General features: G+C 35.9%; 2 protein-coding genes across 2 annotated transcripts; both read left to right on the top strand.

Moving 5' to 3' along the window:
* Positions 1-9,703: 9,703 nt before the first annotated feature.
* Positions 9,704-10,650, top strand: LOC125752642 (DNA (cytosine-5)-methyltransferase 1-like; the record flags this gene model as incomplete). Its single annotated transcript, XM_049094890.1, has 1 exon — positions 9,704-10,650. A coding segment is annotated over one exon (525 nt), but the record flags the coding sequence as incomplete, so codon positions are not given.
* LOC112651133 (DNA (cytosine-5)-methyltransferase 1-like) lies at positions 10,280-12,322 on the top strand. The gene is given in 3 exon segments (XM_035699788.2): positions 10,280-10,669; positions 10,672-11,412; positions 11,414-12,322. Coding segments are annotated over 3 exon segments (2,040 nt in total).
* Positions 12,323-144,179: the final 131,857 nt, after the last annotated feature.

The raw sequence follows: 144,179 nt of genomic DNA, 5'->3' as shown, positions 1-144,179 counted from the left end.
GGCTGTTCGAAGAACATTTTACAAGTACAAACATATAAAATATGTAACTATAAAACATAATATGCTGTGATGTTTTATATACTGTTTTCTCTGTCTAATTGATCTTAAGTACCTGAAAAGGACATCTATGGTCCCTTTTTTGGGGAGTGGGAGGGTAGGGTAAGTTATACCACCTAAAATTGTGTGCCTTGAAAGTTTGCTTACTACATATAAGAGTGAATGGCTTAAAAAAAATTCTAGTGTGACAATACCATTCTTTACGATTGTGAGTGCCCTGGTCATTGGTCAACAATTGCAGGACTGGATGGGACTGTGTCTATAAATGCACAAGATGACTGCCTCGCTTGCCCAGTCATCACCTAGAATGACAGAAACAGGAAAAAAAAATCTGAAAAAGTTTCCATCTTCTCAAAGAAACTTAGGATTCTTACCATCTGACTTGACTCATGCTTTTCACTTTCTCAGTGGATTCTAGGAAAAGACTAAAGCCTGGAGAGGCTCCGCAGGCTCTGAGTTTTCCCAGTAATCACCCATCTGTGTCAAAATTAAATTACAACACCCTGATGAAAATGCTCTTGGATTCCATCTTCAAAAAACATTCTGGCAGAAAAATGCTTCCTGTTTTCTATGTTGTTCTATCAAAAGTACTTTTACTCTGCATTGATGTTATATGTATCTGATCAAATTTTCCTATTTGGCTTGGATGGAAGAAAAATTAGAGCTAAAGACAAGCTCCGGGTCTTAGCTAAAGCAAATGGAATTCTTGTTGTATGCTATTTCCTAATCTTTAGCTTTGTCACATAATCATTTTATTCATGTTGTACAAAAATTGGATGTAAATATTTTAGGGAATAAATCAGGATATATAAAAAAACAAAAATGCACACAGCCTATATACATTGCACAGTGGATTTGCCTGTAATGTTTGACAATAGCTGCTTGTGGTGCACAGACCAAAATGCATTATTGGATGTCTTTGGATAATGTACTTTGTGTGCATATTGTTAAATTAGATGGGCATCTTTTCAAATAACAAAAGTATCATAAAACCACAAACTCAATACTATTTACAGTTAAATCCATAGCACCTAGAAAAGTGATGCTTCACAGGCTCTGAAGACTTACTGAGTAACAGAATTTTATCACTTTTGAGAATTATGAAATATATATATAATTTGATTATGAAATGCATCTACATTAGAACATCAGATTACAAAAAATAAATAAATAAAAAAAGAACATCAGATTACTTGTGTGGAGCATAGCTAGAGATGTAATGTTGCTTGAAAGCCTACATCCTAGGTGTCATCCTTATTGAGGAATTGAATAGATTTGGTTCTATCAGTCATTTACGAAATTAGGTCACAGATGCATGTAGAACAAGAAGCACAGCTCTGACACTACTCGTTGACCCTGTGTATACATCAGGGAGAGGGAGTGGTCAGAGGAAGTTCAGAGTAGTCACGCCCACATGTTGGCATAGTCTATGCAGAGGACTCTGTGGACCAGGGAAATCATGTAGTTTGAGGAAGCTCCTCAAATGATTGTGACAAAGTTACCTCTAAAACAAAGTCATATTACAACTAAATTTGGCCTTACGGGAGCTCTCCAGTAGGTCTTATCTTCTATTTCATAAATAACTTTTATTACTTAACACTCCTGGTCTCATACAAACTGATATTCACATCAAATTAATATTTACCATCACCTCCTTCTCTGTACATGTATAGTACCAGTTATTTACCCATTCTAACATTTTATAAACATTGCTGGCTTTACTATTAGTTATGTAAGGAATAAACTGGTGGTATATGCCTAGCAATCTTACACCATAAGATTCACACATAATTTCACTAAGCAATATTCCATTTTTCCCAACTTCTTGAAGTTTTTTTTTTTTTTTTAGTTTCACATTTTTATTTAAATTCCAGTTATTTAACATACAGTGTAATATTAGTTTCAGGTATAGAATTTAGTAATTCATCACTTACATACAACACCCAGCACTCACACAAGTGCTGTCCTTAATTCCCATCGCCCATTTAACCATCCCCCACCCACCTCCCCTCCAGCAAGCCTCAGTCTATTCTCTATAGTTAAGAGTCTGTTTTATGGTTTCCCTCCTTTCCCCGGCCCCACCTTTATTTGTTGTGTTTCTTAAATCTTGAAGCTATTTTGACTTGCCAGCAATGTGTACTTCTAACATGCCATAGCTTCTAACGCTTAATACCAAACTTTTAAACTTCTGACATCATTTGAATGTAAAATAAAAATTTGAGGCTTTTCACTAACTCAAAGGGATATTTGTACCCCTTTGTTTATTGCAGCATTATTACAATAGCCAAACTATGGAGGCAGCCCAAGTGCTCATTGACAGATGAACAGATAAAGAAGAGTGGCATTTAGGGATCCCTGGGTGGCGCAGCGGTTTAGCGCCTGCCTTTGGCCCAGGGCGCGATCCTGGAGACCCGGGATCGAATCCCACGTCGGGCTCCCGGTGCATGGAGCCTGCTTCTCCCTCTGCCTGTGTCTCTGCCTCTCTCTTTCTCTCTCTCTCTGTGACTATAATAAATTAAAAAAAAATGTGCTTTAAAAAAAAAAAAAAGAGTGGCATTTATATATATATATGTGTGTGTGTGTGTGTGTGTACACACACACACACACACACACATATATATAATGAAATACTATTTAGCCACCAAAAAGAATGGAATTTTGCCATTTGCAACAACATGGATGGAGCTAGAAAGTATAATGCTAACCAAAATAAGCCAGTCAGAGAAAGACAAATACTCTGATTTCACAAAACAAACACCAAAGAAGGGGGGCAGGGGGGACACAAACCAAGAAACAGACTCTTATTTACAGAGAATAAATTGATGGTTACCAGAGGAGAGGAGGGGGTACATGGATGGGTCAAATAGGTGATGGGAATTGTGGGCTGCACTTACATGATGAAAAAAATAAATAATAAAGACCTTAACACACACAAAAAAATTGAGGTTTTCATTTGTATTTTTCTAATTACAAATGAGGTTGAATATTTAATCATGTGTTGTGTCTTGGTCTTTTGGACTTCCACTTTGTATAGTTCTAATTTTTCACCATGTATAATTCTAATTTTTCATAATTATTCAACTAATTGTTTTGTTTTAAAATATTTTACTTTATTTATTCATCAGAGACGCAGAGAGAGAGGCAGAGACATAGAGGGAGAAGCAGGCTCCACACAAGGAGCCCAATTCAGGACTGGATCCCGGGATCACACTCTGAAGCAAAGGCAGATGTTCAACCACTGAGCCACCCAGATGTCCCTAATTATTTTCTTATTGTTTCTTATTTGAAATAATACATACAGAGTTTTGGGGTCTTGAAAATATTCTCTTCCATTTTTTTAGCCTATTTTATTGTTACAGTATTTTCTGAAGAACAGAGCTCTCAATTTAAATGTAGAATTTGTCAGAATTTTCCCCTTTTTGATAACATTGTTTGTATATTTAACAGTCTTTCTTACCCCAGGCTCACAATTTGTTTAAAATTAATTATAAGTACTATTCTTGTTTAAAATCTGTTTAAAATTAATTGTTTAAAATTAATTTGTTTAAAATTAATTGTAAATACTATTGCTTTTCTACAATACTACTTCTATCACATAAAAAGTTTCCTGTGAATCTGGGTGGCTTAGTAGTTGAGTGTCTGTCTTTAGCTCAGGTTGTGATCTCAGGATCCTGAGAAGTCCCCACATCAGGCTCCCCACATGGAGCCTGCTTCTCTCTCTGCCTGTGTCTCTGCCTCTCTCTGTGTGTCTCTTATAAATAAATAAATAAAATCTTAAAAAAGAAAAAGTTTTCATATGTGTGACTCTGGGCTTTTTATTCTATTCCATTGGTTTTTCTACTTATTTCCTAATTTCTTAATTAATAAAGCTTTCAATTAATAAAGCTTTCTGGATACCTGGTAAGGAAAAAAAAATCTTCAAAGGCTGCTTTATATATTTTGGGATATTCTGTAGTATTTAGAAATACTTTTTTCAATTTATAAAATAAAATTAAACCAAAAAATAAATGATAAAAGAATATCTATGTGGTTGCATAGAATACTTAAATTGGGGAAAATTTTTAATTTTTTCTATATTGAATCTTTCACAAAGTGTTCTATCTTCACTATATGTAAGGGACATTTAATGTTTGTCAGTGCAGTTTTATATTTCTGTTGGAAAGGTTTTTACATATATTTGTTAAATATATTCCTAATCTCTTTATATTATTTCATAAATTATATTTTATTAGTTTTATTTCTAAGTATTTGTCATTGTGCATACACATGCCACTTTTTATGTACACTGATTTCACCAAGTCAGACTTTAATCCCTGTTAAACTGTTACTAGCATATTATTTCTTCCATTTACCTCATAAATTAAAATTTTAAATCTCCATAATTAACCTGTATGTATATTCTAGTTATTCCTACCAAATAAATGTCCAATTAATGTGTAATAATTTGTAAGTCATGAAACAAGGTAATAATAATGGGAATCTGAAAGTCATTTCCCATGTATTTGCACCATTTTTAAAAAGTTCTTATTCTAAACAACATGCTTTGGACTAACACATTTTTACTTAAGGTTTGCCAAATACCTGCCACAGTCCTTTAAGATTAATGGGATAACACTTAACAATGACTTTTTAAATATTCCGACTATTATTTTATTATGCCTTTGACAAATTTTACAAGTTCACATTTCAAGTAATAATGTAAATGCATTTCCAAGGATTATTTGTAACTTGGAATAACTTGCTTTAGGATATATTGCAGTTATATTTATATAACATATACCTAAAATATTTGCTAAAAGATTTGACCCTAGCACATTTTGTCACATTTCAAAATTCAGTATGTGGGCCTAGTTATTCACAGAATGAGAACCCAAATGAAAGGAATGATTTTCAGGTACAACATGATACTCTTCACTTTTTCTGCGAGTTGTAATCTTGTAGAAAGAAGAGTGAACTTTGGTGCTAATGTGGTCTGTTCTCAGAATTATTTCATGGTTGAATATAACACATAAAGATTTCTACACTAAAGCAAAAAACATTTTATAAAACTTACAATAATTTGGGTACTATAAGAAACATTTGTGACCCAAATTTTATGGAACACAGATGGATAAGGAGATATGTAAATACATAGATGGTTGACAAACAGATGGCTTTTAATTTTTCTTTTAAACACTGTCCCTGGTCGAAAGTGGTCTCCACTGATACATTTTCACCATCTTTTTGCATGAGTTTTAACATTTGGTGTCTTTAAAAAGTGGGGTAGCAGTAGAAGAGAGAAGGAAAGTTTGTAAATTTATAGCTAAGCACTATTTTCTTGTTTTTTAAATATTATTATATTACAATTAATCCAGGACAAATCTAGAATAAGGAATTGTGCCCAGACACTGCTTATTTCATATTTACTGCTCTTTTCAAAAGCAAACTTGAAGGGGGAGGTGGCGCCTGGGTGGCTCAATCAGTTAGGCATCCAACCCTTGGTTTGGCCCAGGTCAAAGATTCTGGGAGATAGCCCAGCATCAGCTTGGAGATTCTCTCTTTCCCTCTCCATCTGCCTCTCCCCCTGCTTATGTTCTCTCTCCCAAACATAAATAAATCTTGAAAAAAAAAAAAAAAGCAAACTTGTATCTTCAAGCACATTTATACATTTTTCTATAACTAAAATATAAATGGATTTAGCTTATTCATTTCAAAATCAGATGTATTGATACTGCCCACTAAGCTGAGATTTGTGAAAGTAAACAGTTTTGTTGTTAGCATGTAAAAATAAAACAGGTTTAAAAAGCTAACGTTACTTAATTCTGTAAAGTATGAAAGAGTTTAAATGGTTATGTCAGCATCATTAATGAACAATACACTAAAATTGTATAAATAGGTTTGACATTTAAATATTAAGTGAGGGATCCCTGGGTGGCGCAGCGGTTTGGTGCCTGCCTTTGGCCCAGGGCGCGATCCTGGAGACCCAGGATCGAATCCCACATTGGGCTCCCGGTGCATGGAGCCTGCTTTTCCCTCTGCCTGTGTCTCTGCCTCTCTCTCTCTCTCTCTCTGTGACTATCATAAATAAATAAAAACTAAAAAAAAAAAAAAAAAAAAAATTAAGTGAATTAAAATAAACAAATAAGTTATTTTAATATATTTTTTATCCTTTAAATTTCATTTACTCAGTTAATGAAGAGTGGCCATATCACCGTGTCAGGAAAAATCCTTTTGTTTTATGAAATCTTTCAGGCCTCCTGCATGAATCTTATCCTCCCATTAGCTCACATTTTATTATTGGAATTCCTCTAGTTTTCAAAATATTATCAAATGCTTTTCTACTTTATTTTATGCTTTTTGAATATTGTCCCCTCAATTTGTCATGAATATGATTATATTGTGTCTTGTAAATTCTAGGATGTAAGTTTATTCTTTTACCCTAACATATATGTTATGTTTTGAATTTATGTGATTTGATTTATGATGGTCTTATTTAAGCTATTGCCATAGTATATATAATTATAGTCTGTGTAAATAAAACCATTGGTTTAAATTTACTAAATCACTGCTTAAAACATGTCCATTTATCATATGCACCATATATTCTCCTGAGACTGGCCATCTGGAATACAGATTAACATTGGGATTCTAGAATGGCAAAATATACTACTTAAATTTATTCACACTTTGAGTTTAGTAGTGTATAAGAAATGCAGAAGACAGGATTAGTGGACTAGAAAGCAAATCATTAGTAAAAAATCTGAACTGAATCACCAAGCTTATAAAAGGATAAGAAAGGAAAAAATAATAGAACTGTGTGGAACAAAGTGAAACAGACTTACACACATGTAGATAGAGGCCCAAGGGGAAAGAAAAAAGAAGGACCAGTAAGTTAGGAGATGATTGCCAGAGGGAGCAGGAGAGGGAATCCCAAGCAGACTCCATGGAGCCAACTTGGGGCTCAATCTCACAACCCTGAGATCACACACTGAGCTGAAACCAAGAGTCAGACACCCAGCCAACTGCATCACCCAGGCACCCCTATATTTATATTTTTGACTTGTAATTTTGAAGTACCCTCAAGTGTGAAGAGAACATATTTTCCTGCCGCAATGATGTTAGCGCCTTGGTGTGATTTACAGTGGTTAATAATGTCTCACATAATTTATGTAATTCTGCTAAGATGTAAATGTGGTTATATAGTTTACTTTGTCTTCTTGATATCTACCACAGGAGAACATACCTTGAGTAGCTGTTTCAGAAAAACAGATACAAGTGCAATGGACTTGACCAGACCTGCAGTTTGGATATAAGGATACTGAATTCCATCAGTATCCTCCAGACCTTAGATGAACACTGAGACCTACTTAGTCATAAACAAAAAAATAAAGGCCTTTATAATGTGATGAATTTAATTTTTAGCCCCCCCCCCAAAAAAAAAATAAATAGAGATATTTGTTACAAGAGTTGGGATGTTACTCTTTTACCACAAACTATGTGCCATTGGCTTTGGGACCAAGCAGAGGGAAGTAATACAACCCTTATAAGAGGATGTAAATAGAGCAACACAGAGTATGAATATTTAGTCCAATTTATACCTATGGTAATCTAGTAGTGATAACCTGTACTTATACACAAGAGAGTTGAGGCAAAATATTAATACTGGTAGTTGTGTGTATGGTATCTGTTACTTTTTAAAGGAATAGAAAGAGAAATGTACTAGCAGAGAACTGACTGGCACTCTAAGAATAATATGAAGTCAATAGACAGATCCCAGAAATCCTAGGATTTTCTGAGTTAGAAAATGAACTAGCTCTCACCAAGTAAAGCTCTGCCCATTAAATATCACCAACTCAGGAAAAAACCCGAATTTAGTGTCTGCCCTTACTTCATAGTCGTTTTTTTTTTTTTTTTAAGATTTTATTTATCCATGAGAGACACAAAGAGCGAGAGCGAGAGACAGCGAGAGCAAGAGAGAGAGAGAGAGGCAGAGACACAGGCAGAGGGAGAAGCAGGCTCCATGAAGGGAGCCTGAGGTGGGACTTGATCCCAAGACTTCAGGATCATGCCCTGGGCCAAAGGCAGGCACTAAACCACTGAGCCACCCAGGGATCCCCCCCATAGTCTTAGGACAGAAATCGCAGCAAGGCCCTGGTCATTAAGACTAATAGATACTCTTTCATTGGACTAATGTGTCCTAGAAGACTACAGACATTGTCTCATGAAGCCTTTTATGTTGTCAAAGTTTTACTTAAATCTAGAGAGACAGAATAAATTGTGGGTTTAATTTTTGTCACATAAAATGAAAACAGTAAAATGAAGAGGTTACCTCAAAGTTTCTATGAAGTTAAATCAACCTAAACTCTACCAGCCTGCATTAAAAGACATGGAGGCTATTAAAAAATTCTTGCTTCTCCATGAAGAGGCCAGTTTTTTTTTTTTTTTTTTTTTGTAATGCAAAACCAATTTATTTCCTTGTACGACAATGAAGATTGGGATACTATTAAAAGTAAAGCAGTCTTCTGTCAAATAGAGATCCAGATTTTTTAAGTAGCTGCTTTTGGGAACTACTACGATGGAAGACTTGCTGTGTTGCCTTCGGATGTTCACCAAACTGTTCTGAGATGCCTTCCTTCGAAGTCAGCCTTTCTAATTCCTTCTGATAGCTATGCTGGTATTCCAGATATTTTATGTTCCTCTTCCGTTTACCCACGAACCTTTTCAGGAATTCTAAGAGATCAGTTTCATTCTTCTGAGAAGTCAAGTTCTGCAGGTCTTGCAGGAGCTTGTGTAACTCGTTTTCCAACTCCAGAGCCATCACTATAGCTTGCACGTTTGTTCCCCAGTACTCTTTGTCAAGCCTCTTAACCACTGGAAGGCAGACTTTACTCTTACGCTCCTTCAGGTATCTTATGAACTGCCTTGCATGTCCTTTCTTCACCTCAGCTTCGTCTTGGAAAAAGGGGACATAAACAGGTGCATCCGGGTCTTCATCGAAGTAACAGACCATAGATAAATAACCATCACTGACGTTCAGCTCATAAGATGCTATATAATTAATAGCAACCCCACAGGCCTCTGAGAGGGGTCCTTGAGCCTGAGCCTGAGCCCGAGCTGGAGCCGGAGGTGAAGCTGAAGCTGAAGCCGGAGCCGGAGCTGGATCCAGAGCCAGATAATAATTCAGTATAGATAAGTATGTCTGGTTACTGAGGTTATAAGGTAGTAATGAGATGAGAACTAGTCCTGGCTTCAATGGTATATAATCACATAAGACATAGTGAATTCTTCTAGTGTTACAACCGAGGAAGTATGTAATTTGAGAATTGCATCTTCTAAGCAGTCACTGCATCATAGCTATGCCTTTGTGAAGTGTAACATTTGACCCACCACAATCCAACTGAACAAAGTAATGGTAACATGCTTTGAGTGGTGCTTTTCCTTGCTTTGTTAACCATCACTACAATAGTCTACAGCACAACTTTTCTTTTAACAAAGCTAGAACAGTTTTGGCTTCTTAAACTTCATACTTGAGTAGGTTAAGCTGCCATACGTGTTCAGTGTGAATAGTGTTTAAGTTGAAAATATTGTAAAAAAAATATTTTTTCAAAAATATTTAAAAAAATAAATAATAGTAGAACTGAAAAAAAAAAAAAAACTGGCCCATGTCTCTGATGGAGAGACAAAGTCTGAAGCTTCTTTATCTAGCCCTGGGATTACAAGGCAAACTACCAGGCAGACCACCATCGTATCTCATTTCACAAGGGGCCCTGCCAAATGGAAGCCTGAGGAAGAGCCTGACAAAGCGAAATCGGATGACTCTCTTGAAGAAGAAAATGACCAGGAGGAAAAGAGACGGAGAGTTACATCCAGAGAACAAGGTGCCAGAGCACTCCCTGCAGAAGAACCGGAGAGAGTACAACCTGGAATATACATGGACGAAGAGGAAGAAAGAGAGGAAAAAGAAGAAAAGAGGCTCAGGAGTCAAACCAAAGAACCAACGCCTAAACCAAAGTCTAAGGAGGAGCCAGACAGAGAAGGAAGAACTGGACTGCAGGGTGAAATGGATGGAGACGAGAAGTACGAAAAGAGACCCAGAAGTCAACCCAAAGATCTAGCTGCCAAGCGGAGACCTGAAGAGAAAGAACCTGAAAGAGTAAAACCAGAAGTTTCTGAGGAAAAAGATGAGGATTAAAAGGAAGAGAAGAGGCACAAAACTACATCCAAAGAACCAAATGAGAAAAAAATGGCTCGAACCAAAACAGTAGTGTCCTCCAAGACCCATCCTCTACGGTGTGTGCAGTGTGGACAGTACCTGGATGATGCCGAACTAAAGTATGAACAGCATCCTCCTGAAGCAGTGGATGAGCCACAGTTGTTGACAAATGAGAAACTCTCCATCTTCGATGCTAATGAGTCTGGCTTTGAGAGTTATGAGGCTCTTCCCCAACACAAACTGACCTGCTTCAGTGTGTACTGTAAGCGTGGTCACCTGTGCCCGATCGACACTGGCCTCATTGAGAAGAATGTTGAACTCTTCTTTTCCGGTTATGCAAAACCAATATATGATGATGACCCATCTCTTGAAGGTGGTGTTAATGACAAAAATCTTGACCCCATAAATGAATGGTATATCACACTGGCTTTGATGGAGGTGAAAAGGCGCTCATTGGCTTCAGCACTTCTTTTGCCGAATACATTCTGATGGATCCCAACCCAGAGTATGTACCACTGTTTAGTGTGATGCAGGAGAAGATCTACATAAGTAAGATTGTGGTTGAGTTCCTGCAGAGCAACCCAGACTCAACCTATGAGGACTTGATCAATAAAATTGAGACCACCGTTCCTCCTTCTGTGCTCAACCAGAATCGATTTACAGAGGATTCTCTCCTTCGACATGCCCAGTTTGTGGTAGAACAAGTAGAGAGTTATGATGAGGCTGGGGACAGTGATGAGCAGCCCATTTTTCTGACACCCTGCATGAGAGACCTGATCAAGTTGGCTGGGATCACCCTAGGAAAAAGGCGAGCTGAAAGACGTCAGACCATCAGGCATTCTGCCAAAGAGAAGGACAAAGTCCCCACTAAAGCCACCACTACCAAGATGGTGTACCAGATCTTTGACACTTTCTTCGCAGAGCAAATTGAAAAGGATGACAAAGAAGACAAGGAGAATGCCTTCAAAGGGCGGCGGTGTGGCGTCTCTGAGGTTTGTCAACAGCCCGAATGTGGACAGTGTAAAGCCTGTAAAGATATGGTTAGGTTTGGTGGTAGCAGACAGAGCAAACAGGCTTGCCAGGAGAGGAGGTGCCCCAATATGGCCATGAAGGAGGCAGATGATGATGAAGAAGTCGATGACAATATTCCAGAGATGCCATCACCCAAAAAAAATGCACCAGGGGAAGAAAAAGAAACAGAACAAGAATCAGATCTCTTGGGTTGGAGATGCTGTCAAGACTGATGGGAAGAAGGATTACTATAAGAAGGTTTGCATCGATTCAGAAACCCTGGAAGTGGGAGACTGTGTCTCTGTTATTCCAGATGACTCTTCAAAATCGCTGTATCTAGCAAGGGTCACTGCGCTGTGGGAAGACAGTAGCAACGGGCAGATGTTTCATGCCCACTGGTTCTGTGCTGGGACAGACACAGTCCTTGGAGCCACATCAGACCCCTTGGAGCTTTTCCTGGTAGATGAATGTGAGGACATGCAGCTGTCATACATCCACAGCAAGGTGAAGGTCGTCTATAAAGCTCCATCAGAAAACTGGGCCTTGGAGGGAGGCATGGATCCTGAGGCTCTGATAACAGAGGACGACGGAAAGACCTACCTCTATGATCAAGACTATGCGAGATTTGAGTCCCCTCCGAAAACCCAGCCAACGGAGGATAACAAGTACAAGTTCTGTGTAAGCTGTGCCCATCTGGCTGAAATGAGGCAAAAAGAAATTCCAAGGGTCCTGGAACAGCTTGAAGACCTGGACAACCGGGTTCTATACAGCTCAGCCACCAACAACGGCATCCAGTATCAAGTGGGCGATGGCATGTACCTCCTCCCCGAGGCCTTCACGTTCAACATCAAGCTGTCCAGTCCCGTGAAACGCCCACGGAAGGAGCCTGTGGATGAAGATCTATATCCAGAACACTACTGGAAATACTCTGATTACGTCAAAGGCAGTAACCTGGATGCCCCTGAGCCATATCGAATTGGCTGAATAAAAGAAATCTTCTGTACCAAGAAGAGTAATGGGAGGCCTAATGAAACCAACATCAAGATCAGAATCAATCAATAATAGAGAAATCTCAAAAATTTGAGGCCCGGTATAAGATGACATCACAAAATTGGCCCAGTGGGATTCCCTCCTTGGCATTTTTTAATGGGAGTATTCAATGCAGTTATGCTTCCCTGTTCCACTATTGTATACATTACGCATTTTAGCAGAAAACATAACTAGGGTTTGATTTCATAGATTTCTGGGTTAAGAAGATTCACTTCTTACTCTAATAAAAATCACTAGGAAGTTAATGAGGATACTGAAATTGATTTTAAGGCAGCAAAACACAGTCATTTTAAGCCATTATTGTAGTGGGGACATGTTATAAAAATGCCTGTGAGAACAGGTTTCCAAGCATGAGAAACACTAAGCCAAAGTCCTGACACAAAAAGGACACAAAAAGAAAGAAAATTAGTGAGAGATGAAGACGGGGAAGAAATGGACAATCAGTCTATGAAGTTTTATTAAGGTTTCTGATAAAATTTTAGATTTTGCCTAGGGAGAGGCAGAAAAATATGTGTTTTAAATACAATAACACAATATGACTCATTTAAGATTTGTTTATTTTTGTTATGATAACATATAGGCTTGGGAGCAGTTTTTAGATGCTATTTGAAACCACAAGACAGCAAAAATTCAGCAGTGGATAAGGAATTGATATGGTCCAAAGGCTGAACCCTGGGGCATTTCAGGCCAAGTAAGAGATAAGAAAAAAATGCCCAGTAGTTTGAGATCAGGTTTACTGATATAGGAGGAAATTAAAAACATTAAGGATAATAGACAGTAATTGAAGAAGATGCTGTAAAGGGAAGAAGGTAGTTAACTGAATCAATTTGGTATGCCAACTAAGGTGAGTGATGAGAAACTCACCATTATACTTAGCAACATGAAAGTCACTGTCAGTTGTCATATTGATCAATTTCAACAAAAATCAGTTTCAGTGGAGGCTAAGGGAAGAAAACATAATTGGGTAGTGGTTTGGTCAACAAAGGATAAAGGCAGCAGGAGAACTGAAGGTATAAAAAAAGATGTTATTGTCATGATTTACCATGAAGTTTAATGCAGATCAGAAATAAAAGATAAAAGAGCGGATGGAATAGAGAACGGCTGGTATAATCAATGGAGTTTTGGTCTTGTTAAGGTTGAAGTTGTTTCTGCAGATATGATGAGATAATGAGAAAAGGCAGTAATCAAGAAATAAGAGAACTAACAAGCTATGACTACTAAATGTAAGGTCACAGGCGGAATGGGGTCCATGAATAAAAAAATATATATTAGATAAAAACTAAAGATATATGGGATGCCAGGATGGCTTAGTCAGTTAAGCATCAGACTCTTCATTTTAGCTCAGGCCATGATCTCTCTGCTTGAGACTCTCTCTCTCCCTCTCCATTTGCCCCTCCCCCTACTTGTGCTCTCTTTCTCCTTCTCAAAAATAAATAAATACAATCTTCAAAAAGACCTAAGACATATAGATTATGTATGGCCTTTATTTAATAATGTGCAAATATTGTCTTATTAATTGTAACAAATATGCCATCCTAATAGAAGATGTTAATCATGTTGGAACAGAGTTTGAGATAATCTGAAAACTCTGTACTATCTTTTAAATTCTTCTATAAATCTAAAATAATTATAAAATTTTTTAAGTGTTTACTAAGATCGTAGGATACTTGAAACTAGGATATTGACTTTTCAGTTATTGGTAATAATGACATGGTCTGAGTGAGAGTGTAAGAGTGAGTGGCTAAAATGGAATGGAAGAGAATTCAGTGTTTAAGTTGTCAAGGAGCTCAGAGGCCAATTGATTTGAGTAACAATTAAATAGAAACTGTTTTTTTTTTTTTTTCAAGAAATGAATGGGGACAACTAAATTTCTTTAGATGCATCAGTGATGGTATTTCAAACATGCGATTGGAAGACATTGTTTATTGACAGAATTAAAACAGGGAATAGAAGAGTTCCAGGACCAAGCTTCAAGCTGTGCCAATAATTAGAGGTGAAGAAGAAAAGTAGAAAGAACCTCAGAAGAATGGATACTGAAGTAATAAAAAATTGATTAGAATATGCCCTCAATGGGGCACCTGGTTGGCACCGGACTCTTAGTTTTGGCTCAGGTCGTGATTTCAGGGCAGTGAGATCAAGCCCTGCTCAGGCTTCAAGGTCAGTGTGAAGTCTGTTTGAGTTTCCCTCTCCCTCTCCCTCTCCCTCTCCCCTCACCCCCAGTCTCTCTGCCTCTCTTTCCTCCATATCCTCTCCTCTTCCACTCAAATAAACAGATTTAAAACAACAACAACAACAACAACAACAACAACAACAACAAAAAACGCCCTCATGTGCTGTAGCCCTCACTTGATACATTTTATCTGCATGGAGTAAAGTCTTGATTAAATTCAATTCCCTAGCATTACTTTCACACAAAACTAAATGCTGGTGGAAGGAAACAGTCATGCCATCTCCATACTCTCTAACTCACAAACACAGATTCTGAGAAGCTGGTCAGTAGGAAGCACCAGGAATCTGTCTCCTCTGTCAGAAAACAATTATACTGGCAACATCTCACACCTGCAACTATTTTGGAACTCTGCAGGCTACTCAAGGCTTGCAACTCCTAGAGGAAGTTTGCACAGCAAATTGCAGCTAATTTTGGTCAATTTTTGGTCTTAATAAGGTAGCATCTCCCCATTCTCCACCTCTCAGACCTGGCCTAGGGGGCCATGCACAGCACAAAGATATTGTTATCAAAACAATGTGGTACAGGAAGAAAGACCTCGAGAGCAATGGAATAGAAAACACAGCAATAAATCTTTGCATATATTGTCAAATGGTTTTTGACAAAGATGCCAAGACCTTTCAATGGTGAGAGGATACTTTTTAATACACAGTGCTGGGAAATTGGATACCCACATTCAAAAGAATCAAGTTGAACCCTTACCTAACACTATATAAAAAATTAACTCAAAATGAGTCAAAGACCTAAATTTAAGACCTATAATTATGAAATTCTGAGAAAACAAGAGGCAAAAGTCTTTACAACACTGGATCTAGCACAGATTTCATGAATTGGACATTAACGGTGCAATTAACAGAAGGAATTGGACTTTGTGAATTTTGTTTTTTAATTGTGCATTTTTTTCTATCAATGGAATGAAAACACAATACACAGAATGGGAGAAAGTGTTTGTAAATCACATGTCTGATAAAGGATGAACACTCAAATATAGAGAATTCCTAAAACTCAACAGTGATAGACAACCCAATTTAAAAATTGGTAAAGGACTCGAATAGACATTTCTCCAAAGAACAAATACAAATGGCCAATAAATACATGAAAAGGTGCTCAATTCATTCATCATTATGGAAATGCAAACCAAAACTACAATAAGGTATCACCAGCAAGGAATATTAGCCTTAAACAGAAAGGACATTCTGACATATGCTATAACATGGATGAACCTGAAGACATTATGCTAAGTAATAGAGGCCTGTCAGAGAAAGATAAATACTGCATGGTTCCAATTCTATGAGGTACTTAAAATAGGCTAAACCACAGAGACAGAAAGGAGAATGGTGGTTGCCTGGGGCTGGAGAAGAGACCGAGAAGTTATTGTCTAATGGGTATAGAATTTGAGTTTTCAAGTTGAAAAAATAATTCTGGAGATAGTGGTGATGGTAGCACATTATGAATGTATTTAATTCCATTGAACTGTAGACTTAAAATGGTTAACATGGTAAAAAATTTACTTATTTAAGTGCACATACACGTGTGTATATGTATTTGTGCACGTATTTTGTTCCTTGGCATCTCTTCAGCACTTAGAACAGTACCTAACACTTAATTAGTCTTATAAATTGTATGTACAAATAAAAACTTGAGCTGGCTGGTGTTACAGAAACCAAAACAGTAATCCCAATTAGGAAGGAGCTATCAAACAAGGGTTTAAGCAAACTAAGACAAGGATATTTTTGTTATATATCACAATATACTTGCTGTCATTTGGCAAAACAGTGCCCAGGGAGTGAAGTTCATGGCAACTTACCTGGTATGTTGGATGGACCTGAAAGGGGGGCGGGGGGAGATGCCAAAATAGATCCTTATCAAGACAATTAAAAAATAAGGTTTACTGTGAAAAGAAGCAGAAAACTGGGACAGTAGCTAAAAGGTTATGTAGAGTTGATAAATTTTTGTTCTAAAATCCTAGGGGACTTCTGAGGAAGATAGTGGAGTAGGAGAATCCTAAGCTCACCTCCTCCCACAAATACATCTAGTTAGCACTCACATCAATGTAAATAACCTAGAAAATTACCTGAAGATTGGTAGAACAGACTCCCTAGTTCATCATAGAGAAGAGGCCACATAGAAAATGGTAGGAAGGGCAAAGAGGCAGGTAGGGAAGAAACTGACCAGACTGTCTTGGGAGGGAGAGACCATAGGGACAGAGAGGAGCCGACTCCATCGCAGGCACCCCAAAGTTTCCAAGGCACCGGAAGACAAATCCCTGCAATATTTGGCTTTGAAAACCAAAGGGGCTTAACGTTGCCAGGTTGGGGTTTTTTGTTTTGTTTTGTTTTGTTTTTATAATCAGTGGTATTTAACACCTGGAACTTTAAAAATTAGCAGCTAGGCTCTGGGAAAGTCAGAGGGCAATAGGAAACAGAGCCTCCACCCTTAGAGAGACAGCATAACAAACAACCCCACTGAGATACAACATAGAAGCCACAGATTATAAAATATATGAGGTATATATACAGGAAGATCTATTTACTAATCTCCCAACATGTGCTGGAGAGATCTTTAGAAAATTCTCCAAGAATAAGAGGGCTGACATGGCCTATTTCCCTCCCCAACTTTCCAACCTAGATGTATAAACACCTGCAGGAACTAGCATGAACATTCTCCACCCAACTTGCTAACAGTGCCCCATCACCTGCCCTAGCTTACTCCTGAGGTCTCCTGTCAAAGCCACCCTTGGCAGTTCTCCAAAATGGCTACAGGTTCTCCCCTATCCAGCAGATCCACACACAAAAAAATTAACACCTTAAAACCCACCCCTGCTTTCTCCTACAGACCTCCCACCCACAAAAGTTTCTGAGGTACTTTCAGGTCTCCTCCACAGCAGTGCAAAACTTGCTAACAGCACATATCCATTTTGCATTCTCCTGCAAACACACTCTTGGCAGAAGTTCATCCAAAGCAGCTCCATAAGTATGGCATCATGCAAGCATCCCATACAGTGGCCAGCATTACTCCCAAGCGACTGCTGCCCTGGGAAGAGGGGAAGATAATCAGACAGACCAGACCCACTATGGTCCCAGTAGTCAGCTGGAAGTAGACATCTGGTCTGACTACAGGCTCCAACCACCAATGAAAGTCCCTCAGGGAACAATAGAGAGTAACCAGTGATTGGTGTGACCCCAGCTATGCCTGGTCTGACTCAGTTCAAACTCAAGTCACCCAAAACTGGCCCACTGACAGCACAGTGACCAAACCCTACCCAATTATACAGACAGCCACCACCAATGACTGCATTAAAGGCAAACATGGTTCAGCCTCAACAGTAGGGTGTGTGCAACACACATAGGAGACACCTCTGATGCCCCCGGTTCTGGTGAACAGGGGACATCGCACTACAAGGCACTGCAGAACCTCTTCTTCACAAGGCCACTACTTCCAAGGGCAGGAGATGTAGTGCCTTTCCTAACCATAGAAGCAGATTTAGAGAAAGTGAGGAAACAGGAATATGTCCCAAATGAACAAACAACAAACAGTCACCAGGACTGGCTATGGATTAAAGTTAAAAAAAAATTAATGCTCACCTGAAAATTTTAAACCATCTCTCATGTGAATTTTGTATTTGAATTTAAAATACTGTTAGGCTTATAAACATCAAGAAAATTTTAAGTTTCTTGTGTTGGTAATACTGTCAACAGTTAATAGAACACACAGTAAACACATTTCTGGAATAAAAGTGCCCTCAAGTCAGGACTCAAATAGTTTCCAAAGACAAAATTAAAAATATGAACATGAGCTGAGAAATATAAAAGCAAGCATTAAATCAGTGAGTAGGAAATAAGTCCTCAAAATCTGTCATCAGAAATAACTCCCATAATTAGACTTAAACAAAGATCAAAGATTTTGGATGTATATAAAATATAATGTAAAATAAGTCTTAATTCATTTTTAATATAAAAGATAAAAAACAATGACTAAGGAAAAATAAGCTATCAAAAGACAAAGCATTTTAAAATCAAGCAAATATAATTTCAGGAAATTTTCTAGAAGTAGTAGGGGTATGTGTGGTTTTTGTGAGTGTCAAGTTGAAGTTAGTATGTAATGGTTTAAACATTAGATTAGGTAGGTACTATCATAGAGAGCAGTAGTTAAGTCAAAAATACAATTGAAGATGTTACTCAGAATGCATCTAATAGATACCTAAAATAGGAGAATTCAGTAAGATTAAACTACAACTAAAAGTGTGACGTCAGAGTTCCAGAAGATGGTAGTAGATTAGATAACAAAAGACAGTATATTTGATTAAATCTCAAAGTATTTCCTAGAATCCATTAGTTTCAAAAGCTACCCAGGTGCCATACACGATAGAAATAAACCTACAACTAGCTATGTTATCATGAAATTGTTCTACAATTAAGACAAAGAGAAGATAAAAGCAACAGGAAGCAAACTACAACAAACAAAGAGAACTAATTTCCAAACAGCAGAAGTTGAAGGTAGCAGACAGTGAAAAAATATCTTTAAAGCACTGAGAGAAAATAATTTTTCATACTGAAAATTTAACATGAGCAAATTTACCACCAATACATCCTAACTGTAAGAACTACAAAAGCTGGTTTAAAAAAATAATCTAAATATGGCAATGTTAGACAAAATGCATTCAAATAAAGAATTATTACTAGGAGACATTACTATCTTTACATAGTATTAAAATGTTTAGTTCACCCTATAAACAGAATACTTTAGAGCTTTTACATATGTAACATGATGGTTCAGGTTTTATGTAATTTGAAGTTAATAAATTTAACAGAAGACCTTTAAATCCTCTTCCTAGGGAAGAATTAAGGGCAAGTCCTTCAACAATTGAGAGATCAAAAAGAAAAAAAAATTAAGTATATGAGTTTCAAGAATAAAATTAACAGCTTGTGTATCCTATGTACAGAATGTAAAGCCAACAATTCATTAAAAAAAAAAAACACAAGTAAAAGTAATTTTCTCACATATATTTAACACTGAAGTCCCTATACATATTCAACAATCAGAATCATATTGAATGTATTCTCTTTTATATATATATATATATATATATATATGTATAAAATAATTAATTAATGTAATTTAAGGATGCCTGGGCAGCTCAGCGATTGAGCGTCTGCCTTTGGCCCAGGGCATGATCCTGGAGTCCCAGGATCGAGTCCCACATTGGGCTCCCTGCATGGAGCCTGCTTCTCCCTCTGCCTATGTCTCTGCCTCTGTGTGTGTCTGTGTGTCTCTCATGAATAAATGAATAAATTAAATCTTAAAAATTATATATATGTATATATATATGTAATTTAGAAATGAATCCTAGAGAAATAAAACTTTTAGTACAAATATAAATTCTTCTAAATATTTAGAGATGTCTTAATATTAGAAAATACACATGAAGAATAATTAAAAAAAAAAAAAAACTATCTTTCAAAATGGAGGAGATGCAACCAACCAAGTACATAGGGGTAGATGAACACCATAAAGGCCCCTGCTTAAGAAGAACAAACACTTGACACCTGATGGATGTGAACCTCAGGTGGCGTTGGATTGTGCAGTTCTGATCTTCTTCACACGAATCTGCAGGGAGGGGGGAGTTGCTGGACAGACTGCAGATACTGTGATGTTGGATCTGTCACATCCATTGTGTTATGCCAAGGGTATATTATCCCCACGATCTCACAGACAATGACTGAACACAGCAGGGGCACGAGCGCTGGCCATCCCTTCCCAGCTCATTCCTTCACAGCAAGAAGCAACTCTAACAGGCAATCGTGACTTTGGAACTCTCTCCATTTCCGGGCCTGAGACAAATCCTGCCCAGTCCTGCTTCCTTCCCCTCTCATCTCACAGATGTCAGTCCTGAAGCTCTACCCACTTACTTCAGTGCTCCCCTTCATCCTGCACAGGCAGCTTAGCCCCACAGCGACTGGCGGGGGTAATTTAGTCTCATCAGCAGAAGGTAGTGCAGCTTTGACACCATGGAGGCAAGGAGAGATGCCTGTGTGTCTCAGGAAATCCATTTTAACGCTGCTTGGTGCTCACTAGTTCAATTCTACAGGGAATGGACCATGCAACAGTCCGGGTCTGAGAACGGTATCATTTCTAAGGCCTTCTCATTTTCTTTATGAATGAGAATTTAGGTCAGATCATCAAGTAAGCCATCAATAACTCCAGAGGTGATCAAGGAGGGTGAAGCCATGTAAAATGCAGGATAGAAGAAAGAGACACTTCTTCATGACCAGCTGCAGTGATGGGGCTTAGGTCCTCCATCCAAACTCTAGTATTTTCCTCAGGAAAAAGGGCCTCTGGGAAATAAGGGGGCAATGCATATTGAAAATGTGTGGGATGGATTGTGGCATCATTGGAGGTGTACCACTCATGCTGCTCTTCACATATAACTACTGTGAAGAGGGTACCTGCCAAGGAGACGGTGCCTCATGGAAAGCTTTGTTTGCCATGATCGTCTCTGCTGCGGTGTTCACTTCAAGTCCACACTTTTCCTGATCTTCATTAAACCAATAACTGATTGTGGCAGTGGTACAAGGACTTGGACCATCCTGTCTCAATAGGAGACTTCTTTATTGGGCAACCTACTGTCCTGCCTGAGATTTTGTTAGAGCTGTACTTCGGCTGGAAGTTCTTCCTCTCAAATCCTCCTTCTTGCCCACTCTCATTTCACAGGTGCCACATCCACATTGTGGTCTGAGGGCTCAGATTCTTTCAAATGAAAAGAATTGATCAAGTGAATTGATCAAGTGAAAAGAATTGAAAAGAATTCACTTGATCCTGATTCTTTTCACTTAACCTTCTGAAGCATTTCTTCAGGATATATTATACACATGTAATTCCATCTTGATATCTGCTCCTCATAGGACTTGATCTGACAACCTCCAGCTCAAAAAGTTAAAAAAAAAAAAAGTTTCCCACGAAATACAAAGAATAAAAATAAAATAGAAACAAAGTACAAGAGACCACCAAAACTAAAAAGTATTACCAAAACTGACAATCACGGATTAATACTGACCAAGGACAGACCATGTACAAATAAACTATGAGAGAAAACCAACCACAAGGGTACCTGAGTGGCTTAGTCTGCTAAGTGGCTGCCTTTGGCTCAGGTCATGATCCCAGGGTCCTGGGATGGAGTCTCACATGACGCTTCCTGCTCAGTGGGGAGTCTCTTCTCCCTCTCTCCCTGCCCCTCCCCCCTGCTCGTGCACACACACACACTCTTGTCTAATAAATAAATGAAACATCTTTAAAAAAAAATCAACCATAGCATTAAACATAGACCTATATTCCTCTCTACAGGAGTTCCCAACTATGTGGAAGAAGGACAGAATTTTATGGTTTTTAGCAAGAGAAATCAACTGTTTGGGGCATAGTTGTTCAAAAAAACTCAGAAGTGGAAAGAATTGTTCTTGGGAGTTAGCAGCCATTGGTTAGGTAGTTTGGCTATTGGGGGGAAATCATGAAGGACTAGTAAGGGGCAGACTCATGGAAGGTTTCCGTGAGAAATTCAGCTCTTCATGGTCTCTCCCAAACCAAGAGAAACATAAAAATTACATTGGCAAAGAAGTAGGCGAACTTCTAAGATGGCCCCTAGTGATCTGTGCCCCTGGTATTCACGCTTTTATAGAACTCCTTCTTGAGTGTGGCTGGATCTAGTGACCAGTTTGTAAGATACGAAACACAATGACACTCCTGAAAAGTCACAAATGTAATTAAGTTACAATGGGTGTCATTTACATCTCTGTAACATTCCCTTGCTGATTCTCTTTTGATTTCATATCTGGCTCAAGTGGGTGAAACCAGCTGCCATGTTGGAGAAAAGCCCTGCAGTGCAAACAAAGATGCTAGATCTGACTCCTCCCTACAACTACTGAGACACGTTGTGAGTTGTTTCTGAGTGGAAATTTGAGAGGACTTTGCCCTGGTTGATACCTTAAATGTGAGGGGCAAAGAGGATGAAGAGCATGACTGAGGAGGATGAAGATGAAGATGAAGAGGATGGATGCTAAGAGGATGAAGCTAAGCCCGGCCCTGATTCCCAACTTCCAGAAACTGAGAATATAAGGGGGTCATTTTAAGATGCTAAGTTTTAGGGTGATTTGTTACAAAGTAGATAGTAGATACAAGCAATTATTTAAAGAAGAAAAGATTATTACAAACAACTTTATACCAATTCACGGGACAACTTAGTTAATAGAAAAATGCCTAGAACCAAAGACATTTTATAATATTTGGTCACACCCCTCATAGGAAAAGAAAAAGATGAATAATGTAAGTACTAGAGAGATTTCTTAAGTGGTTAGGAATATTTACATTAATGATATGTCACATACAATTTAAACTGATATGAAAACATCACTGAAATAATCTCAAGGTATTAGGCTATTTTTGAACAGAAAACTCTATACTGCCAAAGAACAGTTTACTACTAAGTTTTATAAATCAAGACAATGTATTTTACCTTTCTCTCCTACAATACCAATTTTATAATGAATTGATAAATATATTTCTAGACCATTAACATTATAATTGAGGGTTTTCTATTACATAATCGATTTGGAATTGCCTATTTGAAATCATCATTTATAAATCTGTCTAGCACCATTTAAAAATTAAGAAATATACCACATTTTTAATTATAGTAGGTGGTTCAGGTATTTCTTTTTTTTTTTAATTTTTATTTATTTATGACAGTCACACAGAGAGAGAGAGAGAGAGGCAGAGACACAGGCAGAGGGAGAAGCAGGCTCCATGCACCGGGAGCCCAACATGGGATTAAATCCTGGGTCTCCAGGATCGCGCCCTGGGCCAAAGGCAGGCGCCAAACCGCTGAGCCACCCAGGGATCCCGGTTCAGGTATTTCTGAAGAGCTTTCTATGTTTAATAATGATCAGAGCATTTCAACTAAAGCAACATAGAAAAATGTTTTGAACCGATTTATGTACCTCATGTAAAATGGGATTTTCCATGACTATCCAAATTATTCTGAGGAATAACTGTCACTTTCATTATCCTTAAAGAATATGAACAGATTTGAGGCTCAGATAAGGAAAGAATAGTATAGTCATTTTGTCCCAAGTATCGATAATTATGTATGAATTTCTACTAAATTAAAGATCATTAATAGAAACAAAATATACACTGGAGAATAGAATTCAGAGAATAGTCTCTGAAAAGAGACTTTATGGACAATAAAGAATTTAAAAGATTTTGCAGAAACATATATACTTTAAAATCTTACTGTAAATAAAGGTGCAAAGAGATTTATTTGAGGAGTGTTTTACTTAGTGAACAAACTTGAAACAGACTTCAAACCTGAAACTGGCATGAAACTCAGAAGCATGAAGTTACAGAGGGACTTATAAAGTGAAAAGTGAGGAAGTCGTTTACCCCTTCACAGTGGTTGGTTCTTAACAGTGGATTTCCCAGATGGCAGAGGGATTGGTTAAAAATAATTAAACCATTTTAGGTAGATGACTCATTCTGTGATTATCAGAGGCACTTGCAGAAAATAACCTACGTTTTGTTTATATTTATGAAAAACAGCTAGATAAAATTTGACTTAAGTGGCTTCATGGTTTTGTCTGCTTGGAGAAACTTCAGGAAGGGTCTTCATTTTAACAATAGAAGCAATATACTTTAAGAATATTAAAAGGGATTTTTTCCTCTTTATTACTCTAATCCAATGGTTCTCAAGTAGAGTGTTTTTGCTCCAAGGGACATTTGGCAATGACTGGAGACATTTTAGCTGTCACAATTAGGGGCTGTGACTAGTGGCATGAGGTGGGCAGAGGCCCGTTTATTATGCTATCGGCTTGGTATTTGCTTTTGACTTTCTCAAAAGGCACTTGACCTTATCTTCTTATCTCAATTCCCATTCATACTCTCTATTAATTAATGATATCAAGTCCCTCCCAACTGAACATTCAGAAAACATGGAGTTATTTCTCACATTTCCCAAATGCTATTTATCAAGGTGCATGTGGGGGAAAGGTTGGGGTTGGAGGCAGAGGATCAAGAAGCAGAAAGTGTGGGCTGGGAGGAAAGTAGGGTGGTGACATGAAGATCACAGGCACCATTTTCAAATTCAACACACTACAAAAGCCACATGGAGCCAGATAGACCAGGTCAACCTTGTCAATCATAATACATGTAAATGATGAGCACTACAATGAAAAGACAGAGCTTGTTAGATTAGATAAAAAGACATGTCATAACTTTTTCCTGCTTGGGAAAAAAAAAAAAAAAAAACAGTCTCAGTATTAGTATCTAAGTAGGTAAAAAGTCAAAGGACAGACATGATAAACCATTCTAAACTCATCAAAATCAACCTGATCAACCTGATCAAAACTGATCAAAATCAACCTGCTATAACTACATAAATAAGCAAAGTAGATTCCAGAAGAATATAACCCAAAAGGTCGGTCTTTTCATAAATTAGTCAATTCATCCAAATGTAAAAATCCTAAACTTTATGTACATAACAGATCTTCAAAATACACAATACAAAAAAACTGATAGAACTGCAAAGAGAAACAGATACTTCCACAACTATAGTTGAATATTAATAGCACTCCCTGAACAACTGACAGATAGAAAATCTTTGTACGGTAAACTTCAATAACATCTCAATAACACCTCAACCTAACCTGCCCAAATTGATGATTTTAGAGCAATCTACTCAGCAGCAGAATATCTGCATTCTTTTCAAGCACATGGAACATCTATTGAGATAGACCATATTCTGGACTTTAATGTAAGTCTCAAATTTCAAAAGTTTTTAATTCAGCGTGCCTACATGGATCAGTCAGTTAAGCATCTACCTTCAGCTCAGGTCATGATCTCAGGGTCCTGGGCTGGAGGCCCCCATGGAGCTCCCTGCTCAGTGGAGAAGTCGCTTCTACCTCTCCTTCTGCCTGCTGCTCCCTGCTTATGCATGTTCTCTCTCTCTTTGTAGCAAATAAATAAATAAATAAAATATTTAAAATAAATAAATTAAAAGTTTTCAATTCATATAAATTATGTTCTCTCACCACAAAATAATTACACATTATTAAAGAGCTCTGGAAAATGCTTAAGTAAATAGAAATTAAATAACAGTACTAATACTTGGGCAAAGCAAAATCGAAGTTAGTATTTTGAACTGAATGTAAATGAAAGCACAAAATGTAACAATAAATGGAGTGCCATTGAAGCTATACATAGGAAGAAACTCCAAAAATGAAATTATATTAGAAAAAAGTCCAAATTCATCACCTCAAGTTTCATTTTAAGCAACTAGAAAAATAGCAAATCAAACTCAAAATAAATAGAGAAAAGGAAATATTAATGATCAGAGCAGATACATTTTTACAAATATAGAACAAAAGCCATGTGTTCCAAACTGGCTCTTAGAGAAATCATCTGTTATAACTCTAGTCAAACTGGCCAGGAACAAAGGAAAGATTAGATTCAACTACCAAGAGTAAGGAAAATGTAACTACAGATCATGTTCTACAAAAATTGAGAACAAAGAGAATATTATGAAAAATTGTGTGCCAATATATTCAACTCCAATGACTCGACACTGACAAATTCCTTCAAAAACAAAAAACTTGAAGAGCTGTGTTACAGAATATGAGTTTGTAATTTAAAAAACCTTTTCCTCAAGGAAAAATCTTATGGGCCGATAATAAGATTTCAAATGGTGATTCTATAAAACCTAAGTGGAAAAATATGGAATTAATGCCTCCCAATATGTTTTATAGGTCCAAAACTAGATATTATAAAGGAACCTATTCACCAATACTCCTCCTGAATACAGAAGTAAAAATTCTTAAAAAAAAAAATTATATATATATATATATATAGCAAATTAAAAAAAAATTAAATGTTTTTAAAAATATCCATCATGGGGACACCTGGGTGGTGACTCAGTCCGGTAAGCCCCCAACTCTTGATTTCTTTTTTTTTTTTTTTTTTCAAATCTTGATTTCAGCTGAGGTCATAATCTCAGGGTCGTGAGATCAAGCCCCACATCAGGCTCTGCACTGGGCTTGGAGCCTGCTTAAGATTCTCTCTCTCCCTCTACTCCTCCTTGTCACTCCCCTGCACTCTCATGCTCTTTCCAAACACACACACACGTGCATACACACACACACAATTATGACCAGGAACACTAGTTTGGTTTTATGTTTAAAGCTAAATCAATACTATTTACAAACTTGAAAAAAAACCCAACATGATAATCTTAAACTCAGCAAAGACTTTGAAAAGATCCAATATCCATTCCTGATAAAAACTTCAAAGTAGGAATAAAAGGGAACTTATTCCACATGACAAAGGAAAGCTATAATAAATCTATAACATTATAATTAATGGTGAGAAGCTATGCTCACTTCCTAAGATCAAGAGAAAGAATTTCTAGTACTATGCCTAACTTTGAACTGAGCATTTTAGGTAGTGCATTAAGTCACTGAAACATAAAGAAATTGAAAAGGAAGTAAAACTATCTTTATTTATATGTTTAATGTACATGTGTGACTATGTAGAAAATCTGGTGCCATCTATAAAAAGCTACTGCAAGTATTAAGTGGATTAATAAATTTGAAGGATAGGAAAAAAAACTGTATTTCCATATACTAGCAATGAACAATTGAAAATTGAAATTTTAGAAAGAGTAGCATCCAAATTATGAGATTCTTGGGATTAATCTGACAAAAGGTATATGACTTCTACATCAAAAAACTATAAAACATTGTTGAGATAAATTTAAAATACCGAAATAAAAACAGAGATATACAATTTTTTTTTTTAGTCGGATAACTCAATGTTGTTAGGATGTCAACTCTCCCAAAACTAATCTATAGATGCAATGCAATCTAAATAAAAATCCCCACAGGATTTTTGTATAAATTGACAAGGTAATTCTATAATTCATATGAAAATGCTAAAAGAATTAGAATTAGCCAAAACAATTCTTAAAAAAAACTAAACTGTAAAACACTATTCAGACTACGAAATCTGAAACGTTACAGTAATGTAGAAGTAGCTTACTGGCATCAACATAGATAAGTGTATCCAGTGAAACAAGATAGGAATTCCAAAAACAGACCCATGCATATACACGAGTGATTTTTTACAAAGACTCAAATGCAATGTTTTTCACAAATATTGCTATAAAATTTATATATTCATATGCAGAAGAATAAACTCTGCTCCCTACTTGCACAAGACATAAAAATTAAAATGGATCCTATACTCAAGTGTAAAATCTAGAACTAAAAGATCTCTGAAAAAAAAAAAAAAAAAAGATCTCTGGATGCATAGAAGGAAAAAAAAAATCTCTGAAATTCAGTTTGCAAAGATTTCTTAGATACAACAATACAATAATCTATGAAAGGAATAAATTGGTAATATAAGTTTCATAAAAAAGTTTAATTCTTTTAACTTTTATAACATAGAGTTAAATAAAATGAAAAAGCAAACCACCATCTAGGAGAAAAAAATTTCCAAGTTACATGTCTAATAAAAGAATTGTATCCAAACTACATAAAGAATGCTAACACATCAAGAATAACACAACAACCTAAAGTAAAAGCGCACGTTATTTGAACAGATACTTCACCAGAGAATATACACAGATGGCAAAAAGTACATGAAAAGATATTCAACATTAGTAGTCGTTAAGCAAATATAAGTTAAATTGACAATAATATACTACACCACACCTTCTAAATTGCCTAAAATTAAAACAAAACAAAACCAAACCAAACAAAACAAAAAAAAAAAAAAAACTGACAATAGCAAGTGTTGGTAAGGATGTGGAAAGACTAGAACCCTCATACACGGGTGTTGGCGTTGTAAAATGTTACAACCACTTGGTGTAACAATTTAAGAGCACTTAAAAAAAGAAGATTTCATTTATTGAGAGAGAAAGAGTGTGAGCAGGGGGAGGGGCAGAGGAAGAGAGAGAGAGAAAATCTTAAGCAGACTCCCTGCTGAGCACAGAGCCTGACACAGGGCTCAATGCATGGCTTGATCCCATGACCAAGATCAGGACTGGAGCCAAAATCAAGATTTAGCTGCTTAACCGACTGAGCCACTGAGGTGCCCCTTTAATAGCTTCTTACAAATTTAACATGCACCTACCACATAAGCCAGCTGTTCCACTCCCAGGTATTTACTCAAGAGGAAAGAACATATAACCATACAAAAATTAATACACCAAGGACCAAGTGGTGATTACAAGTTTCTTCTTTTTTTTTTTTAAGATTTTATTTACTTGAAAGAGAGCGAGTGAGGAAGCAGTGGGAGAGGGACAAGCACAGACACCGTGCTGAGCCCAGAACTCATGGTGCTCAATCCCATGACCTGAGATCATGACCTGAGGTGAAATCAACAGTCAGACATGACCAACAGGGCCACCCAGGCACTCCTACAGAATTATTACTAATAAACGCTGAAAACCACACAAATTTTCATTCTGTGATTAGATCAACAAATTTTTCCATATATTTACATGAATGTCTACTGAGCAATAGAAAATAAACAGTTGATATACATAAGAACATGCATGAATATGGTAAAAGAAGACACACAGCATGAATCTATTTATATAGGTTTTTATAAAATGTAGCAAATGACAGAAACAGTTCATTGGTTGCCTAGAGATGGGGAGAAGAAAGGTATTATGAAGCAGCATGAGAAATTTTGGAGGACTGTGGGTTCACTTCCTCTCTTAATTGTTTTGATTTTATCAGTGTGTACCTATGTCAAATCTTACCACATATGCTTTAAGTATATGCAACTTACCGCATATCAATTATACCTCGTAAGTACCTATAAAACTCATAGGCTATTGTCTAGGAAACTTATTCAAATATGGCTGTATTAAAGGTGAACAGTAGGAAGAAATCCAAGTTATAATAGTCTTCTCTCTAGTGATACTATGGGGAAATCCATATGAATACTATTTTCTCATTTTTATCAGATACTGAAAAACCAGATGTAAACAAGTCTATACATTTGAAGAGGATTATTCAAATTCAAAGTAAAACTATCTTTGGAAACACTCAAAAATATTTATCAAATGACCACAAAGAAGATATGATGGTGATGTAATATAATCTGGAGCAAAGGAAAAGCTACTGAGAATATTCATAATGATTTTTCTAATCATTTGAAAATAAAACATAAGTACATTACAAAACTTTCACTGAACTCATGAGCTCTGTCAATGTATAGATAGAGATTTCAAATTAAGGGGTTTTGAAAAACAAGAGAAGGAAAGTTATCTACTTTGGTCCAAGAGAACTAGAAGATAGATTGCATCTTACATGCAAATTTTAAAATAAGATGTTTGAAGTTCAAATTAATCAAGCTTACCGTACAGAACTATACTGATAATAGCTATAGAAAAATCAAAATACTATCCCTTAATCCAAACCCAATATTGCTTATGTTTATCATTTGAAATTTATTCATGTTTTGGAAGAAGTTAAAGAATCTAGTAAAAGACCAAAGGCAGAGAAAGGAAGAATCCAATGACCCTAAAGATCTCATCAGAAAATAACTCTCTACACAAACTACTCACCAGATTAGTGCATGAAATGAGAGATGATGGTTTACCATTAGACAGTTTCTGTTCCTAGTGGACCAGAAGAATCCATTATATTTGCTGCTTTCATAGGAACACATTGGTCTCCTTTAACATGTAGTTTATTTCTGCTTCTCTTCTGATGATCTAACATAGTTTGGTTGAATTGACTCAACTCTTTGGCATCAGGCATTGAACGTGGTTCAAGCTTAATAGAATTACTATATCCTCTTACCTCGCTTCCTTGTTTTTGTTCTGGCTCAAAAAGGGCCAGTCGTCACCAAGATGTGTCAGGACCATTGACCCTTGCTACAATTTTTTGTTAAGAGGGTTTATATTTTTATCCCCACTGGGGTAAAGAAGTTAATATAAATCCCAGCTGCAAAAACCATAGTCCTTAACTGCCCATCTGTTAAGATGTACTCTATCTACAGCAGGAGAAAAAGTCTAAAACACAAATAAAACTGTCTCAAGATGAAGGGGAAAAAAAAAAAAAACCTGATGAGATTTGAGACCTCTAGATTTAGCTACGCCTAAAGCCAAGTCAATATGATCTGGGCTTCTGACATTAACACAATTATCTTGACTAGCAAAATTTGTGAAGTTTCCAAATAGTGCATTCAGATTCAGCTCGGACTTTATTTTTCAGGTCATGTAGAACAAGACTGGAAAAGCAATACTTATTAACTGTTCCAGTAAAGATCCATGAGTTTCAAATAAGGAACAAATTCTATTTTAAATGGTGAATGATTATCAACTTGGTCTGACATAATTTATTCAGAAATCTTCTGCTCACGGCAGAGTAAGGGAAATTTCAAAGTTTGTGGAGCGCACTGGCTCCAAAGATGCTATGGCATCAAGTGGACTACATCAGAAGTAATGAATTGGCCCAAAGCTCCCTGGTTATAGTTAATTTTGGCTGCTGTCAAGCCTCCTATATTTCTACAGCTTTTTAGCGAAACTGTGAACTACCTAACAGTTTTGCAGCAAGTATCTTTTCTGCTTAAATCAGCAGAGGAATTTTGTTGTCTGAAGCTATACTTGACATGGTAAGTGGCTATTTCTTTGGATGGCATCTTTCCCACCTTTTATGGCTTTTGTCTACATTGAGAAAGTTTCCTTTCAGATTTCTAAGAACACATACTACATACTAGACATCCAGTGTCCCCTCAGTTTTAACTTCCAGAACCTAATAATTTGTAACGATGAAGGGTTTTTCACGTTGGCCAAGTACACCCAGTTAGTTTCTTCATCATGATGTTCAAGACAGCCTTCTAAAAGACAAACCCTATCATTTTGGGGGCTGCGTACTGACGGTGCAATTTTGATTGTGTTTTTCCCCTTGCTTTGCCCTTATTCTTATTTTGCTACTAACCTCCTAACTCCCGACTTTTTTTTTTTTTTTTTTTAATACAAGTAAAATGTGTCTTTTACCCATTCTTTTGCTTCTCTCAGTTGCTGTCTACCTAACTTTGGAGTATTCATAGTTTTCACTACAGTTTTTCAAAGAAATCCTGACCGTCTCTTGCACTGGTTTTATGACCAGTGATTCCATTTAATGCCTCACTGTACAAATTCCACCCTCTTAAGCTCTTGAGAACTCAATTTCTAGATCCTGTCTTGGATCCTGAAGGCTCTTAGCAATATTTAGGTTTCAGTATGATAGGTTATCTTTGATTTCCATATAAAGAGAAAGAAACACTCATTGTGAAATTGCCTAATATTTTTGTAATGTTACTTAATGCACATAAAAGTGAAAAAATACAGGATAACTATCAACACAACCAAGAAATTAAATATTACCACTATGGCTCAAACACCTCCTGTGTACCTCTAATTTCCAGATCACATTAAATTTCTGCCTGCAATAAAACATTATCCTCAGTTTGTTTTATGCAATGTCCATGCACAACTATTATACTTTTAGAAGATATTTATTGAACATTAAATAGCATTGTTTCTAAAACTCTCAACTTTATGTAAATGGTATCGCATGCTACAATAGCATTTACAGTCAACATATTTGGAGGTGATTAATCTTGGAAAATCCTTGAAGATTTTGGGTTGAGAGCATGTCCTTTTGGAGAATGAGTGCTTCCATCTAACAAATGCCCCACTGTGCTAACTTCTAAGGATACATTTTTATAAATTTGAGCCCTAAATCTCTGAAGATAGTCTTTGGTTATAAACTCTCAAGTGAGTTTCTCTCCCCGAACCTCCAGCAAAGGTAAATCAGAATAACCTTCCTATTAGTCAATTTTTCTTAGTTCATCCTTCAGTAAGTGGTACAGTAAGACTAAGGTTCCCAGTCAGTGTGCCATCATGTGGAATGGGTTACAGGTCAGTACCAACATCCACATCTGTTGATACCAGTGTGATTTTGTATGTTTTTATTATGCTGTGGAATGGAGAGTGAGAAATCATTGCTTTAAATGACCTTAATGATGTGCAAAAAGCTCATTCCCAACTTAATGCTTTGTTTAGAATTCAAGCCTCATCTTTCATTCCATATACGAATGGAATATGGAATTCCAAGATGTGGAATTAAAATGCAAGCCTTTTGATTACTAAGATTGGCAGAGGCTCCCCTGCATCTATAGCTTCAGCTGACAGCTCTGGTTTCTAGTTTCATACTGGGAGCTCTTTTATAGAACATTTCTGGATGTTTGTATTAGGATGTGGAAGCCGAGCTTGTAGATAGCTGGTCTACCATGTTGCTAGAAAGAGATATTTATTTTTTATATTTATTTTTTAAATTTTATTCATTTATTCATAAGAGACACAGGCAGAGGGAGAAGCAGGCTCCATGCAGGGAGCCTGACAGGAGACTCGATCCTGGGACTCCAGGATCATGCCCTGGGCCAAAGGCAGGTGCCAAACTGCTGAGCACCCAGGGATCCCTATTTTTTATATTTCTTTTGATGATTATTCATAGACACTTTAAGCTATTAAATTTCCTTAAAGTTGAATATGGCAATTTCAAGTGACTATTGTTGCCTATTTAAATTTGCAATGTATAATACATAAATAGTGTGATTATTATAGCTATTGATGATCATAAATGTGTTACATAGAGTCCCTGTTTTATTCAATTCAATAATATTTAATTTGTAAGGTCGATAATATATATGTACGTTGTAAGATCTGGGTATAAGCAATTGTGTAAAAGTAGAAAAAAAAATTAAGTTCTCTGAATATGCCAGAAGAGACCCTGGGATGTCTTAGGCTTTTCTTTCCAATTGCCAAGATAAATCATCTTATCAATTGGTGATAAATTGATCTCTCATCATCTGTTAGTTGATCTGAAAGCATTTTCCTGAGAAAGTGGAAGCTATTCTGTCTTTGAAATACGTTCAGCACCACAAATGAAAGGAGATGGATTCCCACTCCTTAATTCTAATGAGGATTAATCTCTACCACTTTTACTACACAGTGTCCATGTCAAGAAGATCGCTACTTATGAGCTCCCACTGCCAGAGGTACCAAACCAGATTCCCCACACAGGAAAACTATGAAAAATCTGATCATAAACCTAAATCTTTCCAGAAAAAAATGTGGTATAGAAAACAATTCAATTAGGCCAGGAGCAGTTACAGGATGATGACTGAAATCAAGAAGGGCAGGTCTGGCAAGTTCTCAGTGATACAGCATGTGTGTGATTCTAGAATAGGTACAGTGTAGGAGTTGGTGAAGCAAGCAAGTGAAAACGCTGAGAGAGAGGGCACTATCCGGGAAAAAAATCTCCACAAAGCTATCTCTACTTTAGAGCAGGTATCTTGTCGAGGATACCTCCAAGTAAAGAATTATATTCCCTGTACTGGCAGTTCAGAAGTATTAGATCTTTAACCTGATTTAGGTGTTTAGCAGATCAAGCTTTCACAAGGAAGACAGAAAACTAAAAATAGATCTGTTTGTGCCTATCCTTCAACAAATGCACAACTGCTGAAATTGCTGTACATTTATAGTGAATCTTGAAATTGAGTATTGTGGATCTTCCAACATATTTCTAAATTCTTTTGGTTATTTTTGAGAATTTTTATTACTTCATTTTAGAATCAGTTTGTCAATGTCTTCAAAAAATATTGCTGGGCTATGGATATAGATTTTACTGAAACTGGGGATCAATTCAGGGAGAATTAAAATGTTCAGGATATTGTCTTTCAAGCCATGAATATGGGTATCTCTCCATCTATATATACCTTACTTTTTCAGCAATATTTTGTTGTACAAGTCTTGAGCATATTCTCTTAAACGTACCCCTAAGCACTTTGTCATTTGGTGATAAATGGCTTTTTTTTTTATTTTAGTTTCCAGTGGTTTGCTGATACCACTGAGATTTCCATACTGACCTTTTATCCTACAGACTTTTTACTTTCACTAGCAACATTTCTGTGTGTGTGTGTGTGTGTGTGTGTGTGTGTGTAATGGCAGCATTTTGTACTCAGGAGATCATGTCACTTGCAAATGGATACATTTTAATTTCTTTCTGATGTCAATGCATTTTTCTTTGTGTTGCCTCTATTACAACAGCTGGGGCCTTTGGGACAATGCAAATATAAGGAACAAAAGGAAAATCTTTGCCTTGTTCTTACAGGGAGGGCATTTAGTTTTTCACTATGAAGTACAATGCAAACTTAGGTTTTTCCATGTAAGTCCTTTATACCATGTTGAAGATTTTTCCTTCTAATGCTATACTGAGAATTTATCAAGGATGATTGAGTTTTGATACCTATTACCTCTGCATTTACTAAGGTGAGTAACACTGATTTTCAAATAGGCCAAATTCGCATTCCTGGGATAAACCCCAATTTGTCTTTTCTTTCCATTGCAGGATCAGATTTGCTAAAACGTTCAAGATTTTTTGCTCAAGAGGCATTGGTCTGTAGTCTTCCTTTGTTGTACAGTAGTAACTCTTGTTTCAGTATCAGGCTAATGCTGACCTCCAAAAAGAAATTAGAATGGGTTCTACTATATTGTGTGTGTTCCTGTGTATGTTTATGGAGTTGATAATATTCCTTATATTATGGAGCTGAACTACTCAGAAGTTCTCTTGTGAATAGGTCTGTGATAAATAAATAATAAAAATCCATACAAAATTTTCTAGATGCCTGGGTGGCTCAGTGGTTGAGTGTCTGCCTTCGGCTCAGGACGTGATCCTGGGGTCCTAGGATTGAGTCGCACATTGGGCTCCCTGTGAGGATCCTGCTTCTCCCTCTGCCTGTGTCTCTGCCTCTCTCTGTGTCTTTCATGAATGATAATAATAATAATAATAATAATAATAAATCTCCATAAAATGCAGTATCATCAGGTAACTTCATCTTATAGTGAGATAAACTAGTTTAATGGCTTTCTGGAAATTTGGCTAGTTCACCTAAGTTTTTAGTAAAGTCGCCACAAATTTGTATATAATGTTTCTTGCTACTTAAGCACACGGATTAGCAAGCTTTCTATAGAGTGCCAGATAATTTTACGCTTTGTGCACCCTAATTCTCTTACAACTACTCAACTCTGCTATTGCATGGCAAAGGCCCTGCACGGCCTCGAAGTCCACCACCACCTCCTCGGCACTCCAGTAAAGCAGGTTTATGTCCGCATGGTAACTTGCTGGGGTAGACTTGAGTGTGTTTTCTGGCCTGTAGAGTTTTCTGCTCCCTGAATGTATTTCCCAAATCTGTTAATTTCTTAAGTTATGTCTCTGCCTTTTGGGTCATCATCCACATCTGAAGAAAATAGTAGGAATTGTGTCCTCCTGAGAGACTGAGAGGTTCTCTAACCCTCTCTCCAACCTTGTGAAGGCTTTGGTGGCGCGGGCGGGGACGGCCTCCTGCACGTCCGCGGGCACCGCCTGCAGGCTCGCTGCGCAGGGCAGCACGCACAGGATGGTCTGGGTTGGCCCTTGTCTGATAGAAGCAGCGCTTCTGCGGCATCTGCACGGCTGCCACCCAGTGTGTCCACGTCCTCGTTGGTGACCACAGGCTCCTTCAGCTGCTCCCCCCAGGACCACATTAGACCGCACAGGACAAAAGGGGCCCTTTCGCCGCATATTCTTTCCCATGCAGAGACTGGCCCTGCAGGGGCGGTGGCACGGCATTCCCCACCTGTCGGTGCTTATCTGGGATGTTGCCAAACGGCCCGTAGGCATCCGGGAAGCCCTGGGAAGGGGCGCACTCCCGCTCGCTCAGACGCGGTGCTGCTCAGGGTGGAGAACGCGGGTCAGGGTTGGGGACGGTGGCGCTGAAGAAGCCATCCCACTCCTGTGCCTGTTCCCGGTGTGGGGCAAGCGCCAGGGGCTGAGGGTGTTGAACCGTCTGGCCGCCGAGTCCCAGGCTTTGCCCCCTTCCACGCAGGAGCAGGCCCGCGGGCGGCCCCAGTGCTGCTGCAGCCGTTTCTCCGGTCGTGGTACGTGTCCCGCAGCCTCCGGGCCGTGGTGCCCTCGGGGAGCCGCGCCTCAGTGTTCGGCAGGTCACGCCAGTCTGAGCCTGGGGCCGGAGGGATGTGCCGCCTGCGGGTGGCCACCAAGGCACTCGGGGCCTTACGGATGTGATCCCTGACGACGGGCTGGTACTGGGGCCCCGGAGCTGCCTCTGCAACCAGGACTGAGGCTCCCCGTCGTACAGGATCCCGAGTCCCGAAGCTCCACTTGTTTTTTTTTTTAAATTCTAAAGCTCATTACATTACTCTTAAATTTTATTAATGCCTTCAGTTTGTGCATCATTTAAAACAAGATATGTGCTTTATAAAGCATTCTTATACATAAATAGAACAATGAACAATTAAGTGATTTATCCTTAAGACACGCACATCCTTTTTATTCAGGTGTGTATAAGAAAGGGAAATAAGCTTTAAGTCTTTTTCTTTGGATTAAAGACATTCGGAAATTATTATCCAGGAATCCCAAGTGTTTTTCCTGGAACAAATGTGTTTGCAAATAAGAAATGTTGATGTAATCAAAAGGCACTAGTGTTGATAAAGAAGACCAAGAAAGATCTGTGCCGGGTCATCACCGAGGAAAGAGTTCCAGGGGAGCCTAAAGTAGATGTCGGGTAAACGAATCCAGTGGCATAAATAAAAAGGTTTAGATGGAAGAACAGGTAGCAAAAGCCAGATTATGGGACACGTAATCAGGTCACGGTCAGACACGGTGTCCCGCTGTGGGGACCACTGTGATGGTTCGGAACGGGCCCGAGCTGAACCCGGTGACGTTACTGACAAACCTCCTGTCCACCACGACGCTCAGCTGGCAGGCCCGGGCCGCGAACACGCGCAGCGGCTCTGGGGCCAGGGGAGGCTCCTCCCGGGTGCAGCGGCCAGGATGATGGCCCGCCTCCGAGTCTGGACCGGGCCACACCGACTGGCCTGCGACACGCCCGGGGTCCACTGTCAGCCACGTGGATGAGGCAGGGACACTGAGCCTCAGGACCGTGGAGCGCTGGAAGGAAACCGAATTCCGGACGTTCTCCAAGAGGAAGCAGCGGGGCCGGTAGTAGTCACAGTAGCTGAGAAGGGAAACCACCAGGGTGTTCTTGAGCTTGGAGCAGGTGGGAGAGGTGACGCGGTTGATGCCACCAACCCCTGGCAGGGCGGCCCACCGCACAGCATCGCCACAGCTCCCCTCCGAGGACATGGGGGGGGTTGGTCGCCGCCCAGCCATGGCAAGCTTGGGCAGCGCGTGGCAGTCCTCCGTGAACCGTGGATCCAGGGTTGTTGGCCGCAGGGTCCCACATCTCGATGGCCCACAGTGTTTCTGGGAGGCCTGCTCGGTGGACCCTCCCCACCACCCCCCGCAGCCAGAAAAGGCATCCGAGGTCCGAAGCTTCGGAAGTTTAATTTCTGTCTCTGGTTCACTTGGTTCGCACGTTTGAGACTTTGCCTCGCCCTTCCCTCGACCCTTGCCTTTCCCTTTATTTCCAGGGCTATGGGCATGGTTTGGAGGATCTTCGAAACTTTTGTTCTTGGCACTGTAGGCCTCAAGGCAGTAGAGGCGGTCTGGGCCCCCTGATGAGAAGTCCCAGAGGCACCCAGGCAGGTCGTCCCCACACTCCACCGGGCAGCGGCGAGGCAGTGACAGGCAACACGAAAATAAATGGGTACGGCCGTGCTCCAGTAAGCTTTAGAGAACAAGCTGCAGGCCGGATTAGGCCAAATGCTGCTTAGTTTGCTGACTTTTGTTTTAAGTATCAATAGCAACTCTGATGTTATTAGTAATTTTGACTATTGATCTTCTCAAAGGGTCAGTTTCATTAATCATTTAGTTTTTGTTTCGCATTTTGATCTTTACTATTTCCTTCCTTCTGTTCATCTAGTGTCTAGTCCATTCTGCATGCTTTAATTTCTTATGGTTCAAATTGACACCACTGGTTCACTCTTTCTTCTGTTTTAATATAATCTAATGCTATAAATATCCCTGTAAGCACCACTTTACCTGCATCCCAGAAGTTGCCACGTGTATCTTATTTAGTTTAAGACATTTTTAAAAGTCCTTTTAAGTTTTTATGACCAATGACTCTTTTAAGAGTATCCTATGTTATTTCCCTCACTTTGGTGCTTTTATGATTATCTTTGTATTCTTGATTTCTAGTGTATTTTGAAGATGTTCAGGGAATACACTCATTTTTTATTACTTTTACAATTTTTATTACTTTTACAACTGAGCTACGGTATAGCTCAGAACACATTCTTACTTTCTATTTTATTCAAATGTAGATGACAACAATGTTACATTAGTTTCAAGTTATATGAGCTAGTTTGGTGAATGTCCATTCTATGGACTTTGAAAAAATTGTTTTCTGCTATTTGGCAGATTATTCTACAAGCCTTATATAGGTGGAGTTACTTTAAGATTCCCCCCCTTCCCCCCATATTTTGGGAGTTACTGTCTCTGTATGAATTGCAAAGTGCTGAATTCCTTACTTGTGACTGAATTGTCTGGTTCTTTATAATTCTTTTTTTTTTTTTTTAAGATTTATTTATTTATGAGGGACACACAGAGAGAGAGGCAGAAACATAGAGGGAGAAACAGACTCCCTGTGGGGAGCCTGATGTGGGACTTGATCCCAGGATCCCAGGATCATGACCTGAGCCAAAGGCAGACGCTAAACCACTGAGCCACCCAGGCATACCTGGTTCTTCATAATTCTATTAGATTTTCTCCTCAGACTTAACTGCATATACAGTTAAGGTTTTTTTGTGTCTTCTTTGTAATTGACAATTTTATGAAATGATCCTGCTTATCCTTTGTAGTATTTCTCTTGAAGTCTATGTAATCTTAATCTAGTTAATTATTACTTAATATAATAACTTATTATAGTATTTTAGTTTTCATTTTTAACCTGTCAAATGTTTTTGCTTATACAATGAGTATGTGGGAGAGAGGATATAATTGATTCTCTTTTATCTAATCTGACAATCTTTTAGTTGGAGTATTAGGCCCTTCAAGTTTAATATAATTGATATAGCTATCATTAAAAATGTCACCTCTGTTTCTTAATTTGTTACCACTGTTCTTTCTACCTTTTGTAGATAAAACCTCGTAGATAAAAATTTAAAATTTATTCTTCTTCATTTTGTTTGCTATAGGTTTACAATAAACATTTTAAAGTAGGTAAAGTGTGTCTTCAATTATATACCTTTCGTATACACTGCAACAGCCTTACAACTATGTAGTTCTACTCCTACGTAGTTCTACCCCTCCTTGTCATTACATTCCTGTTATGTTTTGTATTTACATAAGCTATAAAACCTGTAATTGCTAATTATAATGTTCACATGCTAAACCATTTTAATATAGAACAAGATGAGCACCTTTTCTGCTACTTCTATCACCATAGCACTAGATGTTCTAGTCAAAGTACTTAAGAAAAAAAAAAAATGAATGAACAAATGAACGAGAGAATGAAAAACAATGGCATTCAAATAAAACTACCTGTTCACAGCTTTTTACATGTAAGTTCATGTCATCTGTAAATATTACTCATGCAAGAAAAGTCCCCTTTAGAATTCAGTCAAGTGCTGGATAAAGAAATAAAGAAATAAAAAATTAAAAAGTGCTATTTCTATATATTAATAATCAGAAAAGGAAATAGAATACATCATTCCATTTACAGTATCAAAAAGAATACTTAGGCATAACTCAAGCCAGGAGACAAGAAAGACTTGCATGCTGAGATACCAAAACCTTGTCGAAAGAAATCAAGCCTTACACAAATAGAAAAGTGTCTTACATTCATGGATTGCAGGAATATTGCTGAGATGTTAATACTACCCAAAGTGGCCCATGGATTCAGTGCAAACTCTATCAAAATCCTAAGGGCTTTTGACAAACAGAATCATCTATCCAAAAATCCACATGGAATCTTAAGGGACCCTGAGTAGTGACAATCTTGTAAATTAACCAAAATTGATGGTTTCACATTTCCTGATGGCAAAACTTGCTACAAAGGTACAGTTTAAAAACGACAAAAAAAAAAAAGCGCAAACAGCTATGATAATTGAAGCAGTGTGGTATGCCATAAAAAGACACGTAGAGAAGTAGAATAGAGAGCCCCAAAATAAAACCCCACATATATAGTCAACTGATTTGACAAGGTTCATCGTTCAACAAATGATGGGAAAACTGGATATCCACATGAAAAAAAATACTAATAATTAAGTTGGACTCTTACCTTTTAGCATATACAAACATTACCTCAAAATGGAGTGAAGATCTTGATTTAAAAGCTAATACCATAGAACTCTTTAGAAGAAAACATGGGAGAAAAGCTTCAAGACAGTAGATTTTTTTACTAATTTCTTAGGTAGAACCAAAAGCATAGTCAACAAAAATATATAAATTGAACATTACAGATTTTTTGTGCAAAGCACACTAGTAACATATTGAAAAGGTAACCTATGTAATGGAAGAGAATATTTACAAATCACTTGTCTGGTAGTTTATATATTCTTGATATTAATTCCCTGTAACTCAAACAAAAATGAAACGATCTGATTAAAAAATGGGCAAACCAATCAGTTAAGCATTTCTCCTAAGTTGATATACAAATGGCCAATACATGAAAAGATGTTCAATATCATTAACTAGGGTAATGCAAGTCAAATCCACACTGAGATATCAACTCACATCTACTATGATACTACAAAAAAGAGAGAGTACACAAATATTGTCAAGAACATGGAAAAATTATAACCCTTGTGTACTATTGTTGGGAATGTACAATGATGAAGCCATTGAGAAAAATATGGCAATTGCTCACAAAACTAATAGAGATACCATATGACCCAGAAACTCAACTTCTGAGTATATGCTCTCAGAAAACCAGAAAGCAGACATTTTCATTTTTGTTCATACATCCTTGTTTGTAATAGTATTATTCACAACAGCAAAAAAGTGGAAGCAAAACAGATATCCAATGACAGGTAGGGGATAAGAAATGGATAAAGAATATGATATATACACATAATTAGTATTACTGTGACTTAAAAAGGGAAATTCTCTGCATGCTAGGACATAGCTGAAACTTGAAGACCTTATGCTAATGGTTATAAGCCAGTAACAAAAGTACAAATGTTGAATAATCATACTTATGGAGGTACCCAGTATAAATTCAAAGAGATAGAAAACCCAACAGTGGCTTCCAACAGTTGGGGTGTCAAGGATAAACACAGCCAGCCATTGTTAATGTGGTATAAAGAGATTTTGCTCAACAACTCCTGAAATTAAGGAAAAGAGCTGAGTTCCATTCCAGTTTGTGCAGAGGTGATGTGGAAGAGGAAGAGGGAGGTGGTAGTACAGGGGGTTCAATAGTGACATAGAAGTGAACAAGTGCAAAGAGTCAGTCAATATCAATATGATTAGGCCAGCTCTGCTACCTGGACAAGAAGGATAATGTTTTGGTCTCCCAAAGATTTCATTTCAAAGGAATGGTTCTCAGGTCGTCATGACCGAGCCTCTGAGTGGCAAAGGATGCCTACCTATTGAAAATTGTAAGCCTTTTTCACTGATAGCTCAAAGAAAATAAAGTCAGGGAAAATCATGAGGTGTTGACTAGAACAAATAGCAAAGTTTCCTGGCAATGTAGAGCTTTCACGGGGGGACATTTTGTTGGGGATGCAGGGTAGGGGAGAGGGAGGAGGGCTGGGACCATCCTACAGATACAGTATTATGCAGCCAAAAGCCATGATGGAGTTAGGTCAGGGGTCTTGGTTGTAGGGGCTTTGATGGAAGTCTACTGAAAGTTCTGCAGTACCCAGGGGGAAGGGAAAAAAGGATGCAACATTCTCCTAAATAGATCATGCATTAGGCCCCAAAACAAGTCTCAATGAAATTAAGAGGACTGAAACCCTATCATGGGTCTTTTCCAATTACAATGATATCAAACAAGGAATGTAGCATAAGAAAAACTGGAAAACAAAACATGTGGATGCTAAGCAACATGATATTAAACCAAGGCATCACTGAAGCAAATTAAAAAACAACAATAACAACAAAAACAAAAACAAAAACATGGAGACAAATGAAAGTGAAAACACAATATTTGTAAGGCAAAGATTTGAGTTCATTTTTCAATGGGTAGAGTTTCAGATTGCGAGATCAAGTTTTATGGATGGGTGGTAGTGATGGTTTGATGAATGCACAACTATGTGGATGTACTTAATGACACAAAATAGTTTAAAACACTGACAGTGGGCCATTTTGTGTTATGTATATTTTACCATAATAAGATTTTAAAATAAAAATGTCATCATTGTTTACTTACATATTTATGCTTCCTGGTGTTCTCTTTTGTGGATACTGAAAATCCAATTATATTTGGTATTTTTTCTTTCTCCTGGAAGAGATTAACATTTCATATAGTTCAGATCTATACACTCAGCATTTCTCTAAAACAATCATTTCATTTGAGTTCTAGGCTCACTTAGTATAAAAAAATTATAGATTGTACTTTTTCAGTAATTCAAAAAAATTAATAATTGTCCTTTCCCTTAAATATTTTCTGAAAAGTCTGCTGTCATTCTTACTTTTGCCCCTCCATTTGTAATTTTCTACCTGTTTTAAAGAATTTACCACTTAATCTATATCACGGAGAGGTTCTGTTTAATATTTCTTTCAATTTTTCTTTCTGTGGATTTGTAATAATCCTCATTTTTAAACAATTTTCAGCCATTAAGTCAATATTTTATCCCCCTCTCTGCTGAGAAACTAATTTCAAACATTTTAGAAGACTGTTCCAATTTCCCAGTGAGAAATTATAGTACCCTGCAATAGGCAGAAGCAGATGTAATAAAGAATGACTTAACCTAAGGGGATTTTAGGAGGAGAATTTTGTCTTGTAGTTAAATACTTAGGGTCGATTTAGGCTGTATGTCTTACGTAATAGGATTGGAAAAAAATCACCTGGAATAAATATAGATAAAAGCACAGATGACCATGTGGAAAAACCTTCTGAGAGAAATCTACAATTTCCAATTCAAGAAGAGGTAAAATTAGAAAGAAAAATTGACCTTTTGGAGAGAAAATGGTATCTTGAAAAACAAGTTATGTAATTGTTTCAGAAAGAAGGCAGTCATCTACTGTGTTAGTGAAAAGTCAGTCAAGAACTAGGACAAGATCAGTGCATTTGACAAGATGAAGGTCATTGACATGGACAGTGATTTCAGCAGAGGTGAGAATAAAGCCATTTGGGATAGATTAAGAAAAAAAGGAGAAAAAGTAACAACAGTAAACCAATAATTCATTTAAGATGTTTTGTTACTAAGTAGAGAGTTGGACAATATTTATGGGAATTGTAGGCAAGTAATGTTTGTCCATGTAACTTAATTCATATGTTCTGCTGTTCTAGTTACAACAGAAATATGTTCAACTTCTTCTAGCTTTGTTCATTCAAGAGCTTGCATTTTGTGCTAGTTATATAGACAAAAATGTATTTAATCAATTCTTTTAACTGAATAGTATTCTATTTTTGTAATTGTGTGGCATACGTATTGTTTTTCATAATTTAATTTTTCTTCACTTCCAGATACTAGTGAACATCTTTCTACATGTCATTTTATCAGCAAGTTAAAGATTTTACATATAGATTTGAAGTAGCTGAATCAGGTTATACTTCTAAATTTATTAGGTATTGCTGATTTTTTAATAAAATGTCTACAATACTTTTCACCTCTACCAGTAATATAGGACAGTACATTTTCCTATTTGCCTTCCTATCATTGTTATTGTCAGACTTGGATTTTTTTGCCAACGAACTTTTTTTTTTTTTCAAATTTCAGTTTCTAAATATGTGATTCATTTGAGGATTGTTCCATATGCATTGCCATTTTATTTTCCTCACAGTGAATTCCTAATCTTTTATTCACCCTTGAGGGGTTAATTTTATGGAAGATAAAATTGATGGCAGAGATCGTAGGTACTTAGATAATACTTAATTTATAAAATAATTCAGGTGACCATTCTGTGTATCAGGCTTAGCTTGAGCCAGGGCTTGTATTTCATGGAGGGAGGAATGTCGTGTTGAAACTCAAGCTCCCTAAGGCTCAGCCAGTCAAAATTTGTTTTAACCGAGATTGGGCATAGACTAGGGTAAGAATGGAGTCTGACTGGTTTATAGATGTAGGTAAGAAAAGCAGGGTGGTAGGCAAGCCAGCCTGAATACACAACCACTCCGGGAGAAATAAGCTTTAACACCTACTCGGGCCATCCCCCAAACCAATTAAACCAATCAATCTCAGGTGCTAAGAATAAGGTGCCATAGATTTTAAAAGTTCTCTGGTTGATTTCTCTCAATCTGCAGTCAAAGTTGAGAAACTGTCCTAGATCAAGATATTGAAGGTTTTGCAGCCTTGTGGTCTCATCTTTCAAGAAAGCACCCTGACATAAGTACTTTCAAGAACTTCCATCTACCTTCATTGAAAAACAAATGTTTAAAAGGACTGTTTTCTCTATCCTTCCCCTTACCTTTAGAACAAAAACATTCAAAATGGTCTTAAATATAGCATTTTTCTCTATAAACCATGCCTTTGCAATTATAACTACGGCAAAGTCTTGTTTTGTAAGTAAATGTTTCATTATCACTAAAGTGATTCAACCTGCAGTGTTCATCTCAAAATCATTAGTCTGAACACATTCAGCTCTTTGAAATAACTTGCAAGGCAGCAAAAATTATACAATCCTTTGAACAGTTCCTCCTAAAAGGTGGTTGTTACTGTAAATAACGTTCACTGTCTAGAATGATGTGGCATGTGTTAATTTTAATTTCACTTTTCTAAACATAAACTATCCCACCTTCTCCTTCCTAAGTCTCAAGTGGCCTCTAAGTATAAATGTGCTTATGAGATTGTCGGAAAAAAAAAAAAAACAAAAAAAACCTGTTCCCTTCCGCTCTATTTTGAGCTGCAGTTAAAACACAGAACTTTATCCCATTAGAAATGATGAGTTTGCCCTGGGTCATTCCATGGTTAGCTCAGCAAGACCCTTGTAACCAACATATATATTTTAAAAAATGATTAGTTAAAAGCAATATAGTTGTTTTACTGCCGGTTGTCTGATAGCGGGGAAGATAGAGGCCCTTGCCTCTCAAACTACAGGGAGGAAGGGTTTGGTCACTGAAACTCAAAAAAAACAAAAAAAAAAAAGCAAAAAAAAAAATCCTCCAAATAAGGGGCCATAATACTGAGCAGCCTCAGGGAAACTGGATCAGGAATGTAGTCTTGGGTTCAATGCGGAGAATGCGTGGATCTTTACCGAAGTCACCCAACACACCCATAGCAGATTTTTATGGCTGCTGCAACAAATTGCCACATATAGTCCTTTAAAAAAAAAAAAAAAAAAACCTATTTCATTGTAGAAGAAAATATATCCTGAAATATTTGTTAGATAACAATACTCCCTGAAAAAATCATCCTTTATGATTTTTAAGCCTCACCATCTGGTCATAGTGAGCTGCCCCTCACCCTGTAATAAGCTCCATTAATATTGTCATAAGCCACAGGAAAACCCAAAGATTTTTCTAAATGGCTTCCAAGTTTCTGCATAGACACCCTTAATAATTCCAAAGGTAAACAATGAACAATTTGGCAGAGAAATTTAGGATTGTGGAGAGGACAAAAAAAAAAAAAAAATGTTAACTGGTGAAACTAGAACAATGGGTATGTAAGTGTTCATTTTATCAGTCTTTCAACATGAGGTTTCAGCTGCAGACTAAAGAAGCAAAGACTAAACTGAAAAGTTGTCTTAGCATGATCATCCGATTTTCCACACTTGCCATAAATGAATGAATGAATGAATGAATAAAATAAAATAAAATACAGCCAATTATTTCTTTTCAAACCAGAAACAGAAAACCCGTTCTCCTCCAGGTGATACTTTCAATTCTGTCTAAAAACAAGGTTCTAGAGCTTTCTGGAAAGTTTAAATTAAGAGGCTACAAAGTACACGAATATGGTTTTACAGTTTTGGGAGGTGCTGGAGTCAAACTCTAATGGAAGGTCCATGATGGTCACTGCTCTGTCCACAGTGGTCAGGTGGCTGCAGCTACAGCTCAAAAGCGGGGGGGGGGGGGGGGGGGGAGGAGGGGGGATGGGGGGTGGATCCTTTTGCGTGGGTGAATCCTTTCTGGTCACAGGAAAAGTTCTCGTTCAGTCTACGGTCAGTTCAAGAATCCAGTTTCCTGGAGCTCAGGGGGGTAGACAAGGGCTATTGGCCCAGGCAACATCATCCAGTAGGTGCCATGAGCTTGTAGGTGAGGCGGGGAGGAGCGCCTACCCATCCTGGGGGAGGAAAGGCTCTCCTTCTTGGGGGTGTGTGATCAGAGCCTGCACTTTGCTTGGGGTGGAGAACACGGGTCACGGTAATTTCATTCCTCATTAGGTTTCCACAGAGAATTCCACACATCTCTCCTGCCCGGACAGGGTTGGAGAAACTGAGGCACAGCCTCCCGGGCACTACCACATGGTACACTCATGTAATTGGAGGAGTGTTTTTTTTTTTTTTTTTAATGCATTTGGGAGAGCGCACAACAGGGGTGGGGGTGGGGCAGAGGGCGCGGGAGAAGCCGACTTCCCACTGAGCACAGAGGCCTCCCTGGGGCTTGAATCCAGGACCCCGGGATTATGACCCGAGCCAAGGCGGACGCCTCGCCGCCTGCGTGGGAGCCCCAGACCCCCTGGAGGGATACTCTGAGCTGCTCAGGGCTCCAGGGTCCCCCGACGCTCGCGGGTCTGCGCTGGGCCACCCCCCCCCTCCCGGGAGGCCGCGGGCACCTGGCCGGCGTGGGAGGCTCACCTCTCGGGGGCAGACGTCGGGAGCAGGACGCTCTGTCCCGCCGGCGATGCTGGACCGCAGCCCGCCGGGGAACACGCGGCGGTACCGGGATCCCCCGCAGAGTCTACGCGCAGCGCGCTCCGTGGGGCCGCCCCCGTGGAGGTGGGGGCAGGAGCACCCCCGCCCCCCGGCACCCGCCGCCGCAGAGCCGCCCGCCCCCCTCCCCTCCCCTCCCCCAGCGGAGGCCGCGGGCAGGAGCCCCTCCCCATCCCCCCCCCGCCCCCAGGGCGCCCGCTGCCGAGCCGCCCGCCCCCCACCCCCCAGCGGAGGCCGCAGGCAGGAGACCCTCCCCATCACCCCTCCCCCCCGCCCCCAGGGCACCCGCTTCCGAGCCGCCCGCCCCCGCGGCCCCGGGCGCCCGGCGCCCACCTGGACAGCCCGCTAACCTCCCGGCCACGCCCTGAGCCCCTCGGACCGCGAGATGCAGATGCGGGGGCGGGCGGCGGAGCTCCTGGGGGGCCATGGCCCAGCCCCCCGCGGCCCCCGGCGGGCACCCAAGCTCGGGCGGTGCTGCCCCAAGTCAACTCTGAGGTCACGCAGAAAGACGCCCCCGCCCCCCACTCCTGCCCCCGCGGAGCTGGAGCCCCGGCTCTGCCCACGGCACCTGCGCATCTTCTCACCGAGCACAAGCCCCTGGGCCGGCGACGGGGACCCACGGGGACCCACGGGGCGGAGGACCCTGCTTGTGTCCCCGCAGCGCAGAAGCACGTGCATCCCACGACCCGACCCGTCTGCGTGCGGCCCGGGGGGCGCCGGGTCTGACTCGCGGAGAGATTGACGGCAAAGGGGGGCCCGAACCACACCGGGGAGGCGATGGGGCCACAGTCACAACGGGGCGGGGGTGACCGGGCGGGACTCACCCCGGGAGGGGGCAGAGCCGCGGTGCTCCTGTTGCTGGGAAGCCTTGACCCCGAGGCCGCGAAGCCCGAGCAGCCGCCGAGGCGGAGCCGCAGCTCGACCCGGGCCACCTGCGCGACAGGTGCGAGGAGCGCGGGGTCGGCCAAGGGCAGGGCCGTGCCACCCGCCTGCTCCCCACGCTCTGGGCCTCGGGAAGAGCGCTCGCTTCCTCCAGGTGGTCCCGGGGCAACGGCCACCCAGATGGGCTTCCCACTCGGGGCATCTCCTAGCACAGCATCCCTGGAAACCACACTCTGCCCCCATCACCGAGGACTCGACCTTCCAGCATCTCTAAGTCCCCCTCCGGGCAACCGCCTTTGCCCCCTGGGTGAACCTCACGGTTCTTCCCCTCGTGTCCTTCTTTGTCTAACACCTTCCTGGACAGGTACCTGAGATAAAGGGCGTCCGTCTGGAAGAGCACATTTCAGGGAGCCCTGATGAATGTCCGCAGCCACGTGAGCACCTCCCAAGTCAAGATCCAGGATGTTCCCATCAGTTCCAAACTTCCCTCCTGCCCTTTCCTGGAAGATCCTCCCCGAGCCCCGGGCCTAGGCAGGGCTCACCTGTGTTTCCTCAAAATAGATGATGTCAGGCTTTTCTTGCATTTAGCATGAATAGAATCATATCATACCTCTTTTCTGTCTGGCTTCTTTTACTCGGTTTAATGTTTTTTTGTTGTTTTTTTTTTTTTTTTTTTCTTTTTTACATCTATGTTGTTGCATTCTTCAGTAATTAATTCATTTTGTATTGCATTTTTAAAACTTAGGGAACATTGAAGTGAAGGATATATTGGACTTCATAGCATTGGCTCTGAAGAAAAAAAAAAAAAAGCTTTCTATAAATTTAAAATATTTTGCCCCCAGAATCTAGTGAAAAATGTTTGTTTGCATAGAGCACTTTGTAATCTATATAATTATTTTATTTAAAATGCATAGGTTTCTCAGCTAATAAGTTATAGAATTCTATACACTAATCTGACTCCTGCCAAGCAAAGGGTAGTTTTAACAATTGATTAGCTTGAGTTTCCTTTGGCGTTTTTTTTGGCACTTTTAAAATAAAATAAGAATGGTATATCCTGTGATATTTGCAGGGCCATTGCAGTACACTCTAAATATAATTTAGGGATTATAAAACATGTAACATTTACTCAAAGATCAGTTGTGTAAATACATATTCAGATATTTAATCATTTGCTTATTCTAGAAATGACAATTTAATGGGTTGAGATGTGCCTGATATTATTTGTTGATACTCAGCATATTTCACACCATTCTAAACTCTGCTGTGTGCAAGGCACCAATCCATCAATCCTGAAAACTTCACTTGCAAGTCTGTCTTGCTGGGAAGATTGTGAACGGATACTGCCAAGAAACTGTGGCTTTAGGAAAGTAGAAGAGATTATCCTCAAGTGACAACTGCAAGCAGGTGCATGGGTGTCAGCAACTTGCTGAGTTGGGACTCTGCCTGTGGATTTTGGATGCCCTCATGAGATTGCACTGCTTTAATACAATCAGAGTTAAGATCACGGAGAGTGACTTCCTTACAATCTCTGAGCTTCCGTATTTTTTCACGTCTCAAATTTTTCAAATGATTTTATTAGCCTCTCCTTTCCTGCGTGGAAAGTACTATGGTGGTAGAAAGCAAAGTCATGGCACCCTAACATCTAGAGGAAAAAAAGACACATAACCTGCACAAGTTTAGTGTTCCTTTAACTCCTCAGATAGCTGGAGCTCAAAATATAACCATAAAAACCAGAGTGACAAGTCCCTTGAAGAAGAGGGGGAAAAACTTCTACCTTTGGAGAAGGAGAAGAAGAGGTGGTTGCCATGAAAATGTATAAGAAGATATAAACTAAGATTAGACTGAGTGTGGTGAGCATATTAGTTTAGAATTTCACATATAAATAAGAAGGATTCCACACTCACAGAAATTTCTTCTTCATGGTTCTGTATCATTTGCTGACTTAAAAGACTGGGACCACAACAGAGGCCCACAGCAAACTCTCTCAACCCCAGGAACACTTGAGTTGTGTTGAGTATTAAAAGCAAAACCTATTTGTCATTTGCAGACAGGTAGACAAGCCTTCTCCCTTCCCCCAGGGACCATTTTGGAAAGGTAGAAGCAAAACAAACACAAGCAAAGAAAACCAAAACCAAAACCAAACAAAAAAAACAAAACAAAACAAAACAAAAAAAACCTATCCACCCAAGATCCTACAACAGTATAAAGAAAAGCTCTGCTAAAATCCTGGGAAGAGGAGGAGACTCTTGCCTAAAATCTGCAGCAGATAAAAAGCAGAATTTGTGATCAATTTGACAGATGAGGGAGAGGCATGAATGCTGAGATCTCATCCTTGGACTTTGATAAGAAAGCCCTGCCTATGATGGAATTTGGACAAGAAACCCTCCTGCCTCTACTATAAGCCTAGCACTAAGTAATAAAGTATAGCCATCTACTGCTGGAGGAGAGACGTGTACTTGCGAGAAACTGTCTCTATGGGGCCAACATACAGGGACTGCTAAAATTTGAAGGCTGAGTAGGAATAGTAGGAAAAACTCTAATACCCTAAGTTCATTAAGGACAAGAAAACAATGAACCAATAATGAAAGAATACATAGGACAGAAACAACAAAACCTAAACCCAACCCACCTATTTAGTAGATTGTCTCATCACACCATTAGTCTGACAAAAGTGGATGCCTATTTTCTTTTTTATGATTTATTTATTGTTTTTAGAGAGAGTGAGAGAGAGAGTGAGAGCACAAGCTTGAGGGGCAGAGGGGAAAGAGAGAATCTCAAGCAGACTCCATGCTGAGTGCAGAGCCAGACATGGGACTTAATCCCACAACCCTGAGATGATGACCTAAGCTGAAACCAAGAGTTGTCACTTAACCAGCTGCACCACCCAGGTGTCCTGTATCCATATTTTCTAGACATAAATGCTAATTACCTTATTTCCTACTATTTTTTTAACATATGATATTTGGCATTCAATAAAAAATTATGTGTCAGAAAATAGAGTTAGGTGGAGTGAGGTTGGGAGCATTAGCAAGAGACAAAGTAGTCAATAGAACCAGCTGTAGAAATGACCCAAATGTAGATTTCAATAGGTAATGTAAAGTCACTATGCTAAATATTTTTAAACATAGTGGGAAACACACATAAATGAATGGACAGATGGGAAATTCCATAGGGCAATGGAAACAAAAAATAAAAAGGAACAGGAAATATTAGAAATAAAAATTGCAATATAAATCATGAATGCCTTCAATGAGATTATCAAATAAATAAACACAGCTAAGGGGAAAAAACTGAGCTTTCAGGTTCATGAAGAGAGAAAATTAAAACACACACACACACACACAGAACCCAAGTTAATCAAGTGGTCTAACATACATGTAATTGGAATTGTAATCTTAAAAGGAAAAGAATGATCCATAAAAAATAGGATAGGATGATGGTCAAGAATTCACCAAAATTAATAGGATAACAAAGTATATATTCCAAATTTTTAGAGAATTCCAAGCAGGATTTAAAAAATAATAATAATAAAATTCAAAAATACACCAAGATACATGGGTCAAATTACTGAAAATGATAGAGAAAAAGTCTTGAAGAAGCAAAAGAAAAATTAACACTAAAAGCAGAGGAACCAAGATGAGAAATTAGAGCAGATTTCTCATCACAATCTATGAAAGCCAGAACGAAAGAGAAAGACTTTCAACTGCTGCGAGAAGGAAACAGTCAACCTAAAATTAAGGCAAAATAAAGATTTTTCAAACTAAAGCTGAAAGAACTCAGTGCCAGCAGACTTGCATTAGTAGGAGCGTAAGAATTCTTGAGGCAGGAGATTGTACGACAGAAACATGCCTGACCTTATCCTAATCTCTGGGAAGACAAAGTACCCCTATGGTCTACACTGAAATGGAAGCTTATGAAAAGTAATAGAGTTTTGGCACAAGTGAGTCCTGAACACATATTTATCATAGAAATACTTAGTGGCTTGAGGAATTACAATATCAGCTCTACAACCCATCGAACATACAGTTATGATTTAAAGGTTCAGACAGAACCAGTGGAACTTCCTCCTTCTATCAAAATAGTCAGGTGAGTTGAAAGCCACATTTCTCAGGAAATTTCAATTTTAAAATGATAGTCAAAGACTTGAAAAAACAGTATGATTTCTATTACACCTTTACTTAGCTTTCCCATTAGCCTTTGCATAAGGCAAATCTATCTTAAGAATGACAGTGCAAGGTCACGTAACCAGGTGAGGACTCCAATTACATTGATGTCTTATCTTTGCAGGTGCAAATTAACACAACCTCTGGTATCTGAGATAAAGCTAGTATCTGACTGAAAAATGCATTGTTGTTTATATGAAGCAGGAAAGATGTAGTTTTCTTTCACTTGGTAGGAATAGAAGTTCTCAGTCTCACCTCAGTGTTATATCATCTTCATCATGTCATAGACTAACCTTGAGCACCTTGATGTCAATTTGGACATGAAACTATTTTGTCCTATTGGTCAGGTCCTGATTAGATCTGATGATCAGGAAATAATGACTGTCTTATTCTATTTAGCAACTCTCTGAATTGTGAAAGTTACATGACAGCATAGTTTACTAATTTGACACGTTTACCAAATAAACCAGAAGGCTGCCAGTTTCCATGGGTTAAGAATAAGAGCAAGTCGAGGACATTGCAAACTAGTGAGTCACCTGAGCTCTGTGAACCAGATCAGTGATGCTTCCAGTGTCTGCTGTGGCAGATACAGATGTCATGTGAAGCCTCTGGCAAAATCTGATAATGCCAACACTGCAGTTTGGGGGAAATCATGCTCTCTTCTACCAATAAAGATTCTCCTTTGACAAGAGACTCTGGCTTAATGGCGGGCACTGGTAGATGCAGAATGTTTGACCTTGAGTCACTAAGCAAACTTGTGGTCTGACCTGCCGATCAGAAACGACATGTTATTATCTGATCTATGAAGGCATAAGGTTAAGTATTCCATTACCAAGTATGAGGGTAATATAAAATATCATGCCTAAATCCTTTCTAAAGGCATAAAACCCTCATAAACAATGGTTCAGACTCCCATAGCACTTTTGTACTATTCCTCTATGACCACTCTTATCTGAACCCAAATCAATGGATTTATGTGGAATTGTCTATGACCAGTTAAACGAGAAATTGAATACTCGGGGCTTTATTTATTACCATTTTATGTAACATGCTGACTCAACCTGAAACTACACTGATTGATCACACAGCCCCTCAAAAGGATATCTCTGAATGCCAGTGAGTAAGGAAATACTCTCACTGAAAAGGCTTGAACAATAAATCTGTTTGTCTACTCTGCTGATGAGAAAAGAGAACTAAAATTTTGGAGCTCCACTCATATATTGGCTAACCGCTTAGCTGATGGTCACAGACTTGGCAGGAATAACAGTGGAGGAATGAGCACAAGATGTATGGCTGATGCCCAGTATGAGAACTGAGGCTAAAAAGTTTAATTGCCATGAGATTGATCATCAAAGTGCATCTTCTACATATCAAGGTCTCAGCAATCAGATAGACAAAAATGACCCATTCAATGGAGGTTAGCTGATCTCCTTTCCCAACTGGCCTGGTTTTCACAAAAGGGCCAGGGCAGCAGTGATAAAATGATTACACAGTGTTTGTCTTACCAAGGTTGATTTGGCTAATACTAGTACCACATATCCAATGTGTCAACAACAGAAAATACTGTTGATTCCTTGATATGGCATCATTCTCTGGAGGGAAAGAAGAGCCAACTGGTGGCAAATTAAGATTGATTACATTGGAATCCTCCCATCATGGCAGGAGCTGTAATCTATCCACAGTAAAACAGACACTTCTTCTTAATATGTAACTGTATTTTCTACTTCTATTAATCCTGCCAATACCACCATCCATGTATTTATTAAATACCTTATTCATCATCATGAAGTTTCACTCAGCACTGCCTATGATCAGAGAATCCATTTTTTATATTTTATTTTAATTCCAGTATAGGGACACCTGGGTGGCTCAGTGGTTGAGCCACCCAGACTCAAGGTCATGATCCTGGGATCCTGGGATTGAGTCCCACATCAGGCTCCCCACAAGGACCCTGCTTTTCCCTCTGCTTATGTCTCTGCCTCTCTCTGTGTCTTAAATAAATAAATAAATACATACATAAAAAAATTCCAGTACAATTAACATAATTTTATATTAATTATAAGAGTGCAATATAGGGATTCAGCAATTCCATACATCACTCCAGTCCTCATCATGACAGGTGCCTCCTTAATCCCCATCCGTTCTTTCACCCTTCCCCCCACCCGCCTGTTCGCTGGTAACCATCAGTTTGTTCTCTATAGTTAGGAGTCCGTTTCTTGGTTTTTCTCTTTTACCTTGCTGCTTGTTTATTTTGTTTCTTAAGGTAATTCATTTTTGAGTATTTTTTCCTTGTGATGAGAAGTTTTAGAAACTTTTATAATAAAACAATTAAGGAAGTGGCCTTAAGTCCATGAGATTCACAGTTGTGATAGTTTTCCCTATCAGCCAAAAAAGAGAGAGAGAAATGTCCTACATAAGACAGTGGAATGGAGAGTCCCGATTATAGTACTATGAACAGGGTAATTGAAAACATAAAAAACACAAGCTTTATACAAAACAAATTAAATGTTGAATACAGTAATTAAAATAGGTTCCCAGAAGAATCAAATAGGTCTGCAGATATTCCAGATAGAATTAACAGATACAGCTTGTAAAATAACTATGCTTACTGTGGAGATAACAGACATTTAGCAAAAAACTCAAAAAGCATTTTAGCAAAGAACTCAAAGAATAAAACAAAAATACAAAAACAAAAAACAACCAACAAAGCATAACAAACTTGATACCCCAGTTTTGAAAAAGAAACAACTAAAAATTCTACACTGAAAATTTAATTTCTAAAATTAGAGACTTAGGAGCCAAACATAATAGGAAATGAGATTTGGCTGCAGAGAACATTAGTGAACTGGGAAATAGAGAAGAGAACTCTCAGCAATGAAGCACAGAAAGACAAGAAGAAAAGCTATAGAAGAGAGGATGGGAAAGTGAGGATACAGGTGGAAGATTTAATATATCTAGCTGTAAAAGCAGAAAGAATGTAAAATATAAGGTCAGGCATCACTGTCTAAATAGAAAATTATAGGGGCACTTGGCTGACTCAGTTGATACTCTGAGTATATGACTATTGATTTTGGGATTGCAAATTCAAGAACCATGTTGGGTATATAGATTATTTAAAAATAAAATATTTAAAAAAATAAACAGAAAATTACAGTGTGGTGTTTGAAAGTATGTGTATATATATGATATATATTATATATATAATTAAATAAGTGGAAAGAGAATAAAATGTCTAGGTGAACGCCAATAAAAGAGTAAAACATCAAAAAACTAACATAGCAACAGGAAAAAAATGGAATGATGAATGTATCTCAACCAACAAACAAGAAGGAAAATGAACAATACTGAAGACAAATAGGCATACATAATGGTATTATATAATCAAGCCCAATAAGTAAATAAATGAGCAACGTGAAAGAAAATGCTTGACTAATATTTCATTCTAGATAAATACTTATCTATTTATACAATTGGACATTATTCAGTCATAAAAATTAGAACTCAGAAAATCTGAGGAGAGAATGGAAGCTACCAGGGGTTGGGACCTATTAGAATTGGACAGAAGTTGGTTGTTAATACAAACTCTCAGACATAAGATGAATGAGTTCTGGGGTATCTAATATATAGCATGGTGTCTATAGTTAATATTACAGCGCTGCATACCTTAAATTTGCTAAGAGAGTAGCTTTTAAGCATTCTCACCACACACAAAAAATGGTATCTTGTGAAGTAATAGATGTTAATTAGCTTGATTATAGAAATCATTTCACAATGTAAATGCACATCAAACCATCACATTGTACAACTTAGACATATATGGTTTTTATCAGTTACACTTCAATAAAGCTGAAAAAGATTTTTAAAAAAGGAAAATACCTATTGGCCTAAATGAAAAATGTACAAACAATTTGTATCTGCTTATAAGAGATACATCCGAAATAAGAAAATGCAGAAATTATAAAGTGAAAGGATGGAAAAATATATAAACAGTGATCAAAGAAAACTGATGTACCTACATTAATATTAGATAAATTTTAAAACAAAATGCAATACTGGAAATAAATAGGTCACTTTATGCTGAGATAGAGTTTAATTCCTCAGAAAGAGCTATCACGACGAGCAAAGAACTGGCTAGCCTGTCCCAGTTCAAGTTTCCTCCTGCAGAATCATCATCTAAATAAATGCTTTAAACTAGTGGCTTATGATATGGTTTGATACACAGATGAATCTAATTGACATTCTGAGAAAGAAAATTTGCATAAAAAAGAGCAATTATTTTATTTTTATTTATTTTTAAATATTTTATTTATTTATTCATGGAGACACACACAGAGAGAGAGAGAGAGAGAGAGAGAGGCAGAGACACAGGCAGAGGGAGAAGCAGGCTCCATGCAGGGAGCCCGACGTGGGACTCCATCTCCAGTCTCCAGGATCACGCCCTGAGCTAAATGCTAAACCACTGAGCCACCGGGGCTGCCCTAGAGCAATTATTGTAATAGTGACCATTGCTTTTTTTTTTTTTTCCCCTTGAGTTCAGAATCAACATAAAGATGCCTGACTTTATTATTCTTACTTGTCATTGCTCCAGGTCTTCGAAACAGGTCCAAAAATGGCCTGGAAGACAAAGGAAGAGACTGGATGGGATGAATGCTGCTGGTGACGATTCCCACACATTGGCAGGAGCTCATGTGGTTTGCATGTCCCACCAGTGCCTCTAAGGAGGGAGCACCTTGGCTTTGTTTTCAGCTTGGCCAGGTGTGGTGAAGAAGCCAGAAAGGAGGGATGATGCTGAACAACTGTGGGAACATCAGCATATACCCTCAAACTCTCTATTATATCACACTTCCTCTCCCTCATACCTTGGACACTGCCAGTTTATAGATACCAAAGAAGGTATGTTTCTACCAGGAATCACGACAAAAGTTGTTCAGAATTGCAAGTTGAGGCTGCCCCGTTTTCACATATGGCTTAGCAATCAGCAATAAATGGGGATCACAGTTGACGGATCCTGTTTATCAAGGAAGGATGGAATTGCTCCTCCAAAATGGGGTTGACAGAAGAAAATCTAGAATTCAGGTGATTCTCTGGTACTGCCCCTTGTCCAGTACTATAAGTTAATGAAAGACTATAACACCTCTATAGCAGTAATTCAGCAAATCAGGAAAATCAGTAAGATCATCAATGACCCAAAATTTCAATGAGGTTTCGTTCAATGTCTGAAGTTAAAAATGATGCCTGGATGAAGCTCCAGCTGAGGGCAAAGGAAACAAGTAATTGGTATTGAAAGAAAGAACTTATAAATACCAACTACATCCGTGTGACAAGTTGCAGAAGCTCATCACCTTTCTACTAATCTTTTAGACGTGATAAATTGGTGCTTGTGATCCTTGTGTTACATGATATCAAAAGGGAATGACAGTTGGGCTGGTAGACGTCTTACATCACAGGAAAGTACAGACTTATAAGAAGTTTTGGTCTCTCATTTTTGAGTTTATAATAAACACATCTTTCTAGCACCACATTAGGCAAACCATAATGTTGCCACTGAGGAGCTTGGAAGTTTAAATATGAATTGAAGATGAATGGAGAACTAACTATCTAAGGGGGTGGACTTATTGCATACATTTGTTGAATTTCAGAAGCATTTTTACCCTACCAAGCTGTCCCTGCATTTTCCAGATTCTTTTCCCTACTGGGTTCTGGCTACAGTCTTCCACAGAGAGGCACTGTGCAAGATTTGGAAGGCAGAACAAAAGAAATGCAGTCTTGGTTTGTTGGCAGCTGGGAGCCAGCAGGTTGGCACCAACATGGCAGATGTGTGGTTTTGCTCATGTCTTAGAGTCTTCTACTTTGGCAAGTACTAAACCACAGTGTTGAGGGCAAGTCTGATCATTCATGGTACAGACCAGAAGCCTAGGACCCCATCTTTTAGGTGGAGGTACCCACATTTAGCTTCACTCTAAGAAAGAAAACAACTTGGGAAATTTAATGTGACACGATGAATTCTCAAAACAAGGGTATTTTTCCCCTTACCATATCAATCACACACAAAAATCCACCAAAAATTAACAAGTGTAACAGTTTCAAGTAGGAGCAAACATTCACTGAGTTCTCATTGTGCCATGTGATGGTATGTATACTAATGGGCAATGCTTATGGAAATTTTATTTTGATTTAATTTTCTTGCATCAAATGGACCAATGAGCTCACAATCGAAATAAGAATTTACTTGCAAATGGGGCATTTTCACACTTTTCCACTCTCAACTCAACTTATTTATTTTGGGGAAACGAAATGGATAACATGATTATTCATATAACTAAATAGATTTTGTGTTGTATCAGATGGAACCTAAAGGTTGAAAAACATTAATCCTTTTTGTTAAACATGTTAATCCATATAACTTCACCTATGCCTTCCCAAACTTCCTAAAATATGTTAAGGTCAAAGCTTGTATTTTAAATATTTTGAAATAGAGCTTGACCATTAACTCTCTCTAGTTCATTAGTTGTATTTGATAAAATACACTTAGAAATTTTGGTAAGAATATTTTTTAAAAATAAAATAATCATAGTAATAATGCAAGAAGCCAGGACAGCAATTTATTCTGTTCCTAACTATAATTCATAATTGCTGCCTAACCTTTGTTTTAAACTTGTTACACACTTTCCTAAGAGGGAAAAGGTAGCTTTTATCATTTTATGTATGATCATAATAGCCTAAATTACACACATTTTCAATATCAGATAATTCATATAATTGCTCTACTTTGGTTAGTCTGAAGCTTGTAATTTATCCGATTTTTCCTAAGCATGATTCAAAGACAATAAATACCTGGGGGTATCAGGAAGTATTAGGAAATCAGCATTTAAATAGTGTCAGAGAAATATGAGTTTTCTGGAAGTTTAAAAGAATATATTGAGGGTTTTTTTGTTGTTTGTTTTTTTTAAAGCACTCTTTACTACACCTTTTAACCCTTGCTTTATTGTAGGGGATAGAATAATTGATCATGTGGATATTGGATTTGCTTCTTAAAAAAATCGATGCTATAAAGACAGTCATACAGGTTGAGAAAAATAAAGTAAGACTTGTTTTATAAACATAAATTTTCATTTATGTGTGTGGTTGCTGAAATTTTTTAACAGGCGTGGGAATGAAGAAAATATTTTCTCGCAAATATTTTCCTTTTAGTCATTTTTTAAAATCATCTAATTTTTTCACCACTCACCAGGTTCAGGACTTAATTAAAAGCAATAAAGAGGAAAATATTTAAATAAGGTAGTACAGAATTTTGTGGCCACTTAAGTAAAACTCTGAAACTGCAATGTTGGAGCCTATCCAATGTCTGTTTCACAACTATTCTATGATTGTATTGAATTTTACCTTTGTTAACAAATGTTAAAAGCCACCAACTAAAGATTACCAAGAATATAGTCATGGCTTTTAAAAAAATGTAGGCTTATTTAATTTGTAGCAAGGAATGATATCCACAACAGTGATTGGGGCTTTTCACAGAAGTTAAGGAAAGATAATTTTAGTATTTGTTAACCTGAGGTTAGCCATAAGCTTGTCTTTGCAGGGATAGGGATTGATTGGGATATATCAAATAGGTAGTACAGGAATGGTTATTGATCTCATTAGAACCCATGAGTCCATGTAGAGATATAGGAACATTTTCCTGTATTATTCTTTTATTTCCTGGAACATATGGGTCTGATCAAGCTGATATTAAAGGGGTCTAATTGCAGAGTGTGTGATGTATATCTTGTTTTTGCTTGGTAGATTTATCTATTTTGTCAGTCTGTTTTGCAAGTTACAGTTCCTATATAAGTTCTCACCTCCCACCACAACTACCATCCACTCCAAACACACAAATACACAGTTTAGCAATCACTGGATTGCTATATGATATATAATACGATATATAATAAAAATCACATATTTTTATTTTAATAGTCCCCACTTCTGGTGGATTTTTAGCTTAAGCTAAAGGATAAACCATCATCAACACAAACTGAACCCTGTCCATTCAATGGATAGTGATCTTGTATCATGTATTTTGACCTCTTTAAAAATACTTTCACATACTTTTTAGAATAATCTTTTTTTAACCATCTGGCATGACAATGACATTATATAATCTGGTGATTATCAATGGTAAGAGTCCCAGGAAGACCATGATTTAGGGAGAAAGGTGTCTACTAACAAATTAGAACTTTATACCAATAGGAGGAAAGGAAATAGTGTAGAGGGTAAAGAGCAAAATTTTCAAATAAACATACTGCAGTTAATGGCTTCTGGCATCCAGGTGGTCTTATTTTGGTGGTCTCAGGCAGGAGCAGTGTGCCTGTTTGGTCATTGGCTTATCCCAGATCTTTGCCAAGATGTCTCTTCCTGGGGATCATCTACTTCTGAAGATTCACTAGAGGTCCTCGGTTTTGTAGTTTTTTGTTTTTGTTTTTGTTTTTTTTTCATTTGTGCTTGCTTTGTTTTGTTTTAACTCTTCTTGTTGGAGAAACGACAATGTTGTTTTAGCTGGGAAACGACTATCCAAGGATCAACCCAAAGAGTTTTACTACCACGGTAGTTATTAGCCTTACCCAGTAACTCCAAATATGTTAAAATATGAGTCTTTGATAATATTTTCAAAACATACAATTAATTATTCATGTGGAAGCTAGTTTGGCTGGCAAAGGAAAGTTCTGTGCTCCTTACTTGTTCTTGATAAAATTTCACAATTCTCTTTAATTTATTATATTGCCCTGAATTATCAAATTTGAAGATACTGGAGTCTTCTTTTGAGCTATGACATATAACTACTATATAAGAATTTAGTCTATGATTACCCTGGGAGTAAAATGCTTAGGGGAGACTGAAAAAATTAAAAAACTCTCTAGGCCATTTTATTTATTCTGTAAAAATTACTCTGAATTTCATCAACTAACAAGCATATTTAATCTCAGAGCAAAATGTCTTTTAACAAACATTTCTTGCATCGATTTTCATACAAGATAAATACAAGATTTTCATACAAGATAATTTCATATCGATTTTCATACAAGATAAATATGTTTCTTTCACCCTGAGTAGGATACCATCATTGAAACATATCTAACTGAACTCGTTGAATGAGAAAGAAAGTGTTGGAGTTGATGGGCCAGAAGTGGGGAATGAGGGTGAGGATGACAGAGCAGAAAAAAAAAGGTAATGGGGAAAGGGTATGTGAAGGATAAAAAGTCTTACTTGGAGCGATATAGGATATTACCCACTGGTCTGTCCCTGAGAAAGGAAAAAGGAAGGCAATCTGTATTCACTTGCCAATCAATAGTATGCAAAGACAGACAGACAAACACAGAAATGGTCCAAACTTGGCAACAACACGTGTTCTGGTCTGGCCCACGTCCTTATCTATCAGAAGGCAAAGGTAAGAGAGCCATTCCAGTAAATTAGCAATTAATTTGCTAATTCTCTCACTATAGTGAGAGAAGACAGATGACAAAAAGTTAACAGTCGGTAAAAAAAAAGTAGTAATAAATTACAGTCAAGGCATAGAGAGTGAACCTGTAAGTCCCTCAGAAAGCCAGGCAAGGCCTGCCCTAAAGATGATGCCTGAACGAAGGGAAGGATCTAGACAGGGGCAGATTAGACCACTGACACCTCCATGATGACAACATCAAATACAAAGGCCTGAACTGCACTTGAACACAGGGTGTTTGAGGAATCAGAGGGAGGCTGCGGTGGCCATATTGCAGTGGACCACCGAGAGTGCCTGGGGACTGTCATATAGTAGGTACTCAGTTTTTAATAGTCACTATGCACAAACATGGATGGAAAAGCAACAGCAAACAACACTTCTGGAATAACAGGTTTATCATTCCTCATAATAATGGCCATAGCCTGTGAAAAGGGAGTACTCCAGTTCTGCCCACATTACTACAATTTGCCACTGATGTTCTTGAAATCTCAAACATAATGTGAACCACCCTCTGCTGACTGCAGCAGGGTCTCACCAAGGCCAGGCCAGCCTAGGCCCCATACCTACACTTAATGAAGCTAAAGACCAGGAGAGTATGCAGACTGAATATCCTTCTGGGGACATTCTCCCAGATATTATCAAATACTAAGAACTGAAAAGTAGGAGTTTCCAAAAAAGTCTATATGAAATGATTGACATTAAAGAAGCGTAACCAAAGCTGGCATTATTAGATGCGGTCCATGTACAACAATGAATCTCTATTATAGTCACACAGATACACATAGGAAATATTGATTTTTATTTTCTCTAATAAAAATACAGACCTGAGCTTTGAATTTACTTCTTAGCAAGAAGCCATTTATTCCTTTGTGATGACTCCTTTGGGCATTCTTTTTTGTGGATGTTTATATAACCTGGAGTTTAGAATGACCATGAGTAATCATCATATGAATTTCTATAATGTTGCTTTGCTTTTGACTGGTCTAAAATAGCATAGTCAATCCCAAAAACAAATTTTAAAATATCATCCAGAATGTACTTTATATGAATAACATTACTAAGGTGATTATTAGCAAATCCATTCTAATTTGTACTTCTCTTTTAGACAAAATAGTATACTTTAAAATATAATAAACATTGTCACTTAATTGATTTTACTCTATAGGCTATTTATCCTGGTAATTATTAGTTTTCTGCATGAAATAAGATAATTTAATTGATGACAACAAATAAACCATATTTTACTTTTACATAACAGCATGCTATGAAATTTATTATTATTAATAATACTGAATGTAATTCCATGGGTTTCCCATCATATATGTTATAGTAATTGATAATGATTTAGGGTGGTGAAGGAGACTTTGTTTTGGATATCTTAGAATAATAGATAATAAAATATGTATTATGTAAGTCAATCTATAACATACTTAATATATGTATAAATAATCTTGGATCCATTCAATATAGTAGGAAGCACTGTAATTTCTATATAGCTAAAATATCACTAACAAGGAGACAAAAGTATAATTTTATTGTTTCCTTAAAAATGTATGAAATCAACTCCATGTGCTTTTGAGACGATGAATGATTTGAAAATCAATCGCAAGTCTTATTAACTGTGTTTCAACCCTGAAAGGTATGAGTGTTTCTATCGACTACTAAGTGTGCAGTTGTATGAACCACAATTATCTAAGAAAATGCAGCAGTAGTCAAATCTCAAAGCAAACCCTTTCTTTATATTCATTCCTAATCTAATGATGCAAGCCATGTTTTTAAAAGATTTATTCCATATGTTCTAGATAAATATAGTAAGCCAATATATTTTTTATTTTGTTTAGCATTTTGCTGTAATACAGGCACCTAACAGTAAGACCAATAAATATTATTCACATGAATTTTCATGTGCAAATGACAATAGTTTGTTTAATAATTTTACTTTAATTTCTCATAACTTTAGCTAAAGTTTCATTTGTGTGTCTGTGTGAATGCATAATTTTCAATATGTACTTTCATATTACTTCCTTAACTTCAATAGATGGAAGGCAATTTTAATACAACCAATATTCTATCAAAAAATAGGACTGATTGTGGAACTGATAGATCAGAAAACAGTGTAGTTATCAAGAGAACTTGTCACTCTTTAATGCAAAGAGTCATTACTGTTAAGTGACTTCAACTTTACATATGCAGACCATCACGGTTTTAATGAGGATACCACATTTTATCCTGCTAAAATATAAATAAAAAATAAAGCTGCAAATAGAAACAATATTTTAAAAGTCTACACTGTATAACCAAAGCTACAAGAATGAATCTTTTTGAAAAGAAATATTTGATTTATGAGTGTAGCTCATAAATGTTTTTTGTAAATTTTCTTCATGTGATTATTTTATGTAATTTCACCAAATAACGTATCTCCCTTTCTCGTAAACATTCCTAGAAGTATCAGAAATATAGGACAAGTAATTTTATCCCAAAGGCTTAAAGACAATAAATCACATATATAAACATATATATATATATATAAAAAATAATACATGTATAAAACACGTTATATATATTGCATGTAGGTAGTAAGAAATCTTGAGCTATCTTGACCTATAAACCCTCCTTACCCTTGGATCAAAATAATTTAGATTTTCTTGAATTGGTTTTTTTAAGACCTTTCAGTGCAGTTGCTATATTCAATTTCCAAGTTCCTAAACCTTACCACATGCATTTACTACTACTCTCATTCAAATTAGCATCGTGTGTGCTTACATGCACTACACTAATTTTTAAATACCCAGGCTTTGAGATTTCCACTTCTTGTCTTTCAAAAAGTTATTATCCACCTATTTTCCATGTAAGACACCCCATGCTCATCAAGATATGGAATAGTCTTCTAAACTGAAATCTTGATACTCTTAGCCCATCTCTTCCAAAGGGAACCATAGATTTATTTTTGGAAATTTTTAAATTTTATCTAAATGGAATCCTACATTAATACTGATTTAGTATGACTTTCTTCCTCCATGGTGTGTCTGTGAGATCCTCTCTGGATGATTGAGTATAGTAGCTGAACCAGATTAAATTTGTTAAATATAACCAAGGAAGTGAAAGATTTCACACTGAAAATGATATTTTAAGCAATGAAATTGAGGGAGATACAAATAAGTGGAAATCTATCCCACGGTCATGGATAGGAAAGGTTAATAGTATTTAAATGTTCACACTACCCAAAGCTATCTACAGATTCAATTCAATCCCTATAAAAATTCCAAAGGTATTTTCACAGGGGGGTGGGGGGAGGAGGCAAAAACAGCCAACGAACCAACCAACCAAACAAAAGACACTTGAAATTCAAACGGAAGCACAAAAATCCCAAACAGCCAAACCAATCTTGTTAAAAAAAAAGAACAGAACTGGACTCATCACACTTCTTGACTTGAAACCACATGACAAAGCTATAGTAATCAAAATACTATGCTGCTGGCATAAAAACAGACTTATAAGACTACTGGAGCAGAACCAAGAGCGCAGAAATGAATTCACACATATATAGTCAAGTAATATTTGACAAGAAAGTCAAGAATACACATGAAGAAAAGATTGTCTTTTCAGAAAATGGTATTGAGAAACAGGATATCCACATAAAGAGAATGAATTGGAGCCCAACCCTACACCAATCACAAAAAATAACTTGAAATGGATAAAGACAAATATAAAACCTGAAGCTGTAATACTCCTAGAAAACAACATAAGGAGAAATTTCCTTGATACTTGACAATACTTTTTGGCAATAAGTTGTTAAATATGACACCAAAAGCACAGACAAAAGAGCAAAAATAAACATTTGAAGTGAGATTACATCAAACTATACACCTTCACAACACAATGAGAAGGCAACCTACAGAATAAGTGAAAATATTTGCAAATCATATGACTGATAAGTATTTTTATTTTTTTTAAGATTTTATTTATCCATGAGAGACAGAGAGAGAGGCAGAGACACAGGCAGAGGGAGAAGCAGGCTCCACGCAGGGAGCCTGACATGGGACTTGATCCCAGGTTTCCAGGATCATGCCCTGGGCTGAAGGCGGCGCTAAACCGCCAGGGCTGCCTGATAAGTATTTTAAAATCCAAAATATATAAGGAACTCCTACAACTCAGTAGCAAAACCCACAAGCAAACAAAAACAATCCAATTTTAAATTGTACAAATTACTTGAGTAGACATTTTTTGAAAGAAAATTCACAAATGGTTAACAGATACATGACAAGTTGCTCAACATCACCAAATATCAGAAAAACACAGATCAAAACCAACCACAATGAGATATCACCTTACATTTGTTAGTGGTTACTATTGAAAAGTTAAGGTATATCAGGTGCTAGCAAAAAGGCGGAAAAAATGGAACACTCATGCACTGTTGGTGGGAATGTAAATTGGGACAGCCACTGTCAGAAAGTGTGGTGGTTCCTCAGAGTTAAATATAAAACTACCACATGATCCAGGCATTCCACTTCTATCCAAAGAAAATAAAACAATAATTGGAGATACATATACACCCCTGTGTTCCTTGTAGCATGCTTGAGGATTTCTCTCTTTCCCCAACCCCTCCCTGCCCCACATATGCGCGCGCGCTCTCTCTCTCTCTCTCTCTGCCCTCTCTAAAACAAAAGCAAAAACAAAACAAACACAAAAAACCAGAGACTTCAATATCTTCAATATTTATTCTAAAAAACTTTGCTGGACCTAAATAGAGTATTAGAGTTGTCAAGGGAGTGTTAAAAAATGTATAATCCAAAACTGGACACTTGAAAGAGTGGAAAAATGTACAAAAATAGAATCTCTCTGTATTTATAAACTTTTGTGAAATATTTATTGAAAAAAATGTTGGACTTATATTGTACATCATAAAAATGGTCATATTTTAAAATATCACTGAAAATAAATGTATTCTATAAATTATCATCTATCTGCATTTATTAAAGTGAAATTATATGAATGTTTTGATTATTTGAGCTTTAAAAATAGCATAAATATAATTATTATCTGAGCTATATTTCCATACTTTAAAATTTATAATCTTATCTGACCTAATTTTTAATTCTCTGCAACTAGTACTTTGTAAAAATGATGTTTTTAAATTCTGTCTTATTGTTTATTTCCTATAGAATTGCCTGCAATAGTTTTCAAAGTTGCATTTTATGGTTAACAAATTTTATTATTTTCTTAAGATTTTATTTATTTATTTACAAGAGACACAGAGAAAGAGAGAGAGAGGCAGAGACACAGGCAGAGGGAGAAGCAGGCTCCCTGCAGGAAGCCCAATGTGGGACTCGGTCCTGGGTCTCTAGGATCACGCCCTGGGCCGAAGGCAACACTAAACCACTAGGCCACCCAGGGATCCCTGGTTAACAAATTTTAAAATAGCTTATACTTTCATTTATTTTTTACTGTAGACCATAATTTTCTTTTTTTTTAAATTTTTTTTTTTAATTTTTATTTATTTATGATAGTCACAGAGAGAGAGAGAGAGAGAGGCAGAGACACAGGCAGAGGGAGAAGCAGGCTCCATGCACCGGGAGCCCGACGTGGGATTCGATCCCGGGTCTCCAGGACCGTGCCCTGGGCCAAAGGCAGGCGCCAAACCACTGCGCCACCCAGGGATCCCTAGACCATAATTTTCTAATTAAGAAAACACTGTCTTACAGCTTACCTGGTAGTCAGAGGAATTTCTATGTATATAAATATATATATTTTTTTAATTTTTGAAATGTGTAAATATTATCCTAAGTATTTTCGGGTATAGCCTGTTTTACCTTCACTAGATTACATCTTATTTACAATTAGTATTTCAATTTAAAAAAACTCTGCTAAATTAAATGACTATATTGGATGTTTTGTTAACTGTGTCAAATGTCAAAAGTGTAGGGCTCATATTAATTCCATAATGTTATCAAATATAACTTTATCCAATTTCTAGAAGGATCTCTTTTGAAAGATTTTTTTCTCAATTATGATACTTAAAATTTGAACTTTGAGAAAAAGAAGAAAAAAAATTTGAACTTTGCACTCAGTTTATTTTTGTGGTTGTTGTTCTAATATAACATTATTTACTAGGCATTTAGGTTTTGATTCCTTTGATTAACATGTGTTTTCTTCAATCTATGTTTGCTAGATGAAGTACACTTGTGCACAGTTTAAAACTCATTATTTAATATTTTTAGTTATGCCCTTGACAGTAGAGTGATCAATTTCAATATTTTCATACTCCTAAATTTTATTGCAATAGTTATATTTCAATACAATCTTGAAAACAAATTTTTGGAGGTAAAAAATCATTAGCTAATTAGATTAAAGAACTTAACAACAGTTATGAGCAAAGGCACAGAACCAGAGAACTCGTTAAAATAAAAATTAAAACTTTTTTAAGACAGTTGATTTCTAAATACTTACATGTTAGATTTCCAATTGGTAACAGGAAGAAGGAAATAAATTACATGGTACAGCATCTTTTTGTTTTCAATAGACTATTTCTCACTAAAATTAGTAACAACAAATTGTACACAGAATCTATACATTTTGAAAACTATGGCTTCTGACTCAATTAGTGCAGTGAAGAGTGTAGCTTATTTGGAAGTGTTTATGAATTATGTCTGCAACACAATCAATTCCAAGTATATTTCAGTTTCTAAGTATTTTTCCTGTGGGCCTTTGCAGAAAATCAATTAACCATATATATGTGAATATCTTTGCAGCAGGCATATCTTATGTGCATTTTGTAGGATTTATACCTATATGTTTAATTTTTGTGGTGTAGTTGTAAATGGTAATATTCAATACCTAAGTTTTCATTTCTAGGGTATAGAAACATTATTGGGGTTTTGGGGTATATTTACCCTGTGTTCTGGAGGTCTTGTTAAAGTAGCTTTTTGTTGTAGTAGCTTATTTGTTGTAGTAGCTTCTTAACAAACCCTATGGGATTTTATATGTAGATAATCATATCTGAGAACAGTTGTTTTTAAAGTCTCTTCTCTTACAATCAGTATGTCTTTTTAAAAAGTTTTTATTTAAATCCCACTTAGTTAACATATAATATTAGTTTCAGGTGTACAATACAGTGATTCAGCACTTGCATTCAACACCCTGTGCTCATCACAGCAAGTGTCCTCCTTAATCTCCATCACCTATTTCACCCATCCTCACACCTCTCTTCTAGTAACCATCAGGTTATTCTCTACAGTTAAGAGTCTTTTCTTGGTTTTTCCTCCCTTTCTTTCTTTTTTCACCCCTTTTTTGCTCATTTGTTTTGTTGCTTAAATTCCACCTATGAGTGAAATCATATGGTGCCTTTCTGTGACTTATTTTGCTTGGGATAATACTCTCTAGCTCCATCCATGTAGTTGGAAATGGCAAGATTTCATTCTTCTTATGCTTGAATAATATTCCAGTTTATATTTATATATATATATATAATATATATTACACTTTTATTTATTTATATAATACAAATATATAATGTTTAAAAAAGTGTAATCCGAAACTGGACACTTGAAAGAGTTGAAAAAAGTACAAAAATAGAATATATAAAATTTTATTTATACAATATAAATATATATTACTTCTTTACTCATTATCAGTCACTGGACTTGGGTTGTTGGGCTGTTTACATAATTTGGCTATTGTAGATAATGGTGCTATAAATATAAGGGTACATGTATCCCCTTAAATTAGTATATTTTTATTCTTTGGGCAAATACAAGTAGTGCAATTGCTGGATCCTAGAATAGCTCTATTTTTAACGTTTTGAGGAACCTCCATACTGTTTTCCACAGTGGCCACATTAGTTTACACTCCCATCAACAGTGCAAGAATGTTTTCTTTTTTCTACATCTTTGTCAACACCTGTTTTTCTTGTGTTGTTAATTTTAGAGATTTTGACACCATATAGGAGGTGATATCTCATTATAGTTTTCATTTGTATTTCCCTGATGATCAGTGATGTTTAACATATTTTTCATGTGTCTGTTGCCATCTGGATATTTTCTTTGAAAAAGTGATCTTCATGTCTTCTGCCCATTTTTAAATTGGACTATTTGTTTTATGGGGGTGTAGTGTTCTCAGTTCTTTATGTATTTTGAATACTAACCCTTTACCAGATATATCATTGGCCAATATCTTCACCCATTCCATAGGTTGCCTTTTAGTTTTGTTGATTGTTTCCTTTGCTGTGCAAAAGCTTTTTATCTTGATGTAGCCCCAATAGTTACTTTTTGCTTTTGTTTCCCTTGCCTCTGGAGATGCATCTAGAAAGAAGTTGCTTTGGCCAATGTCAAAGAAGTTACTGCTTGTGTTTTCCTCTAGGATTTTGATGTTTTCCTATCTCACATTTTGGTCTTTAATCCATTTTAATTTTATTTTTGTTCATGGTGTAAGCAAGTGGTCCAGTTTCATTCTTTTGCATGTTGCTGCCCAGATTTCCCAGCACCCTTTGTGGAAGAGACCTTTACCCATTGGATATTCTTTCTTGTTGTGTTGAAGATTAATTGACCATATAGCTGTGGGTTACAACCTATATGTCTTTTATTTTCATTTTTTGTTTTATTATAATATTTTTAAAATTAGATGAGAATTTTTTTCTATTATGTAATAATTCATGGAAAATTTCCCTGTTTTATCATTTTGAAATGAACAGTTGTATCTTCATTGTTTAATTTTTAACTAAATTTAGATAGCATTCATAAAATATCAAATATTTCACCCTACATGGATGAACTTATAAAGATTTGCTTTGAGTCTATGAATTAGATAAAAAAAATCAAACATTATTGAAATTAACTAGATTCTTTGAATTGTGTTATTGAATTTTTAAATTCTTCTATTGCTATTGGAGCTAACACCTTAAAAGCTATTATCTCAATTTTCATGAATACACAACAAAACTTAGAATTGCAGATAAGTTCAATTAATTGCAGGAAATCATTTGATTTATATAAAATGTATGCTTCACAGAGCAATACGCATCCAAGCATTAATTTTTGAAGTAGATACTGATGCTTCTTCATTAATTTTTTCTCTTCTAATTTTCATATGCTTAGTAATATCCCTAGGTATGTTGAATTGTAAATGTTAAAAATAATTTTGTGCCAATTTTATGTTCAATATCAACTTTGGTGATGAAAGAAAATTCAGGATGATTTTTCATTAAAAATGCATGTTTTATATTTAATGCATTGCTCCAAAAGAGGTCCAAACTAAACAATCAACAGTGTTGACCTTATACCGTACAGCAAGTAATAATCCCAATAGCTGGCAGTTTCAAACCACAAGGCCTTCCCTCAAACTCAGGCAGGAGAAGACTATGCCCAGAGCAAGGTAAAATAGGTCCCTCACCCCCATTTTGAGTCTCCCCTTCCCATGCCTTTCACCATAGGAAATGATGTCTGTGGCGACAAGTGGAAATTACCACCCTAAATACCACTCTTCAGATATGCAGGGAAGTTTTATACAATTTTTTAAAATATTTTATTTATTTACTTGAGAGAGCATGAGCTGGAGGGGGGTGGGGGCAGGAGAGAGAAGCAGGCTCTCCCCCAGAGCAGGGAGCCAGATGTGGGCCTTGATTTCAGGATTCCAGAATCATGACCTGGGTTGCAGGTAGATGCTTAACCTATTGCTTCACCCAGGCGCCCCTATACAAAATGTTTTTAAGTCATTTTTGTTGTAACATGCTGATGTTACCTCGTTAGTGGAAAGAAATGGGTATATGGTCACAAAAGCAACTTCAAGAGATTCACTTTATTGTCATCACATTCTTCCTTAAGGAAGATGGTCATATTCAATGTTAACATTATTATTTTTTTTTTTTCTTTTGATGTGTGTATCTGTACGTGTGCCTGTTCTCTGGTAGTTTACTGTAAGCTCACTAAAAAATAACAAAAAAACAAAACAAAACAAAAACTGAGGGATTCATCTATGTATCATCCAGACTAGCTAGCAGCCTAAATGTTCATTGAATGAAAGCTTTTCCCATAAAAGCCAGGAAACATGAAGCTGAGATCTTCAAAAACCTAGGAGCTTGAATGCATTATATGTCATATGACACTGAGTGTTCCTTTCATTTCTCTTAAGACATGCTCTTCTATCAATGGTGCCAGAGATTGGAAAGGTAAGCTGTATCCTCTCCACACTTGATTGTAGTTTTATTCATAATTAATATGAGCTTAATAAATATGCATTAATTTCTTGTTTTAGAAATCCAGCATTTGTTAGCATGTTTTCTTGTGGTGAGCCAGTTTGTATTCTTTAAGCCTCCAAATTAATTGCATTTTCAGATGTAGACAGTGACATGGAAATACATATAAGACTATAATTGGTAGTAAAATAACACAGTTGTGTCTGTTTGCATGTAAATTACTGCTATTATGAGCTATGGTGCTTCCTGAAATTGTAAAATAACAGTTGGGTTATAATTTTAGTAGACAGTAACTATTGCCATCCCTGAGTATTCATTATAGATACCAACTATTTATTTGAAGGATATGGCTTTTTACTTACAAGTGTGACATCTTGACAAGCATATCTGACAGCATGTAAGTATTTATTAGAAAACTAAGCACCTGATCCACATACCTTGCCCTGTTAGAACAAATCTGTAGCATTTCAGTGTACTTAAAATTTATTTTAAAAAAGAGATGTTAAAAGTGTCTCTATTTTTTTTTTTTTGGCATACTGAGATTTGTTAATAAATCAACCATCTCTGACCCTCTCCCTGAGAATATTTTATTTCTTATAATACTAATATTTTAAAAATAATGAATTGTATATTATGTCAATATCAAGAGTGCATTTTGGTTTCATATATAATTAGGAAATTTCTGTATATTGTGTATAGAATTTTATATATCTATATATAAAATTAGAAATATATATATACACACACACTCATGACTATAAATCATCACTTAGTCTTGGTGGTTATATTTGTTTTGAAGTTCTCATGCCTTGGGATCCCTGGGTGGCGCAGCGGTTTGGCGCCTGCCTTTGGCCCAGGGCGCGATCCTGGAGACCCAGGATCGAATCCCACATCGGGCTCCTGGTGCGTGGAGCCTGCTTCTCCCTCTGCCTGTGTCTCTGCCTCTCTCTCTTTCTCTCTGTGTGACTATCATTAATAAATAAAAATTAAAAAAAAAAAAGAAAAAAGAAATGAAGTTCTCATGCCTTGATGACCTCCAGAACATTAAGGCATTATTCCTCATGCTTAAAGAAATAATAAATGATTTTAATAATTTTGTCATTAATTATGAAAAGTAATCAGAAACATGTTTCTGATTTTTTAAGCACATAAGCTGCTATTAGTTGACTATTCCGTGTGAGAATTTCCATTTAGATATTGCCTTAAACTATAGAAAAATTATTACAAATAATAGTGGTTTTAATTTTATATTTTATTTGGTTTATATGCAATATGCAATCAAAGTATAGATTCTGTTGTTGAGGAGGAAGACGTTCCTCTGCCCTATGGTCCTGCTAGCTGGACTTAGAATCAAATTGACTTATGAAACAATTAACAGGAGAAAATCAAATTTGATAGGAGGTACAAATGGGGAATCCACACTGACCAAAGACAATGAAGCAACTGGAAGCTAACAGGAACTTAGGAGGGAAAGGCCCTGGGTATACAAAGAGGAGGGGGGCCCTTAACAGGAAGGTGAAAGGAGATGATTTGAAAAACAAAGGTTGCCCTCACCTGCAGCTGCTTTTCTTAGGTAAAGGGGAGTTTCCATTAATAGCTCTCTTCCTGGGAGAGGTTCTCTTTTCCAAAGTAAATTTAAGCAGTTGAGGGGGATGCAGAGAACTTTTTCTGCATCTGCTGGGTTTCAATTACTTTTAACTTGAAATTATCTTTATGTCAAAGTGGCACATTCTGGAGTGTCTCATGTGCACCCCTTCACTGTAATGGTCATGCTTTCACAAATGGATCAAGTCAGGGGTGCTTCAGTGGCTCACTCAGTTAAGCCTCTGACTCTTGATTTTGGCTCAGGTCATGATCTCAGTGTTTGGGGGGATTGGGCCCAAGAAAAGCTCTGCACTCTGTGCTCCATGCTCCACAGGGACTCTTCTTCTCTCCCTCTCTCTTTCTCTGCTTCTTCCTCCTCTAAATACTTTTAAAAAGTGGATCAAGTTAAATATTTTAAGATTGAAGGTCTGTTGGGCAGCCGGGGTGGCTCAGCAGTTTAGTGCTGCCTTCAGCCCAGGGAGTGATCCTGGAGACTCGGGATCCAGTCCCACATTCAGCTCCCTGCATGGAGCTGCTTCTCCCTTTGCCTGTATCTCTGCCTCTTTCTCTCTGTGTTTCTCTCATGATTAAATAAATAAAATCTTAAAAAAAAAAAAAAAGATTAAAGGTCTGCTTATTTCAAAGTGTAAATTTTGAAGTGTCATGAAAAAAGAAATTTACAAAAGTCTTCATCAAAAGGAGCAAGTAAATATTATTTTATTAAGGTTATCCTTCTAATCAAATAAGCACGAGGCATATTTAAAGCTACATACTGAATCTGCTTAAAAATAAGTAGAGATTTGGTTAGAAAAATCTTGATATGATTACTTTCTTTTCTGAAAACTGAGTATGACCTGGCCCTCATCAAGTGCAACCTCAACCTCATGATTCTAACTGATTGAACCAAGAGGGCTCTCCTTCTTCAAAAGGGGCCAATAAATATCTTTCTGAAAGGAAGGTTTAAGTTGTACACTAGAAAATCAAGTCAGCTTACGGCAACTATTATATTACAGAGTGTTGATTTAAGGTCCTGGGAGTCCTTTGGGAATAGCTATAATTGTGTATGAATAAGTGAAGTAGAAGAACAACAGAGAAAGAGGAAAAAGCCTTTGGAGTGCCCATTTCTTAAAAAATTAATACGATATGCAATGTTTTTTTTATTACCATTTCCATACAGCTTACTCTCAAAGAATGCTTTCACTGATTTTACTGAATCTTTGTATCAGTAGCCAACTGATGACTATGGTTGCTATTGATGAAAAATTTTCAATCCAACATGATTGTTATCTGATATTTTCATTTAAATTCATGAGTGCAAAAAATTAATGAGTACAAAAAAAAAGAGAAACAATGAGGATACATGTTGAAAATTTACTCTTTTAACAATGAAATGAATAGCTTCTTTCCTGAATCAGCAGTTTTAAAAAAATTCCAAGAGTATTTTCTCAAGTTTTTGTTATTCTCAGTGCAGTGGCTACAGACACAACACACTTTTACACTTAAATTGTATTATTAACATTTTCATCATCACTTTTTGAAGTTTAGATCATTCCTGTTTTGTTTTGTTGAAACAATAACTCAAGGCCTGATTTATAATTTTCAGGCTACTGTGATACAGATACATTATGGCTGATTTCAAGCTGTAGGACACCATTGAAGGCAAAGTTTAGGATAGATACTCAGTAGCATGATATTATATACTATTCCCCAAATAGATATAAATAATCTCAAAAGCATATAATAACAAAATGATTATGGAATAAGAAGTTTTGAGTATTACTTGTTTTTAATATCATTTGTTTCCTATATAATTTAATTTGTTAATGTCTGTATTTTACAACTTATTCACAAAATTCCTGAAGACCTAACAACGGGCTCTCACGAGCCTTTGGGAGCTGCCTCCAGTACACCTCTGGGACTCATGTATGATAAAGGATGATTATAAGTTCAGACAGAGATGTTCTAATGTGATTTGAACAGAATTGCTCATATGAATATTTAACTGGTCTGACTTTGGCACCGGCCAACATCCATGTATCACCAGACATCATGTATCACCAGACAACTATCCACTCTGAATGTGAGGGTTTAAAGAACTGTATTGTATAATGAAGAGTGCCTTCCACTTGGCAACAACTTGAGCATGAGGAAAGACTTAAAGGCAGAGATAGGAAAATAATTCCAGTTGATCAGAGTGGGCAGGATGCCCTGGAGATGATACCACAGAGGTCTGAGAACTTGGGTTCAGGCATGACGTGAAGACAGTACAGTCAGTGAAGACTTTAATCAGCTCATTTGAAGTGCTTGGAGCTAAAGCAAGTGTGAGTCAACAGTTCCTATGTCCTCAAGATGCTTGCAGCTTAAGCTAGTTTAGGGAATTCTCTATTTCAACAGATCAAATCCAACACAACCTGGCTCAGGGTATAAATGACCTGTGAACGTGCTATGGGAGGAGATGTCAGGTAATTAGATTCTTCAGAGGGATCATGCAAGATTTCACCCGATGAACAGATGTTTAAATTGAGTGACAGAGAAGTGTGAGAAAAGAAGAAGGTTCAGTGTGATTAAAAGTAAAGTGCCAAAGAAGAAAACATGCAAAGGGAGATGGCTTCAAAGAAATTCAATAGGTCAGAAAAGTAGAAAGGTTACAAGGTTAGCAGCTGGATGTTTAAGCAGAAAACAAGAGTCTGACTGGGGAAAGGCTAAGGAGGGTGGATTTTCACTGTGGGATAGAGAATTTGGCTGTTAAAAACCTGAAGGAATTTTGCTTCTTAAAATAGTAAATTCAATGGCAATGTGTGGGAGGATACTAACGTCAAGGCAGCTACTGGAATCATCTGAATGAGGGATGATGAGAATCAGGACACAGGCAGTAACAGGGCAGAGGAGACACCATTAAACAGAAAGGCTCAGACAGCTAAACCTGAGCCGAGGACTATAATTTTGGTTGGGAATGAGAAAATGAAATTCACCCTAGGACATTTACTTCTAAAAAGTAGGCAGATAGTTATGCCACCTAGTGACCCAGAAAGTACAGGAAGGTGGAGGAGGTCTGTGGAAGCAATAATACTTTCTGCTTTCACTTGTAGAGCTGTCCATGGGAGCTGGACGTCCAGACAGCTATGCTCACACCAGTGGCCATGATCTCACAGGTGGCCATGATCATACAAATAGCCATGCTCACACCAACAGCCATGCTCACAGATGGCCGTGCTCACACCAGTGGCCATGCTCACAGATGGCCATGCTCACACAGACAAGTATGCTCACAGATGGCCATGCACATACCAACAGCCATGCTCACACCGACAGCCATGCTCACAGACGACCATGCTCACACCAATGGCCATCCTCAGACTGACGGCCATGCTCACACCAATGGCCATGCTCACACAGATGGCCATGCTCACACAGGTGGAGACTGGATCCAGACATCTGTAAACGGCTGAGGTGATAACATGGATACAAGGGTAATTTCAAAACCGCAGAGGAAGAGATGCCAGGTAAAATGAACTGTGCCTTTCAATTTATCATCCAGATCCTAGAAGATCATTGATGAGAATCCCAAGAGCACTGTGTGAAACTGAATATTAATAATTTAAAACATGAGCGGGAGCTGAGGAAGTGGAAACACTGAGCCTCTTTCAAGTGGCGTGGTGGTGAAACAACGGAAGGAGACAAAGAGAGAGCTTAATGAAAAGCGAGAGCCTCACTCCTGAGTGTGGCATACGTTTCTGTCTTCAGTACTTAGTGGATCCACCTATGACAATATTTTTGTACAGGAACTGTCACCTCGAGTTGTACTTTACATAATGAATATGACAGCCTTTTCTAAGATTAACATGAAAACAGTAAATTAAAACAAATATATTCAGAAGTGATAAATTATTAACCTATGATTTCTTTTTAGCACTTTACTTCACTGAGGGCGAAGTCTGTAGCATGATTCTTTTCATTATGGAAGTATATGTCAATCTTGTAGGAGAGATCTACCAATTAAATGAGGGCAAGTGAGAACAACTCATTTGTAGGAAATCTCAGGCGAGGGAGAGAAAAGACATGAAGTACTAACACTGAAGTTAAATGTTTCTAATCTAAACAAAGATCTTTTCATCTGTCCAGAGGTATGGAAATCACATACAAAAAGAGACATAGCCATGTCATCGAACTTCCCAAATGCAGATTCCTAAGAGGTATTTTCCTGTTTGGGCGTACAAGCAGGTCCATGATCCACCAGAACACATAAAATACTCGAGGAACTCAAGATTTCCTAAATGATAGATTATATTTTCAACTCGACCACATTTTAGTTTTATACATATACATTTTTTAAAAAAATTTTATTTATTTTATTAAGTAAACTCTATTTTCTTTTTTTTTCTTTTTCTTTTTTTTTTTTTTTTTTAATTAAGCAAACTCTATGTAAGGCTTGAACGCATGACCTTGAGATCAAAAGTCACATGCTCTATTGACTGAGCCAGCCAGGGGACCTGAAATATGCAATTTTAATATTGAAAATGCAATGAAATCTTCAGGCCAACTTTTGAAATTTTCAGTATTATAAATCCATGTGTCTGGCATTGAGACTTTTTTTTTTTTAAGATTCTATTTATTCATTCATGATAAAGAGAGAGAGAAGTAAAGACATAGGCAGAGGGAAAAGCAGGGTCCATGTGGGGAGCCCGAAGTGGGACTCGATCCCAGGACCTCAGGATCACCCCCTGGGCCAAAGGCAGACACTTGACCACTGAGCCACCCAGATGCCCTGGATTTGAGCCTTTTGATAGAAAATTAAACATGTTTTGAGTGATGTCATGCCTGTCACCTGATAGCTACTTATAACTGTTTTTAATGTTGTGTGTGTTACTTTACTGATCTGAGAAACTGATCAGTGAAACTGATCAGAAACTTCTAGAGAACTGATATTACTAATAACATGCAAAAGACAGCAAGAACTGGTGAGGAATTTATACTTCAAATATTCTCAGTTCTCCAAAATTTAAGTGTGGAAATAGCTGCATAGGCTACTTACTTTCATCTTAATATTATTTTACTTTATTTCAGTTAATTTTTTCCTAATTGATACCTCTATCAAGAGCCATGTATTTTCTCTGTACATCTCTGTACAAAGCACACTTCTTGATGTCCCTGTTTACCTGAAAACTCAAGTTCCAACTGTTTCATGTGATGTATTAAAATTTGTGACAAATAGAGAGCTATGAAGCCAAATAAATATGTAAATTCTGGCCAGCTAAATGTATTTATTCTGGTCAACTAAATATGGCAAGCTAAATTTAATTCAGTCACAGCATAATTCTCTGTTTTCAAATGTACCCAGGATTTAATTTATAGACATAACTGAGTGATGGCATGGAGACATCAATGCCATTGACAGAAAAGTTGATTATTTACAGTTTCCAAGAGGATGGCATCCCATGCCATGCAGGGCCACTTGGAGGAAACACCAGGGTTGGTCAGAAGGCAGAAGGACTGAGGGAAAACTGTAGAGAGCCGTTCACAATAGGATTGGAAAGCTGTGAGGTAGAAGTGTCTCCTGTTGTGTAGGAAATGGGGCACAGATGTTGGTTTGTGGTTGGAGGTCAGAATATGATTTTGCATGCCCTCAGACACAGGGTGGTACAGATGCAAGCATTGTGGCATTCAGTGTGGCCCATGATTTCAAGATGCCAAACCGTTATTTACAAAATATTGAGAATGATTACTATACTCTCTCTCACCAGCTCCATAATATGCAAACATTTAATTCATGCTTTTACAAAAGTACAGCTTGCTGGTTGTCAAATAATTATTAGAACCATTATGCTCAACTGATAGACACGCAAACACATACCCAATTTTATATTTCATCCACTTCGGGGATCCCTTGTAAATTCTCAGAACTGTGATGTATCCTCATTAGTTCCTTAAAATTATTCTAGTAAAAAGAAAAAAAAAAGCACATATTCATTCAAAAAATAAATCACTTATTGGAAACTAGATATTTTACAAGTATTCCAGCAACTGTGGGTGGTCAGACTCAAATCGATACATGTACGTTTTGCATCAAAGTTTAAAATCTATACAGGGATCCCTGGGTGGCGCCTCGGTTTGGCGCCTGCCTTTGGCCCAGGGCCCGATCCTGGAGACCCGGGATCGAATCCCACATCGGGCTCTCAGTGCATAGAGCCTGCTTCTCCCTCTGCCTATGTCTCTGCCTCTCTCTGTGACTATCATAAATAAATAAAAATTAAAAAAAATATATAAAATCTATACAATTTTAGCTAAAGCATATGCTCAATGAGATAATAAGTTCAGAGCTTATTAAAAATAAGCTTGCCTTTACCTGGCTGATGAGAGTTTAAGCTTCAATGTTTATGGGGAAGGGAAAGGCTAGACTCAACTTAGACTTCCTCTGTTCTCTGAAATAAGGAGATTTAATGAAGATAAGCTGGAGGGGCTTGGGAAGGAACTTTGCAGAGCTTTTGTTATATATTTGAGTAGTGTCACTATTACAAGTGCCCTGTCGATTCAGAAAACTAAGGCATCCACAAGGGAAAAGGATAGGATCCAGCCTCCATGGGAGACAGATGGCAAATGCTAGGCAGGAAATTGGAACCTTAACTAAACCTCCAGGAGATCAGGAGCAGACTTAGTTTTCACAGAAATGACAGGAGCGCACTTACACTGTATATGAGACTAGGGCATCAAAGCCAGTTCCAGATGAAATGTTCTAAATTTGGCTCCTGATATGGTGCCAGGCTAACGTAATTAGGTAAAGCTGAGCCCGTATATAGGAAGTTGGAAGGATACGGAACTGGATAGAAATGGTGATGTCAAGGACAAACACACGGCTAACTATCAGGGTGGTATGATATAGTTTGGGCACAGGAAAGTTTAAAAAATTAATGAGCATTTACAGCATCAAGGTAGAAATAAGTGTGAGACCCGTTGTGTTGTCATGAATATAATTACTCCCAATCATTCACCACCCGGTTCTATGGAAGAGGGTTATGAATCAGTCTTGCCATGGATCTCCGGTGCATCCCTCCGGGAGGGATGGGAGGAAGATACTTAGTGAAGCCCTTTGCTGGGTCATGTGATTTCTCCTGCGGAGTGATACGAAAGGGTGGCAATTCAAGCCATATAGTTTGGGAGCCATGTAGATTTTATCCAACTCTGTTTTTGTTGTTGTTGTTGTTGTTGTTGCTGTTGTTGTTCTGTTTTTGTTTTTAATCTGCCAGGAAAGATCATGTCACAATAGCATGTAACAAGGAATGAAGTGGCCCCTTCTCATCCTGAACCAAACACAGAGGTGGAGAATGCGCAGAGCTGTCAACAACTTCCATCAACAGTAGAGAAACAAACATTTGGGGATCCCTGGGTGGCGCAGCGGTTTGGCGCCTGCCTTTGGCCCAGGGCGCGATCCTGGAGACCCGGGATCGAATCCCACATCGGGCTCCTGGTGTGTGGAGCCTGCTTCTCCCTCTGCCTGTGTCTCTGCCTCTCTCTCTCTCTCTCTCTGTATGACTATCATAAATAAATAAAAATTAAAAAAATTTAAAGACAAACATTTGGTGTGTAGGCCTCTGATAATTTGGGGTGCTTTGTTTACACTGCAAAGTTGAGTAGTTCAGAAATTGTACAAGTGAAGCACTGCCACATAAACAAACAAGCAGGTCAGTGTATTCAGCATTGGCTTCAGGGCTGTACTGTGGTCATCAGGTAAATATCACTGGAGGATGGAAAATGGGAACCCATTTTACAAACTGACAAAATTTTACATATTAATGAAGTTGGTAACAGTGTTTCTACAATCACATTTAAGCCATATAATATACCTAATTAACTTGTGACTGTTGGCAAAAGGGACAAGACATAGAACTTACAAAGTGTGCCTTTGTTATTGGCTGAATTTGTCAAAACAGATGAGATCAGAAGAGAACTCTCTTGTTGGCGAGGAGTAAAAGAGGGATGAAGTAATCCGGACAGTGAAGGTCTTGCAGGGTTGATAAAATCACCTGTTTCTAATAGGCATCCAATAAGCATAAAATTTGGAAGTACACTGAACAACTAAGACTAATTAATAATTAAGCTAGAGCAAAGGCCAAATTAAGATAATCATCATCTTGCTCTTGTTTAAAAAACCTGAACAGATTCAGGTAATTCCCAGCAAATTATTGCAGTTGAACAAAATGTGCCGCAGAAAACAGACCAAAGGGTGTCTTCCTAGCGAAGTCTGGTAAACTTGAAGTAACTGTAAGTAAGGACAGATACAAAAAGAGGTGTGGGGAGGCTGCCTTAGAAAGCACCGTGAGTGTGCCGGTTTGCAAATGGCAATGATTGGAATCAAATAGATGAAAAATTAAGTTATTAAGAGAGCCTCATTGTCAAAATAACTGCCAACATGAATTAAGAGAGATGGTGACCATTTGAGATATTAAGGAGCTTCTGGGATTGGATATTTCTATAATAGGTAAGCAAGCCAGCCACAAATGAAGGCATAGTCTCCAATGCCCTCTTCAGATAGGACCAAGTTTCATTCTATAATGAGTGAGGAAGAAGTGTCCAGAGGGTAGAAGCAAGAGCCACTGAGAATAGAGCTTCCAGGAAACAATTGAGGTCATAATCAAGGAGCATTTTTATGTTCCTTGAGAAATAAGCCAACAAAAATCTGGAATTGCTACCACTACTGATGACTATATGCCACTCATTTATCCCATTTCTGAATAATACTGTCAGGTGTGGGTAACTGGCCCTTATTCTAGTTCACCGAGTATGTAAGAATCAGATTGCAGTGTGTGCATGTGTGCGTGTGTGCCGGGGCACATGCTCATATGCCACCAGAGTAAGGAAGCCAGACTTGGACCTGATATAGAGATTATCCACGAATTCTGAAATTTGAACCCAATTAGCATGACTGGATTGAATTTTTTGGACAGCTTCCTAGGGGAGGGGTGTATTAATATTTATCATGCAGAAAAAGAGAACTAAATATCTGTATTAATACAATGAGCATTGTTCTTTGCATTGTTACTCTTGTTTTCTTCTTTTCTCTAAGTGGATTATATATCACTATGTCGCCAAGCAACCACAATGTCTTCCTGTGGAAGAAATGTACTTCTCCACCCCACTGACATGAACTTGGCCGCTTGACTTACTTGGGTCATAAATATGTGAGCAGAAGGACCAATAGGCCAGTTCCTCAAGGCAGCTCTAACAGTCATGATGTAGTGCCTAAGGCCTAAATTATCTTGTGGTTTTGCCACATCTCTTGCTCTTTTTTCCTCTTCCAGAAAAAAAAAACCCTATGTCCCATATGAGCGGGCAGTTTCTCCAGCCTAGATTTTGAAATAAAATGAAATATGGAGCTACCACAGACTCAAAACTCATATGTAATGAGAGCAAGAAATAAATCTTTGAAGATTTTTTTTTTTTGGTCATGTTTTTCTGCAGCAAAGATGACAAATAAAGACAGTGTAACAAATTAAATCGTTAGCTTTTATATACACTGTCAATTATATAAGACATAAAAGAATATTCCTTGCAGTATTAAAGGACATCACAAATGAGTTTTTCATTTTGAATTTATAGGCTTCCAGAGAATCCCAGAAATAGAAAATATCTGAGATGGATGAATTTGAATGGATAGAATATTCTAGACAAATAAAGCCTCTACTTAGCCTAGATTTGTGATGGTAAGAAGTACACATGAAAAATAAATCTGGGGGGCTTGGCTGGCTCAGTTGGTCAAACAAGCAACTTTTAATTTTGGGGTTGTAAATTTGAGGCCCACGTAGAGTGTAGTGATTACTTAAAAATAAAATCTTAAAAACAAGTAGATCTGCTTATGCTCTACACACTATAACTATTGGCCAAGCCTTTCATCTTATAATTAATGGATACATTTCTGAAATATTTGTTTGGACTCCCAGATAAAAACTAAAAATGCTTAATAAAGCAGTGATGAGGGGATGCAATAGGGATAGACCAGTGTAGCTAGGTACTAAACCACTCTTCCTGATAACTGTTCTGTAATTTCCCGAGTCACTGAAGAACATACAAAAATATTTAATTACAGAATATTTATAACTTCCATTTAAGACTGCTTTTAATGAGAAAATCACTCATCATTTAAAAAATTTTTACACATATGCTACATAGAAGTTAAATATTTATATTTTTCTCGTCTTATTTTTAATCTGTGATATGTTTTGAAATAATAAGACCCAATAATTGCTCTGTGTTTTACAAATATGAAGCACATAGGCAAATATCATTAAATGTGACCCCCTGCTGCCTCAAGGAGGAGGAGGATGAACATATGCTGCTACTTCAGCTCCCCAAAATGACAACTTGAAGCGCATAAAGATTACAGCGCCTGCCTAAAATCACATGGCCAATAAGAACAGGAAATGAAGATAGTCCCTACATGTAATCTTCAAGACTGGTGTTTTTTTCCTTCACATTAGTATTCTTTTCTCATACTCAAGATTAAGCTCCTAGGGTTCTGGGGTGGCTCAGTCAGTTAAGCATCTGACTGGTGGTTTTGGCTCAGGTCATGATCTCAAGGTTGTAGGGGGGAGCCTCACATTTGGCTTTGAGCTCAGTGGGCAGTCTGAAGATTCTCTCCCTCTGCTCCCTCCTGTGCTCTCTCTCAATCAATCAATCTTTGAAAAAACAAACTTTTTCTTGGAAATACAATTATTTTCCTTACTGTACCTATTATTATTTTCATTGCTTCCTTACTACCCCCCTCTCTTCTTTTCCCTCTCTCTTTTTCCCTTCCTGCCTTCCTCAAGAGATTGGCTTCCACTGTGACCTGGACTCGTGGACAGTCGCTAAAGAAACACAGATGTCAATGCCTTCAGGGAACTTGCAGTCATAGGGGGTGAATCTAAAGGAACTACTAGTGTGTCAGACTCGATGCAACCAGCACATCCACGTCACTGTGCATAACTCTTGTGTATTTGGTATTTGAGGAAAGCTTCAGAGTGCATTGTCAGCTAAACCATGTCTTACTAGGATACTAAAAGGGAAGGATAAATCTGTGCAAGTCAAAGGGCAGCAGGTGAACGGACAAAGGAACCTAAAAGAATATGACTTGTCCCAAGTTCTGCACTTGGTTGTGTGACTAAATGAGCTCTGGAATGACCCCCTGATGAGAGATGACAAAGTCAACGTAGATGGGATCAGATTACAAAGACATTTAGATTTTATTTTGAAGGCAGTAGAGAACATTTAAATGATTATATGACTGAAAGATTAATGACATGAGCAGAATATTTTTTGGCAGTATAAGCTTGGGAAAATGTGCCACTTTTGGAAGGAGTACCATTCTCTTACAGTTCCTATCTCAGAAGTTTAGTCTCCTTAATTTGCAGAGATTCACGAGTCATAACCCAGGGGTGTGTGGGAGTCTTTTCTTAGTACCACAACTTTTTTTTTTTTTTTAAATCACAATAGAAGTACTTTACACTAAAAATTGTTTGCCAGTAAGAAATTTAAAACATCTAAAATAAATGCCAACTCAATCTTAAAACGTTTTTAATGAGTTCCAACAGCAGGCTGAATGTTATCAAATCATCTTATATTTTATCCAAGTTGATTCTCCTATTTTCCTGGTTATTTTTCTTTACATGACCGTGTTGTTGTTGTTGTTTTTTCAAAATAACCCCAGCTGAACCAAATCCCCATGGTTACTCAAGGAGAATATCCCTCAAGAGACCACAAGATATTCTAAATTTTTAAGTATTATCTTCTTTGCCAAACACTTTGATTCTGCCTCTATCTTAGTATGTGTTTGAGCAGTGTTTTCTCAACTTAGAGCCACTGGTATTTCCTGGGGGAAACACAGAGCCATCCATTCATACACATTAAATATTAATATTTCTCACTCTCTAATACAAACACACACAACCACATGTACCACATGTAATCCTCAACATGGAGAATTGCCGCAAAGTGGTAGTTCAAAGATACAGGAAACAATGCACTGTTTTACCTCTGCACCCCCTGGGAAGCAACTAGAGCAGTAATACAGTATGTCCTGCCTTGAAATAGATTTATTTGGAAAAAGAACTTTCTAAAAGCTGGAGTAGACTTTTGGTTAAAGATATTGAATTTATAGGCTTATTGCAGTATGTGGGTATATTCCACTTAATGATCCTAACAATAAAATTATGAAATGAATGCATCCTTTCAAGTAGCTTCCATTTCAAAAGATACACCGATGTCAAGGATATAGTAAAGGAAAATAGCGAAAATCTCTGTCTTAAAATCATGATGTGGGGGAGAGGGCTAATAACCTAGGGCTATAACCTAGATTATATATAGTCTTTTCTTTACATGGACTATGGTGGAACATCTCCATAATTTTGATAAATATAAGGCCTATACTTGTTACAGTCTTAGGAGGAACACATTCACGGATCACATGAATAAAGACACTGAAATGCTTTATTTAATCAACAGGAAGATCCTGATAAAAGTAAACTATTTGCAATGTCTTTAGACACTAGTGGTGAAGCTCCATTGTAAATCCAATGCATCATGATAATAGAACCTTCCTGAAAGCCTAGCAACTTCTCAGGAAAGCAGTTTGAAAGACTATAGAGCTTTTAAGGCCCATGATTTCTTAAGAGAAGAGAACATTACTCTAAGAAATTTCTTTCCAAATTATTTGATATTCATCTGAAATCTGGTAACTGCCACCTAGCTCTATTCCTGCCAGCTTTTTTTTTTTTTTTTTTGTAGTCAGCCTGGTATGCAGAAATAAATAGTAGCACAATATATCTTCCTGTAACACTCGATAGTTTCTTTCCCATAATATTAACTTTCAAGCCAATGTAAACTGACTGAAAATTTACTTGAAATTCATTCATAGCTGAGGAATGAAAAATATACTGGCTAACATGACTTGCAATAAATCACAAAACATAGCAAAATAAATGACACTAAACAAAATATTCCAAAGACAAGAACACCAGAACTCCCAGAAATATATAGTTGCACTTGTCCATCAAATTTCTTTATCTATATATGAGCTGACAAGATGTATAAAGATATAAAACCTAATGGTGACCTTTAGATAAATAAAATGCATTCCTCTTTAATGTTTCCTGCATTCAAAACACCTACAAATCATAAACGGTGCTCGGTAGTTTTTATTTATTCATTTTTTTATGTATTTTGCAACATCGCAGTACTTCTCACAATTTAAAAATGCCTACATTTTACGCCACTTATGTGCCTGGTCACTCAAATTGACAGACATATACCAAAGCAGATTTTTTTCAATGGGCAGAATGAGGATGGAAATAAAAATCTATCTACCAGAAGAATTGATTCTTAATGGAAAAAAAAAAAAAAGAAAGAAAACCTCTCTGCCCTTAGTGCTGTCAGTTGACTGATAAATCATAGATCAAAATCCTTCCTATAAAATATTGAAGGAAAACCTCTTCAGGCCCAGACTAGTGCTTTAATGATTTGTGCATACTAAAGACTGTTTGAATCTAAAATAAATTCAGAAAGTTATCCCCAGATCCAATTTTCTCCAAGTCAAAGGCCATCTGCTCAGTAGGTCTATAATCTTGATTTTATGTGTGTATGTGTAGAGGATGAGAAAGAGAGGCAGGAAGATATGCTCATATCATGTTGCATATCAATTTCTCCAGAAAAATAGGTCTAGGACACATGTGTGTGTTTTTTAGTAAATATTAAACATAAAGGGATTAAATTAATAGATTTTAGGATGCAAGCTGAAGATAAAAGTAATTAATGTTTAACAGGCTCTGTTATAATACTAAAATTACTAAGCATAGGAAAACTATTTCAACATAATGCCTATACAATCTATGCAAAGCTGGAAAATATTGCCAAGTGAGCTCTCTCTTTTTTTTTTTTTTTGAGCTCTTTTTTTATGTATTAGGTTTTCCAAAGCCACTCTTTTTGTTTGGGTAAATCTATTTCTTTCTCCCCTCCCCCTCCACCCACTCGCTCCTTATTTATTCATTCATTCATTGTCAAATTAATCAAATTGATAATATGTAGCCTGGATAACTAAAAAAACACAAATAAAACTAAATACATAATACACACCAAACTCAACTGGTTACACTCACTGTATTATCACTATGTATCCCACAGTCCATTCCTTTTTTTTTTTTTAATGTGATTAAATCCAGTATCTTTCTCATATTATATATCATTTTCCCTAAGCTTCATATTGGAACCAGTGGATGTGCCTACCAAAAATTAAAAAAAAAAAAATAGGGGGTCCAAATACCATGCTTATACCCTTAGGTTAACCTGTCTTATTCCTTGAGAACAATTATTTTCACTTCCTAGTTAATTCTTGGATACCTTCAAAATGTTTTATAATATTTTCCAGCTCTTCTACTTCAGCAAAAATGAATGACCAAATCGCCAAAACTGCCGTTCTGGGAAGAAACACCAAATCTAGCCTCTTTTTTCCATAACTGGTTGTATTTCAAGGTTCTGGGATTACCGTAGGGAGCTACTTCTACTTCCTGCACATGTGGTCTCCAATTGTGCGTGGTGTTAGGATGCGTTTCTCCATCACCAGGTCCAAAAGCAGATATAAACCTCATCATACTCAGATGGCATCAGCTCCCACTTCTTGGCTTTGATTTATCTCCTTGTTTCTATTCCCAAACAGAATTTCCCATTCTTTTTGAAGCTTAGCCATGCACATGTTTCATTGTGTTGTATTGAGAGGGGGCGTTACACATGTCAGCTCCAGCTCTTATCAGAACGGAGCTTTGAAATGTGATTTCCATAGTATAGAGTCTGCCTTTTATTATTTCCAGTATAGAAATGTTTTCTGTCACTGGGTTTACATTCATCTGCAATCCTGTCATAGACCATCTATTTTTTTTTCTTTAATTTTTACTTTTTCTTCATGTTCTGTTAAATTTTAATTGGATCCTGTTGAATTTTCAACTCAACTTGATTTTCTCAGTGGGATTTTGGGGCTCTTATTATAGAAGCTATGTCTACGAGCATAGCATTAAAAATGACAAATAAATTAAAATTGTGTCCTGGACTCTGCAACAGATAATTTCTAGAAATAGATTTCACTTCTGAGTATTTATATAATACACTTTAAAATCTGGTTCTGCCATATATTTACCAATGACACTTGTTTTTTGTTTTTTCTTTAAACATTTCCCTTGGCCAGCTAAGATTTCTCTCAAAGATTTATTAAGTCATAGCATATCTATGCCCTATTTTTGGGGGGGATGGCCCCTACTCCTCTTCAGTTCTATAAATTCTCAATTGCTTGATGTGCACAGCTCCTATTAAGTTCTCATGACTACCTGAAGAACCATATCTGTTACTGTAACTCCTATTTAGAGATGTGGTCTTTCATTCATGACTTAGTTTTCATATATTTTAAATATATAAATATTAGTTCCAGCACAAACCAAAAGTAGGGTAGCTGCCTTGCTTCAACGTTGCTTACTTTACTTAGAATAAACCCCAAATTTCTGAGGAGGATGCTATAAAGTTCCCACAAGTAGATTCCTATTTTATGGAATGTGCAACATTTAAAGGAATACAGAATGGAGATTTTTGGGCAGGGATATGAGTGCTAAAAGAGAGAGAGAAAGAGGTTTTTGGGCCACCTGGATGGCTCAGTTGGTTAAGCACCTGTAATTGGCTCTTGATTTTGGCTCAGGTCATGATCTCTGGGTGCTGGAATCCAGCTGCCTCTGGGCTCTGTGCTCAGCCGGGAGTCGGCTTGAGATTCTCTCTTTCCCTCTCCCTCTGTCCTCCCCTCAACCCGTTCATCCTCTCTCTCTCTAAAATAAGCAAATAGATTTTTTAAAAACAAGGGGCGGGGGGAGGTCTGAGATTTTTGACTGAAATAAAGGCTTAGAAATGACAAAATAGGTGTGAAGAGTCTTTACCCTCTTTTTAGGAAGTCTCTTTTACAAGAAATAGATCCTAGACAAGCCACTGAGTGAATAGTCTGTGTGTATATATTGAAAGGAAGCATAATTTGCCACCCTCAAGTATATCTCTCTGGTGTCAGGATTATTTTAGGCTGATTATTTTTAAGAAACAGCAGACACAGGAAAAGCTCTGAAAACTAAGTAGAGTTACATTTTTGTAAGAGATATTTGCATTTATAAAGGAAATCTCCATTTGCAAGGGTGTACCTAGAAGAGAAGTTTGACTAAATCTCTAGAAACCTAATCAGTGCAGAAGAGAATCCCCTAAATCTGCATAACAAACTTACCCTTGTTTATTGCTTTTCCTGGTACTTTTCCATAACTGGCTCCCTTCTCCCTATCATCATTCTTTTGTCTTTACCTAGAGATGGTAAGGTGGTGGCTCAGGTCAACTGGAGGTGTTATTCAGGTGTGTTACTCAGTTTTTCTGTGTTTTTTCCATATAATCAGAAAGTATAAATATTGTTAAACTTTTGTTTGTTTTTCTCTTGTTAATCTGTCTTTTCTTATAAGGATTCTCAACTAAGAACCTAGGGGAGGAGAGGGAAAATCATTTTTCCTCTCCTAAAGTGTAAATTAAGTTCATCTGCATTATAAAGTGTGGCGATCTTTAAAAATCTGGCAGTTATATAGCACTCCAGGTAAGCTTTTTAATAGATTTTTCACTTTTAATGATTTTTCATCTTTTTTTTATTATCTTCATAATTATTTAAATGACAACTTGGTATGGGCACCTGAGTGGCTCAGTCAGTTGGGTGTCCAAATCTTGGTTTCAGCTCAGGTCATGATCTCAGAGTTGTATGATTGAGCCACGTGGAGTATGGAGTCTACTTGAGATACTCTTCTTCTCCATCCCTCCATGTCCTACTCCCCGCCAAGTGTTTTCTCTCTCTTCCTCTCTAAGAATAAAATAAAATAAATAAAATAAAATAAAATAAAATAAATAAAATTAAAATAAAATAAAATAAAATAAAATAAAATAAAATAAAATAAAATAAAAATAGGGCAGTTTGGTGGATGCTGTGTCACAGACATTGGCACTTAATCAATTTTAAACAGAATCCTACCAGTAAAAATAATAAGACTTGCTGAGTGCTCACTATGGTCACTATGTGGTAAATGGTGAATAGATTCTAACCTATAGCATTTCACAGGTACTGTCATGTTTTAATTCCTATTAAATTTGATAAATGCTCATCAAATAAAATATATAGTATCCTTGAATGTTTTTGATATTTTTTTTAGAAATATGGTAAATATGTATTTGATAAATATGTTCTCTGGACATACTCATCAAACAAAATATATAGTATCCTTTGAATTTTTTATTAAATTTAGATGCTACAAATGGTGCGCCATCTCAATTTTATTCAATTCCAGTGCGTGATACATTTTTTAATTAAGATTCTTTAGATAAAAAGATTCTTCTCACATTTCAAGACTACACTTTGCAATTTTAAAAATTCAGATGAAATCTTGCACAGTTTTTGAGCTCTCATCATGTAATCACTATAGTGTTTTCCTTGGTTTTATACAAATATAAAATATACTTCAATGTCTTTCCATGTCTGAGTCATATTTTGAAAATCCACAATCTGCTAAGATAGTCAAAGGCTGTTGTTTGGAGTCTTCACTGGTTGAATGCTTTGATAAAAGCCTTCTAAACCATTTTGAACAAAATACAACCATAATTTAGTGGAATTATTTATGAAAAAATCTACCTTTGTCCTAAAATTTATAGAGAAAGGGAAGGACCTTAGAATAGCCCAGACAATTTTGGGAAAGAAGAAAAAAGTGGGAGGAAATGTTAATCCACAAAGTTAAGAGTTATCATATAGTTATAGTGATTAAGAAAATGTGGCCCTGGCTAAGAGATAGACATAAAGAGCAATGGAACAGATGGAGAACTTAAAAACAGACCCATACAAACATGTCCGATTAATTCATAACAAAAAAGTTAAAATTTTATGGAGGAAGGACAGCTTTTTGATAAATGACTCTGGAGCAACTGGGGATCTCTAGACAAAAGAGAAAAAAACATTTCAATACTCCAAATGGGCCATCCTATTGATTTAAATGTCAAATCAAAAAAATATAATAAATACTTCAAGAAGTAGAAGGGAGAGAATCTTTAGGGCCTAGCAGTAGACCAAGATTCCTTGGTACCAAAATTGTGACCAAAGAAAAACTGAATTATAGTATCTAATCAAAATTGAAGGAAAAAAAAACCAAACAAACAAAAGCAAAAAACACTTGCCCTGAGAAAGACTGTTAAAACTATGAAAAAGCCAAAAGCCAAATTACATACCACAAGAAAATATTTGCAAACCGCATACTTGATAGACGATTCGTTTCTGGAATATGAAAGCACTCTCAAAATGAAAATGAACAAAAGACTTAGATGGATACTTTATCAAAAGTATATATGGTGTTGGGGGATCGCTGGGTGGCTCAGCAGTTTAGCACCTGCCTTCGTCCCAGGGTGCGACCCTGGAGTCCCAGGATTGAGTTCTGCATCGGGCTTCCTGCATGGAATCTGCTTCTGTCTCTGCCTCTCTCTGTGTCTCTCATGAATAAACAAATAAAATCTTTAAAAAAAAGTATATGTGGTGTCAAATATGTTCAGCATCATTAGTCATTAGGAAAATGCCTATTAAAACCACAATGTGACATCACTACACACCTGTCAGATGGCTATCGGAGGTTAGGAATGGGGTGAAGGGTGAGTGTAGCTATCAAGGAGTACCAACAGGGTACAGGTAGATGCATTGATTGTGGTTGTAACTATAGGAAGGTACTCATGTGATGACATTGGACACATATTGTGTACACACACACACACACACACACACAGATGAGTGTATGTATAACCGGGAATCTGAATAAGCTGCATTGATTCTATCCCTATGAGTTTCCGGATTTTGACATTGTTGATAGTTTCAATATTAGTCTGTATTTATGCAAGATGTTAACATTGGATAAGATGGGCAAAGAGTACACAGGACATCTCGATACATTTTTTTTTTTTGGCAGTTTTCTGTGACACTATAATTATTTCTGAATGAATGGCTAAAAATCATTTAATAGCCATGACAAAAATAATCTAGTAACCTTTTAAGACACTTAAATTGTTTACAAAGAACATCACTTTTATCAGGATACTTGTTCAATCTAATGTTCTAATCTGTAGTTCACTGCAGAAGGAAACATCTGCTTAAACGAATGCATAATAGCATTCACAGCATTGTCAAATGTTTTACTGTGATATAATAAATTTCCAGAAGCTTTGCATTAATTTGGTGACTTGGACTTAAAAGGATATTACTGGAAACATAATCAGTATATCTATTTTTTTTTTAATTTGCATTGAATGACACTGCAGTATCTGACCATGCTATCTTTCTATAAAAGGACCTGAGAGCTATGTTGACTTTTTATACATACGCAAAAACACTTTTTCTTCAAAAGTGAAATTAATTGAGAAGAACAGCTATGCTCCACAGCACAGGATGTTAAACAATTTGCTTTGGGAATGGTTTCCTAAAGTAACTACTAATTTTTGAACTGGATCCTAATTTTTAATTCTTCATTTGATTCGTGGCTTCTGGTTTTCAAGCAGTGTTACCACTGCTTAACTTCTCATTAAACATCCATTTCTGTCTTTTGGAGCCCATTGCTTTCAACAATGCAGTGTAAAATTAAATAATATCTGCCAAATGGTAATATAGTTGAGATTTTTATTTTTAAAATTTTTTTTTGAGATTTTTAAAATACAGTAAATGACAGACCACTGTAGTAGGGATGCACAGCATATGAACTAAACCTGATTTTCAAATTGTTAACTGGTAGAAAAAATATTAAAAGAATGGTATTTTGTGACACATGAAATTATAGAAAAATCAAATTTGAATGTTCATAAATAGATCCCATTTTTATTACAGACCTGTATAACAATAAGTTTATATTCACTTAATATTATTATATTTTGAATTTTGCCAATAATAATTCTGTGGAAACATGTTTTGGCTTTTTGTTATATAAATGCCTACATATTATTCTTGGTCCAGCCTCTTAACTCTCAAAGACTAAAATATTTGCCATCTGGCCCTTCATAGAAAAAGCATGCCATTTTCTGACTTATATCATCTCTATGCCAGGAATGTCAGCTCCTGTCTCCTGCTCCTGTAATTTTGCACATTTATCACTCTCTCTGCTGCCTAGAAACCTGGTTCATCATTCAGTCTTGAGCACGACCCTGGCACATCTGGCTGACACAGCAAAGAGTCACCCAATAGCATCAGATATATCCCTCATTGCCAGGACAGAAGGAGTTAGATGTTCTAGCTGCTCGTGTTCAAATACATATTTCCAAATCAGTAATTACCCTGCATGCCGTCCTTGAAAGGGGGCTGTTAGTTTGTTGTCTCTGTGAAAGACCAGGAGGAAAAGAAAGATGAGTTATCACTTTGTAATCAATCTAATCATCTGCTTATGGAAAGAATCTGATTTACCCTGTGTCACCCATACTGGAGAGACCGTGGCACAAGTCAGGAGCATAAAGGAGAGATACAGCAAATGTGTTCTTGTCACTAGTAGTACTCTGTTACCTGGATGGAATGCTAGTACAAGCTGGAAGGTTCCCCCTGCTTACACATGGATGGTTCTTTATCTCCTTTACGGAGAAGTCTGAATGTTGCTGGCATTCCAAGCTCTGTGTACTCGCTCCATGAGCTCAACAAGGAACCTGACTTCACTCTTTTTATTTAATGTGTCTCCACCCTTTCTAATCTTTATTTTTGCTCCCCCTTCTTAGTTTGTCTGTTGTTTATGTGATCAAAGGATGGTGGCTCTATGTCCAGAAAGGATTTCCAGTTCCTAGAAAGGCTGCTGAAGAAAGCAATTGTTTCTCCTCATAGAGTTTTCTCTCTTTATGAGGCATGTAGGTCTTCCCCCAAGGACCTCTGCCAAGAAGTCATGCACCCATCTGTAACATATCAACACTTACAGCTTCAAGAAAGTCTGAATGTCAACTAGTGTTAGCTGGGAACTTTTCTGATCTGAACAAAATTAGGGTTCTTGTACCGAGAAAGATCGTGGTTATAGGCAAATAATAACTGCCTGCCATATCCACCCAGAATCTCGCCTTTCCTAAGTACTTTCAGATTTTTATTTGGACATTTATCATAAGCATACTCTTCAAGAGTATTTACGATTTAATTGAGGCAAAAAACATCTTCAGACCTCATTTGGGAATCATGATCATTAGAATTAAAATGGCATTTGCTGTAACATTTTTTTTTTTTTTTTTGGTGTGTGTGGGGGGGTTAGCTCTCTCTTTATGCCATAGTGTTCTTTGTCAACCCTGACCATGGCTATTTTTTGTTTTTTGAGAGTATCATTTATCTAAAAATTCTGTAACCATAGCATACCCACCATTTCCAAGGGATTTCTGGCAGTCGGGAAGAGTATTTTTATTGTGACATCTTCTATTTATTCTTTAAATTGTCTGCCATCCCATGATAGTCAAATAGCTGACTAATTCAATCATTTTAGAATGCTTTCTTTTAACATGACTCCAGTCAAAAGTAAATTCAATTCATTTCAATGACAATATTAAAAATAAGTTAAATGCTCCACAACATAGCACTTCTTTTAGTCAGGTATTACAGATGAACAGGATAATGACAACGGTTTATCACATGCATGGATCATGTATTTATCCAGGAGTATCCTGGGTTCATCCTCTTTGTTTTCAATTAATATTTATGTTTTTTTAGTCTATTTTTATCTAGGCTCCTCTTCTATTTTTTTTTCAACTTTGAAAATAATTGGAGAACCTGGTTGTTTGCCCCAGAGGCTCTCCATAGACTGCATTTTTCTTATTTTATTACCATAATACTGTTTAACATGCTTTAAACTTCCCTTTACTTCTTGTAATTCTGTAGTTAAATCTAGAAGATAGAGCAGACTTAAGTTCAAATTACTTTTGTAGGAATGCCTAATAGATGCTGTTGAATACTTATATCTGGAGGCATAGAATGTTTTCTTTTGGGACTTTTTTTTGGTAATGTTATCAGCACTGATTAATTTTTGATTAATGGATGATGAAAAAGTATTATTCTAATGATATATCTGCATTTTTTTTCCCATTCTGTCTCTGTTTATTATTTGGGATAGGACTGGGAATATAATCATTTTCTTTCATTTACCAGTTTTCAAAATAATGATTTGATTCCCTAACACCAACCAGAGGTGGTATTTGAGACTTATTTAGGAATTATTTAGGAATTTATTAATTCAATTTATTGCTGTAACTTTCCTTAGTTATGTTTCAGTTTTCCAAACTCTGACTGGAGGGAGTATCTTCAGATTTGGCACCTGTGTCCTTTTGATCCTACTCAGTAATTTTTAATACCTTCTTTGCTTCCCAGGGTGATAAGATGTTCAGGTTCATCTTGTGCATTTTCTGTCTCACAATTGTAATAGATGATGCAATGACCGAAATCAATCAAAATTAACCATATAATTTTATAATGAGAAAAATGAGACCCGAAAGAGATTAACTGACATCCAGCTGGAAATAACACTATTATGTTAATTACACTAGCAATATAGAATCTGAGTGATGTTTAGAGAGATTAAGAGGATGAAGATATTGAATTTGGATGTGGAAGCTTTAATCTTGAGTTGTTTGAAGAGCAGGCCTCAGGAGAGAGATAAGGGGTGAATATATTGATACATATAAATAAATTAAATACTTAATTAAAAGAACTTCAAAGGGAGAAGGTAGTAATGTATGTTTGAAAATTATTCCAACTTTAATTCTGATGCAATAAATTCCATTTAAGTCATCATTAAAAGTTGTAACACCAAAGAGACGAGAATGGCTTTCTTATGTTATTCATGGATCTGCTATAATATCCTTTATGTAATCCTCAAGTTATTGATATAAAAAAAAACACACGATATAAGCTCTGGCCTTTATCCTTTTAAACACATAGTCAAAAAGAGGAAACTAGATTGTTTATTGTAAAGCAATGTAGAAAACAAAATGGACCTTAAGATTTCAATAAAACAAATTTTTAAATAAATAGGTTTCTAGATTCACTAAATTCCAAAAGCAGGGAGGATTGGTATGTGTGGAAATATGATTTTGCAAACCATATTAATATTTATATTTTAGACACTCCTTTTCCCAATATAATCTAGTATATGTTTATTAAAGAAAATTTGAGGAATACATATAAACTCAAATTATGACATGCAGAGAAAATTGCTACCATCATGGTATCTTACTTATTTTATAAATATATTAAAACAACAGTGAGAGGTTACTAGAGATATGGCATTGTAATATGCTCTTTCACTCATCTATATGTTATTACATATATTTTACTGAATATTAATCTTCCACTAAATATTTTCTAATGTTATTACTTTTATTGTCTCCATAGTATTTATTCTTACACATGTGACATATTCAAATATTTCACTATTTGGGGACTTTCAAAGTTTTTCATCATAATAAATATTGAATATCTATGTGGTTCACACACATATTTAAAATTATTTTTTCATGATACATTTCTAGAAATGGCATCTAAAAGGTGTATTATTAAATTGGCTACCAAAAATCTATAAAAAAGACATAAGAAACGTATGACAGTGTATACTTCCTAATAATGGGAAAGAATGATAGGAAGATGGAGTGAAGGATATTCATTTTGTTAAAAAAAAAAAAAAGGTATTTAGAGGAGTTTCCATTAATGACCTTGGTAATCCACACCATGCCCTAAATTGTCTACATGTCTTAAAGTTCTCCTTGCTCTATTTCCTAAAACCAGATTTTGATGCAAAAATTTATATTATTGACTCTCTAGCCTCTAGAAAAAAAATCTACATACAGCATAGGATACATCTAAAGGATCTTTTAAGAAAAAAAAAATCACATGCATTGTGCCTAACAATGTCTAACATCATTTTGTGAGCAGTTTCAATAGATTATCATTTGTAATTTGAATTTCTTACTTCTTCTATGGTTTATAAATCTCCATGGGTCAAATTGATAGAATAAATGGCAATTTTCCCTGTTTGTTAAAGAATTAATTATAACCCTTGAAGACTGGTATGATTAAAAACATTTTTTTTCACTATTCATTATCAAAGGAGAAATCAGAGTAGGACATATTTATAGTTATTTTACAACTATAATACTTTATTTTACCTAATTATTTCCATTTTAATGTCAGTAAAAATCAAGAGTGTTTTTGGATTTTGACAAAGTGTTCCCATGGCTCACCAGGCATATCTTTAATCAAATTGTTCCTTTTAATAATATATTCTATATTACTACTAATATACTACAATGATTGGCAACTGGAGAGATAGTGTTTATTATTTATATTGTAAATTTTTCCATCTTTTTAAATTGGTAATTAAGGGCAAAATATAATTCACTAAACATTCCAGCATGCAATAAAAATATAGTTTACAAGAAATAAATGGGAGTGCCTGGGTGGCTCAGTCAGTTAAGTATCTGCCTTCAGCTTGGGTCATGATCTCAGGGTCTTGGGCTCGAGTCCCTCGTTGGGCTTTCTGTTCACTGGGGAGTCTGCTTCTCCCTCTTCCTTTGTGATTTCCCCCCTCACTTTCAAATGAATAAGTAAAACCTCAAAAAAAAAAAAAAGAGAAACAGATACACACAAAAACATATACATATATATATACATACACACATATATACATGGGAATGCTTATATTTTTAATGCTTATATTTATTTTTTTTAATTTACCTTAAATTTCTCCCTTAAATTTAATAGTTACCTTAAATGTTGTTTTAGAGAATATTGTACTTTCTAATCTTATCCAATGTTATCTTCTCAATTATAAGATTAAAAAGATAAGTTATTTAAACTTCGGGGCTGACTTTTGTGATTTGTGGCAATTGTAAAACATCTCTGCAAAATTCTTTGGAACTCTCCTCATTGGAAGGAGAGGTCTATGTTATTTACCCTTGGATCTAAACTCTGTAACTGTTTGACCAATAGTATACAATGAAAATTACAAGGTACAGTTTCCAGTATCATTCTATAATAAATTGGGTGATTTCAGTTCTGTCATTTTTTAGGTTTATTATTGAATCTAGCCACCTTGGGGGAATTCAAGCTGTTCAGGACAATAGCTATGTGAAGAGAATCTAAGGGCCATGGCCCACCATCTAACCTGAGATTCCAAATGACAGTCATCATCAACTTGCCAGTCATTTGAATGAGATATCTTAAAAGTGGAATTTCCAATTCATACTCAGGCCAACCTAGCTGCTGCCAGCTGGGGAAGAGGTTAATTGTCCCACCAAGCCCTGCCGAAATTACAGATTTTATAACAAAAGATTGATAGTTGTAGTGTTACGGAGCTGACTTTTGGGGTAATCTGTAACAAAGTAGTAGCCATTTGACTTGAAAGATCTAGGATTATCTATTTTCAGTGTTCTCAAGTACACAATCTCTGCTTCTTAGATATAAAACTCACATTTAGATTTGTTCTTTCCTGGAACAATTTTAAATTATAGGGAAATCATGATAGAGTTGTAAGTAGTACCATTGAATATTTTACTATATACTTAATGGTACAAGACAAAAGGATAAAGGCTAAATGATCCCTATAGATCACATATCCTACTCTAGAACCCCAAATCTCAGAATCAGCTTTTAGACAACATAGGAGCTGAAGCTGGGTCCATCTCCAAAAATCATATAAAAATAATGCAAATTGATCCCTTTTCTGAGCTTCTTTCTGTTGATTAGACATTCTTTAACGTATATTCTCAACACTTTCCTTTCTATGGGGCTAATCCTCATTAGCATTTAATGCACTCAAGTCAATCACATTAAATAGAAGGCTTCCATCAACTCTGTCCCCATTGCCTCCAGCCTTATTTCTATCTATGTTCTATAACATTTTCCTCTCATGTTATAACTTACACATTCCTGTCACTCTTCTTCCCATTCTAATCTGGCTTCCACTTCTAACTCATCCCTTTTAACTGCCTCCACCTCGGCTACATGGTAAATACTTCTTTCTGAAGCAAATGGATATTTTGGTTCTTAATTTTACCTAGCATTTCTATGGTGCATAGTTCTTATTGAGCTCTTCCTCCCCACCACTTCTTGAGCCAAGTGCAAACGACATTATTCTGCTTGGGCTACCATAATACAAGATCACAGACTTGGTAACTTAAGCAATAGACATTTATTTTTCCTAAGTTCTGGAAGCCAGAAGCTGGAGATCAAGATGCCTCTGAGAGGGATTTCCAATGAGACCTCTTCTCATGGCTTGCAGATGATTGTCTTCTCACAGACTCCTAACATGGCTTTTCTCTATGCATGCAAAAAGTGAGCACTATTATCTCTTATTATTATTAGGATACTAGTCCCAATGCATTAGGGCCCCATCTTTATCACCTCATTTAACCTCAATTACCTCCCTAATGCCCTGTCTCCAAATACAGTTACATTAGGGGTTAGAGTTTCAACATATGAATTTTGTGGGAACACAATTTAGTCTGTGACAACATCTCTTAGCTTATTTTTTTTTTAAGATTTTTATTTATTTATTCATGAGAGACACACACAGAGAGAGAGAGAGAGAGAGGCAGAGACACAGTCAGAGGGAGAAGCAGACTCTATGCAGGGAGCCCGACGTGGGACTCGATCCTGGGTCTCTAGGATTAGGCCCTGGACTGAAGGCGGTGCCAAACCGCTGAGCCACTGGCGCTGCCCTCTCTTAGCTTATTTAATCAAATTGCTTAATTTCTCCTTACCAATCTGCCTCTTCAATCTCCATGTATTTGGTTTCAGTTATTTAGGGATATTTTTAGTTGTTTTTTTTTTTTCTCAGACCCTTTTATTTTCACTTTCTGAATAGCTTTCTCCTTCTATAGCTTCAATTATGATTTATATTCTACCCCTTGAGTCTTTGTCTCTACCCTGTTCTCTGCCCAGAGTGTCAGCTTCATTCAGCAGCGTATTAGACAATTCAGCTCTGTACCTCACAAATATCTTACATTAAATTACCTAAAATACTTCATATTTCACATATGTGAATCACCAACTAACAAGTTAGTTGTCCAAGCCAGAATTCTGGGTTTCATCTTTCCTTCCTTTTTATCCTCAATAAACTCATATAATTCAAAATACCCAACAATTTCCTTTATTTTACATTTAAGGTACATTTCAAATGTTTTTGGATACTGAAGTCTTGTCTTTGCTTTTTCAAATATATTTATTCCACCTGGAATACTCTTGTCTCTGTACCTGGATAATTTGACTTCATCCTTCATTTCTCACTTATGATGCAATATACTCTGGAAAGAACTCCATGAATCTCTAGACTGAACCTAGTAATGTCAACAAATTTCATCATTTAGTCTTCCTATTATAATAGCCACTCTTCAAAAAGAGGATGTACCTTCACCCAAAATTTGCTTTAGATGAAAAACTGATACACACACTTCTCAAAATATTATGAAAAAAAGTTACCATTTATATAATGAGACTTCCTAAAGAGAACAGGGTAATCTGCTCAAAACAGTCCTAAAATGACTTGAAAGAGAATTGTGGTGAGGAAGTGGGGTTGCAGTGATGGCTGCCACACACACACACAGAGAGGTTTGAGCGCTCTGAATATCTCTCTGGCACCAAATGGTGGAACATCTGGGTTTCTCATAAGCATGACCAGATGTGAGACAGAAGGGGAGAGGAATGAGGCTTAAAAGTTGTCAGCAATCAAACATCCAAAAATGGACTCAGACTCTTTATTACGTGCTGTCAGGAGCTCAACTGAGCAGGGAGAGTGAGAGATGAGCTGTCAGGTGTCCGAACAGCCGATTAAAGGAACAAGCCAAAAATGAAATAAGCAAGAGGCTGAAGCTAGGGCTCAATTCTCCCTGTTGTGTTTTTTGGATGGAATGGTCCACTACGGGAGAGTCAGGCAGATAAGAACAGATGTGGGGATCGTTTTACTGCTGAGATAACCCCAAGCAAAAGGTTCCAGCAGCTTTATCAGTGCTGGGGGCGTGGGGAGAGGATGGCATGAGAGGGAAGTTCTAGGTGTGGTACTAAGTGGGAAAAACTGTCTTTAAGGATTACCATTCCCTCATGAGGAGGTCTTATCACAGGGGCCTGAAGAAGACCTCTGTCCATGGCTTCAAATAAAGAGACCTAGTCATGAAGGCATCAGGACTAGGGATATAAATATGAAAAAGCATGACCTGCCGGGGGGGCCGAGTCCTTAACTGCAACACCATCTAGGACTACAGTGCCCTGGCTGTGCCCTAGATTTGGTGTGGAAAGTGCAGCTTTTGATGCCTGTCAGATAAAGCTTTGGGAATTGCTTATCTATGTTCAGATTGGGGAAATTATACATAGCATTTAGCTGGGAGCCATAATCCTCACATGGTCCTTATCATATGGAATTATGATCATATACAAGCCAGGAGGAAAGAGACCAAATGATTATTTTCACTGGGGATCTTTTAATGTTCACCAGTCATCTTATTTTTGAAATATTCTGACTTTATTCAGTTTAGCTGATTGTCCATTATTAGGCCAACATTGTATTTTATTGGAAAATGTAGCCAGTTTTTAGCCATCTATACTTAAAAATACACTTTGAAGGCAAATGGAAACTTTTTTCTAACACACTGGCAAAAACATGTTTTGGGTCTAACCATCATTAATGTGGAGTAATCATCATGAGCTTTCCTTCAAGAAAGCAATAGAAAGTATTTTTAAAAACAGGTTTCTGATTGCATAGGCTTAAGAGCAAGTCTAAATGCTGAACTAAATTTCCAAGAGCCTCAATATTTCAACTACATTTCATAAAATTGATATGAAAATTAAATTAAACAAAACAGAAAATAACAAACTCTTTGGCACATGTTTGTCCAAGTAAATATTAACAAGTCGGTCCCTTACCATGGTCCTGAAGTCATTGACTACTGAGTAGAGACTTGAGAATCATGAATCATGTAGTGGGTGGAGGAGGGGAGCCTCCTTGAGGCTCACTTTCTCTGTTAAAAATGGAGAAGTTCCTCTCTCTTCACTGCTTTTTTGGGCTTATTTTCCACTCTCATAGTGCTCAAAAAATTTCAGAACTTTTACAAATAGCTTGGTGACTTTTTTTTGGGGGGAAGGGGACTAGGAAGAAGTCTTTCTATGCATTCGTCTGTCAAGAAGGAGATCAAATTTATAATATAATACATTTTTAGTAAAATAACTTTCTCCTAAATCCTTAACACTCTTGGTATTATTTCTGCATCTATTACTGGCTCTGCTTATGTTTACCTGTGAAAAGTGGATATGACTCTTGAAGAGATAGATACAAGAGTCATAAAGACAATATGATTTGATCTTCTTCAAGTTTTATACTTATGATAACATGGGCTTATTACAATGGTGATTTAAATAGAATTAAATTCACTTCTAATATTTTATAAATTCTTAATTGTTATTTGGAACTAGTGAATTAAAAATAAATAAGATATATTCTCTGCCATTGAAAAACTGAAAGATAGTTCAGAATTTAGGTACACATTTAACCTATCATAATTCAATGGAATAAAGACTATAATGAATACAATGCCAGTGTGTCTCAGAAATAAAGAAGAAAAGTGTATTAAGGAATACTCTACTCATGAGGTCACAATTGACTTTACTCTTGAAGAACAGATAAGACTGCCCAGAAAGAGAAAATGAAACAACACCATGTAGAGTAGAAGCAACAGTATGAGAAAAAACACTGAGTTCTCAAAATTGCAAAACAAAGTGGAAATTAGGCCAACTATCAGGAACCTGTCCTCCAAACTTTCAAAAATATATTCCAGGTCATAGAATTTCAAGAACACCATTTGACAGAATTAGACAGAAATTATAATGAATGAAAACTGGTATTTAATCATAAGGCACACAGCGCCTATTAAAGTAATAATTATGTTGATGAGGTCATTTACTATTTGCAGGCCAAATGATCTGTTAGTGGCATATCTATCTAGCAATTTTGGTATTCCTAAATCTAAGACTATGGTCCATCAACTCTATGTTGGGAATTCTCCTTAATTTTTCCCAAGGAAAAGTAATAAAAACAATAAAATATTTATTCATAAAAAACACACTGGCTTGTTTCCTATTTGAAAAAGTATGCATAGGAAATTTTAAATGTTTTTGATAACATATTGGTATCCAGCCAGGCACTAAGCGTAAGCATATTTCTTAAAAAATCTCCTACAATATGGTTTACACGTATTTTTGTGTTACATTAATATACATGCTGTTTTGAGAAGTCATCCATGAAATCACAAAGAATTGTATATTTTCTATATAAATGTGCTGCATGACTGTTCTCTGAAGAAATGAACTCTCACATATCTAAAATATAATATGCAACCATGACAGCTAAATGAGAAATTTCAGTGAAATGCCAAACTGTGCTTAGTCTACTTTTTTTCTTACACATTTTGTCCCAACTACTCATGGATTTACTATTTTAACTGGAGTCGATTCTGTCAAAGAGCAAATTTGCATTGTTTATATTTTATGGCTCCTGGCATCTGGCTTCTCTTTGTTTGAATAGTCAGAACTTTATAAATGTGCTGTGAATATACCAATGGTAGTACCAGCCCTGCTGGGCAGTGATGGGGCACCCAGCTAACTGATATACCAAGTTGGAGCCAAGTTGAAGTTGACAATTGGTTTAACACTGTGAGCTGTTTCAACTGAGATAGACTATGTTCTCTAACTTCAAGGGACAGTTATTTTGAAAGATATTTTTCTTTTGTTGGGCTAAATAGCACACTTTGTCTTAATTATACTTATCATTTCAAAGCTCATACCATGAACTTTCTCCAGGGACAGAAACAAACCTCATGTCTCCTCTAGAATAGGAGAGCAAAATGAATAAACATAACCCTTGTTCTTCCCATTCAATAGCACAATTTCTCTGGTGATTTTTTGTTTGTCTTCTATGTATTTTATTTTTTCTTTAGAAAAGCATTGGATGGGTTGTAGCTTATTATCCTCTAGGACAATCAAGTATTGATGGGAGAAATATTTTGGAAAATTAAGAATAAAATTGCTAGTATACAAAGCAACAGATTGCGTGTCTTTGGTTGTTCTATGTGTTCATTCAGAGCAGTTAATTTTCTCTAAGGGGTAAAATAAAATGGGTCATAATACACATAGATCCTGCCATTTCTCAGCTTGTATTCCTTAAATCACTAGAGATTAATGCACTACAACTTTTCCTATTTTAATTTGAGTTGTTGCATTTGTCATTTCCCTTGAAAGGATAGGATTTTTATGATTTCTACTTATCTTGAAATGTTTCATGATCCAAGTTTTATTTCTAATGATAGGATCTATATGAACATTTATTATATAAAAGTATTCAAATCACTTTTTCCATGAAGGCACATATAGAGATAATACAGTCTAACAAAATTGAAGTAATTTAACTTACAATTAAAAATAAAGTAGTTTGATATAGCATGTATTTTTCCTAAAGAATGAAATTAATTTAGTTTTATCTATACTTTTAGAAACTAGAAAGTTGAAGTAATCAAATCGTATTAGGTAGCAAAAATATTTATATTAGATATCTATGTTTTTCCAAGTTAAATGGCATAGTACAGCATTCATTAAATACAACATTAAATTTGAGTATATAAATGTAAAATTATTTAAGATATTTAGAAATATACAAATACAAGGATACTTTTCCTTTAAATATAATTGTAAAATATCAGAAATATGGAGACTTTTCCTTTAAGTATAATTGTAAAATATCAGAAATATTCAGTTTTTAGAAATTGTACCAATAATAATACACAGAAACTATTTTTGTATAAGTGGAATATATATGAGAAGTTTCAAGGAAGGAAGTTCAAAAAAGCATTATGAACTAGAAAGGAGTATCTAAGCGGATTATTCACATTAATTAAAATATTTTTCGTACAAACTACTGATATGGTCTACTTGCATGTATCTCAACATATTAATTTTACTAATGTTATCTGTAAAATAAACTTAGAAAAATAGAAATAGGCACAATTTCTATAAAAGTATATGTGATACTGTTGATAAAATCTGAGATGTGTGGAATTATAGAGAGGGCATATAAAATAAATTGTAAAATAAAGTATATATACACAATAACAGCATCACAATATAGTCTTCAGTTGTTCTCAGTGCTGTTAGAAATGACTTTTTTCCCCACCTTGTATCAAAATTTAAGATAGTCTGTTTTACGGGATCCCTGTGTGGCACAGCAGTTTGGCGCCTGTCTTTGGCCCAGGGCGTGATCCTGGAGACCCGGGATCGAATCCCACGTCGGGCTCCCGGTGCATGGAGCCTGCTTCTCCCTCTGCCTGTGTCTCTGCCTCTCTCTCTCTCTCTCTCTGTGTGACTATCATAAATAAATAAATTAATTAATTATTTAAAAAAAAAGATAGTCTGTTTTCCTTATTTTCATTTTGATTCATTTATAGTAGACTACTATTGAAAATAATCCCATCCCATTTTAGTGCAGATTTCTGGTGAATATATTTTGTTAAAAATAGTCACCATGGATAATTTCTTGGCTTTATCTACTATCCTGCCTGTCAGAGAGGCATGCTGGTTTCTTATATTTGGGGAAATCTCTGGAGTCATACTTTTACTAAATCAACTATGGCTTTCTAGATGTTTATAAATGCAATTAAAAAACAAATACTTATATAATTATGTAAAATTTAAAACTAGTGTTCTTTTAGTATTTTTTAAGATGCATAATTGGCCAGTTTACTAGGTATGGAATTTGTATTGAATTTTTAAAATAGTTTTCAATTGTTAGGTTCATAAATTGTTTTGGGAAAACAATTGATAGAAAGAAATAGGAATAATTTAAATACAAAGACAAAAAATAAAATGTAACTATCTGAACCTGAAAAATAAATTGGTCCATCCTATACAGTTAAATGACTTAAATATTTAATAATTGCATTTCCTTATCCTTCACAGTCAACAACTCATCTTTTTGATGGGATCATTCAGTCAGTCACTCTTGTGAGTAAAGCTAACATAAATGGTTTTTAAAAAACACAAATAAATACTGGGTGGAGAAAGTGGAAATAATATTGCTTTGCATATTACTAATAAATTCAAATAGGTATGTAAATGTGCCTAAAGTCAGGCTTGAATATTTGATTTCCAACCTTTGGGGAATATTCAATCTCTCTTAACCTCAAATAATAAGAGGCATTATCAGATTCATTTGGCATGAAATTAATAAAATGTAGAGGTGTCTCTAGCATTGATAGTTCCTTGCTGGAAGACAATCTAAAGGTATTTACAAGTATGATAGATTTCAGCTTTATTTTCTAAAAAGTAGAGGACAGTTATGACTTTATTCCTTTATTCAGTAAAAATGCCAATACACTAAAAGAAGGAAGAAAATGTCTAAATACTCATTGAGTCATGTTGGCCAAGCATCTTAAGTTTTATAACTTTTTAAAAATTTTATAACTTTTAGAAACAAAACAAAACAAAATTTATAACTTTTTAAAATGGTTTGTGTCTCTCTAAATCTGAGTGGACATTTAATTTTATTATTGCCTATTGCCTATAAAAAATCATACACACAATAAATTCTAAATCTCTGTACATGCCTATGTATGTGCACACACTCATAGGTCATCAAATGGAAATTTTACAGTTTGGATATCATCAATAACAGTCTTAAGAATTAAAATATAATTAGTAATAAGCCTGATTTCTAGATTTACATGTTAATCATTGTGTAAATTGTCTTTGATTGTAACAAAGGATCATACAGGTTAAAAAAAACTTATACAATTTATCTTACACAACCATAGGTTAATATTTTATCCTTCAGTGAATAAATGAAGTTCATGTAGATCCAAATATGAAGGAAGCAAACCTATCTTCAATACCACCAGCCAGGTCACTGTAGGTCTTTCTGTTTACTCAACATCTCACACTTTATATTGATCTCAGATGCCCAGTATTTTTTCTACTCTTAAAACTTACTATATAATTATTAGTGAATTAAATATTAAATATAATTAAAAAGAATATTTATATGTAACATAATTTATATTATTTATAATAAAATTGATGATTAATAAATAATAGATTAATATTCAAATATTATGGTACTTTTTAAAAAGATACACCCAGTGAGTTTTAAACATGAATCAGCTTTTAGCCAATCATTTCGTATCTAATAGAGTTAAAATTAGGGGATAAATGGCTTTATTACATCACATTGGCTTATTAGTTACTACTAATTTAGATATTAGGAGCCAACCTAAAACAAAATTTTAAAGTAATCAGAGCTATAATCAACTTAAGGAAATGAGTAAATAACTTGCATTTCCTAGTAATGTATACATTCTGATTTTAAGGTATATTTTTTGTTCAAATTTCCATGACAGTCTTGAAGTTAGTTTTATAAATCACTCTCTTGAAGAATGAAGAATGCACAGATTTTTCCTATGAGTAAACGTTCAAAATATTTCAAATGTCAATATTCACATTTGATTGTATATTCAGAAAACATACAAATGTATATGTACATATGTATATACCTATATATTAAGTAAAAAAGGTTAATGGTTTCTAATTATTGTAAGCAACCTAAAAATATGCCATAACTAAGAAGTCACAGAAGTAAAAAATTCTATTTTTGTGAAAGATACTGTTTTGTACATTCATCTTTAGTTTTCTGTTAGCATATTTCAAAGCTTACATAGTAAATGCTGAAAATAGAACTTATTTTTCATACATCAATATTTTAACATTTTTTATAAAATAAAGGAAATGTCAAAGATAAAATTTGGAAAATTTATAGAGGTATAAATAAAAAACAATCATGCCTGTCCATGCAATGTAGATATAAACAGTGTGTATTTTGAAACAGTGTATGCTAATCTTTATTCAGTGTATGCTAATCTAAATTTGCATCTTTGGGATTGTAATATGTATTTAACAATTTGTCATTTAACCATATATTGTGAAGATGTTTTTTTTTTTGAAGATGTTCATATAGCATAATATTGTTTCATTATATAAAACACATATCATTAAACATAGAGGAGTATAATAAATTAGTTATTGATCCTATATTTTTTCTATTGCATCATGCCATTTTTTGGTCAACACTCAAATATCATATTTAAATCTATCTCCATTAACCTTGTAATGTACTAGGTTTAATGTTTAACTTTACCGTTTCCGTTTCTTTTACGTGTTGATTGACATTAATATCAGTATTATCAATTTCTACAAGAATGTGCTTAGAGTGCCTTTTATGACAATTATATGGTTGGCAGGGTGATTACTGAGTAATCAGCATTTGCAATTGAAAAGTATCCTTAATAATTAGTAGAAATGTGAAAGAAGATCTGGTATTTTGGGGTGAGTTTTTGACATAAATCTAAAAGTACACTTTTGGTATAAAATCTGCATTCTTATTATCTGTATATTTCCTGAAGTATAAATCAATTACTCTCAGAATTTTTAAAAGGAAATGCTTGAAAGGATTACCTGCAATTGTATTTAGTACAGTTGTTTAGGTCTTTGAACTCCACAATATGAAAGCACTGATATAGCAATTTCCATTATCACTCAGTGAAGTGTACTTTGTTTTTGCAGCAAAATGTAAAGGAGCACTAAGATGTCTCTTCCTATTACAGTCATTGGTTTTTATCCAGTTCTCAATATAAGAACTCTGTCATTCTTCAATATCTGAATATGAATGAATACCATTTGCTTATTTTCTTGTTTCTTTATTACTTAGGATGCTAAAACTCACTGAACATTACCAATGAAAATTACATTAATAATACATACATGCATTATAAAAGCCATAAACCCATTCCCATGCAAGGAGAGGAATGAGTTCTATGTGAATGAGAAAGCAGACACAGCATGGCAACACTCAAGAATATTCACATTGTTTGGTCTGCCAATTCCCATTGAAATGACTTAGGTTGAAGTTGAAGCCCAAGTAATGTGCATTGCCCATTTGAAATATTTTGCTTTCCAAAGTAAATACAGTTTTATAGTCTCTGCCTATATTGCAAATCTTAAGAAGATGTCTGAAAGAGCAATCTGGAAAGATGGTTTCTTTAGATTGTAAATGCATCGTATTGTTTAACTTGAGGAATTTCATATTTTCACAGACCATAGATGGTTAGGACATTGACAAATAAAAAGTTTTGCTACCGTGTCACTTCCCATTTCTTTCTTTCTCTAGTGTTATTTTTGTATAACTCAAATAAAAGTATTTTAAATCAGCATGTGTACCTGTATTGTTCCTTCCCCCCAGTTCCTTTTCCTCTGATATTTTGTGCTTTCTACTATCTTCACAAAGGTGCCCAAATTGTAATGGCACAGAGAAAAGACTGTGGACCTTGGAGTCAGAGCTCTGTTTAAACAAATAGCTGAAAGATATGGGTAATTTATTTGAGTAATCTTAGCTTTAATACCTTAGAAAAATGGATTCATAAGCACAATTTCACGAAATGGCATGAAAGTGCCCAAAGCTAGAGTTTAGAAGATAGTAAAAACAGGTTAATATTAATTACTATATTTTTTCACATAAATGTTATAATTTTGGTGGATAACTGGACAGTTGCTTCTTGTTAACTATTACTCAAGTTGGCAGCCCACAAAAGAGTATATGTCATGTTGGCAAACTTTGTAATTATTGGTTTCTTCCCTTTTTTTTTCAAGAATTTTAGTACTATTTAACAACCTTTGCAGTGCACTACATGAGATGAGGAATAATGTAAATATTTTATTATTTCTCACACTGTTTAATATAGTAGTCTCACACTGTTTAATATAGTAGTCAAATATGTTGTTACTCAGTAGTATGCAATATATTTTCCAGATATCCTCAAAATAAGATGTGAATAGGAATTCTATTTAATTAGGTAAGCATATTTTTAATAACTTATTTTAATCAAAACCTTTAAATATATAATCTGCTTGAAAGCATAGAATATATTTTATTAAATAGGAATAATCAAATAGGGATAATCATGCTTTCTGTTAAAATTAGAAAAAAGTATTTTAAAAATAGGATCTGTGTGAGAAATAGAATTTTTTTAAAAAAAAGATTCAATTGATAATTACAAATTGAAGATTTTGATATTGTAACAATAAACATATAAGGCAGAAATATATAGTCTGAGAAAATAGTAATTATAAAAGCTGTTAAGAATGTCAGGTTATTTTTAAACTCAACTTTGAATTACATATTTTCCTTTTATGCCAAAATAATGCAGAAGATCATAGAAATTGACATCTACCTAAAAAGATTCTGCACAGAACAGAAAATCAACAAAATAAAAGGCAATCTACAGAATGGGAGAAAATATTTGCAAATCATATATCTAATAAGGGGTTAATATTGAAAATAAATAAAACTTCAAACTGAGAATTTTTCTCCCAGGATTAGGAGTAAGACATGGATGTCCACTCTTACTACTTTTACTCAACATAGGATTGGAAGGAATCAGATAGCCATAGGAATCAGATGATAAAAAGGAATAAAAGACATCCAAATTGGTAAGGAAGAAGTAAAATGTTCTCTATTTGCTATCATGTATAACATGATAGTTTATGTAGAAAACCCTAAAGATTCCACTAAGAAGCTAGTACAACTAATAAGTGACTTCAGTAAAATCACAGGATACAAAATCAATATACAGAAATGTGTTGCATTTTTATACACTAATAATGAAGTAGCAGAAAGAGAAATCAAGAACACAATTCCCTGTATAATTGCATCAGAAATAATAAAATACCTAGGTATTTAACCAAAGAGATGAAAGACCTATACTCTGAAAACTATAAAATAATGATGAAAGAAATTGAAGATGACACAATCAAATGGAAAGATAATCCATGCTCATAGATTGGGAGAACAAATATTGTTAAGATGTCCATACAACCCAGAACAATCTACAGATTTTTAATGCAATCCCTAACAAAATGCCAATAGAATTTTTCACAAAACTAGAACAAATCATTCTTAAATATATACCGAATCAGAAAAGCAATCCTGAAAACAAAGAAGAAAAGTGGAAGTATCACAATCCCAAATCTCAACATATACTACAAAGTTGTAGCAATCAAAACAGTATGGTATTGGCACAAAAATAGGCGCATTGTTCAATAGAACAGAATAGAGAATCCAGAAATAAACCTGCAATTATATGGCCAATTAATCTATGACAAGGGAGTCAAGAATAGGTAGTGGGAAAAAGACAATGCCTCCAATAAGTGATGTTGAGAAAACTGGCCAGTTCCACCCAGAAGAATGAAACTGTATTATTTTCTTACACCATACACAAAAATAAACCCAAATGGATTAAAGATCTAAATGTGAGACCTAAAACCATAAAAATCCTAGAAAAGAGCACAGGTGGTAAGTAATTTCTTTGACATCGGCAGTAGCAACATTTTAATACATGTCTCCTGAGACAAGGGAAATAAAAGCAAAAATAAATTATTGGGCCTACATCAAAATAGAAAGGTTCTGTATAGCAAATAAATTAACCAACAAAACTAAAAAGCAACCTATTGAACGGGAGAAGATTTTTGTAAAAGACATATCTAATAAAGGTTTAGTATCCAAAATACATAAAGAACTTACACAACCCAACACTAAAATAAAAAAAAAATCCTCAAAAATCTAATTAATAATAGGCAGAAGATATGAACAGACATTTACCCAAATGAAACATACAGATGGTCAACAGACACACGAAAAGATGTTCAACATCACTCATCATCAGAGAAACACAAAGCAAACCCACGATGAGACATTACCTTACTCCTGTCAGAATAACTAAAATAAAAAACACAAGAGACAACAAGTATTGGAAAGGCTGTGGAGAAAAGAAAAAACCCTGGTACACTGTTGGTGGGAATGCGAACTGGTTCAGCCACTGTAGAAAACAGCACTGAGGTTCCTCAAAAAATTAAAAATAGTATTACCATATGATCTACTAATTCTGCTAATGGCATTTACCAAAAGAATCTGGAAACACTATTTTAAAAAGATACATGCAGCTATGTTTATTGCAGCATTATTCACAATAGCCAAACTGGAATCAACTAAAGTATCTATGTATAAATGAATGGATAAAGAAGTGGTATGTATAAAGTACTCAGCAATCAGAGAAAAGAAGAAAAGAAAAGAAAGAAAAGAAAAGAAGAAAAGAAAAGAAAAGAAAAGAAAGAAAATAAAAGAAAAGAAAGAAAAGAAAAGAAAAAAAGGAAAAAGAAATCTTACCATTTGCACCAACATGGATGGATCTAGAGGGTGTAAGGCTAAGTGAAATAAGTCAGTCAGAGAAAGACAAATTCCATATGATTTCACTCATATGTGGAACTTAAGAAATAAAACAAACCAATAAAGAAAAAAAAAATCAAACAAAAAAGCAGGCCCTTAAATACAGAGAACTGGTGATTACCAGAGAAGAGGAGCATGGGGATGGGTGAAATAGGTGATGGGGATTAAGAGTCATGATGAGCACTGACTGAGTACTGTATGGAAATATCAAATCATTATATTTTTCACCTGAAGCTAATATAACACTGTAAATTAATTATACTGAAATTTAAAAGAGAAATGAATACCTTTAATATTACAAAAGATGTGCATGTGTAAGACGGGAAACAAGTAAATAAAAATATGTGATAGCTCATACAATTTGACAGCAAATGAAGAGTCCAATTTAAAAACGGCAGAGGATCTAAATAGACGTTTTTCCAAACAAGACATACAAAAGGCCATAGATACATGAAGAGATGGTACACCTCACTAGCCATCACTGACATGCAAATCAACACCACAATGAGATCTCACCTCACCCCTAATAGAATGGCTAAAATCAAAAACACATGAAATAACAAGTGTCACTGAAGATGTGGAGAAAAGTGAACCCTTGCTCACTGTTTGTGGGCATGTAAATTGGTGCAGCCATTATGAAAAACACTATGGTGGTACTTCAAAAAATTAAAAATTAGAATTACCCTATCATCCAGCATTTCCACTTCTGGGTACATATCCAAAGGAAACAAAAACAGGATCTCAAAAATGTATCTGCATTTCCATGTCTATTGCAGGATTATTCACAATAGTCAACTGTGGAAATAAACTCTCATCAGCGGATGAATGAATGAAGAATATATATTTTATGTTTTTCAGAAATGGGAAAGAAGGAAATCCTGCCATTTACCACAACATGGATAGAATTTGACGACATTATGCAAAGTGAAATAAATCAGACCAAGAAGGACAAATCCTGTATGATATCACTTATATGTGGTATATAAAAAAGCAGTACTCACAGATCTGGAGAGCAGAATGGTGATTATCAAGCCCTGGGGGAGGGGGGAGTGGCTGGGGGAAATAAGGTGGTGTTGGTCAAAGCGTACAAACTTCCAGTGATAAGATGAATAAATTATGAGGATCTAATAATTGAGCTCAGTTATAAGATGACTAAGTTCCGAGGATCTAATACAACATGTGGTTAAATTTCATAATAAGTTCTTCTCAATTCACTCCTAGGCAAGGGTCTTCTTTGGGTCTGTGTGTAGCTTTTTGATACTCCCTTCTACATGGTTGCTTTTAAGTGTTTTAATCTTTTAGACTCACCATAGCTTCTTATGGCCTCAGATGTCTATTGCATATACCTACACCTATAAACTCTTGTTCCAGGCTGTCCTTGACTATTAGACTCCCTGAAACTTTCCCAAGTAGCACCCACTGTTTATTATTATTTTTCATAATATAGCATATTATTTTGTATGAAGAAAATCTTATATAACAGATCAATAGAAAATATTTTTGTTAGAATGAACAAAACAATTTGTGATCCAAATTGGTATTTTAAGAATGAAAGTATTATTAATAATTATATCCAGAAAAATAGTAGTAAGCCAGGATTCTTCTGGGCAAAACTGTGCATAATAATTATGGTGATAATTTAACATTTCTCTGACAGAAAAAGTTAATATAACAATAAAATCAATCATGTAATTAGTAAACATGAAATACTATATACTTGAACTTTTAATCTTATAAATGTACTTAATAAATGATGGTCTTTCATGTGAAATAATGGCCTATAACACAAGATTATGAAAATAAATGAGCTCAACTATGTCTCAAGTTGTTAATGAAGCATACTGAATAAAATAGAGCAAGGCAAAAGAAATTTATCAAAATGAAAACAGAAATAAAGAACATAGAAAACAGAACTAATGCATGGAAAAGAAAATAAATCTTAAATGCAAAGACATTGGAAAATTTTGACCACAATAAAATAGCCAAGTGCATTTTTAATTTTTTTTTCATTTTTGAATTTAGACCAGATTGGTTTTACTTCTCTTGGGTGATATTCACTAATCTAGAACACAATAAAAGATGAATTTTATCAGAAACTCATGAAGATTGCACACATGTATACATACGTCAACTTTTATCCACATTCAGATTTACGCTAGAGAAATTTTACGACAAATATGAATGCATCTGGCACCATTTAGTCCAAAGAAGTACATGCACTTATTTTGATCCAGAGTTTCTGCTCCTGGGTTTACATTTCAGGGAAATTCTGGCACAGACTTAGAAAGACACGTTGTACATGTGAACTGTCAATTCAAACTTACGACCACTGGTGCTGGTGCAAAACAATCTACACTAGTCAATAAACTTACTACCAAATGTCTATCAATAAAATGACAAAGGACATGATCAAAAAAATTCACAGAGGAAACAAAAGAAAAATTACTAATAACTAGGTAAAATATTAGAAATGCCCAAATAAAATTAAAAAGAGAATTTGAATTATCTCCAAATATATAATTTTATGACACAAATCATAAAAAGTATAGTTATGCTGCAGATGTTATCTAAAAACATTCAAACTATAACACACCCTCCCTTTCCATATACATATACACATATATATGTCATTAAAATATAGGTAGAGCAGATAGCCAGAGATAGATGCATTTATATATGTATGAGTGAAATGCAATAAAATGTCAACAGTGGTAATGCCCACAAAATATTATAGATAAGTCTTGCTATTTATTCTTACATTTAAATGGTTCACTATAATTAGTCAATTACCCAATTAAAATAATTTGGTTATTATATATATATAAATATATGGTTTTTATAAGAAATTGACAATATTATAATTTTTTATATAAGAATTTATTCTGGCCCTTATTACAACATCGGTCTGTTACATGAAAGTATATTAATAATATATTTCTGAAAGAAATTAGGGGATAAAACTATGATTATGACTAAACACACAATGTTTTGTTTTAAAATTAAAAAAGGACTTCTGCCCCAGACAAAGAAGGAAAGGTAGCTGCTGAAGACATTTCCAGGCTCAGTTTCCAAAAATTCTCTGTATACCCTCTTATTCATCATAATTTATAAACACACCTCTTAGTGAAATCATATTTGAATAACCTTTGAGATTGCATTTACACTAACACCAATTTGCACTTTATATCCTAATAAAAATTTTTATTCAAGACACTTTGTCATTTCATTTTAAAGACAATAAAAGTTTTTTATTTCCTGCCAATGAATATAATGGGATCATTTATCAATGTATAACAGTTATTTTTTTCTAAAGTACCAGACACATAAGCAATTGATAACCTCTTTAGTGAGCATCAAGTAAATATTGAGAAAGATACATAATACTCTGGGGAATAAAATCAACTATAACACACAAGTGCTGCCTTTAATTCCTTTAAATGTATCTGGGAAGAGAAGAGAGGCATGAGTCTGATGGCTGAAGGTCTTCCAGTGACTTGTAAAGAAGAGACCTTACTTTGTGTCCTAGAAATCTTAGAGAATTCTCCTTTGTGATATAGGGCTTGAACTGCACATTAAACATTGAGAAGGTATTTGGAAAGATGAGGCTTTAGGTAACTTAGAGAATATGTGGGAAAAGAAATCCAAATCTGGGTCCCCAGGTATGTGACTAGAAGGAAAGATGGTCATGATTACAGGACTTAAGTGTTACTTTTCATTAAATTATGAGCTTCTAGCAATAGGCAATTGGTCACTTTCTTTTAAATATATGACAATCAATATGGTGTGGAATACTCATTTATTTGTATAAAAGAAAAAGAGAAAGAAAAGGAAAGGTTGGAGTGTCAATGGACAGGATGGGAGAAAGGAAGAACAAAAGAGAGGGAAAGAATGAGACATGAGAAAAAAATATTCTAGCATCATAAGCAGAATATGAGAAAATTGACCAGTCTATTTTTCTAGTGATTTTTTTAAATTTTAACAATTGGTTCAATTTTTCCAATTTAAAAATAATATGTACATATATTTGAATTATATATATATATATATATTTGAATTATATTATTCCTAAAATGAAAACACATGAATAAAAAATTAAATTCGCACTAATGATACTATCTAAACAATCAACACACAAAGTGTGGTCCAAGAATGCCCGGGGTCCCCAAGATACTTTCAGAAGATCAGTTAGATTGAAACTGTTTTCATAATAATACTAAGCCAGTATTTGCCTTTTCCTTCTCATTCTTTCATGACTACTCTGTTGTAGAGGCCACATTACATGTACATCATTGATCTGACCGATAATGTAAAGTTTGTCTGTGTATTCTTGTGTTTTAAAAAATTATCAGTTTAAACTTATAATACAATAAATATGAATAGTTATGTTCCACATAGATTTTTGAGATCCTCTATAATTTTTTAAGTAGGCCCCACACCCACCAGGGGGCATGAACTACCACCCCAAAATCAAGAGTACCAAACTACACTGACTAAGCCAGCCAGGTGCCCCCTCAGATCCTCCATAATTTTTAAGAACATACAACACAAATTTTGATAACCAGTGACTGAAAATTTTCTTACATTTAGACACAATCCATTCTAGTCTTTAGGTCTGTGTATAGGTACCATTTAATTAGTCGACATTTAAAAAATACATGTTATTTCAAAACATATATCCATGTATAATGTGTAAATACTTGTTTGTATGTAGTTTATGTGTGTGTATTTGCAACTTGCCTTTCGCAGTTAAGTTTGCATATATATCTTACCATATACATACATCTTACACATATTTAATATATATCTTAGAACTTCATATGTATTTATATATAAAATTTTAACTATTTAATAGATGCATAGATGTAGCATCCATTAATAACTACACAGTCATCTTATTTAGATATATAGAATTTGTTGCTATGAGAAAGATATATTGAACATCTACTTGTAGTGCTTTTACTTGTGTAATAACTATGTTTATACAAATTTTATATAAATTGTACATCAGACTACTTGTACAATATATGTACAAATATATGTACAAATATATTTTCCTCTAGAGATGGGCACCTACCTTAGATTTATTGCTTAAAGAGTAATTCCTGTGTCTAAAATATGATCCATATCATCAAGCATTCTTAGAGACTGCTGTACTGATTCATATTGCTAACAGCTTCATTCTACAAATAAAATCATCATAAAATATGCAGAAAACGGTTTATTCTTGTCTGAATTTATCTATAAAGAGCTAAAAATACTGTCATATAATCTTATTTTGTACATATTCTTTATGAACTCCATTATGAACTTATTTTATGAACTATTTGTCCATTTTGATGATTTTAGTGATTATATTCCATACGTAGGGTCTTTCTGTATATAACAGATAAAACTACCAGATATTGTATTTGCCACAAATACATTCTTATGTCTTGCTTTTAATGCATTTTGATTGATTTTAACTATATTTTAATGTAAACTTTATTATTTTGATATTATCACAATACTTCTCTATGAAAAATCACCGCAGATCTTTATGTCATGCATCTCATGTGTAATGTCAATGTCATGTGAGCTTTTATTTCTCAATTCTATTTCTGCAGGTAGTCAGGGTTCAAATGAAGACTGGATGAAGCTAAATTTGGATCCAACTAAATAAGGTACAAAGGTCATCCTAGAACTAATGACCAGATACACTCTTTATAAGGGTAAAGGAAGGATACATGAGGACAAAACCCATCACACAAGCATATTTCTTGATTTTCATCATGCACTGCTTTTCCAAATTGTTATGCAAATGGAACTATACAGTATAAAACCTTTTTGTTCTGGTTTCTTTCACTTAGCAAAGCATATTCAAGATTCACTCTTGAATGAATGAATGGATTGTTCTCCTTATTGCTGGGTAGTATTTCATTGTACTCATATGTGTATATCCATCCACCTATTGAAGAACATCTTTGTTGTATGTAATAATTTTAATTAATGTCGATTTTAAAAGTACCGGTAACATCTTCCCATGTTAGTACATAGCCTTTTATGATACTTGTAATGGTTGCAGAAGCCAATGAATCACACTACCTGGAAAGACTAGTTTATTTAAATAATTCCTTATTGATTATTGGCAGCTCCTTGATGAAACAAAGTTGGGGACAATATCTTAGCCACCTCTGTGATTATGTTCTTATTCTAATTTTCTAGCAATAAAATTTGAGAGTCAGAAGATACACAAAAGTTTAGGGCTTTTGGACTCAAAACTGTATTAGATTCATCATTTTTCTCTATACCAGGCATCTCATAATTTTGTTTTTTGAGAAAGAACTATTTCTTAGGGTAAGGGAATGACAGAGGGATGTAACCAGAAGGAGAGAGGAAAGAAGAGATCATAGTCCTCAAATTTTATAAGACCAAGTTGTGTGACTGGAATGAATGTCAAAATAATATATTAGCCCATTTTTTTTTCAAGCATTCAATTATAGGGATACAATTGTTCTCATCTGTTATGATTAATTTCACTTAGGATGAGCTAAGTCTTTTCACACATATTATCATAAAACCACTTGGAATCAACATATTCCTTCCCAACATCTTAAGGAGAGATTTTCCATAATGTAATATTTAGGTGGTAATCAATCAGCATTGACAAAACAATATAGACAATCTCTCAGTTCAGCATTGGAAGAAAAGGATTCTGTGATTGAGTGAATTATGTTATAAATGCAATGAGAAGACAAAATATTTAAAAAGACATATTTTCTAAAAAAAAACAAGTTTATAATTTTAATAAAAATAACTGATTTTCTGGATTACAATTCTTTCAAAAGATTTAGTGTTATCCTATAAACATTGTGTTAATGTTCAAATTTTGTTTTCTGAACAGAAGTCCACAGTTGGATTTATGCACTATTGCCAATATATATATTTTTTTCCTTTAGTGGTTTGGAAAGTATGAGGCCAATAGAACATTTTATGACCACTTTCAACTTTCATTTAAAGCTCCAAGTCTATGGTAAAGAAAAATTAATTTATGATTTTTTTTTACTAGCTTGCACTTAAGTCATAAAAATTTTTCATTTTAAAGAGCTATATAAAGTTAAATACTCTATTGAGCTTTATTCCTCAGTTCTTAAATGTATTATGTATTTTTTTCCCTTTGAACTAAGAGGTGGCATATTGTCAGGAGCAAATGAATCTTGAAATTTATGAACTTCACAATTTCAGGCCTTCAAATTTTCAGGGAAGTTTGACCTTGGATAAAGGCAGTCAGTCACTGAGCCATTTCATAAAATTATACTTTTTATGTTGGCTTCCAGAACCTTCATTTCCTCCAGATACATTATTAATGAAATAGTTAAGGGCTGCCATTTATGAGAAAAACACTTGTTAATTTTCTGTAGTAATATTTACCAATTTCCCTCTTGAATCGATTCTATTATATTGAGGAAAATTAGATATTTTTCATTCTCTTGAAATGTTAAATATTTATGATCCTATGTCACCATTAAAATAAGAAGGACACTATTCTATGAATTAAACTGCCTCAAGAATGGAAGCTCATTCTAAAGGTATGAGTAAGAATGAAAATCAATCTCTGCAACATGGAAGGAAAAGAAGTTATTATCTAAAAACTCTGATAATCTAAACTTTAGGATGCATTAAACTTAGAAAGTATCAACTCTGATAATATATCTCAAAAATATAGTATTTTAGAATACTTTTTTGGATTTTATGTGATTTGTTTGAGTGGGTTTTATTATCAACAAGTTCCTTTGGATAAAAAGATTATAAATATATGTGACATTGATTTTAACAAAGTTAAGGGTAAATAAGTAATGTTTTAGGGTAATTACATTCACTCCATTGATAAACACTTAAATTAATAGCATGTGACGATAGCCATCTCCTACTATGCATGAAGGAATAGGCCGTAGATGGATGTACCGCTTTGTTATTAAAAATGCATTAGACTGCAAAACCCATCTTGTGTTGTAGGCAGAATTAAGACATTTTCTAATATCATTAGATAGATCTATACTTAAGCCACTATCAAGAATTTCAATGCACTTTATACTGTGAAAATGTATATATTAAATTATTAGATATTTTTTGTGAATATTAAAAATGCTAAAGAAATTAATACAAATAGCTAAATTTTGGAGTTGATTTTATATTAAACATAGTAATATATTTGTCATATCACCAAGAATTTCTTATGCATGTTTGTGTGTGTGTACAATTTTGTATGCAAGTTTTTATATTATTGATATTCTGGATGTATCCTTTTGCAAGCTGATTTTGCTAAATATTATTTTTAAAATTACAAAATTAAACATTACTCCTTAAATCGCATGTATTCTAACTCAGTATTCCATTTCATGGAGACTCCAGACCCCTGGACAGGTCTCCTTACGTACATGCATGAAAGTTCCTCCCTTTGATCCTTCAAACACTCCATGTAACAAGTGCCTTCCTCAACTAAGACATCATTTTGGGAAGAACCCATCGTTTTCTTACGAATTTCAGTTATGTGTTTTAGAGAGTTACTATTCACTTTCAAGTGTTAGAAATCTATTGGCTCTAAATTAAAGCTTTGATCTCATGTCAAACCCAATTATTCTCCACTCACCTGTCTCAGACACCACAGTGGGAGAATGGGAGATGATTATATCCATAGGCCTTTTCTTAGCCTCCTTTCCCTCTATCTCTGACTCTATCAAATCAGAGCCCTTGAAGGCATGAGAGGTAAAGACATAAAAATGGCTGTGCTTATCCAGAGGTGCCTGCTGTTTCTTTAGCTAGAAGTGCCCTTGGTCATGCCACAAATTTATGAGACGATCATGGGGGACATACACTCTGCCCACCCATGAGCCCTTCCTGTGCCAAGGAAGTGGTTTCTGGGGACAGCTCCTGCCTCTGCACTAACCTGTAGGGAAGTCATAAGTACGCCAAACTAACAACTTTCTGCACCACTGATTTTACCCAAAGGAGGCGCTGCTCCTTGCCATGACAAATTGCTTGAAGGGCAGGCTCCGCACTGATGTCCCATGCGATATTCTGTTTCTAGATGATAACTAGCTTGATAGCAAAACCCAGGCTCATAGTCTGCCTGCCTTGACACATTGCAGACCTCTGTAAGCTCAGATATCTATTACCCTCTCATTTCTCGTATGTCACCTTAAGATGGTACTTTATAATCCTCTTGTTTCTATGCACCTCTAAGTGAGTCACTATTGATATCGAGGTGTGTTTATATCACTTTTGCTTATTAGATCTGCCCTCAAACGTATCACTTTCTTTACTCACAATTGCTTCTTAAATATAATCTCTGTCATCCACCCTAGGTTCAGCTTCCCTGTTTCTAAGTACATTTTTTAAAGATGTATTTACTTCCGAAAGAGAGAGTGAGATAGTGAACACCTGTGAGTGGGGGGAGGGCAGAGGAAAAGGGAAAGAATTCCAATCAGGCTCTGCTGAGTGGGGAGCCTGATGCAGGGCAAGATCCCAGACACATCACCTGTGCCAAAACCAAGAGTTGCTCGCCCAACCTACTGAGCCACCCAGGCGTCCCAGTACATTTTCATTAGCTTTCTGATGAGGCTCTGTTAATGGCAAGTCCTCTTTAGTCTTTCCCCACCTTTTTAAGCCTTTTACTTGAATTTTAGTTTAGGTGAGTTTATAGAATTGCATGTTAAGAGATATTTTATCCCAGAATTTCCTCAGTATGCCTTGTTAAGGAGTCTATTATCAGTGTAATTGCATTTCCTTAAATTTCTAATTTCTTCTTTGGTATTTTGTAATGTTTTGAGTTACTTGCGTACTTTTTCTCTTCTTGCTAAGGATATACTGAGCATGTTGGATCTGAGAAATGCTTTACTGCATCCTACCACACAAAAATGGGCCATTATCTTAAAAAGTTTTTGCCCAACTCCTTTACCTGTGTTTGGAAATCCAGTAAGATCCATGAAGGACTCTCTTCCTCTCTTCTACATCTTAATCCTCATGCTGCATTCTTAGTGATTTCCCTCTATCATTCTACAAATCCACTAGTTCTCTCATTAAAAGTGTTTCAGCTGCTGTTTAATCTATTTGAATTATCTTTTTGCTCCAATGGCTATTTAATCCCGTTTGTGCAATTATTCCATTTTTTAAAAGCATGTTCTTCTTTCATAGTACCTTGTTCTTGAATTTTATAAACATGAAACCAATCATGATCACAGTGTATCTGCCAATTCTCACTCATGGAAGTTTATTCCTACATGTGATTTTTGCACTTTTTTTTTTTTTAATGTGTGACTAGACATTTGCATAATCTACAGCAATTGCTATTGTTATTCCCTGTAAGAATCCCTCTTCTCCTGCTTGGAGGGAGAATCTCTCCAGAGCATTTGCCTTTATTTCTTTGTAGCTACAGGATTTTCACCAACCTGTCCTGTTTTGTGACTTTTGCATCTTGAGATTTTTCAGCACACAAATATGGTATAAATTTCTAACCACTTGCCACATGAAATACAAGTTTAAGCTTTCATATATTTAGCAACTGTTTTTGTTGGTCATATTAGAGGTAGAAGAAGACATTTATTCCATTCTACCTTTGCTGAAAGATGAGTTTTTCATTTAGGTTTATTTTGTTGTGTTTGTATTTTGAGCGATTTTTTGGTGGTGGTGGGTTTTTTGTTTTGCTTTGTGTGTGTTTTTATTGTTGTTGTTGTTGTTTTTGTTTGTTTGTTTTTGTTTTTACTCTTCCAGTAAGATTTATTCCTTTAAGATGCTGGGCTCTGGAGGCATCTGTCAGTTCATACCCCCTGACTTGGAGACACGTGTCCCATCACTTCTCCTTATGTGGGCATGAATATCAAAGGCTCTCGGTGATTAATCACATCAGCTTGGCAGTGACAGGTCCTGCTAATGGTCCCACTTTGTGTGGGATGAACAGTTCTTTTTATTTCTGGGCTCACGGTTTTCCTTTCTTGTAAGCTCAGATAGTCATTCAAAATAATGTTTATTATATATTACCTTTCTTTTCTAGGTATTTCTAAGCAGAAGTAATCTTAATTTATATTAGTATATGTTTCTACTAAGCCTGGAACTTAACTTTTAGTTATAGTCTAAAAAGATTTTATACAGTGTACATCTGTTCTTTAAAACTACATTTTTAACTTTGTTTCAAAATTTATCAAAGCCAAATCAGAGAAATTGTTCTAATGGCTGCATAAGATTCCAGCACATAGAATAGACATCGATTGTGTATTAATTCCATATCTATTGAACTTGAAATGTTCTCAACAGTAGCAGTTGTTAAAATAGCTAAGACAACTATCTTTGGATAAAGCCATTCCTTGGATATGATTTTCTTCTATTTGATTGCCATTGATTATTTTTTTAAAATCACATAATATCTTAATTTCCTCAAATATAACATGAAGAAATTATTGCACCTACCTCTTAGGGTTTTCTGACAGACTGTAGGAGTTGGTATAGTGTATTGGTCTGGCAAAATTATGCTAGAATAACACACCCACCGAAATTGCAGGGGCTTAGCAGAAGAAAAATATATTTCCCACTCACATCAAATCTGACATGCATCACTGAAAGTTTCTTCTATTACTTTCAGAAACCAAACTATCTCATTTTGTAAGGCTTTAATTTGTCATAAGTTATGTGTTCACATGCTTTTGAGGAGCATTAATCGCCTTTCCACAACATAAAGGTTTTATAGTAAAGTCTTGCCCATATTAAACCGTCAATATGTATTAGCCTTTATTATTATTATAAATAGCACTATGATTAATACAGCTACATGTAAAGCTCTGCTACAATTAGATTATTGCATTAAGATGCGTGGAAGAACACATATTATGCTAAGAATTACAGGTATTTCCCAGCTTTTTATACAGGTTGTCAAATTCATTTTGAGAATAAGATAGTTACAAATTTACAATATGCATTTTAATGTCCGTTTCTTCAGCTAAAGGAAAATAATAAATGTTTTTCCAACATGTCTGTGGATCTCAAATCAATTTTTTAATCATTTCATTAGCTTAACAAATTGTATTTTCTCTTAATTTGCATTTATTTAATTACTGCTGTGAGGATGATCATTTTTCTGTATATATAGTGGTTATTAGATTCTGATCTAGAGGAAATTATCTGCTTATAACCTATGCCCATGTATGTCAGGGGGTCTCTCTCACCAATTTGTATTGTTATAACTTAATCCTTTTTTTTTATGTTCTTGTAGTGGGGTCTCAGATGATTGACATTTTCCCCCCTTCATATATGAATTCAGTGCTAGTAATTTTTTTTTCTCAGCAATTCTTTAGCTGTATTTCACAAATTTTAACATGTGTAGTTTGTATTTTCTTTCAGTTCAACGGATTTGTCATTTCCCTAAGCCTCCGTTTTTGACTCATGGGTTATTAATAAATGTGTAGTTTAGTTTCCAAGTGTTTGGAGATTTTCTTGTTATCTTTTTGCTATTGATTTCTAGTTTAATTTCACTGTTATTGGAGGGCATATTCTGCATGATTTCATTTCTGCTAAATGTACTGAGGCTCACCTTACTAGTCGGATTATGGTCTATCTTGATATATTTGTTTGGCGCTTGAAAGGGATATGTGTTCTGCTGTCTGGGTGAAGTATACTCTACATCTTTATTAGAACAAGTAGATGCTGTTGGTTGATGATATTATGCAGTTCTTTCGCGTTTTTGCCGATTTTCTTTCTAGTTCGTCCATCGGTTGTGGAGAGATAGGTGTGGTGCTCTCTAGCTATAAATGTGGCTTTTCTGTTTCTCCTTTTTGCTCTACCAGTTTTGCTTCACTTATTTTTCCATCTCTTGCGTTTAATGTATACACACTTAGGATTAGTGACTTTTCTTCTGTGTTAACCCTTTATCAGTATACAATGCCCCTCACTCAACTTTGGTAAATTTCTTAGCTTTGTGGTGTAATATTAATTAGAGACTTATTTAAGATTAACAGAGCCACTCCTGTTTTTTTTTTTCTTATTAAAATGTTCATGATATATCATTTTCCATCCTTTTACCCTCAACCCGCTTATATCATTACGTCTGGAGTGAGTTTCTTGTGCACAGCATAGTGAAGGCTTTATTAATCCCTTCTGCCAATCCCAGACTTTGAGTAATAATCATTGATTTGCTAGACTTAAGGTCTGCCATTTTAGTGGGGTTTTTTTTTTTCTTCTCTTTCCCTTTCACTTCTCTCACTTTTCTCTGACCTTCTGTAGGTTGCTTGAATTTTTTATTTATCTGTAGTATGCTTGATTCTAATTCTTTGTACAACTTTTGGCTGTTTGCTTTAAGTATTACAATATACTTACATTACTTATTACAGGCCACTGGTGTCTTTACTTCACCAGCTTGAATCAAGTGTAGGAACTTCTGCTCCTCTTAAGTTTCTTTACTCTCATTTATAATCACTTTAAAGCTTTTCTCAAGTTACATTTAGAAATCCACTAGATAGTACTATTATTGTTCCTGCAACTGTCAAACGTGATTCAAAAACTCAAGAGGAGAATGAAAGCCTAATGTATACTCCCATATGTTTGCTTACAATGTTCTTTGTTCTGATGTTTCAAAGTTTCTTTTAAAAATTATTTTCTTTCAGTTTAAGAACTTTAGCCATCCCTGGGTGGCTCAGCGGTTTAGCGCCTGCCTTTGGCCCAGGGAGCGATGCTGGAGTCCCGGGATCAAGTCCCATGTCTGGCTCCCGGCATGGAGCCTGCTTCTCCCTCCTCCCGTGTCTCTGCCTCTCTCTCTCTCTCTCTCTCTCTCTCTCTCAGTCTATCATAAATAAATAAATAAATAAATCTTAAAAAAAAAAAAAAAGAACTTTAGCCATTCTTTAGGAGAGGTCTGCTGTAACAACTTGTCTTACTCTTCCTTCCTCTGAGAATGTCTTCCCTAACTTGTCACACCTAATATTTTCACTGGTTTTAGGACTGTGGATTTATGCTGATTTTTATTTCAGCACTTGAAAAATATTGTGCCACTTTTTTCTGACTCCCAGAGTTTCTAATAAGAAATTCACTGTCATTCAAATCATTGTTTTGTTTTGTTTTCCTAATAAGTAATATGCTGGTTTTCTCTGTATTTCTTAAAAGGCTTTTTTTAAATTTAATTTTTGAAATGTATTAGTAAGACAGCATTTAATGTTCCTCTCCATACTAGAAGTTAGTTACTATAATTATTGTGCTCTTGTTATGGATTTGTTTGTTTTTGCCATTAAGTGAAGCTTATTGTGAAGCCTCATGGGGTGAAGATGAGACAATGAAGGCCAAGGTGAGGAGAAAAATCTTCTTCCAAATACTTTCTCATGTTATTTAGATAAAATAATAGAAATTCAAAAGTCATCAAAAATTGATCTTAAGTATCTGACATATATTGTTTGAGCTTGAGCTGGGAGCCGATCTTCAGTTTTTCTTTTTCTTTTTTTTTTTTTTCTTTTTAAGGTTTTTGTTTTGTTTTGTTTTTCTGAGAGAGTGAGCACATGTGCCTATGCAGGGTTGGAGGAATAAGGGCAGAGGGAGAGGGACAAGAAGACTCTACACTGAGCCCAGAGCCTGACTCCAGCTGGAGCCCCATTCACTCTTAGTAATATGTATTTCAGTAGAATGTTTTTTCTCTATATATTTACGATATCTAATTCCCACTGAATCTCTAACTCAAAGACCATGGTTACAAACATCCAACTATCTTTTTCCCATTATTGCATTTTATAAAATTAAGAGTGGCCTTTGAACTGAGCCTGGAAACTGTGCCAACTCTAGGTATTAGATATCACATAGGCTACTGAATTGAACACACCTAGATCTAATTCAGTTTTTTTAAAAAGAGATTTTATCTATTTATTTGAGAGAGAGAAGCAGAGCAAATGAGAACATGAGTGGGGGTAGTGAGGGGCAGAGGGAGATGGAGAAACAGGTTCCCCACTGAGCAGGGAGCCAGACACTGGGCTAATCCTATGGCCCTTGGATCATGACCTGAGATGAAGGAAGACACTTCACCAACTAAGCCAACTCTAATTCAGTTCTGATGCTGACTGTACCAAACAAGTTAGTGTCAATTGTTCATACTCTGCTTTCTCACTTTGAAAAAAAATAATGCTTTAAAATCTCTAGTAACATAGGGTTATATGAGGCATAATGAAGTCATATACATAGTATCCAGTAGAATCACTAGTGCTGAATACCGAATTTCTTTTTCTTCATGAAATAAATAAAAGTTTGCTAGCCCTTTAGCCTATTAATAGATGTATGTAATCCCATTTATAGATTTCTCTGTCAGCCTGCTAAACACACACACGCACTCTAAAACTTTGAGCTTTCTGTCTTCATGAATTTTCTAACAACTTTGCATTGTACAAAATTGCCTTATCAACTTAGAATGTATAACTTTTTCACATCCAGATATACCATGGTGCCGATAAAATTTATAGTCTATCCAAAAATTAGCTACTTATTTTCCAGATATGTAATATAGTTTTACTGATTCTGTGCCCATTTATCTATGTCATCCTCTCCAATGTATTTGTCATGTTTATTCAAGTACTATGAAATGAGAAGGTAAAGTCTCCTTTATCTGTGTGTTCTGAAAAGGTGGGTAAAGAGAAGCAATCATCCAGTGCTCAATCTATGTAAGTGGGGCTGACTGTATTTTAACTACCTCATGTCCTAAATATACCCCATAATCTTTACCAAAAACCTACTAAATTGTATTTGCCTTGTTGGCATCAACATTCAAATATTTTCCAATTCTTGAAAACTGGCATATCCCTTCATTAAGCCAATCAATTCTGTTATTTTTTTTCTTTAACATCCAAGCTGTCATTTTCTTTAAAATTCTCACTACGCTAGTTCAATGTCTACTTATTTTTCACCCAGATTATTGCACTCATTTCTCACTGACATCTAGGTCTCTTTTCTATTCTCTTCCAATTTCATATATCCCATTATTACATCTTAAAAAAATTACTTCTCTTGGTAGGTTACTTGCAAATATGTTTGCAATGATTCCTCTCATCCTGTATGTAGCCCTTTCGCAATAGGATTGTACCACTCCTCAAATCAAGGCTCTATTTCCCGATGCTTGCATGGGGGCTGACGTTGTGACTTATATTTAATATAGAATGTTACAGAAGTGAGGTTTCACAACTTCTGAGTTTATATCTCAAGAAACTTGCAGCTGCTGCTTTTGCTCTTTTGGAGCATAACACTAATATGTGAAGCTCTGAATAGCTTGTTGTAGAATAAAATCCTATGGAGTAGAGACTGACCCAACCATAGCTTTCTATATCAATTGGCCTCATTATGAGCCACCATCTCAGTACAGCTGCATGTATGTCCCCCAGTAAAACCATGAAAAGAACCATCCAGCTGTGCCCAGGAAAACTGCTATTCCACACAATCATGAACAAATAAAATGTTTCTCTTTTTAAAACACTAAGAATTATGTAGTTTTTACCCAGAAATACAAGCAATACTGAAATTCATGCTTAGAAATGGATGTTGCCATAACAAAAATCTAAAATTGGTTACACTGCTTTTGGCATTGGTGGCAAATGGATGCCACCGGCCACGCCTAGAATGGAATCCAAATTGTTGATGAAAGATGGCAAAGGGACTTTTGAGGTTCAGAGAAAGGACCATCTGCATTTTATATTCTGTAACTTACATTAAAAACCCAACTAAGGAGGGGTGCCAGGGTGGTTCAGTTGATTAAACAACTGACTCTTGGTTTTGACTGGGGTTATGGCTTCTGGGTCATGAGATTGCCCAATGTTGGGCTCTGAGCTCAGTGTTGAGTCTGTTCAAGGTTCTCTCTTTCCCTCTCCCTCACCTTTTATTCTTCCTTTTGTGCACTTCTTCTCTCTCTCTCTAATCAATAAATAAAATATTAAAAACAAAGAACTCAGCTAAGGAGAGCCATAGACACAGTGTAGAATGTACCAATGTGTGCTTCCATTTTCTATAATGTACAGCCAGTGATAAACTAAACTAATAATAATAATAATAATAATAATAATAATAAAGTCAGTTTTTAAATAGAACAAAAGGAAGTATGGATAATGCTAGTATTGGCTAGCTTGGAAAATAACACTGTTCTTATTTCTAGATGCTTCAGGCTGCAAGAAATTTTCAAAGAAACAGTTTCCCTAAAGATCAGAACCAAGGTATGGCTACAAAAAGTTTAGTTAAGACCTCAGAAGGATTTACAGTAGTGCCCAGATGTTCTCAACTGGGTGAAAGGTTTCTGAGAATATTATGGATGTTGTTCCTCCACACCCAGACACATCAACCAAAAGTAGATAGATGCCAATTTCCAAAATAACTCTTCATCTAAGTTTGGTCTGATGAAATGACTTAAAACCTGATATATAGAATGTCCTTAGTGTTTATGAGGGAGTTTTATAGATTGGACTAAAAGAACAAGAAAGTTCCCAAATGAAGGAAAAAAAAAAAAAAAAAACTTCTGGTCTTCAGGCCTCTATGAACTGGAAACTGACTGAAAAGGCTAATTAGCTTTAAATAAATACAGAGCATTTCTTATCCATATGAAGGGGAAAAAAGTCCAAAGCAAAGAACCAGATGCTTTGTCAAGAGTTAAAAAACAAAACAAGGGATCCCTGGGTGGTGCAGTGGTTTGGCGCCTGCCTTTGGCCCAGGGCACGATCCTGGAGATCCGGGATCGAGTCCCACGTCGGGCTCCCGGTGCATGGAGCCTGCTTCTCCCTCTGCGTCTCTCTCTCTCTCTCTCTCTCTCTCTCTCTGTGACTATCATAAATAAATAAAAACTAAAAAAAATTATAAAAAACAAAACAAAACAAAAAATATACAGATAGGAGTTAAGGAACCAAAGGATAAGAACTTCCTCCTCATTATGGAACATTCCCTTTCCTTAAAGGAGGGGATCTGGCATCTTGTGTCTGTCCAGATTTCAGAACTGTCACGCCCCATTTCACTGCCCTCTTGGAATGTAGGGCTGCCTGATGAGAATTTCAGTTGGAACCCCAGGAGTATAAGAGTGCAAGGATCAGGAAAAAGAAGGTTCAGCTTATGCCCTTAAATCAACCTGTAGAGCCATAACTATAGCCATGTGGACCCCAGACAAACTCAAAAAAGAAGAAAAAAAACAAAACAAAAGCTGAGCACAGCCTAAATTATGGGGTCACAGAATTGTGAACAAACAAAATAAAACAAAACAAAACACTGGCTATTGTTTGAAGTCACTATTTTGGGATGGTCTATTTTGCAGTTACCCACGATAATGTACAATCATACTATTTCCTACATAATTAAGTGTTTAAGTCTGTAAGTCAGATGCCCGGTGATTCATATTTATATTACTACTTCCTTAAAATGTATTCTTCTTTGCTTTTATCAATAGCCCTCCAAAATGTAACAGTTACTTAATATTTCAAATAATCCTCTATGCTTATTGTCATACATAGTATTTCCTATATTTTATCTAACCACTCAAAGGCTGTTCTTCAAAATTTCATTAAATGTTACATCATCTACAAGTCTTCCCTAACTTCGTAACATACCCATATATTGAAATATATCTAACATGTTGGTAATCGTCTTTGCCTGTATTGTAAAATATATAATCTTGTCATAGGAATATCCAGTTTGTTGAACTCCTAACCCTTGAATTAGTGTTAATAAAATATCTCAACTTTAACAGTAGGTTAAAGGAAACTTCTACATTTCTTGGTAACATAACTATATTTTCTTATAATATCTTTTTGCCACATGCTAGTAGAATAAGGTCCCTTCTCCATTTCCATTTGCAATTAGCTCTACTTTTGATTCAACTTTGACAATAACAAAACGTCTTATTTCTAGATTTCAAATTCTCAGTCTTTTTCCATGCTGCATATATTGAGAGGATTTTTATAAGACATCGGTTCTCTTAACTATTTTTATGTTGATGATATCTAAGCACTGAAGAAATAGAGAGACACTAGCTTTAGAATCTCTACCATATAAAATTACTATCTACTGCAGTCTATTGACTTCTAGAAAGAAAAACTCCCTTTAATAAGAACAATAAGTAACTTGCAAGCTGGTAAAAGCTATTTTTTCAACTAACTAAATCATGACAATGGAAATAAATTCCTACATGGTTGGTGAAGTATATTGTTTATAGTCAGACAGATGCTTTCTCAGGCTTATTAAAAAAAGAGAGGCAGTCTTTTTTTTTGTTGTTGTTCCTATTGATGGGTTTATCCAGCCATAAAAGATGCATTTCCTTGTATTTACCATTTCATTCTGCTGATTATTACCAACACAGTGAACTGGTAAATGCAAATTCTAATCTGAATATTTTTGAGAGCAAATTAAAAACAAAGTTTGATAGTTCTTCTTAAGGTCATTAAAATAAAATGCAAAATACAGCTTGTAAAAATACTTCATTAAACAAAAAAGACATAAAAATATCATATACAAATACACATTGAAAATAGAAGCTTATTATTACACAAAAGTAAATAAAATAACTCTGTAGATCTTCAATCTCATGATGGATAGCCAGAAAACAACTATGGAAATGTTGGGGTCTGCTAACAATAGACTCAGAACATGACTTCTCCCAAGAGCTACTTTTATAATAATGCCTTTAAACAGTTGTAATCCAGCTACCAAATATTTTGAAGATTAGAAATATCTAAGGAAAAAAATTGAGCAGGAAATTTGAAAATCAATTAGAATTTCTTTTTTTTTCTGCTTAAAACTTTATGTCACTTTTATGATTGGAATTCTCTTTCACAGGTATTCAGATAAAATATGACATTTCAATTAGAAGTCCTCAGGAACAATCATAGGAAGGAAAATTGTCAATATTTCCTCATAACCCCCAAGTAATATTTTTAGTAAGAAAACTTTATTTACCCATAGCAATGAACATAAGGTTGGGGAGAGAGTCCACAGAAAATTTGATTGAGGAAACTAGCCTTATCCACCCAAAATAATTTCTGTAACTACTATATATAAATTGTAAACTAGATGAATAGAATTTGTACTTTGCTTCATACACAGGGTGAGTGTTTAACAGTTAAAATGCAGGCAATGACTTTGTCAAAAAGTGGGAGTATATGATATCAGTAATTTATACTGGTATACACATGTCCCATAGTTAGTGCACTTTTCTTGGGTAAACCAAGTTAGTATTTAGAAAATTGCTGAGCCTATTTCTACAAAGTAAACTGATAATTTATGTGCACTTCAGGAGAACTTAGAGAATTAATATTTGCTAATCTTACATATAATTTTCTAGGGATTTTAATATTCCTGGCAGCCAGAAATATTGTCTCTTCCTTAGATGATTCTGAATACTTAACATTTGTGGGTATAAAACAATTTTTGTTTAAGAATGTCCATTACCAGGAATTAAAAACAGTTTACAAATAATAAAGTAGTAATTACAATATATAAGCAAAATATAATAGTCCATTTTCAAGAATTTGTTATCAGCAATGATAAAATGTAGTATTCACAGTGATATTTTATTTAAAAGTGAGATATAATAATCATTTCATCAATACCCCATGATCAAATGCTCCACCTGAGAAAACTCTGTGGTACAGAATAAACCTTCATCCACTGGAATCCCTCTAGGAAAGATTATTAGGAAATGGGATGCTGCTCAAAATAAATCATTTTATTTGATTTTATTTTTTTAAGTAGACCCCACAGCCAGTGTGGAGCTGAACACGGAGTTTGACCTCATGACCCTGAGGTCAAGACCTGAGCTTAGATCAAGAATCAGATGCTTAACCAACTGAGCCACCCAGGTGTCCCTCAAAATAAATCATTTTAGAGTTAAAAGTACTCAAGCTCTAAAATAATGAATGTGGCCCTGAAAGAATTGAGTGGAGGGTAATCATAGAATCTCACCTAGGGGAAAAGATGTGAGGCAACTGCAAAGGAAGGTCTGGGTTACTATCTCTCCCCCCAACCCCATCCTATTCTCTCCACTCTATTCTTCTAATCACACGTCAAAATCTCACTTTATTTTTCATCTTCCTTCTCCCTGTACCCACTCTAAGTCCTCTAGAAGTAATAGCTGGATCCAAACTAAATCTGGGAAAATAAAAATGGTTAATGAATACAAAAATGATGTTTAACTTCATTAGTAAACTTGATAACTGAATTATAAGATAATATCTTCAGAGAATTTTTGAAAAGGAAACAAGATTATACGGCATTCCAAAAGATTGCACTTTTATCTTCATATTTTCAAGGTGGAATAAAGATCTCAATGTAGTTCTAAAAATAAAGATTATTGAGATTTCAGATTTATTAATGAGAAAAAGAATCACATGTAATACAGGACTGTATCTCACTGTTTTAAAAATTACTGTATTAAAATAACAAACAAATGAAAACAAAAAAACTCCAAATCCCAAAGGAAATAGGAAAAGTTTAAAATATAATGGATAGATTGTTATTATGCTATCACTGATGTTTCCACATCTCCAAACTCACCAAATTGTACACACTGAAAATGTGTAATTTATTTGTAAATCAATTATAGCTCAGTCCAGCTTTTTAAAAAAGCACTGTATACATGAATAGCTATAATGTAATAAAAACATCAATGAACTGAAACTAGTCTACCATATGTTTGAAAATTTTTGTATGATAGGATAAACTAGTTGTTTATATACAACTAATTCTCAGAATTATTTTCAGTGTCTCAAGTGGTCGCAGCTTGTTTTATGTTGACTAAGACTAAACTTTTGAAAGTCTAAAGTCCAAAGTGGCAAGGATCACAAAACTGTCCAGTACTCTAAAAAAAAAATGATTCATATCTATTCACAAACCTATTGCTTTTATATCTCAAAAGTCACCAATTACTCCTGCACTACTGAATTCAGCCCAGGGATTCAAAAGGAGCAAGGAACCCCAGCATACCTTGTACTCCACTTATTCATCTAATAGAAACCACTCAACAAAAGATTAAGTGACTTTTATAAGGTTTGATCAGTATTGGGCGTGCACAGAATTTATAGATGATTATAGTTCGGCAGTTGACTGGGACAGAGAAAATGCTGTCATTTTCAAAAAAATATTTTGTCCAAAGAAGATATACAGATGACCAACAGACAATGAAAAGATACATCACTCATCCACAGTAAAATACAAACCAAAACTACAATGAGGTGCCCGATTGACTCATAGTCAGTTAAGTGTCTGCTTTCAGCTCAGGTCATGATACTGGAGTCCCAGGATTGAGTCTTGCATCAGGTTCCCCCATCAGTAGGGAGTCTGCTACTCCCTCTGACCTTCCCATCTCTCATGTTCTCTCTGTCACTCACTCTCTCTCTAAAATAAATAAATAAAATCTTAAAAAACTATAATGAAATATCACCTCACACCTGTCAGAATGGTTAAAAAACAAAACAAAACAAAACAAAAATAAACCAAACAAAACAAGAAACAACAAGTGTTGGCAAAGGTGTGGGGAAAAAAGGAACCTCTTGTACTGTTGGTGGGAATGCAGACTGGTGCAGCCACTCTGCAAAACAGTATGGAGGTTCCTCAAAAAGTTAAAAATAGAGCTACCCTATGATCCAGTAATTGCACTACCCAACGAATGCAAAACACTAATTCAAAGGGATACATGCACCCTGATGTTTAGAGCAGCATTATTTAAAATAGCCAAATTATGGAAGCAGCCCAAGTGCCCATCAATAGTTGAAGGGATGAAGAAGAGTGGTATATTCATACAATGAAATATTAGTCATAAAAAAGAATGAAATATTGCCATTTGCAAAGACACGGATGAAGTGAGAAAATAAAATGCTAAGTGAAATAAGTCAGTCCAAGAGAGACAAATACAGTATGATTTCACTCATATGTGGACAATAAGAATCAAAACAAAACAAATGAACAAAGAAGAAAAAGAAAGAGAATGACAAACCAAGAAACAGACTTAACTATAGAGAACAAACAGGATTCCCAGAGGTAGGTGTTGGGGGGATGAGTAAAATAGTAAAAAAAAAAAAAAAAAAAAAAAAAGAAGAAAGAAAGAAAAAAAAGAAAAAGAAGAAAAAATATATCTTGTGAGTTTTCCTAAAATGAAGGGGAAAAAACATACAAACAAAACCAAAACAAAACCCAAGTAAAACAACTAACTACTACCCGCACCACAACCAACCTCATTAGATGCATCTTCTTAAAGCTCTAAAAATATTCTATGTTATGTGTTAACAGTCCACTAGGAAATACAATGTGACATATGTATGAGCAGCATTGTTGTTAAGAAATTCTCAGGTTGAAGAGTCACAGAACCATGGGAAAAGACTATGACACGCCATGGAGCAGGTTGTATCTAAAAGTCTTTTTTTGGTGTCATTATTAACCATGGAGAGACTTGATCACACAGAAGTTCTAGGGCTCCCTAGGAGAATTTTGGAGGTGGGGAGAATCCAGGGGAATATTTGGGAACTTAGAACAATTGCTGTTCTACAGAGAATAAAAGTATTTTAATACTTTAACCATTTATACAAGGTATGGGTGTGTGATGGCTAAGTATCTATCAGTCTTGTAAATGACAGAACATTCTTGGCCTGTGGAAACACATTGCCCTTCCATGCCAGACATTGCAGGAGTGCTGCCAAAGCAACAATGAATAAAACATTGCCAGGTGCTAAAAGAACAAGCAACCTTCTGGATGAAATTAACATGTTAGAATGATAAAGTCTGTGATCAAGGTCTCTAATTTGTCCTTTAAATGTATACAGAGAAGAATAACTAATGCCCCAGGGAAAGTTTAAAAAGCAAGGCCGCAGAAATGGATATTGGAAATTGGTTGCAAAGAATTTGCTTATGAGTTGACTAGATGGAGTAAGAAAATAAAAATCTGCAACTAGTAAAATTTGAAAGGAAAAGCTTGTTAGAAGTGTTAGCCTACGGAGTGAGAATGACTAACAGTAGTTATTGAAGTCGGATGTTGTGCAGTTGGGTTTGGAGTGGCATGGTCATTCTCGATGGCATTATGTGTCTGCACGATTGGTCCATACCTCCCCTTAGTTTGGCTTTTTCTTTCTTTCTTTCTTTCTTTCTTTCTTTCTTTCTTTCTTTCTTTCTTTCTTTCTTCTTCTTTCTTTTATTTTTTTTAAGTTTATGTGGTAACATAGTATACCTTTGCCTAAAGTTACTGACAACTCAACCAAAGCAAATATTATAGTGTCAGAAATTGTGTGGGGGAACCACACGGTTGTTAAACAATTCTGTAGATATATACATCATGCTAACCTAAATAATGTTCACAGTATATTGTTGGATGGAAAAAAAAATGTTAGAAATTGGTATTTATCACATGATCCCATTTGTAAAGAAAACAAAGAAAAACTAAAACAAAAACAAATACAAATTAAAACAAAACAAAACAAAAAAACCCTAAACATTTATATGGTTTTGTATGAAGATATTAGGATGAATATATTCCATAGGGTTATTTGGTAGTGCTCACATTATGTGGATGCCTTGTACCTTTTTTATTTAATGCATTTTTTGATATCCTACAAAGAGCATGAACTGTTTAGTACATATATACATAAATTTTAACAGAGAACTTCATTACTTTTACTTATCAGCAAATAAGAAGCACTGGGAAGTAATAATTGAAGCAGGACTTGAGGTAGAGGAGCATGTAATTTTGAGAAGGAAAATTAACATAAGGAAATTATGAATGTTAGATCGTTCTACAGCATTGATTTGGATTCTTGAGATAGGTTTAGAGATCTCCTTATGAAAATTTAATGGCTTTATTACATTATGCCAAGTAGCTTTCTCACAAGGTCTTCCACTTTTACTATCCAAATTAACTCCATGCCATCAAAAATATTATTTAAATTTCCTGTGACCCACTTTCCTCAGGTTTCAAATGTGAACAAAATATCAAAACCTCTTCCTAGGTTTGCAGTGAGGACAGACTATAATCATAGTTATAAATTACATAGAATCTTTGTGGTGTTGATGTAGGAATGAATTAGGAGCAGATGGGGCTAGGCAGGGAAAGATAAGGGAAAGGCCCTGCAGTCAGGCTGCTACCCATCCCAAGAAAACAGAGATAAGACAGTAAAAACAGAAAAAATAAACCTGGCTCCCTAGCTCCAAAATGTGAGGGAGTGTCCCCCTCGAATGGCTACTATGTAATCACAGAAACTCACCAGGCCATGAAGAATATGTCATAAGGGGTTATCAATAGTCCCTGCTCAAACCAAGACGGCACAAGAATCTCAAGGCCATGGGCTACCCAACTAGGCTCACAGAAATCCCAGATGTAGAGAAGTATTACAGAGGAGATAGTCACCAGAAAGCAGGGAACACCTTGTTTGGACTCATGATATTTATAAGAACATCTTGTCAGTTATTATGATGGTTAGTTACCAGTCCACCATGTTTGTCCTAAATATCCACCTTGATATTGACAAGAAATTCACCAAGTTCCCTGGTCAGTTTCCTATAAAAGACAGACCCTAAAAGCCCTCAGGGGCAACCCTGTCAGGACCCCTCTCACTCCTGAGAGCTTTCTCTGTACCTCTGCTTAATAAGCTTCTACCTCTTTGCTCCCTCTCTGTTGTCCCCAAGATTCATTCTTTGACATTCTTGAGACAAGAACCAAGCTCTCCCCTATCTTTTGGCTCTCAAAAGACACTGCTTTCCCAACAACAGAGTGTCCTGGCTGGAGAAGCAAAAGCATGCAGCAGTATCCTTGCATCTCGAAGCAGGCTGGAGACTCTCAGGAACTTTCTCACCATCCTTCCTCAGTCATGAGACGATTTCCTTACCAGTCATTGCACCAATCCAAGTGGACCCCAGCTCTGGACCTGCTCTATAAACAATGGGAACATTTGGGGTCCTTTGCTTGGTAATCATGCCAGGCACAAGTGAGGCAGAAAACACAAACATTTTGCTGAGTTGGTGTTCAGATATGGGCGTCCCAAAAGGGGAACAAAGAGCCAACTGAGTCTAAGTTTGAAATTTCCTATTGAAACAAGGAAGAAGGCTCAACAGAAGCTCCAGCCTGAAGATTGGAAGTAATGGTCTCCGCGTTCAGAACAACTAGAAATGTCGCTTAACCAAAGACTTGGGCATGTGCGCTGATTTCTTAAGAAGGAAGCCTCTCTTGTGCTATGTTTTAATATGAGCACATAAAAACGAGCCTTTCAGATCTGCAGCGATTAGAGCTCTCAAGTGCACCTCAATCAGCAGCTATCGGTAGCCGTGGAGGACCAAAATGTTCTGTCAATATTATCTCTTTAACATTTCCCCGTCTCTTCTGAAATCACCTGATTCTAAACTATCACAATCTCTCAGCTGGGCAAATACAATAGACTCCTCTCTGACTTCTCTCGTTCTGTTTTTATCCCAACCTCAGTGCATTTTTCCCCTTTTTTTTTTTTATTGCAGTCTGTATCCTAAAACATACTGCTTATTATCATGTTGCTATCCTTTTTAAAATCTCTCCAGTAGATTCCTGTAGCTTTAAAGATTCAAGGCTACAAAGCCCAGCAATGTCTGTAGTTTGCTTTGTCCTCCAGCCCCACTCCGGCCTCTCTCTCCCTGGGGATTTCTACAAACCTGCTGTTCTAGCCTCTCAGGGCTGCTATTCACCCTCTCTGTGCTCCACGTTAGCTCTTCCCCTAGAGCCTTAATAAGCCCTTGTTGACCCCTCTGAAGCAAGTCAGCTCCTTAGCCATCCCCAACTAATGGCACTAGCTCCCTGTGTTCTGATTCTAAGGAACTCTTTCTAAGGCAAGACTCTTCCAATGACTCCTAATCCTCCCAGCCTTCGAAATACCCCACCATCGACCAGAGACCCAGAAAAGCCAGAGTCTTAACAGTCACAGATGTAGACCAAATAGTGGATGGCGTTGCTTGATGCTCCGAACAGAAAACAACCAGCTATTGCTTACCCTTTAATTTACATTACATGGACACCACCTGTTCCAAAACAAAACAGATGGGGCAATGTTAGGACACACAGGCTTGAGACATTTTAGCCAACATGTGTCAAGAGGTGCATGGTTGGGGCACCTGGGTGGCTCAGTGGTTGAGCATCTGCCTTTAGCTCAGGTGTCATCCCAGGGTCCTGGGATTAAGTCCCGTATAGGGCTCCCCACAGGGAACCTTCTTCTCTTTCTGTGCCTATGTCTCTGCCTCTCTGTGTCTCTCATGAATAAATGAATAAAATCTGTTTAAAAATTAGAGGGTGCTTGGTTGTAGAAATAGAAAACTTTTGGCCAAAGTTGTTTTTTTTCTTCTAGTTGGTGTTATTTTACACATGCAGACATTTGAAATGCAAAATGAAGAAGTGCTGATTAGTACAGAGACAGTTTGATTATATGAATTCAGTATTTTTCTATCCTGATTGAGAATATGGACAAGAGAACTGGGTAAAAAAGATAACTGCAGGTGAAATAGTAACTATGGTTAATTTCTGTTGCTTAATCATAATATATTAAAATGTGAGGCAGTTTTATATATATATATATATATATATATATATATATATATATATAGAGAGAGAGAGAGAGAGAGAGAGAGAGAGAGAGAGAGAATATTGACAAATAAACTCCTTGCTGAGTGCAGAGCCCAACTTGGGGCTCGATCCCACAACCCTGAGATCATGACCTGAGCTGAAATCAAGTATCAGATGCTTAACCAATTGAACCCCCCACACGCCCCAAAATAAGGCACTTTTTGATATACCTCCTCATTTTATTCTTGCACCCCCTTTTATGGTGATTGTTTAAAATTTATATTTCTCAACTGTTTCCTCTTTTGGGAATAAACGTTTATTCCATTTAGTTTTCTTTTTTGCTCCTATATTTTCCCACTGAAATACTTCTGGGAGAGGCATTTGCAGTGATTTATCTTATTTATGCTATTTTTTAAATTTTCCTTAACCCCAGTGTTAACAAAATTAGCCCTAGAAAAAAATTGGGGTATGTTGAAATTGAAGAAAAGGTATCAGAGCTACTTGGAAAATAATTTTGTTTCCATATTCTATACCAAGTCAAGTCAGCATTCCCAGAAAATCACATCAGATCTTAATATATCATCTCTGTTTTGCTATTCATGAAATTGAGAAGGCTATCTAAGAATTCAGTGACATGACTAGAAGATCATGAGTCAATTTCATAGTTGACTGAAAACTATAATGACTCCTCTAAAAACTTCGCTAAAAGAAATATTTGATAATTATTGGTTTCAACAAAATATTTGATTATTAAAATTGGCATTAGCCCCACAACTTTCTCCTCTGAACAGAAAAACAACCTTTGTGCAAAGCAGAAATCAGAAATATTTCTGTCACAAAATCCCCAAATATTCTAGACAATTCCTTGTTCATGAAGTTTACACACTAAATCCAACAGGACAATAATTCATAACAGAATCTTCCAGAGATAAGATATCTTGCAAATATATGTTAACGATAAAATGCCTTTTTCTTGTTCACATTCTACTAAAAAATTTTCATTAAAAATCGTCAAGGGAGTTGATGCCTTGGAATGCAACATTTTAAAATAGGATATAGAACCTAAAATTAGAATTGTACTGTCTCCTTCCTAATCTGTTATTATCCCAATTGGATTAAAAAAAACACTTAAGAGAATTGCAATTTAATTTGTTTTAGCAAAGGATGCATTTACCATAGAATCAGGGGTTAAAATAAATGAGACCAGAGCCAGGGGGAAGTTGGAAAGACATTTTTTACTATTTCCAAATAAAATAACCTACAGGAATGCTTTTTCAAACTGCTAAACAAGCAAGAATTTTACCATCTTGTTATATAATCTACTGATTAAAAAATCTTTTCCACATAGGCAATCATTTGTATCTGTAGCCTTGGGCAAGGTCTTTCCATACATTTCAAGTTGTACTTTAAACTTCCTGCCAAGACAGGTAGAGCACATCAAGCCTTGTCTATGTCTTCTTGTTAATGAAATAACCTACCACTGAGTCTTTCTTGAATATTTATTGGAGTATTGTATGGTTTCAAGAGGCAAATGAGTGATTTCCTTAGCAGGAAAGGAGACAACTAATCAATAAAATATTATTTCTTCCTGATTTAAATTCATTCCAGAAATTTCAACAAAGCCCAGTGATCATTACATTCGTAAAATTCATTTATTGCTAATAAGCTACAATTTCTGACTTTTGCTTATTGCCTCTTTACAGCTAATATTAAAGGCACAAATAACAATGGAGTATTGCGCAATTGAGGCATCATTTTTTTAGTCCTTGGAAATGACAATTTATTTATTTATTTATTTATTTAGATTTTATTTATTTATTCATGAAAGACACAGAGAGAGGCAGAGACAAAAGCAGAGGGAGAAGCAGGTTCCCTGCAGGGAGCCCGATGTGGGACTTGATCCCGGACCAGGATCACTCCCTGGGCTGAAGGTAGATGCTCAATTGCTGAGCTACCCAGGCATCCTGAAATGACAGTTTAGATAGAATATAAGGATTTCTTGATGCTTTATTAGGGTTATAATAGAGACCTAACAATACCTAAAGAAGAAACGTACATCTGGAGCTCAGGGTATTATCCTGAGTATACAAACCATTATTCCCATCAGCCACGTCATATTCAGTTACACCTACTTTTGTGTACATCTGTGTAAGAAACCTGCCCCCCCCCACATTCATTAATTAACTCATTCAAAAGATAAAATTAAGCATATCCTATATTCTAGGCACTGTACAAACATAAAAATAGTGAAAAATAACTTGTGCTATGTAGAGTTGATAGCACAGAGAGGAGAGAGACACGTAAACATTTTTAATAAAATGATGAGTGCCACAGTGGTAGAAAGAAGGTTTTTGAAATATATTGACGGAAGAAAGTCACAAGATGGTGAGTTTTATAAGACATGTGGTAACAGGTGTCCTTCAGTGAGAAGAAATGCAAAGTCATTCTAATTTAGACATTTTTGGAGAAAAGATAATTTGTGGATATCAGGTCAGAAAATGCTTCTATAAAGATAGAATCCTGTTCAATTTTGTGAGTAGATACATAAACAAGTAGATATATAAGCAGGTTAAGTTCATTAGAGTTTTAGAATGTTATGAGACAGGTAGTTTCAAAATATGGAAATAGACCGCAAAGAAAGGCAGCCAAAATAATGCAAAGAGTAATATATATATATATTATACAATATATATATAGTCTAAATACCATTGGATTTCCAGTAAAAAAAAAAATTAAAACAAATACATTTAGAGGATGCATTTTCTGTGAAAGGAATTAAAAAAAAAATACGCTGAGGCCAGCGCAGACAACAGAGATCATGTAGAAAAAATCCACAAGTGTTTAATTTTTTTCCTTGTCACTCTACCTCAAGAACAAACTTTGTGTTATATACTTGTGATTTATTTCTTTGACTAGTAAGAAATTGGACAATCAGAAGCCTCTACACCTTCTAGATCAAAAGATTTATCACACTCCTAACGATCATTATAAAATAGAGAGTTTCAAAGACTGCTTATATAAAATCTATATTGGGAAACACGGTTTGTGGAAAATAATACATTAGTTTTTGTAGTGACTTTCAGAGTCAGAATTTATAGATTTGGAAATGAACTGACCTTTTTCTTACCAACAGCAATTGAAAATGGCAATATTGATTCATAGGATTGGCAACTATATACCTATTTGAACTGTAGTTTTAAGTAGTTACACTGTTGCTATTTCAGACCATAAGCAAAATATAGGTTCAGAAAACAAAATTGTTGGAAAGGTATCCACAACATTTTCTTGATAAATCTGTAATTAATGACTGATGTTATAAGGAAATTAATAAACTACTATAGCAAATATATAATAGGAAGTATTTTATGCTTCATAATGTCACTGCTAATATAATAGCAACCATTTATTAGATTATTTATTAAATAATAATCACAAATAGCTGTTATATACAGTGATATCATGAGTTATCATATA

This window comes from Canis lupus, chromosome 16, assembly GCF_003254725.2.
Source record: "Canis lupus dingo isolate Sandy chromosome 16, ASM325472v2, whole genome shotgun sequence".
Classification (NCBI taxonomy): domain Eukaryota; kingdom Metazoa; phylum Chordata; class Mammalia; order Carnivora; family Canidae; genus Canis; species Canis lupus.
This window is presented reverse-complemented; position numbering and strand designations above follow the sequence as displayed.